Source organism: Pezoporus occidentalis, unplaced genomic scaffold (genome assembly GCF_034315485.1).
Source record: "Pezoporus occidentalis ecotype Australia unplaced genomic scaffold, CSIRO_AGI_Poc_V1 ctg196, whole genome shotgun sequence".
Lineage (NCBI taxonomy): Eukaryota > Metazoa > Chordata > Aves > Psittaciformes > Psittacidae > Pezoporus > Pezoporus occidentalis.
The window spans coordinates 2,238,405-2,355,937 of NW_026913811.1; the positions used below are offsets into that span (position 1 = coordinate 2,238,405).

Sequence of the window (117,533 nt, forward strand, 5' to 3'; positions counted from 1 at the left end):
TAATTTTTGTAGGTTTATTCAAATGTAGAACGTTGTGTTTTGTTCTACAGAAAATGACCATATGATAGGCTTCCAGGTAGACTGAAACACCCAAGTAAAATGAATCAGGCAGAAAATATACTTCTGAAACTTTGAATAGAGAAACTGGTAAACCCTCGTTCAAAAGTTAGGATAATGAACTGGTTTTGTCTTACAAAAAAATGAGTTCTTTTCCCTTTATGAAGTTTACATCTTAAGTATGAGCTTCCATCTCTTTCACCTTACCCATCCTAGCACTTAATGGATGTGCTTCTTAACTGCTGAAAACAAACAAAAACAAACAAACAAATGCTTTCCAGAGGCTACAGATAGATGACCTTGTTCAGTTCTGCTGCAGGAAAGGAAGGTCCCATGTGGGAGGCAGAGCCTTGTCTCTGAGCAGAATGCCAATGGACTGGCTAATAGGAATACTTGATAGAAATTTTAGAACTGTGCTAAGGAAATGTGGCCTTCACTTAAAATCTCTGATACTTCAGTAGTTTCCAGTAAATTTCTTTATAGTGTGTTATTGTATGTACCACCAGAAAGGCATATTTGCTGTGATTATATCCACTTTTTTATGATTTTGGCATATGCTGAGCTTTTAAGTGTGAGATTGGCAGCACCTAAAAAAACCCAAGCCAAACCATGACTGGAGATCAGTAACACTGACATTCTAGAAGATGTATTTTTCTTGATTGTGCTCAAGAACCAATCACACATTGCTTGCAATGTGAAGTGCCAAAGAGATGTGTTACAAATTCTCTAACACACACCTATTGTTCAAACTGGGTAAAAGGACATCTTTGTTTTAGGCCAATATAATGTGGATTGTTGGACGTTCTCCCTGTGCAGCTCATCAAACCCTTCTCTTTAAGTGAAGCAAAAAATGCTATGTTGGATTTTCTATGTGTGCTAGAGCCTCGTATTTGTGATGGTGCCAGACCTCTGCAACTTAATTAGAAGCTGCCACAGGATCTGTATGATTAGAAGGCACATGAAAAGTCAGTGAATTTAACTCGCACCCAGCTGGTGATGCTTGGAAAGAGTCCCTTCCTGAGTATGTGTCTCAGGGATGATTCTTCAAAAATTTAAGATTACCAGAGTCTGGGGTAGAAAAAATCATAGTCTGAGATCTACTTCCATGAGAGGTGTCTTTCTCTATGGGACAGCAGCATCCAAGCACAGGAAGCCACTCAAAATGACCTAAATGCTTTCAGAGTTAAAACTCAACTACATATGAAAAGACTGATTGTGGAGTGAAAAAAAGAAGAATGATTGTGGAGTGGCTGGGTGAAGAGAGAGAATTCAAAATGCAGAAAGATCCAAGGTGGTGTACTACGATACAAGTGGAGTTAAGATGCAGATAAAAGCCAAGGTTAGGTGTCACTTGGCAAGGACAAATGGGTTGCATAGAAAGCAGCTATCGGGCTTTACCTTCCTATGTGCGCTTTACCTTCCTATGCGCACGCACAGAGATCTGGTGTTTGACCTCCCCTGCCCTGCCTGCAAGACCTTGGACAGGGAGAGAGGGAGGAGCAGCCCCCACTCTGTATGTCTGTGTCCCTCTCCCTTCCTGTTCCTTGATCGGAGCCAGACAGGGTCAATGGTCACCTGCAGTAGAAGAGCCCCTGCTCATCCAGATTTTGGATGAATCCCCATAGCTCAAATGTTATCAAATGTTTGGTTACTCTGTTACCAAAATTTTCAGTTATTTAAATAAGCTTGAATCTGGTCAATTTACCAAAATATCAGTTATGTATTCTGCATACTAACTGAGTAATTTGTATTCAAATATATTCATGGTAGACAGCAACTGTAGAAAGGTAAGAATTTGCTACAGTGTATCTTGTTAACTGTATTAGTTAAAAAATCTTGCTATAATGCCATAATGGAAAAAGGAAGCTCATTTAAGATACCATTAATCAGCAAAACCCTACCCATGCTACATTTTAAAAATACATTGAATTTTGGAACTGCACTCAATTAAAAGAAAGTACAAATTAAGAACTGGAAGCCAATTTAAGTCACAGAAACTAAACAGACTTCACTGAGTATTCAATTTGTCACCTTTTCTCTCAGAAATCTGGAACTGATTCAAGTCAGCTAATGAGTAAGCCATAAAATTGTTCACCCCATATGCCTCTATTGTAACAGCATTAATGACTGGCTGTATTCATAAATTAAATCAGCAGTAAGCATGGACAAAGAATTAAAGGAAGCCCTGAACCCTGTCTTCTTGATATATTTTACCTGGCAGGTGGAACAGAATTGTATACATTTCACCGAATGCTCCCATATATGTGTTTCTAGAGGTGAAAATTGCTGTTTTCCCAGCTAAATATTGTCACACGAGACAGGCTCAAGTGTTTAAGCAGACCGCAGATGGACAGAACTTGCTGCGTATTTACTCTTTTAAAAGCACTTCTTAATCATAGAGATGTGTTCATTTAGGATGAATACAATCAGATGTCACTACCTCCTCTGGAATGAAGGCGCAAATTCTCTGTGAATCCACCGGCAGTAATAGAAGGCAGAATCAATGTGTATTTCAGACTTGCGATGGAATCTTTTTAAAACCTTACTGTGTAATTTCTACCTAGACACAGTGAAACTTGAATGTTTTCCCTGTAATGGGCAGAAGCTACTGCACATTTGCTTCTTTGGTAGTGTAAAAACCAAACGTTTCAGGATGCTTCAGTGCCTAGTAGGTAATGAGTGTGTAAATACGGAATTGTGAAAAGCTCCTTGTACTTGCAATTTTTAAACCAGTTTGCACCAACAATGAATTATTTGGGGGGGGATCTAATGGAAACGTCATTGCGATTTAATGTGACAGCTCTGTATTTCTCACATCAGTAAGGCACGAGAACAACTTTGAGAATACTGAGCCAGGCAGACATCCACAAACCTTGGTGGTGGTGCAGCTGATTGGATAGCGCATAAAAACATCCAAAACACTGGAGTTAAGAGGATTTTCTTTCTACAAGTGTAACACAATAGTAGGATCCTTTCTGCCAAGCACAATGCAGCACAAGAGGAAAAAAAAAAAAAAGGAAAAAAATGAACAAAAGCAGGTTAATGAATCTGGAAATACCGCAGAGTACACGAAGCTGGGAAGAATGTAATGTGTGGATACACGGCATCCTGCTCACTGCTGATGATCTATGGGTGCAGTTGCAGGTTCGGAACCTCTGCGTGCATCAGTTCACAAACTGACATTCCCGAGAAAAGCCTCGTGTTACACTCAACAACCGGTTTCGGTACCGGTAGAGCGAGCAGCTGTTCCCTATCTAGCTCTAAGATCGGACTAGCTCACACTTGAAAGAACCCGGGCACCTCTCAACCCGCATCAACAGGTTCCTCCCCAGCTCCCGCGGTGTGCGGCCGCACCACTCCCCACCGCCCGCCCTGCCTGCAGCCCGTCAGCCCGCCGCCGCGGCACAGCGGCTCCCAGCCCCCTACCCCAGTCGCTCAGCCCTGCGGCGTTTGGGCGCGCCCCGGGAAAGACGAGCTGCCTGCCGGCCGCGCCGACCCCACGACGGGGACGTCCCCGGCGGGAGAAGCCAGACCCCACCGCCGCCTGCGCTCCCCTGCGGGACCCGGGCTGGCCCCGCCGGGTGACAGGGCTCTGCCCCTCCCGCCGCCCGCCTGACAGGCGGCACCCGCCCTCCGCGGAAGAGAGGCGGCGGCGGCGGTAAGAGAGAGTGCCCGCCCGAGTGGGGCGCCCCGGAGGCGAGCCCAGCCCCGCGAGGTGGCGGGGCCGCTCCAGGCCCCATGGCGAGGAGAAGGAGGAGCAGGAGCAGCTGCAGCCGGGATTGGGGGCCGCCGGCACCGCCCGCGCGGCCGGGAGGAGGAGGCGGTGGGAGGAGGAGTGGCGGAGCGGGCCGCAGCGAGTTGGCAGAGCTGAGCGCGGCTGCCCCTGAAGATGGCGGCGGCGGAGCCAGTCGGTGCTTCGGCTGGTGGGGGCTGCTCGCCGGCGGGCGGCGGTTCAGTGCCCGTCCTCTTCTGCTTCTCCGTCTTCGCGCGGCCCTCCAGTGTGCCTCATGGCGCCGGCTACGAGCTGCTAATCCAGAAGTTCCTCAGCCTCTACGGGGACCAAATAGATATGCACCGCAAGTTCGTGGTGCAGCTCTTCGCCGAGGAGTGGAGCCAGTACATAGACCTGCCCAAGGGCTTCCTGGTCAACGAGCGCTGCAAGGTGCGCCTGGTGCCGCTGCAGATACAGGTGAGACCGGCCGCCACAGGTGTGCGGGGTGGCCCCGTCCTGCCGCGGGCTGCGGCTGCCCGGTCCCTACCCCGTCCTCCGGGGAGCGAGCGCGGCGGCGGCGGCCGGAGAAGCCCACCCGAAGCGAGCTGGAGTCGCGGGCACAGCCCCGCAAGCCGCGCTCGCTTATTTGTGCGCGGAAACTTTAGTTTTACTACGGAGGTGAGGCAGGTGCACTCCGCGCAGCACGCATGTGGTAGCCGGGCTTTGCCTTCAGCGAGTGAGAACTTACCCGGCCCGCATGAATGGGAAAGTAGCCTAGTGGCAGAAGTAACCAATACTCCTTTAAAACCTGCGCCTGGTGCTGCTGGTTTCAACCGGAGGTAATGCTGCCTAGGTGGAAGCTGGGAGGATGCCGGTGAAGAGGGCTCTGGTAGGGCTCGGTCTTATGGCTCGTAGTGGCCAGGATTTCTCTATCGTTTCTTGCCCCCAAAAGCTCTTTATGTTTTACAGGTCCATAACTTGATTGTTTTGTGGCCATAAGCCAGGAAACCAGACTGCCAGGCAGATACAGTATGCGTGTTTCATGCTAAGATATCTTCATGCACACTGAAGATTTGTGCCAGTTGTGCTGTAGTAGTTGCACTGGAAGAAAAAAAAAAATAAATCCTTTTTTCCTTCCTCCAGCATCAAGGAAGTCAACTTAAAAAATAATTAAAAAATCTACGTACTTACTGTTTTAATTTAGAACATTCTTCTCAATTTATAATTAAGAAGTTTTAGTTTGTTGAGCCAGTATTACTAAGTTGAAAAAGTGATGTCATAAAAACTGAAACATTGCTGGCATTCTCTTTATGTTTTCAAAAACGGTTTAATTCATGCTGTTTGTAGATCATGATCAGTTGTAGTGTCTTGAACCTGTAAACTTGCAAGGTGACCTGTTTGCTTAAGCTGTACATCAAGGATGCCTTTGGAGTTTTTTGTCCTTTCCTTAGTCCTGTGTATGGAAAGAGTGGCTAAGAACACCAAGCTCATTTAGTAACTTGTCATTTGCTATTAATGTCATCATTCTTCATTCATAATACTCAGTTTGAAACCTTTCTGCTTTGTGTCTTGGAAGCAGAATGGATGGGGGCCCGGCCAGAGACACTGGAAAGGGCAGTCCCTCCAGCCTGCAGTGAGAATTGGTGTGGGTTCATACCTTGCTTAATTCCAGCAAGGATTTTAAAAACAGAGTGTGTATAACAATCGTGCAGGTCAGAATTTTGTTTGTGTGTGCAGATCAGTGCTCTGTAAAGACTCTTGCAGATGGTTTCTGCACTAAAATTGTAAATGCAGCCTGAGCATTCGTAGCAGGACGTGGATCTGTGTGTAAAAGGTCAGTGTTGAGACATAGGAGGATTTGTCATTCCCAGAGTGCAGATGCACTATGCAGCTTAGACTGACTACAGGGATTCAGAATGAGCCGGTACTGAATTGCCTAATAGATTATCTCCTTTTGCCAATATGGTTAACATTCTAAACAATAGCAACTGTTGATACGCAAAGGTTGGTACTTGTATATTATTTTAGTTGCTTCCTTGATGTGCTTCAGCAGCTGAGAATGAGCTGGAGACATCACAATGCTGTCAGTGAGCTTGCCTTAAGCCACCGGCAGGTGCTCAGAGATCACTTGTTTGGGGAACATTTGGTCTGATACAGTCATAGCTGCGCTTTTTAAGACCTTCAGGATTTACTGATGGGAAGGTTGTACTCTGTACGTTGATTCGTGCACTTGCCACTCTCATGTGCTTTCTCTCTCCCCCCTCTCCCCCTCTCTGATGTTTTATCTACAGTTAACACAGGTTTGTCATCTGCGTGTATCATAGTGGGTTGAAACACGCTTTTTAACATGTCTTTCTAAAGGGACAACCTTTGCTTGCTGATAAATTAGACACTCATATTTAGAAAGATGTATTTAGTTTAAAACTAAGATTCACAGATAGTAGAATCCATATCCCTAGACAGTAATTTCAGTATTTTTATGTGCGTGCTTTATAAAATACAAGTATGCGTTTAGCTAGAGATGGCATTTTAACTCCTAGGGCAGTAGTGCCCTGAGCTCTGGAATGATATCCTCCTGTTTTGATTCCTGTGCAGACCTGTTACAGAAGGATGCTTTTATTGCAGTAGCTAAAGAAATGTCAGCATTAAATGGTATTTGATGGGGCTGTTTCAATTTCCTGTCCCTGCCGTTGAGGGGGGCAGTAATCTCACAGGAAATCCCCGTATACTGCCCTTGGAAAGCTAAACCACTCCATGCAGCTCAATTCAAGGCTCGATCTGTGCAGGGTATTTTCTCTCCAGTCATATTTGTGCCTTTGTAATGCGCTTGTACATGTACATTTGTTTGGTTTAACTGTCATGGTGCAAAACAGCTGAAGTTTCAATGGCCATCCAGTGTTAGGCAGGGTGGTGCGATGCAGTAAACACTGACGTTCAGCTTGGCTGCTGCCCTTGAAGCTCTTCAGCCACAGACTTGCAGTGCGGAGGACTTCTCCTTTGGCCTCTCCCAGCTGGTGAGGAGGGCATCTGCTTGCAACCTGAGTACTAGCAAAAAGGGGCCATCTGCTTTTCCGGGATGGAAATTTTAACACTGTAATACAGTCAGGGCAGGGGAATGCAGGACCACTGTAACCTCTTCTGACTATAAATGCAAGTAAATCGTGCTACTAAAACTAATTGTGTTTTGCCATTAACTGTTGTAGCTTTCTTTGGAGGAGAGAAACAGTAAGGAAAAACACTTCAGAGGTGTCAAAAGGACAGCTATGCTCTTTTCAGGCATGTAATAGGGGAGGTCAGGCAGCATTTAAATATATGTCCAAGAGAGCCTTTTTCACAGTTGCTTTCATAACTTCAAGGTGACTTAGGCAGTATTTGTGCTCTGCATTTGCAAACTTGTAACCTTAAGACACTAGAGCTAAAAGGGTGAAGATAATATAATTGGAAAAAGCACTTGTAGTTCAGGGTGTTTTTTTAAAAGACATGTTGATGTTTCAGGCATATGTTTCTTGCAGAAAGCTGCTTGCAGAGTGACACTAAACTGTTGCTGAAAGAAAAGGCAAATAAAATAGAAGTACTTGTATACAGATTTACACTCTTTTTACACATATCTAATATCGCTATATTCAGGTGTTTTGGAAATAGAAATAACATTAAAGCAGGACCCTAAGTCCATTTTCTGAAGACCAGGAAAAGCAGAAGCATGAATTGCAGGGTATGAGTTAGGTCAGGGGAGGTGTTTGCTTTTTTTTTTTCCTTTTCCTCAAAGGTAGAATGTTCAGAGAGGTTTCTTCACATCCAGACTCCTGGTTTGTGTATCTTTCCTCTATAGGTAGCATTCTGATAATTTTGGATTTTGATGAAGAATTTTGCACTCTCTTAATTATGTTAACATGTGCTTATCTAACTAAATCTGTCCTTTTAAAATGATGAATTGCATACAAAAGACTGTACTTCGGCTTAGCACAAAATAAATGTTTGTGCTCCTAAGTTGAAACGCTTGTAACCTGTTTTTCCTTTCTGATACATTAAACTGAATTTCTTCAGATCTTTTTCGCTTTGAAAGATAAGAAGCAAAGTCGAACTGAATTTTACAGATTTCCTTTTAGAAATAAAGAAGCAGCAGCAATGGTAATCAGTTGCTTTTTGTTGTTGCCATCCTTAAAGTACCAAGGCTGCAAGGTCCTCCTCTGCCTTTTTTTGGGCTTAACCTTGGCAAGAAATTTATGATGTGACTAGTGATGTCACCTAGGATTCTTTCTCTCCTTCCATTTACTTGCTCATTACAAATACTGGGGAAAAAAAAAAAGCATTTTGTATGTCAAATGCTTCCTGAAGTTTGCACAGGGAAATTGCTGATAAAGAGCCAGTATATGTGAATATTTTTGTAAAGCTGATTCTATAATTACAGTACTTCATCACAGTCACATTTGTATGATTAAGAATAATCAGCAGAGATGCAATAAATGTGAAGAAACACCTGTTCTTTCCCACCTAGGACTTTTGTAGAGTAGGGTTTAAAGCTGTATGTAACTTTTGACAGCGTATCTTTAAAATCCTGGTGCAGACAAGGTCCTAGAGATTACTTCTCTAGCTGGGTGGAAGAGCTGCATCAGGTTACATGTCTGTCTGACATACCTGTTCTGGTTGTGCTGTGGCTAACTTCTGGCTGGAGGAGAGAAACTCCTGGTGACTGAGAGGGGTGAAGCTAAACAAATGGAAAAACTTGCTGTGTGTGTGAACTTCCAGTGATTTGGTGTTGGTGTTTTTTGGTGGTTTTTTTTTGTGTTTTTTTTTTTTGTTTGTTTGGTTGGTTGTTTTTTTTTTTCTATTAGATTTTGTGTGTTTGTCTTTTAAATTGTTTAGTGGTATCATGGCTGAATAGATGTTATATGTAGGGTGGATTTGCTTTTATTTAGCAAATATGTAGTTGACCCGCAGGTAGCTGCAGTGGCTCACCAGCATTGCCCACCCTGCCTCTTGGGGTGAAGGTAAGTGGGTGCTGGTGTGCCAGTCTGGGCTTTGCTGTCTGGGTGTAGTTTTGCCCCTGCCCCAGCTCACTGGTACAGTGTAGTGCTGGAGCCGTGCAGGCATCTGTGGTTTTCACTGTCAGGGGATATATGAGGTGGAGGTCCCCTATATTCCTGGCACAGTGAGGCTGTGAAAGAGGTGGATGGCTTTGAGAGCAAGTGAGCGGTAGGATTTATGTGGTACATTGAAGAACCAGTGAACAGAAACTTTCCTTTATACACAGCAGATACTTCTGTGAATTTATTTATGGCCTGCATTACCTACTGTTTATGAAACTTCATTTCAAACTGCTTTTTGCTACAGTCTCATCCTTTACACATCTGCTTTTCTAAGTAACACCAGCAAGTGTTGATTTATTTATTATTTTTTTTTTAGTTTTGATGTCTGTTTCTTCTGATTTCTTTGTATTCTGCCACAAGTTGCATGGCATGGTTTGATTCAGACTGCAAGTTAATCAGAAATAAATATGAAATTCAACATAGATATTACTGGTGTTAGATTTTGTAAGAACTTTTTTTTTTTATAGTTGAATCAACTTCATTTTAGAGTGCTGGCTGTATTAAACTTGAAGGCATAAATTAAATCATATGAAACCAACTTGACAATAGAGGAAAGCAGATATAAGCCTTTTGTTCCAGCTCCCTGTGATGTTTGACATAAACACATGGGATTATAGATTCAGTGGAAGTCTGTATTGAGGACGCTCCCTGGTTAGAAAGGCAGTTGTTTTATCTCTGTGCTTCACTGTCAAATGTGAATAATACTGAATTTGGCTCTAAGATCTGTTCCAAATCCACTGTCTGTTAATATTCCACCACCTATTTCATTGCCCAAACTTAGGGCAAATACTGTTTTTGCAGAAGGTGCTGAACTGGAAGGAGCTTCAAGCATCTGGGAGACCAGAATTCAGGATTTTCGTGACATTTTGGAGAAAAACCTGAAGTAAGATGCTGTTCAAAGTGGAAGCAACAAAGGTAGAAGCACTTCTTGTGCGAAGGTAGACGTAATCAACTCTACAAACAAAAGATGAGGGAGAGTTCACGGGATGGTTTTGAGGATCAAAGTATCATCAATTATGAAAAGAGCAAATAGCATACTGGAAAGTACAAATTGAACAGGGCCCGCAGGGGCTGGGAGCTGACCTGATGTTGAGAAATGTTACGGGCAGAGAAATACTGCAGAAAAATGCACCCAATACCCAAGTATTGCGTGCCTTGCTCTAGCCTGCTATTTGAAAAGCACAACTGGGAGGACAATGAAAATGACTTGTAGGAGGGAAGATTGAAAATATTGATTTGTTTTAAAATAAGGAAGGGGAAGGACTAAAGGGAGACTGGATCTTGAGTCTTGAGATATGGTAATAAGTGTTTGTGCATGGTTATGCACATGGAAGAGGATGGTGATGCTTTGCATTTCAAATCCAGCATGGACAGAACTGGAAATAATGCTCCTAAGTGGCAACAAAATGGTGTGTGTGTATATATGTGTGTGTGTGTATATATATATACATCTGTACTGTGTGGGTGAGAAAACACCGCAGGGTAAAGGTAGCAGAGCTCTAGGGTGGATTATGTAAGAGCTCTGTGTGTTGTGTATTGTGTATAGGTGAGATCAGGTAGGTATCTGTGAAGAATAGTAGTGTTTGGGTGATCCTTCTGTAGAGGCAGACTGTGCAGCTTCTTGAAGGCTTCCTGGTCTATATTCCTACTTGTTCCTTTGCTAAGGATGGTAGCACCATCCGGTGCCTTGACACAAGTAGATGTGCACTAAGGCAGTAAACTAATTCTACATAGATTACTTTTTAGTGGTGGTCTACAGTAGTTCAAAATGATCTTTAAGAAAAAAAAGTGATGAGATGATTTCTAAAAGGAAGTAATGGTCTTTGCTTGTCATATAAAGGCTGAGACAAGATGACACGTTTTCTGAGTAGGAGGCATGCTTACAAATATCATCTATTCCAATTACTCTGTTTTTGCTTCTGAGCCATAGAAAAGTTAAATGTCATGATTGACTGATGGTACTAAATGCTGGAGTTAGAATGGGTCACTGTGAATGCTCACTGTGATGTTGAATTGTATGTCAATACTTCCCACCAACTGGCTTTCGCATTGTTCAAACACATAGATGGATGATGTTCAAGAAAAGGCAGTTATTCAGTATTTTGCTTTCAAGCATTCTTGATCCCAGACCTTATTTACTACATGGCATAGAATCACAGAAATGTTGTTTGGGAGAGCTATCTCGAGACTGCCTTCACTGACTCCTATGCAAAGCCAGTTCTTCATCAAATCAGTTGTCATTTTGCTGAATGCTGAAAACATCTGAGGATGGAGATCCTGCCACTTGTGGTAGCCTGTTTCAGTGCAGCTGTAGCTTTGTATTGACAAAGATTTCCCCTGATGGCCGTTGTCATGCTCTTCTGTTTTCCTGTGGCACCAGTGGGTCCAGTGTTAGACAACCTGCTTTACAGTCCTTAACTGCATTTGCCTTCGTAATTGCTTGTACTAACAGCATTGCGTTTTTGCCCACTGCGGTTATGAGCGTTTTTTGTTTGAGCAGTAGTAGTGTATTAAATGCGAGAGGTGTGGGAATTTACAATTTATAGTGTGCAAGTAACTTTCACAACAGTTTGAACAGACCATTAATACAGTTTTTTAGCCTTGGAAACTGAGATCAAAATTGTTTTACTTGGCACACATGTGGTGAAGCAATGAAAGACTTGGGATTCCACATTCCCTTGTGGTGAGTTGACCTTGGCTAACCACCAGGTGTCCACTAAGCTGCTTTATCACTCTCCCCTTCCCCAACAGGAGAGGGGTAGAAAATATGACAATAAGCTTGTGAGTCAAGACAGGGACAGGGAGATCACTTACCAGTTACTGTTATAGGCAAAACAGACTCAACTGGGGTTAATTAATTAATTAACCAAACAATAATAGAGTAGGAAACTAGGAAATAAGAACAAATATAAAAACACCTTCCATCTACCCCTCCCTTCTTCCCAGTCTCAGCTCCACTTCTGGCTTTTCTACCTTGTTCCTGCAAGCAGCACACAGGGATGGGGAATGGGGTTGCAGTCAGTTCTTAACACTGTCTCTGCCATTCCTGCTCACACTTCTCTCCCGCTGCAGTGTGGCATCTGCCATGAGATAGTCCTTCACAAACTTCTGTGTAGATCCCTTCGACAGGGTGCAGTACTTCAGACTTCTTCAGCATGGGTCCTATCCATGGATGCAGTCCTTCAGGAGCAGGCTGCTCCAGTGTGGGTCCTTTCCATGAATGCAGTCCTTCAGGAACAGACTTCTCCAGCCAGGGTCCCTTCCATGGATGCAGTCCTTCAAGAACAGACTGCTCCAGCGTGGATCCCCACAGGATCACAAGTCGTGCCAGAAGATTTGCCTGAGCTACTCTCCATTGGGGCCACAGGTCTGCAGCCTCCTGCAGGCACATCCCCATGCCCTGTGGTGGATGTGGAGGATCTGTGTGGAGTCCTCCAAGAGGCAAGGGCAATCTCTGCTCTGGTGCCTGGAGCACTTCCTTCTGCTCCTTCCTCATTGACAATGGTGTCTGTAGAGTTGTTTCATATATTCTCACTCCTGTTTCCTTGCTGCTGCTGCGCAGTGTTGAGTACTCTTCCCCTTTCTTAAGTATATTACCATGGCGGTGCCACCAGCATTGCTTATGGGCTTGGCCTTGGCCAGTGGCAAGTCCTTCTTGAACCTGGCTGGTATTGGCTTTGTCCAGCATGTGGCAGTTTCTAGCATCTTCTCACAATATCCACCCCTGCACTCCTTCCTTACTACCAAAACCTTGCCATGTAAACCAAATACATCCTTGCTCTTCCAAAATACACTATTGTACAGTTTTTGTAATTTTTAGTTGAAAACATAATAGCGTTGGTCTGAAGAAAATGGAGTGTTTATAGTTAATGGCTACTTCCCAGAAGCAGTTTATTCAATTTATCAATTTGCTAAGAAGCTTCTGAATGGATATAAGTTCTCTTGAGTTCCATTACAACTAAATGATAGTATGTGGTTGCTTTCTTTCCTTGTAGCCTCCAGCTGAAGCCTTATCCTTTGCTTCCATTCAGAGTTCACAAGTTTCCATGTACGTTTACATTAACTTGTGTCTCCCACCTAATTAAATCTTGATTCCCTATGGATGTCTGTACCATACTGCTCAGTATCAGCTGTTCATTTGAATTTGGAAACATACAAAAACTATGATATGCTTGAAAAACCTTTCTCCTATTTTGACTTAAAGTAACATAAATCTGTTACCTGGCAGAGGTCTTGCAGACTTTTCTTATTCTGTTGCTTTTCTGAAAGGGTCTTCACTGTCATGGAAAGCGTTATCTTTATTTTTGTTTTTCAGATGACAACTTTGGGCAACTTGACACCCTCAAGCACTGTGTTTTTCTGCTGTGATATGCAAGAGCGATTCCGGCCTGCCATCAAGTACTTTGGTGATATCATCAGCGTGGGCCAGCGACTGGTATGGTGTTTGCTTTATTTCTTGTAGTGACTTTTGATCACACATACAAATTCATTACATTATACATAGCCAGTTTACTAGTTATTCAGCTTTAGATAATAACAGTGCTTTTGCTATGATCGTTCTTTAATAATTTATTTTCTTACATACTTTCCTTCCTGTCCCCTTGCAGCTCCAGGGTGCACGGCTCTTAGGAATTCCAGTTATTGTAACTGAACAGTATCCCAAAGGTCTTGGCAGCACTGTGCAAGAAATTGATTTAACAGGAGCTAAACTTGTACTTCCTAAAACAAAATTTTCAATGGTATTACCGGAAGTTGAAGCAGCTTTAGCAGAGATCCCTGGAGTCCGCAGCGTTGTCCTGTTTGGAGTAGAAGTATGTGCCTTGTCATTCTTGTACTGTTTCATGGTAATGTGTGTTGGCCCACAGTAGCATTTAGCATTGCTTTCTGTTATTAAAAAAAAAAAAAAGAAGTCAATTTATACTGCTTTGAACTCAGATGTCCTATACAGATTATTACTGTTATACAGGTTTGATATTATCTCATAATAAACTTTGAAATGTGATACTTCACAGGCTCTTGTCTCAAGCTTCTTTGGCATTTAAACCCCAGATTGAGTTCTTCAATAATGTCAGGGGTAGAAAGATAAATGTTTGAACTCTAATTTTGGCATTGTGCTGCATATGTTTTATAATGATTTTTTTTGTGTGTGTGTGTTTTTTTTGCATTTGATTTCTCCTCTGTAGACTCATGTCTGCATCCAGCAAACAGCACTGGAATTAGTCGGCAGAGGTCTGGAAGTTCATATTGTAGCTGATGCCACCTCATCAAGAAGTATGATGGACAGAATGTTTGCTCTTGAGGTAAGTTTCTCAATAAAGGCTTCACCTTGTGTCTGTATGTTAATTTACCTCTTTATTGGAAGCTAACCTAACAAGGAATTTTTAAGGCCAGTAAGCAGTGGCCAAATGTATACTGGGAAAGAAGTGCATGCTCTGATTCTCAGAGTAGATTCCAGGAAGTAGAAGTATTACTGCCTTATTTTTCATCCCAAAATTACGGTTAAATATGTGGAACCCAGTTTGGAACACTTGGATTTCCAATATGATTGTTTTGTGCAATCTAGGTTACTCTGTATAGCCATTATCATTTTAGGATATTTTCTCATAGAGTGTTAACTGTACAGCAGAGTAGGAGTGTTGCAGAGCTTTTGGTTTTGTTATTGCAAATGATATTCTGCTCTTGAAATTCCTTGAAACGCTATGGAACATAGTAAGTGATTCTGTTCAGAGCTCCTTGTTGTATGTCTGTCCCTTCCTTTGCTCTTCCTCATCAGTGCAAATTAAAGCTTAATCTCAAGACTCTGATTATGGTACAGACTTTCCCCCCTCCTTCTAAGAGCTCATCTAAATGTTGAGAAAGTGGAGATAAATGTAACAAGAAGATTTAAAAGTACATACAACTATGTGGTAGCAAATTCATGCAAATGATTTTTTGATTGTGTACTTTAACTTGCCTACAGGCATCACTGTTGGAAATCAGAACCTGATATATACATTAAGTATTGCAGTTTTTGCCTTGGGCCACAACAATTATTTGGAAATTGAAACTAATGGGTACAGCATTAGATGTTTTTTTTTTTTTTTCCATAGATAGTGGAGGAGACTTTTCATTCCTTGTGTTTCTCATGAGTAAGAGAATTAAAGGCTAAAGGGAAATCACCAGCATATAGCACTTGATGAAACCCATGACTGGTTAAACAGAAGCTTAATGTTGTCCATCACATAAAGCATAGTGACACACACAGAGTGCAGGAATGACTGAAATCATGGACGTCTCAAGTCAGTGTCTTGCAGGAGCAGCAGTAGACAAAAAATATAAAAAAATGAAATCTGTTTGCCTTATTTTACATTTATTTGTACATTTGATTATCATACTGTGTCTGTAAGTGTAGAAGTTGGTTCAGTGTAATAGAGGTTAAAGCAATGACTAGCCAGCTTGGTTTTTCTTTCTAGTCAGAAAGGTATGAATCATATTAAAAGTGTGGCTGATTGCAAAAGCTGTAATCCAGGCAAATTGGTCAATTTTAAGCAACATTTTAGTATGTCTTTCCAATTATTTTTTTTTTTTTCACCAAACACAAAGAAAATGTTTTACTGTGGTTCCTTAATAGTCAGTATTAAAATACAAGTTGTGGAACACTTGCTGGTTTGTTGTTGATGACCCAGCCAGTTTTATGGCAGTATCTTCTCCTTCTACTCCGTGGCTGTGTGTGCCAACATTGTCTCCCTTTTGTGCAGTAGACCCTTTCTTAAAAATGCTACGGGGGGGCTCTGGGCTAGAGTGGGCAAGAGGTGAGCATGCTTGTGAGCAGGAGACCAGGAGAAAGGGACACATCTACTAGGCATGTCAGTAATCCTGATGGGCCATGGCAGTAGGCTTCTTGAGGAAGTTGGTAAAATACCAGAGCATTGGATAATCCTGCTTAGTCTCACCATACAGCTGACAGGTCTAATCATGTTCTTCTAATTGGTCTGACATTGTCTCTTGTTCAGCCTTGCTCCGTACCTGGTAAGCTGAGGTGAGGTTTGGATCCAAGGTCCCTGGATCTTTCTCCCTACCTCTCTGGGGAAAGGGTGTGATACTTAACCCAGTGAAAGTGCCCTTCTCTATTCACAGTGACCTTTCAAGAGTGATAAAGAGCGACCTTGCAGTGATAACGAACATCTTCCTCAGCAGCCTCAAATAAATCGTACCTAGTTCCACCTGCCCCTTCAGTTCTCCGCATTTCTCCTCACATAGAATGTGTTTAGATGATGCTGATGCTGAACATAGAACAGATGTACTAGGAAGTGCAGTTTCAATTGATAGCCAAACTTTCATGTCTGCCTGGGTGACCCTGAAGAATTACTGTCTCCGCTTCTGTTGTGCGCTTAAAAATGACAGCTGGCAAAAATTTGCAATTAAAAAAAAAAAGAAAAAAACAACTCCATAAACCAGAAACCCCCCAAAATTTCCATTGAAATAATTCAACCCAACTGGCCAGGATTATGGCTGTTCTTAATCTCTGCCTGTCCTGGGTTCAGCAGTAGCAGTCATGTTTCTCTTTCGTGGTAGCTGGTGCAGTGCTGTGTTTTGACTTCCAGCCTGGGAACAGTGTTGGTGATACCAGTGTTTTCGGTTGCTGCTAAGTGATGTTTACCCTGACCAAGGACTTTGTGAGGCTCATGCTCTGGCAGGGAGGAGGGGAGTATGTTAGGAAGCAGAGACGGGGCGCCTGACCCAGGCTAGCCAAGGGGTGGGGGGTGACTGGGAGTTAGCTGCAAGGACACGGGCTTCCGGGTGGGACTCGTTTCTTGGCCGGTGGTATCGTATTCTCTTCCCTTGTTATTTTCCCTTATCGTTGTTGTCATTGGTAGTAGTGGTGGTGATTTGTGTTGTACATTGGTTGCTGGGCTGTTCTTGTCTCAACCCGTGGGAGTTGCACTCTGGTAGCGGGGAAGGGGAGAGCCCCAGTTGGTGGGGGGGCCTCGATTGTTGTCATTCCGGCACCACTCACTGGGAGTGAGTGAACAAGTTGCCTGCCTGGGTTTAAACCATGACACTGCCCTATGTGATAAAGACGCCTTGTGTCACTGTCTTGGATAGCGCCAGTTTAGTCTGTTCCTGCTGAGTCTTTTCTGTTTTGCATCTGTCCTATTTGTTCCTGCAGCGTGGATGCAGTACACACACTGCTTTTATTCACGTTAAAGACTGAAGAAGAAAACCTTTCTTTGGAGGTCTTCCACTATATTTAGAATGTGCATCTCTTCATTCCTACTAATCTCAAAACTATATAACTATATAGATTATACCTAGTCCTAGAAGTAGAGTATAAGCTAATGCCAGCCTATTTGACATGTTATGGTACGTTTTGTTTCTAAGGAGAAAATATTCTCTTTTTTTCAGTCAGCATTTCTCAGAAGGCAAGGTTCTTTAAAAGTCTTTGTTTTTTTTCTCTCATCCATACTAGTTAAAATCAAAAACTTGTGTTCCTGGAAGAGTACATCTCAAACATTGACATAATACTTCATAGTGATTTTCCCGTTTTTCTTTTCGGCTGTGTATGTGTTTTAAACAAATGCGTCATTGTACATAGTAGGAGACCTGGGAAAGCTGTCTGCTTTGTCTCAACAAAATATTGCAAGGCTTACTGCCGTTATTGCAAACAAGAAGCCATTGATGGGTAAATCTAGCCTAGTTACTTTACATTATATAGACTGTAGTTACACACACATTACTGGTTCCCTAAAATTAAGAACTTCCCCCATCAATTGTTTTGTAATTGGTCGGCTAAACAGTGATCTGTGTCTGCCCTAGAAAGAGCTTTTGTTTTCCTCAGTAATTAAAATTGAAACCTGTCTGAAGGCATATGTATCTGTATTTTCTGCCTCTTGCCTTCCTTTGGCTATTAAGGACCCCATTAGATTCAGTGAAGCATGCAGCTGAATAGAGGATGATGGAGGGAAAGCTGGCTTCATGAAGAGTTTTACTGCCAGTGAATCTGTACAATTGTTGGGAAGCTGATAGGGCCCAGGGGGTGGTCAGCCTTTACTTAAAGATAACTTTGCTACGTAGGCAACAACCACAGTCTTAAAAGTCCAAAACCTTTGCCGTTAGTCTTGTGGCTTAGGCTACACGAAGGGTTGTTCTGTTTAGTTGCACACTTAAAAGACCCAGCAGACCTCTTTCAGTTTTGCTTTCTACACAGTGATGCTTTTTATTGTGTAGCCCAAGAACTAACTCAGGATTTACTGAGGCTGTAATGAGATGTTCAATAAAAGGAGCTGCTGTTGTGCTAATATGATTTATAAGGTCTGTAGAAGAGCTTTTTGTTCTGTCCCGTGAGGTGATTAGTACTACCAACGCTGTGTAGTTCAAGGATGGAGGTACTAGTACATAACAAGCCCTGAAAGAAAAACTGTTACTCTTGCTTAATGCCTTTAGGTTGGACCTTGCTATTTTCTTTTTTCTGAAGCCTTTCAGATATGTATGAGGGTGAAGAAGGCTATCCTCTTTACTATGCAAAGGGAAAGGCTTGTTCATGTAACAGAGGTGGGCTTTCTGCATATTGAGTCAGACATGGGGAAAGAATCCAATCCAAGTAGGAAGCCTTATTTGTAATCCAGAGCAGGCTTTTTCCTCATTGAAGTCTAAAACCACTCACTTTCCATCCTAGCTTTATAAATGACACTGCTTAGTTATGCAGGAATGGAATTGGCAATGTTTTGTTAATAAGAAATGTTTTTAAAAAATACCATCTGTTGTCTTTACAAAATGTATGCTTACTCACATTGCAAGTATCTGCTGCTACTCTTTTTCTCCTCTTTTCTCTTTCAGCGTCTTGCTCGCACTGGAATTATAGTTACTACTAGTGAAGCTATATTGCTGCAGCTGGTAGCTGATAAAGAACATCCAAAATTCAAAGAAATCCAAAATCTCATTAAAGCGAGTGCCCCTGAGTCAGGGCTCCTTTCCAAAGTTTAAAGAGGTTGTGGAGGAAGCAGATCTCGTTGTCATCTGTCAGAAGGAAGGAAAGCTGTGAGCCCACATGTACACCGTCTTCACCCAAAGTTTGGTAAAAGTGTAAAATTAAACATTTATGTACTCGTGTTTGCAGTAGCAAAATTGTCTGGTTATATGTCTGGCTACCGGTATGTTCTGTTTAGTTACTGCTGTCAGAGGCTTTGGTTACCATAGGACCCTTTCATTGTCAAATTTCTTTCTTTATTTGAAAAAACAAAAGTTAATAGAGGTGCCTGCTAGTCTAAACTATACACTGATTGTAACAGTTCCAAAAAGTGCATATTTCTGTGACACCTCTTGATTGTGCATTCTGTAAAAGCATTCTGTGATACTCTGTTTCACTTTTGTATTAATAGAAGATAATTGCATAGTGGATAAATGTGATGTGATACATTTTACTGTTCTCTGTAAGTGAAGTATTTTAGTAGGGCAAAACTTAAAACCAAGTAAGAAAAATGGGCTACATGTAAGCTTTTGTTCTCTAGGATAAAGTTTAAGTGCTTTGCTTTATAGACAAGACACATAGATCAAGCAGCAGCCGATGTTTGATTGCTATATGGGAACTGAAGCCTACATCATGACTTTCAACTATTCTGAAATGTCTGCTCAGCCCTGTACTTCAGGTAACTGTATACAAACAGAAAACTGTCGTTTAATGAGTTCTTCATAAACAACTGGTGTAAAGTCCTTCAGAGGTAGCAGAAGATTACCAAAGTGTAAAATAAATAGCAGTGCTGGGGATGTTAAAGAAGAAAAAACTTTTCAGCTTTGAGCTGAATCTACTACTGTAGGGGTTACCCCATTTTACTTAGATTGATTTATTCAATTTGGCCAAACAAGCTCTGAGAAAGGCCTTAGCTTCTCTAGGTTGTTGAACTTTTTTTGTGGTCTGCAGTTGTGTGGAGTTTGAACGGAATCTGGCCTAAAAGCATTCTTCAGAAAAATAACATCTTTAACTTAGTGGCATGTATTTTTTACTATCTAGAGCCAATAATTTTAACGTGATAGATCAGAAAAGCACTTTCTTCATGTTGCAGTGATTTAAGCAATGTTGTATAAAGTTTACTTTGTGACCAAGACTACTTTTTTTTTTTTTTTTTTTAAGAGTACTGGAAGATGTCATACTGAACAGTGGTGTCTTTGGTAGAAAACCAATTACAGTACACGTATTGTTTTAAATTACTTATTTTCCCCACAAGATGGCTCTAAAAGAATTGTTTCCGAGAGATAATCTTTATATGTTCAAAACTAATAAAGTGTTAACATTTGCTGTCTCTCCTATGCTTTTGATATTTATTGAAGAGCAAATCCTGAAAGCTGTGCTTGCCATGGACCTTATTTTGTTTTGTACAGCTGTGGAATGTCTATAGATGTCATGGGAATTTTGTGTAAAGATCAAGGGTGGATAATGACTAATAATTCTTCTGCATCTAGTTACAGTGTTATTTAGTGCTCCAAAATATGAGGAGTGAATGTTATTCTTCAAATCGGAGGCAGAGGTATGAGTTGAAGAACCATTGTTCTGTATCACTGCTCTACTTTTTACCTTCTTTTCTGGTATATTAATCACATTTCCTAGCAGTATAAAGTCCACTTATATAAATCAACAGCTGTGCACAAAAATACTATAAATTTCTTATGGAATAATGATTTTCTTGCTTTCTTTATGTGTTGGTGATACCTAGAGCTAGTAATTGATAATAGGAAAAAAAATTATGACAGGTTTTATTGGTTTTGGGGTTTTTTTACATGTTTATTTTGGAAAAATACCAATTTCTTCATTTTTTGGTTACAAAAAATTACCATTTTTTGTGCAAACATAAGTTGGAGGGCAGATGTCATGAGTTGCTTTGCACACAGTCCTTTCCTAACAGGTTTTTACCACAAGGGGACTCATTTGGTAGCAAGAGGGAATCGGAGAAGAATCTGTAAAATACATTGAAGGTACTTTCTCTTTTTTTTTTTTTTTTTTTTTATTTTCAGTCATCTTTTGTGTCAAACTAGATTTTTGTTCAGGTCCATGTGTTTCTCCATAAGCTTAAAAAATAAGAATGCAGAAATACCTAGTGTTACAGTATAAAACTGAACTTAGATGTGAATTTAGGGGCAGAATGATCTTTTCTGGTTCATTAAGTGGGTGCATTAACCAGCATCACGTCTCATTCAGATGCGATCCTAAGAATGTTTACTGAAAAAAGAAAATGAAAAGTGTGATACTTCTCTTGTGTAATGTAAGTTTATTCACAAGAGAGCATTTCCTTTGCTTCCTCATGCTCTGTCCCATCTTTATTTTCTGTTCTCTGACAAGTGGGTGTTCCCATGCAGCAAAACAGCAGAAGTGAGCTGTGTGAGAATAGTTCTGCAGGGTGTTCTGTTATCTAGTATAAGTAGTTTTGCCCTGCAAGCATAAACTAAAAAAATAATACAGGAGAATTGCTTACAGGTATGCTCAGGTGATTGTGAAGAAGTCTAATTCATCACTAAATTCCAAGCTGTCCTTTATTTGAAGTCTTCACCACAGGCTATGGCTAAGCATCACATTTGCCACCTGCTGTGGGTGGCTTCAGTGTAATTTCTTTTTCCTCGGGGAAGCAGAAGGACTGGTTTATTTTCTGCTTCTGTGCAAAATGGCTGATGCATGTTAGCCTTGCTGGAGTAGCTGGTGCGTGCAGTCTATACATAATAATAGGCATGTGTATGATCGTTTTTTCTCTACTAAACCTTTAAAAAGATGAGGGTTTTTTTTTTTTAAATTATTGGGACAGTTTAGGTTTTGAATTTAAAATATGATCCTGTCTATTCACAGAACCATGGTCCTTTTGTTATTTTTCCACCTGTATGATTTTTTTAATTTTTTTTTTAATCAACCGGAACAAGTAAGGTTTCCAGTACCCTTTGCAAAACCTGAAAATGGAGAATGAATGAAAAATCAGCTGTTGCTAGTCTATGTTTTCTATTATGGTCATCACAAATGGCTGGAGAAATAATGCCATGGGACTGCTCCACCATCATTTCTGTGCTTGCCTGACAGCAGCTCTCAGGTAAATGTGCACTTACTCAATAAACAGCATGATTTATTCATGTTTCCTATTAGACATGAGAATGGTGCCCTCTCTCTCCCATGCCTACACCCCCCCATTTATTACATTACCTAAACAATTACATTAATCTTTCAAGAGAGAAGAATTAAGATAAATCTATTTTTGATGTGAGCACTCTTACTTTTTCTTTTAGAAGCCTCATAGATTATTTTTTTCCCCCATGATTTTTGTTGAGCTAAAACTGTGCTACTGCTCGACATTTGTTCTTTTATGGTAAGAGATGAATGTTCAATGTGATGTTGTATTGAAAACTTTGTTTCAATTAAACATGAAGTAATAGCTGGAGTATGTAGCTCTGAAGAAAGGCCAATGAAGGAGGTTTTTACTTTAAGTGTTGATGACAACTAGTACTGTTACATAGTTCACTTGTTACTCTTCTGTGTATTTTCTACCATAGTATAAGTGCTATGGCAGTGACATAAGATGTCAGTGATTTGTAGGATCTGGTTGTTCTGCGCTTTTTTTGTTTGTTTTTTGGTTTTTGGTGGTGTTTTTTTTTGGGGGGGTGGTGATATTTTGGGGGGGGTTTGGTTGGTTGTTTTTTTAACTCGGGCTAAATTAGAGCTAAACTATACTATGTGGGTGGCCTTCATATAGGTTTAGAGCATCTGCTCTGCATATGGACTGTGGCAGGAAATCTTTGGGGAAAAAAATGTTCTGTTTTGATGGTCCAGTGCTGGTTTCTTCTCAGTAGTCTCTGAAAGGAATACTTTCATGAAGCTGTTGACAGACCTTTCTGTAATCTTAGGAAGTGCTTCTGATACAGCAGGGGTTACAATTGATAGTATACTGCTGCTTCCCTTAGGACAGAACTGTGTGCATACATAGAGATAAGGTGAAGTCTCGGGTCTGGTCTTTTGTTACTCATTTGAATTGCATAACTTAGTTTCTCACATGTGATAAAGGAATATTTGCAGAGGACTGCTGTGAATAGAATGAATTTCTGAAGTATTAGCATGCTTAGGTCAGCTTAGTAGACTTACTATAACCACCAGGGCTGGCAGCTCTCCTGCCACTGACAGCATTAGCTTTCCTTTAATGAAACCCTTTTATCTGCTCGAGAGGAGATTTAGCAAACAAATGAAGAGAGCAGTTAATAGAGGATAGATGATGAAGTGCCAAGGCAAAATGGGAAAGGAAACTTGTTTTCTAATTATTACTGTGTTGGGTGTTTTTTATGCAGATGTTAAGAAGCTAGAACACTTACTAACATAGAGTCACATACCTTAAGTTTGTGAAAACTGAGTAGGTCACAGCAGCCTTTTTCCTTGTCTTTCAGTGCATTTTATTCCCTTCCTGGACTCTTACTACCTTGTTTTCATTACCTTATAACTGCCCTAAAAGCAGCCTCTGCAAAGGTTTTTAGATCTGAGTATCACAAAAATTGCCAACTGGAAGGGTAAATATTCAGATACCAAAATAAAAAAGAAGGGGAAGGTGTTGGAGCAAAGACTGAATTATCACTATATACTTGATACTGGCATCCCTGAGGCACAGGTATGAACTGCACTATCATGTCAATATGGAAATGGCAGGAATATGTGCAATTGAGACTTGGGCAAAGTAAAAGCTTTCTGAAAACAAAGATAGCGCATCATAACTGGAATGATTTTACCTGTCTAGAATATGGATCTTTTGGGCATCTTTTTTGTGTGTGTATCTGTGTATAGTGTCTTTGTTTAGTTTTGATATATTTGCACAGAATCACTGAAAATCTTGTAGTATTTGTCATGTTGAGTAACCTTGCTGGGTCTTCCTAGTCAGAATCCTTTTCTCAAAGGAGTCAAATAATTACCATGTTGTCTGCTAGCAACTTTAAGTCTATTTCAAGACCTTACAGAAAAATGACAACCTAAAACTGGAAACAATGACATACAGCAGAGTGTTGTCACTGAAGCATGGTAAATACAGATTTATGCTCCTGGTGCCTACTGACTCAAGGTGCATCATTTATGAATCCCATGCTCTAAATACTATAACATACCCATACAGTTCTAATATTTAGTAGACACATTTGGGCTGGTATTACTAGAATGAATTTAGTTTCACTAGAATTACTAGAATCATGAGCAACAACACATCAGAGGAGATGTTTTACTAATTATCTAGCAAGACCATGATAACCAGGTACATGAGACTATTACATTGCTTTATAAAGCTTCCTTATGCAAAAGAACCCATGGTAAAGATTATCACATTTCTGCAACTCTAGTGGAAGGATTAGTATATTAAAAATTCTAAGGTAGGAAAACAGTTAAATGGGTAAAATCTCACCCCCATACTATATAGAAGTTTTACTGTTTAGTTCAGGCTGTCAGTCTCTCATTTGAAGTGAGCAGTTTACTGAGCTCTGGTGTAACAGCATATGGAGCTGGAGACTAGAACAGGTTTCTGTGGTCTGCTGGGACTAATGCAGCCAACTCTGATGGTACTGCTAATTCCTCCCTGATACGGCTTCTCTGGCAAGTTCTGTCCAACACACTCATTAACTGTGAATAACAATGAGGTGGGTTCTGAATAGCCTTACACAAATCAGTATTACATGGAATAAGTTTCAAGATTTCATACAATTAATAGAAAACCTCTGTCCTGCCATGTTGAGGAGCTGGCTGATGGCAGACAATGTCTGCTATTACTAAACTAAGTAATATATTCTTCAGATACACTTTTCATTCTCAGCTTGTACCTTTAAAGTTAAGGATTTCCTTCCCCTGTTCTCTCCTTCCCCTCCCCTTTGACAATTCCCTTTCCTGTCCCAAAGTAAGAAGAGTTTTGTGTCAAGCACACGAGGAGAGAAAGGAGAATCTGATTTAATCTGCATCATGATCATTTTCAAGCCATGAATCCATTACATTGTTGTTAATATTGCAAAGGAGCAGGTTTACAATATATGCTATTCAATGAGCTACTCGATGGCTCCCATGGCTGGCTGTGATAGGAAGAGATAAGAGTTACTAGTGCCAGGACTATTCAAAGGTTCAGAGCAGGCTTCGGCAGCTCCAGGAGGCAGACATTTGCAATGCACAGCATCAGTCACTAGGGAAACATTGCAAGAAGCCTGCGAGAGCAAAATAGCAGATTTCTACCTAGGAAGCAGAAGTTGTTGAAAGCTTAGATGCGTATCTCTCTACTAGGGTGACACTAAAGGGAACAGAGGCTAAACTCAACTAAGGAACTGCTTCTTCCCTCCTCAGTGATAAAAGTCTCCTCCCACAATTATGTGGAGGTCAAGCAAAAGACTGAAAAGCTAAAGCTGAGCAGTTCTATTGTTTCAGACAGTTTTTTTTGTTTTTTTTTTTTAATGAGTACCCAGGAGGATACTCAAACAATCTGCAGGAGAGGTTGAGACCAGCAATGCATGCATTTGAAGTCCCATGCTAGAGAAATACTGAGCATTTACCAAGCTCCAGTCTGTAAAATGAGGTAGGGTTAGACAATTATCCTGAAAAGCCATGATTTGCAAGTATTTTCTATTAAATGCTGTCTTTAATCATGTATCTGTGAAATACGGTTTCACCTATATTGTCATCATTTCTTTCAGAATGGCACATATTAGTATAATTTTTATTTTCTGAATATTAAAAAATATGTTCCTATTATCATTGGTATAAAATAATTGTGTAACATATTGCAGGTTTACATTGTGGATTTTTATGGTGAGAACAGCCAGTGTCACCTTATAAAAAATATTTTCATATTAGAAAACCTCTATTTCATACTTTGCCTGTGGTAACAAGAGTTGCAGTAGCTGTGTTCCCTGTTATTCATTAACTAAAATCCACGTGTTTTCAGTGGAAAGCTAACAGAAGCTGAAGTGCTGTACTGAAGAATTTTTCTGTGTTCTAAGCCACAAAAAGCGATGACAGAAAAATATTTCTTGTAATGCATTGCAGTAGAAGCAGCTTATGGTGTGTAACAAAACACAGCACTCTGCACAAATATGCATTATAGCAATAAAGGTATGGTAACTTAAAGGTGGTATAAATTAGCCTTCTAAGGTGACTGTTTTTTTTTCTCCAAGCTAGATTAGCTCAAGTAGATAATCTATATTTCCATTGCTCATCATAAGTAATTTTCATTATTCAGGAAGTAATTTCTATGTCATTTATATCGTATGCTCCAACTAGAATTATGTTGTATATTTCAACATTGCCAGTCTTGAATAGGAACTTTAAATTTTCTCAATGTGTGCCATCAGTATGCTTTCATACTGGCATCCTGACAAGAGTCACAAAGATCAGCTGTGATTTGAGACAGGCAGATTGCCACCCCCTGGATGCTCGGGTCTGGTGCAATCACAGCTCTCCTGATGGCATGGCAAGAGGCAGGGAGTCCTGCGCCAGAGCTACACAGCTGAACCAGGAAGCTATGAGGCCTCGGTAATCCAGTTGCTGGTCTGTGTCTATGTCAGATGCCATGTAAGGTGGACAAAGCTGTGACATCTGAGCAGCATCTGAAGTGACACTGCTTGTGTCTTGCTGACTGAGATGACAGGCCTCTCTGAATTACATAGCTGTAGAAAAAGATTGTTAGGGGCTGAATTTCTGCCTCTTGTATAAAAGTTCTTTTGTCAGTTCTCCCAAGTTAATGCACAGGAGCCACATTACATCTTGACATTACACATTTGAAAAAAATGTGTTTGGTTTCTAAATGGGATCTGCTGGAAAAGTGGAATTGAGGGGCAGCAGATTTTCTTAATATTGTACTACTTTAAGATGCTCCTTCAAAACTTCAGTGATATACAGAAGAGGAAATTGTCATTTCTGGTCACATGGAACAAGTACATGCAGTGTACGTTGTTGTAGACATAACGTAAAAGGATATACTGGCATAGAAATGGTAACAATTTCAGGTATTATATATTCATTTATTTCACATTTTAAATCTTTCACAGAATTTTGCCATTGGGTTTCAGAAGTCCAGTATACATCAAATCAGAGACAGTGCAGGATACAAAGCTAAATACTAGTGGTGTCTTACAGACATAGCAGGATAATGTGCTGCTTATATGCTTGACTAATTTATGCACAGAAAGAAACTGATGGGAAGTAAAGGTGACTTTCCAGTGCCATTCACACAAAATAAAGCTTCTTAATGAAACCCCACTGTAATATTGTTGGGTTTGCCCCCATACCTGCTTTCAATGAGTGTATCCTCTTTTCTTTATATGTGTAGGGAACAACCAGAGATTACTCTTTCCTGGAATACAAACAAATAAGTTTCTGAGTGCAGGAAGACTAACTCTTCTCAGCTGGGTTTTTGCAGACATTCAAGTAAAGTATGGGACAGCATCCTATTGCTTTACCACACACCACAACCTATTTCTGAATACCAGTAGAATAACTGCAGGGAAAGATAATTAGGATAGTATTTTCAAGTGTAACTTGAGTCTCCAAATACATACTGGAATTTATTGAAAGTCTCCACTTTACAGATGAGGAATAGATTCATTTAGATGCTCTAAAAATACAAGTAGTTGTTAAAAAAAATGGGAATATTTCAAACTAGCCACTTTTGGACTGATCCTGTTTGGGTCACTGATATTTTAAGTCTGTTACCACCATGTGGACACAAATAAATGCTTTTGATAATCTTTGCCCTTTCAAAAGTATACATCTGTATTATTAAAGTAGAATTATTTTCATGTCATATTGTTCTGCCACTAAGAGGCAATTAAGGTGTCTCCCTGATGGCTATCTACTGAATTTTTTCACTGACATTTCATTGAAACTGCTGGACATAGAGAAGCTGATACTTAGTTTTTTTGAAGATTATATTCTGAAATCAGGATTATGATTCCAGTTTATTTGGGTTAATAATCTGATAAACTCATGAGTAATCCCATTGATTACAAAGAGATTAGCAGTTTCACTGGAAGCAACAGTTTTGCCATATGTTCCATAGGCCTAGCTAAAATACTCTTCATTACTGCTCGTCACAAATCCTCAAGATATTTCACTGTTTCCACAGTCTATAGTAAATTGCATATGGCTTTTTCTTTGTTTTTCTAGGGGGAGTAAATAATCCTTATGTACCTGAATAGTATCTGGTATAAATAGAAGCAAGCACATTCCCACCACCAGAATAATAATGCTTGATAATTATTATTAATTATAAAAGCATTTTTTCTGAAAGTGATAGTTGCATTCTTTTCATTGTTACATGCAGCTTTGCAAAGAATTGATTATAATTTTAGTCTTTTTATGTCTTCTGTACAGAATGCTATCTATTGCTGCTGTGAAGACAGAAAGATCCCATCTGCCTTGCCACACTGCATTTTATCCCATCCTTGATGAAAGAGGGTCAGTAGTATTTGAGGATCACTGAAAAGAGAGCCCAGGAAGTTGGTGGATTTACTGGCTTCCTATATGTAACAGTATAGAAGGGGTCCAGTCTGGCTAGATTTAACTGTATTTAAATGGAGAACTTAATCGGTCACAACTGAGAGACAGCTTAGAAAGCTGTTCCTTACTGCTTCCCAGTTGGCAGCTGTTATTTTCTAACTGAGAAGCTGATGCCTGACTGTATGTTGTTTTGGATGCAGTAAAAAATTAGGAGTTTAAGGCACAGGCCAAATATGCAGGATGAACATAATTTTAAAATGGTTGGCTTATTTAAACTAGTGGGATGAAAGAAGGCATTTGCTCTCTATATGAGCACCGGGAGATAAATTCTAGGGAGGAAAAAAGAAAATAACATCAGACCTTGAAGAGTTACAAAAGAAAAATGCATCAGCCAGGGGTGGCTTCAGACTGGAAATTAAAGAGAATTGCAAATCACTACAGGAATGTGTTTCTGAAATATTTTTGCAGTGAAAATAGTGGCACAAACCCTGACTAGTTTCAGATGGAATCTCTGTGTGTAACCTTCAAGTCAAAAATTGTTAATAAACAGTAGCATAGAATATAGTTGGTTCGAATACTAGAGAGCTGGTTAAAATTTAAATGGTGAGCCAAACTCTGAATATTTACCACTTCACAGAGATGAGCACTTTGCATCTGCACAGACCAACTGAGCCTGGCAGGCCTCCCCACAGTTGCACTGAGATCACTGGTGGGCCAAGACCATAGTCCTCAGCCAGTGCTGTTTCAGACAAAACTGCCAACAAGCTGTATTTTTATGAGAAAAAAAAATCAGTCTGGGAGCTGAATCCATCACCTAATAGGCTCAAGATTTATTCTTGAATAACTATTAAAGTTTCTTGTTTTTTTTCCTTTTTTTTTTTTCCTTTATAGAGAGGTAAGTAATTAATCTATTTACCCAGAAAGAATTCTATTTATACTTAAATATATATCTATTTAGGTGCAGGACAGTATATCCTGCTGCATCCAAGAGCCTGGGAGAAGCAAGGCTGCTCAGCTGCACATTGCCAGATCCAGCCAGCAGTGAGGCTGAAGATGTATTCCCATTAGGTAAACACACACAGAGCACACGTATGCACCACATCAGTACCAGTATGCATGTGTGGGCGCACAGATCAGACAGACACCCAGAGCACTCACACAGGCACAGGCAGCATGGAGGGCCTGAGCCCCCTCCCTTCTCTGGCGGGGCAGGATGGCAATCCACAAGTGACTCCATGCACACATGAGTGAATGCTGTGGGTCCTTCTGGCAGCTGGCTCAGACCCTCTACCAGACCAACAGCTGCCCCTTAATCTGAGACTTCCCACTTTCTGGCACCGGGACATACAGCCACTGAGCCTGCTGATGGGGCAGACCATGGTGCACATGCACACACAGATGCACATGCACACAGAGCAGGCTGGGACTCCCTTGTCCCCATAGGTAAACCGCTTGTGTTCATCTTTAGAGACCCCCGCTGGCTCAGGCTTCACCAGCCCAGCGCCACATCCAGCACGATCTTTGATGGCTCTTGCACACTCAGTTGCACACCTGCACTCGCTGTGGTCACTGCACCAGGGACATGGACCTCCCACCCACCCTCTGACCCCAACCACTGCACTCAGATCCCAGGTGTGTGTGGACAGACACATGCACACAGACACACACAGAGCCATCTGTGATGGCGTGAGGAAGGGTTGTGGCGAGCAGCTGGGACAGGCTGTGCTGGCCAGGCATAGGCCATGGCTGACGAGCGTTCCCACCATCCAGCTACTGCCAGTCACTGGCCCTTGCTGCCATCTTACCCCTCATTTGGCTGCTTCCGTTCATCCCCAGCTCACCTAAACACCTTTTCCCACCTTTGGTTCCTACCCCTAACATCCCATGATAAATCCTATGGGATCTTGAGCTGCTATTCCCTTGCTTCCCCAACATGTCCCCCAGCCCTTTGCAGCAACCACCTTCAGTTGGAAGCGTGACCTGGGGGTGCTCCCGATGGCTGCTGGTGGTGGGTTTCATGCTGGGCACGGGCTGGGGCTTTCCTGGGACAGCCCTGGCAGGCCCATGGTGAAGTAGCTCATTCCTCGGGAGCCCTTGATTTCGGTTCCCGACTGCCATCCTGCCCCTGAGCTCCTTGGGGCTTGTGCAATGGGCCTTTGATGGGCTGGTGAGCCTGGAGACAGCCAGGGCAAGATATTATTTGGAGTACCCTTCCTGCTCCTTGGTATGTGTGCAGATGAGCTTTATCACATAACCTTACAAACCCAATTTAGTAATCAGACATTTGCAACACGCTGTATGTAAGAAAGCAAGGGCAGGACATAAAGAATTTGCTTGCAAATCATCTTCTACCTTCCATCTCACAAGCCCTTGAACACCCATGTTGTGCTGCAGGCAAATGCCTTCTTGCATCCCATTACTGATGATTGAGTCTCTTGGCATCATTTATTACTGTCTGAGAAGAAGAGAATGGAAATTACTAAATATTCAACTTGGGGAAAAAATATGTGTATGACAGAAAATTGTAGAGTGGAAAACCTGGGTTAAACTGGAAAGCTTGATAAAAGGCTGAAGCATAGAGTCAAAGTACATTTGACAAATTCAGTCACATCGGTACATCTATGTGTATGGAGGAAAAAACCAGAAACCAGTTCTGCTCCAGTCAATTATTCTTCTATTTTACAAGCTTCTGAGGATGAAAGGAGGAGAGAGTTTGCTTCCTAGGTGCTTGCTCTGTAACAAAGACTTTTAAATGACATTCAAATTATGGCCTTTAAAGTATGTTAAACATACTTGAAGTAAACATACTTTGAAAGTAAAGCTGTATTTCAGCAATAACAACAATGAATTATACTCAGCATGTTCTTTCCCATGACACTGCAATGATGTTGCCTCTGGGATATTTTTGTAGGGTTATATATCTTGAATTTTTCTCATGTAAACAGAAACAGATGTCATCACAAAATCAAGGTATCACATTGAGGTCTTAGGAAAAAGTTCATTTTCAGCAGAATGGGGCTTCAGTCATATTAAAGCAAGCCAAAAATATTTCAGGTATTCTGCTTTTCAGTCTTTTTTTTTTTTTTTTCCGTATTCCAAAGTATTGCAGAATTACATGTACTCCTGAATACTTCCAGTAAGTACTAGAGTTTCTTTGGGAACTCTCATGACAAGTGTCATGAGTTTATCACATAAGAAAGTGTAAACTTCATATATTCTTTCCATTCATTCTTAACTTGCTTGCGTATTTGGCATATGTAAAGCCTGCCTTCACGCTAGAACTTCACAGTATCACAGTATGCTAGAGATTGGAAGGGACCTCGAAAGATCATCTAGTCCAATCCCCCTGCCGGAGCAGGAACACCTAGATAATGTTACACAGGAATGTGTCCAGGTGGGCTTTGAATGTCTCCAGGGAAGGAGACTCCACAACCTCCCTGGGCAGCCTGTTCCAGTGTTCCGTCACCCTCACTGAGAAGAAGTTTCTTCTCAAGTTTAAGTGGAACCTCTTGTGTTCCAGTTTGTACCCATTACCCCTTGTCCTATCATTGTTTGCCACTGAGTAGAGCCTGGCTCCATCCTCGTGACACTCCCCCTTTATATATTTATATACACTAATAAGGTCACCCCTCAGTCTCCTTCTCCAAACTATAGAGACCCAGCTCCCTCAGTCTTTCCTCATAAGGGAGATGCTCCACTCCCTTAATCATCTCAGTTGCCCTGCGCTGGACTCTCTCCAGCAGCTCCCTGTCCTTCTTGAACTGAGGGGCCCAGAACTGGACACAATATTCCAGATGCGGTCTCACCAGGGCAGAGTAGAGGGGAAGGAGGACCTCTCTCGACCTACTAACCACCGCCCTTCTAATACACCCCAGGATGCCATTGGCCTTCTTGGCCACAAGGGCACAGTGTTGGCTCATGGTCATCCTGTCGTCCACTAGGACCCCCAGGTCCCTCTCCCCTACACTACTCTCTAACAGGTCGTTCCCCAACCTATACTGGAACCTGGGGTTGTTCCTGCCCAGATGCAGGACTCTACACTTTCCCTTGTTATATTTCATCAAGTTATTCCCTGCCCAACTCTCCAGCCTGTCCAGGTCTCGCTGGATGGCAGCACAGCCTTCTGGCGTGTCAGCCACTCCTCCCAGCTTAGCGTCATCAGCAAACTTGCTGATAGTACACTCAATTCCCTCATCTAAATCATTGATGAATATATTAAATAATACTGGTCCCAGTACTGACCCTTGAGGCACTCCACTAGTTACAGGCCTCCAACTAGACTCCACCCCATAGACTACAACTCTCTGGCTTCTCTCCTCCAGCCAGTTCGCATTCCACCTCACTACCTGATCATCCAACTTGTGAAGCTGTTGTCCCAGTCCTGAACTGTAATCTCTTGAGTATTCAAGATTAAATACTAAACTCGTATGTTATCTATTTTTAAATCCCCCAGCCCTACACATCAGGACACTCACATCCACTCACATGCCTCAGCAGTTGGGTTTTGCTGACTTCTTCATGTTGTTACTTCTAGAACATCTCAGCAACTGAAGCCTGTGTACCCCCACAAGTGTGCCAACAACTGATAAGATTATTCATTTAACTTCATGGCTTTTTGCACAAAAACCTTGATGCTGCTAATCCCTGGTGTAGCTTGCTCTTAACTTGCGTGGCTGATGGTCCCTTTAGCACTTTTTAGCTTTCAGTTACGGTATATTGAGAGTGAAAACAATTATTTCTTAAAAACTTAATGACATGGCCTACAGTACTTTTTAAAAATCTCATTGTCTATTATAAGTCTTTGTGTTTAAATGCACACACATCCTGTTCAAGCTCACGACATCTTTGTTCTGTTCTAACATGGCATTGCACCACATGTAACACTAGAACAGCAGACAGTCTGAGGACCATTTACAGCTTGGTGCTTCACAGTGGTTCACCCTTTGTGCACACTTGTAGCCTGCAGCCTCCAAGCTAATGCATCTTTTGTGGTCTTGCTGAGGATGACAGTATTTTCCACTGACTTTACAGAAGCACTACTGATCGGAAAATGTGACAGCAAGAAAAATGTGAGTCCACGTAGTCTGGTTTTAACAATAGCTCATTCTGACTCTCTTTACTGGGGAGCCACACAGGGGAGATGCTTGTGAGTCAGACATGTAGCAGCTGGAAGACATAGATATGCACCAGACTGCATGAGGTTTGCTTTGTGGTTGATCCTGAAGAAAACATGATCTTTTAAGGGCATTGAATAGCAGAAGCAAACCAAGGAATGCACAGTTGCCCCTATTGCCAGCTTTCACAGCACGCTGCACTGAGAATTCAGCAGCTAGCCAGAGGGATCTTGTGAGGAACTAAAATGGGAGAGAAGGCTGTTGTTTTCAAGTGACAGTTTAGCAGACCAGTAGCCATGGGGTTAACACTTTACAATATATGGATAAATACAATAATGGAGAAGGCACTCATGATCACAATTTTATGACTGTGCTCATTACTTTGTAAACAGTTTCTTGAACTCATTACCACACAACTGTGTTAACTCTCCAGTTACTCTTTGCAACTCACTTAACTGTAACCTCTTGAATTTAAGGGTGATATTTCTTTTTATCAATATATTTGACAGTGCTCTCAGGAATTTCAAAACCACTGATTGATAGAGTCTCAAGAAGTTGTTCTGTCTCCAAATTCAGATGGAGTGGTCGTAAACAACAATATAAGGAACATTCTTTAATTGTAAGGATCATATATGCCTCATCTGCAATGCACAGGGCTTGACATCCAGATTTAATGAACATTTGATGTTCTCTTCATCAAGGAAATTTAGGCTGCCCACGCATCTAAAAAGCAGGTGTTCCATGTTTAAAAATGAGATAACAGAAGCTATTGCTTCAACAAAGAGCTGCTGTGGTACAGTAAAATCTATATATATGGTGGACAATAAAAAGCTATTCCTCACACAGTGAAGTAAAAAGAAAAGAAATGCTCAGAGCTGCATAATTAACTACAATTGGATTGTACCCAAAAGAAGGCTGCAGTCAGTTAGTAAGACCACAAATGCCTTGGAAGTCTCAGGATAATCCTTTAACTCCACTCATGTTAATCAGTAACCATGTGAATGCTAGAGCATTCACATGGTTACTGCAAGTGATACATGCAGTACTTTTGAAAACATTAAATGCTGAAAAGGTGAGGAGATGAAGCAAAGTACAAAACAGTTAAATCGTTATATGGTCCAGAGTTAAATTTTGATTCAGAGGGCAATGCTTTTACAGAATATATTTAACCTTCAGCGGTAGAATCAGCCCAGGCTTACAAAGCATAAGTATTTATATATGAACCAGTGTGATTTCTGGATGTTCTCATTAGGAGCTCAGTTTGGGCATCTTTATAGCTGACCCTGCCAAACCCTCTGGATTCTGAGCTCTGATGTGAGTGAGGTACAGTAATCAAAAGCCAAATGCTCTTGTATTAGTATGACTTCTGATCCTCTATGATTAAGGACTACTGGATCCACAATTAAACAGTGACTACATGTAGAGAGGCCAGTTCTTAAATTCTGCCTTATAATGTTTGAGTTTCCCCTCCTCCTTCAACCCTCCATGAGGTACACATCTTAATTTGAAGAAACAGGATTTGATTGTTTTTTGTAACAAATCTTACCTCTAGAGGTTCCAAGAGCCCTATCTATAATCCTGTGCTGATTCAGTTTTCTGCATTTTTTTTTTCAATAAAACCCCCCAAGTCTCAATGCAGTTCCCAAACCCAAACCCCAAACTGTTTTATAAAAAAAGTCAGAAAAAATTACTTTTTTTGTTATCACCATGCTTGTCCTTCATTAGATAATCGCTGAGGTTGTCTCTGGGAAACTTTTTACAGGGAAACCTAGCCAAGAAGCATTTAACTTTTAATGTAACAAAGAAATACTGGTAGAAAACAACATATTCATTGCTAAGGTGAAATCAGTCTACAGTGTGTTGGTAAACACAGGCTGGAGAAATGTGGAACACCTTGATTTTTCTCTATATTTCAGAGACCATAAAAACTTGATAACAATTTAAAATAAGTATTCTATTTGCGTACCGTAGCTTACCAACCCTGTAGAGACATTGCCTATAGAAAGAGCAAGCATATACAAAAAAGCTACTCTTATAAAACTTTCTTAATAACTTCCTCCATGTTTTCAGAACGAGTGCCAAAGTCTTTAAAGTTTTTCCGTTTGAATAGTGCCTGGACTGGTGCACTGATGCTAAATATGCTTGAGTTCTTGTGACAATAATAAAGGTATGCAGGAAAAAATCAGATACCACGCATCACTTAAGGCATGACAATTTTAATGTGTGTTGTGTAGTGTGTTTATGTGTATCTGGTCTCTGTTGAGCAAGAGACTTGTCTATCATCTGCCTACCTGCCACAGCTTTGACTTTTGGTCATCAGGTCCCAGAGTACCTGTTTTCTTTGCAATTACTGCGAAGAGTCAGGCCACCCACCCTGCAACAGCAATGCCCCTTTATTGTTGTCCAGCAAAAGAGAAATAAAAGCTTTATCCATACTTTCATGGTGACACAGATGAGCCAGACCACAATCCTAAGAAGTATTTCCTAGCAGATAAAGAGGGAAATGGTTCAAGAAGGACCTGGGGGATATTTACTGTTAAGTTTACTCAAATGGAAGTGTTATAACCCTTCCCCTACCAGTTTTCATGAAAAAAGTGATTTGAGGAAAACTCTGTGGCAAAATAAAATAGCTTTTACATGTAAAGAGGCTTAAATTATCCCCCAAATTTAGCTAGAGATACTGAGTACACTTAAATTTTACATTTGCATAGGTCCTGTTGGGTGAGAAGCTATTTCTACAGCAACAGTATGTAAGAGCTTTTTCTTGCCCCTTCTCTGATATGGCTTCTTGACACACATTAAGTCAAATAACTAAATGTTTTCTACAAGAGATCTGGGAATCTGTTTGAACTGTAGGCACATGTGACTTAGGCAGTGTTAAGAGGGACTGGTGTTAATCACATGGTCTTCAATGGCTAAAGAATGGAATTTAAATAAATTAGAAGTACATTTTTGCTAATGTGAGATTACAAAACATAGATTTATTTAAGTATCAATCATTGTTGCTTTGTAATATTAATAGTTTTCTAATGGTAACTGCTACTTGGACCAATTGACACAGTTAACCAAGCTTCCCATGGCTTTGGGTTTTGAATCATTTCTAGTGAATTTGATGCATACTATTCCAGTAATAATAATAACTTTTTTTTTTTTTCAGAATTAATATATCCAGAATTTTTAGTATTCAGTAACTGGCTACAAGTTACACTGAAATAAGAATGGCACTTTTAGGCAGGAGATTCAAGGGTTTGATAAGAAATGCAACTAAAAGAGTGGGAGCTCTTAGGGGTGTTTCAGGAGTTTATCTTATATTCTGCTACTTTTCAGGTTCTTTCTGTCTCCTCTAGAGAGTGATTTGTTCTTCATTTGTAAGATCCAATTTAATACCCACATAATTATTATAACCTGTCAGAAGAGGTGCTATAGTAGGATCTGATAACACATTTAATTTAAATTGGGAAGTGGAAGATGGTCACTGGTCTTCAGAAAAATTAGGTCACCTGCCAGGGAAGGCTTCTAGAAAGAGAGTGCTGCTGCTTGCAAGAACATAAGAATAAATACATTCCATGAATAGAGCACAAAACTAGAAGGAGAAATAGTTACCTGCTTTTTAAAGAAGGTTTGATATTAAGCTAGATTGTACTATATGCTGAACAATCTGTTTTAAGAATGTAATTGTAACCTTTACCAATGTGCTGAGAGGAAAAAAATCCCTGTCACTCTTCTACTCTTCTACCTCACTAAAGAAATAGAGAACCTACAAAATAACTGCTTTCATTATACTGTTTGGCTGCAAAAGAGCAGTATACAGATTTATATTTTCAGTCTCTGCCAAAATCTTACACTTTTGCTGATTTATCAGGAAGAGTCAATCACCAGAAAAGAATAGAAAGGCTGCTTAATCCGTAGCTTCATACATGGCATCAAATGTCTGGGGTTTTAGTACTCTGAGAATGATATGCACCTTTCTTTCCCTCATGAGAAGACTCTCCCTACGTCCTTTCATTATATTAAATTGAGACCTCAAAAAATGTAAGCAAACCCACCTACTTGATGAGACTATAAGCTGCTTTCCCATCTTAATACATGTCTCAGTATGATCTGCTTCTGCTAAGTTTAAGAAATGTTATTTCCAACATACGCCAATATCCTTGATCTGGGTGATGAAACTCGTATTCCAGCTTTGAAAAATCTCTTTTAATCTTGAACTCAAATCCTTTTCAGGTTCTTTCTGTCACTTTTTAGAAACCTGTAGTTTTTAAGTTTTTCATTTTGCATCTTACAGAAGCTTACAAACTTTCAGTTTGTAATCCAAAATGCAATGTATCAGAAAAAAATATGTAAGACAGTAGTACGTTTGCCACTGCACTAAATGATATCCTTGCTTGAATGTGAAAATGGGTAGGTGTTCATTTCTTAGCAAAAAAAAAAACACACCACCCACAAATGGGGTGAAAAAGTGTTCAGATAGGAAAGTATCTCTTGTTTATGAGAGGAGAAAAACCTTCACTTTGAACTCTCTCTTCTGCCTCTATATCGTAAGGGCATGATAGAGCAGTAGGACTTCAGCAGTAGCATCTGCTGCTCCACAGGCAGAATATAGAAATATTCAGTATAATGCCAGACCATGGGCCTATCTAGGTAGGTAGCCAATCACCAAAAATGGCCATAAACAGGTGCTTAGGAGGCCAAGAAAAGAGTAACAACAAGGCATGTATTTGTTGTAGCTTCCCAGTCTTCAACTTTTCTCAGCTTAATGGGTTCCCTGAGGTGGATGTGATTTTCTGCCTTTACTAAAGCTTCAGTAGATTTGCCTCTAAGTGCTTTCCCAGACTTCCTTTCACCCAGTATAAATGGGAGCATCCAGAAAGTCCTTTGTTTGTTTCTGTACCAGAAAAAAACACCTCCTTGTATGGTTTTGAGCTCTCCTGTTACTGTTTTATTTGCTGCCAGTCACTTTTTGTTTCAGGAAGGATGGTAAACAGCATGTCCCTAGACATGCTCTCTAGATTACCTTGATTTTTGTAGGCAACTGTAACATTCTCTCATCCCCAAATGTCCCTTTTCCCATCTGAAGTGTCCTAAACTGCTCCACAGTTCCTCTCACAGAAGCTGCTCCATGCCTTTGATCACCCTTACTGACTCTTGAACATTTTCAGAATTAATTCTGCTTGGAATAAGGGGACCAGAACTGCATGCAGTGTTCAAAGAGGCAGTGAACTAGGGCTTTAGATGGTGACACTGTAATATTTATTGCTTTATTTGCTTGTTTTGAGCCCTAAGCAGAAGATAATGCTTTTACTGAATTTGTAACCCCAAGGTCTGCTCCTGCTCCTGCTCCAGAGGTGGTAATGGTCACTTTTGAGGGTCTCTCTTTCTAAGTGGAGTTGCGATTGATATTACCAGTATACATCACCTTGTGTTTACTGACATTGGCTTTCATTCACCTTATGTTTTGTTGCTCAGTCAATGGATCTAGTAAGGTCTTTCTGCCATTCTTCATTTGGCCCTTGTCCTTACAGATTCATTAAGTTAGTTCTCCAAGCTGTGACTTTATATAGTGTTTTCCAGCACATTTTACTTATACAGGACAAGTAACTTGCTTTTTTTCTTATGACTTTATTGTAGTATTATACCCTTTTCCCCTAAAAGCAACCTTCTTTTGCTATAACAAGGGTCTGTGAACAGATGCATTTTTGTGCCCACTTTTACTGATTTGCTCTTCATACTACTGAAAGCAAAGGGCTGAACAAGTTTTAAAACTGAGAAAGATAGTGAACAATGAATATATGTCAAAAATATGTTCTAAAAAACTCCAAACTCCAAACATGACAGTTTCCGAGAATCTAATATTATCTGGAAGGAGCCTTTTTGAAGTTAAGTGCCTCATGAAACAACATATTCAACATGTCTTCCTTCAGTAACAAGCTCTATGGTATTGATTGAAAAGGCATCTGTACGGTACTTCAGCAGCGGGAGGATACTCCCAGAACTAAAGAATTAAAACAAACAAAACTGCAGGATGGAAAGTGTTGATGAAGTAATTCTAGGAGTAAGACAGACACATGTTCAAACACAGATTTTTGGAAAGAAGTCCAGGAGTTGGGGCAGAAAGCTTTTAGATGTTAATAAAAGATTCAAAAATGAGGGAAAAAATATTTTAAAGGTGTCTTGTAAAATTAGAGTTTGGCAGAACAAGATTCAATATGATTTCCTATTAAAGATGAGAAGTGATGAACAGCTTAACATACTTCATCAAAATAGTCCTGTTTTGGCCAGGAAAGCATTTGAAAACATCTTTGTAAGGGTAGCATGCATTCTTATGAACTGCATGGTTTTGGGTTTTGTTGATTGGTTTTGTTTTGATTTTTACTTTTCTATTGTAGTTGTTGTTTTTTTGGTTTTGGGGGGGGTGTTGTTTGTTTGTTTTAGGTTTTTTTTTTTTGTTGGTTGGTTGATTGAGTTTGTTGTTGGGTTTTTTTTCCTTTATAGACTGCAATACCTTAAAAACCCAAAAAAAACTGTGTTACCCTGAAAATCTGTAGTTATTGACTTGGATTAATATAAGCTGCTTTCCCATTCCCTGCCCTGACAAGGAACCACTGACTAATTATCAGAGGCAACCAGCTTACCCAGATGCATTTAAGAAGCTCATCTTTTAATTTTATACTGACTTACTGAAAAAGCTAAGATTTTTATTTTTATTTTCCATAAAAAACTGTGCACTCAGTGGAGTAGAAATCTCTCCTTGTCAGAAAGCCCATGGAATATCAAACATGTTCTCAAGAAGAAGCAGAAGGGGCAGGAATGGGCATCTGTGTTGCTGTTGTGGTTTAAACCCAGCCACACAGCTCATTCACTCACTCCCCCCCCTTCTTGCCCTCCCCCTCCTCCCAGAGGGACGGAGAGGAGAATTGAAAAGAATGCATCTCCCACAGGTTGAGATAAGAACAGTTTAGTAACTAAGGTATAACACAAATCACTACTGCTACCACCAATGATAACAATGATAAAGGAAATAACAAGGGAAGGGAATACAGCACCTCACCACCAGCTGACCTATAACTCGCCCCCCCCAGCCCGACTGAGCACTGACCGATACCTCCTCCAACCCCGCAGTCTACCAGCCCTTCCAGGTAACTCTCAGTTACATCCTGGGCATGACGTGCTGTGGTATGGAATACCTCTTTGGTCAGTTTGGGTCAGGTGTCCTGTCTGCTTTCTCCTGGCTTCCCCTCTTCCCTGGCAGAGCATGAGGCTCACAAAGTCCTTGGTCAGACTAAACATTTGAGCAGTAACTAAAAACATTGGTGTTATCAGCTCTGTTCCCAGGCCGAAAATCAAAACCACAGTGCTGCACCAGCTACTAAGAAGGAGAAAAATGACTGCTACTGCTGAATCTAGGACAGTTGCCTTTTCTTCTTCCTCACTATGTGTCAGACACTTCTCAGAGGTCTATAATTGGCAAGATTTATTTTCTGGATGAAAAGCAGAAATATGCTTCTGTGCCCAACATTTTCCAAGAGGAATAGAATTTCTGTCAACTAGAAAGAGCTCCTCACCTCATCTCAACTTTTTTGGCCTTTTTTTTTTTCCTGTTACTAGTGAGAAAGCTGGTACAGCTGTTCACATTGAATCCCACTGTCTTTGGCACAATTCCCTTTCCTGCATTTCTCTGTTGCTTCTTGAATCTGTATTTCCAAAGATTCAAGAGAGATGCTATGCCTAATTTTACGTGGCTTAGGGTAGGCAAATCATAGTTTCTCCACTGAAGTGCTAGTTGAGAATACTAGTAGATAGTATATAATGCAAAGAATACTTTTCTTTTCATGTAATCCAAAATAATTTTGTTTTCTCTCTTCTTGCTTTTAAGTACAAATTTAGTCAAAGTATAAATACTTCAACTTTTGCAGGTGAATACTACAATTTCAGAATAATGCTCATCTTTGAAGGATCTGTTACATTCCTTTCCAAAACGCAACTGGAAACATGAAAGTTATGGTCAGAATCAGATCACCTGCCATAACATTTGAAAGGGATGCTCGAGCCCTATGATCAGCAACATAGCTGTCCTGGGACTGGACTGGCACCAGCATGCCCTGCAGTGTGGCAGGTCTGACAACATTTTGGGGTGTCTCCAGCCAGAGGGTCCCAAGATGCTGCCTCACCTCCTGTGTCACACTTCGTTGGCAGCAGCCGGGGCCTCCACTGAACTCTACTGAATAGAAAGGGTTTGTTTCTTTGTCCTTCATTTACCTGTCTTCAAACCCCTTTCTCTTTTAAAAGGACTTAAAAATCTTGGTAATGCCAGCATCAGCCACAGGATCAGTGTGGATAATCAGTCAGGATTCACCTTAAAAGATAACAAATAAAAATGTACCTATAACAAGTTTATCTCCCACTGTTTTGAACATTAGCGAATTTTTTTTAATAAGTATCAATCAACTGATATGAAATGAATTAAGTAACACCTTGAATATTATCTTTTTTTTGTCTCTGATTATTGTAAAACAGCAATTTTACTTGGAGAAGCAGACTATAGCAAACAGTATGCCATTTGGGGTGCAATTTGTAGAATAAAAATACTAAGATCACAGTGCTACTTTATGCACAAGTCAAAACTGAGCAGTCAAGTCTGTGCAGCTGTGCATTGACAAGAGGTGGTGCTGCGGCACTGATGTTGGAATTATTTCACTTCCACCCACATTCTTCTTTTGCTCTTTCCTTGGAAATAAGCAGTTTAGAGCCCACCAACCGGAGCATAGCAATACTCTTTTCCCAAATTGGAAAATGCAGTTATTCAGCAGAACTTTTAACTGTTTAGAGAATTTAAATGGTTGTGGGTTTTGTTGTTTTTTCCTTTTTTTTTTTTTTTCCTCTCTGCATAGCAAGGTAATAAAAACACACAAAGAGATGTTCTTTTGTGGTTAGTTTTTGGTTTTGTTTTACACTTTGCAAACTTTTGCTGGACATAACTTCAGCAGTGTCTGTGAGCTAGAACTTGATTCAGATAGGCTGTGATGAGCACCCAAGCAAAATGTCAAATACTTGAATCTGGTAGTATGAACTACTTGGAAACAGAAATACTTTTACAGTTCTATATTCTGGAGGTTACAATTCTGAAAATTTCTTCCAGGAAATGGAAAATTCTAATTCGTAAGTGAGCTTAAGGCAGGAAGGGGCAAAAGACCTCTGAGTGGAGTAAGAAAGGCTTAGATGCACCCACATTTATTTTTTCAGCATGACTTCAATGCTCCTGAAACCAAGAAGCAATGGCTTGGATCAGGCAAGCCATATCCAAGCAGTAGCAATGGCTTGGATCAGACATGGTGCGGGCAACCACTGTGAAATGCTCCCTGCGTAACTCTTTCAACGCACTCTGTGCTGGCTTATGGTATCCCTCTTAGTTCCAGTCCTGGACCTCCCTCGAGTGGAGGCTGCCAACTGTATCACTCTGCCAAATTATGTGGCAGTTTTCCTACAGGTACAAATTGTGCCAAAGACAGATTTATTTAAAGAAATGAAGCAGGTATTGAGATGTTGTTATAAATAAAATAGCACTATTTATACACTAAGCTAGTTTCAGATCTCTTTTGATATGTACATATAATCAATCCAACTCTTGTTAAGGTGTTTGGTTTGGTTGTTGGTTGCTTTTTTTTTTTCAGTTATAAAATAAGAAAGCCACACTGAGCAGGCTCAACTACAAACTGGTTTGTTAGTATGCATAGTAGCAGCCCCAGCAATAAAGTTGAAAAGAGCGAAATGTGGAACAACAGATTCAGTGGAACAACCTGTTCTGCAGTTTTAAAGGTTCCCTTCTCAGAGTTTAGTCTATTGGCACACAAAGCGACAAAGTGATTCGTGTTCTCATATAGTCCACATGTTGCTGGATCCCTCAGTAATACAGATGTGTAGATATAAGACAGGAAATTACCACTTTTAGATTCAACCACTGCCAGATGAAATAAAGCCACAGAGCTTAAAATCTTAACAAAAACATTCTTAACATGGTAAGTGCAAACCCCGGCTTGTTGCTTGATTCCATCATTTTGAAACTAGCATTGATGAAAGAGAAAACAAAAGGCCTGGTTATATGTTATATATGAATATATGTTATATATGAGTATGTGAACCCTTTCAGTAGGATTTTTAGAAGTGCTTTGTGCTGGATTTTCTTTGCTCCCCCTGACATCAACAGGAGCAGAAATAAGCCAATGCTGACAATGCTATTCTTAGCATGTTCTATTGTAGAACCGGTACCTCACATGACCCCACATTATTCCTCTTTTCTCTCATCTACTTAATGTTCTGTTTTAATTCATTCACTCTTCAAATTGGTTAGCCAGGAATGTTCAGTGGCTAAAGTTACGTTCTGTATTTCATTCTTAAAAAGACTTGCTGCTTTTAGGGAATGTAATGCTTTTAGGACAAATGTAGGACAGTGAGAAGAGCGTGCAGCAAGCTCACTGCCCTGGACTTCAAAAGAGCAGACTTTGGCCTCTTCAGGAACCTGCTTAGGAAGGATCCATGGGATATAGCCCTAAAGGGCAGGGGGGCCCAAAACTCTTGGTTGATATTCAAGGATCACCTGCTACAAGCTCAGGAGTGTTGCATCCCAACTAGAAAGAAGTGCAGCAGGAGGGCCAGGAGACCTGCTTGGAAGGATAAGGAGCTCCTGGGGAAAATTTAAATGAAAAAAGAGCCTTATAATAAGTGGAAGCAAGGACAGGTGGCCTGGGAAGAGTACAGGGTTGTTGTCCGGGAAGCTAGGGACCAGGTTAGGAAAGCTAAGGCCCAGTTAGAATTAAACTTGGCTAGGGATGTTAAGGATAACAGGAAGGGATTCTATAGATACATAGCAAATAAAAAACAGACTAGGGAGAACTTAGGCCCTCTCAGGAAGCTCTTGGGAGATCTGGCTACACAGGATTTGGAAAAGGCTGAGGTTCTGAATGACTTCTTTGCCTCGGTCTTCACTGGCAAAGGCTCTGACCAAACCACCCAAGTCTTGGAAGGCAGACACAGGGACTGTGAGAATGAAGACCTTGCACCCACTGTAGGAGAGGAACTGGTTCGAGACCATCTTAAAAATCTGAACGTGCACAAGTCCATGGGTCCTGATGAGATCCATCTGCAGGTCCTGAAGGAGCTGGCAAATGAAGTTGCTAAGCCACTGGCCATCATATTTGAAAAATCATGGCAGTCAGGTGAAGTTCCTGATGACAGAAAAAGGGAAATATAACCCCCATTTTCAAGATGGGGGAAATGGATGACCCAGGCAACTACAGACCATCAGTCTCACCTCTGTGCCTGGCAAAATCTTGGAGCAGATTCTCCTGGAAGGCATGCTAGGGCACATGACAAACAACAAGGTGCTTGGTGACAGCCAGCATGGCTTCACTGAGGGGAAATCCTGCCTGACCAATTTGGTGGCCTTCTATGATGGGGCTACAGAACTGATGGACAGGGGTAGAGCAGTTGATGTCATCTACTTGGACTTGTGTAAAGCATTTGACACTGTCCCACATGACATCCTTGTCTCTAAATTGGAGAGACATCAATTTGGTGGATAGACCACTCGGTGGGTAAAGAACTGTCTGAATGGCCGCACACAAAGAGTTGTGATCAATGGCTCAATGTCCAGCTGGAGACCAGTAACGAGTTGAGTCCCACAGGGATCGGTGTTGGGACCGGTCTTGTTCAACATCTTTGTTGGTGGCATGGACAGTGGGATTGAGTGCGCCCTCAGCAAGTTTGCCGATGACACCAAGCTGTGTGGTTTGGTTGATACGTTGGAGGGAAGGAATGCCATCCAGAGGGACCTTGACACACTTGTGAGGTGGGCTGATGCCAACCTCATGAAGTTTAACCATGCCAAGTGCAAGGTCCTACACCTGGGTTGGAGCAATCCCAGGCACAGCTACAGGTTGGGCAGAGAAGAGATTGAGAGCAGCCCTGCGGAGAAGGACTTGGGGGTGTTGGCCAATAAGAAAATGAACATGGGCCGGCTTCAGTGTGTGCTCGCAGCCCAGAAAGCCAACCGTATCCCGGGCTGCATCAAAAGGAGCTTGACCAGCAGGCTGAAGGAGGTGATCCTGCCATTCTACTCTGCTCTCCTGAGACCTCACTTGGAGTATTGTGTGCAGTTCTGGTGTCCTCAACATAAAAAGGACATGGAACTGTTGGAACAAGTCCACAGGAGGGCCACGAGGATGATCAGGGGACTGGAGCACCTCCTGTATGAAGATAGGCTGAGAAAGCTGGGGCTGTTCAGCCTGGAGAAGAGAAGGCTGCGTGGAGACCTCATAGCAGCTTTCCAGTATCTGAAGGGGGCCTATAGGGATGCTGGGGAGGGACTCTTCATTAGGGACTGTAGCGATAGGACAAGGGGTGATGGGTTCAGACTGAAACAGGGGAAGTTTAGATTGAATATAAGGAGGAAATTCTTTCCTGTTAGGGCGGTGAGGCACTGGAATAGGTTGCCCAGGGAGGTTGTGAATGCTTCATCCCTGGCAGTGTTCAAGGCCAGGCTGGATGAGGCCTTGGGTGACATGGTTTAGTGTGAGGTGTCCCTGCCCATGGCAGGGTGGGGCTGAAACTGAATGATCTTAAGGTCCTTTCCAACCCTGACTATTCTATGATTCTATGAGTCTATGAAATATGTGCCATATTAGAAGCTGAGTGTAACAGCAATATACTGACTAATGCAACAAAACCATGGAAGTTCTGTTAAGATAAGCTTAACAAAAATGGATGGTTGTTCAGAGCTCTCTAGTCTACAAAACGGTCTAGAAATCTTGCAAATGCAGGGTGGCATTTCCAGTGAAGTTGCTAACTTATTTTGGTTGTAGCCAACTAGAAGGATCTCAGCAACAAACTTTCTAATTTTATTTTTGGTTAGCTGATAGTTTCTATTTTCACCAAAACTAAAAGATAAAGAGGTAATTAAAACATGTACTTGTATGGTTTGAACATGTAAAGTTCAAATGCACCTTAGTCTGTAACCTCAGGTCTGGGCTTTTTAAATGAGATCATATATTTAGAAAGGATATAATGGTACAAATTTTCCCTTTAAATCTGATCTAAACTGGAGGATAAATTCCTGTTCTAGGTTACACCACAACAAGACTGGGCTAGTAATAATCAGTGAATTTTCACTGGTATTTTACAGAAGCACTAAGGAAATTAGGATTTAGCACACAGTTTGGATTATTTTTTTTTATTTTTTTTTTTTGGCTCAAACACCAGCATTACAACACATAGAGAATAAGAAATCAAAACCTGTCCTTTCCAGGTAAATCAACTCTAGAACTGGCCTAACAACTCTATAAGCATATCATTTCTTCATTTCTACCTGGTGAAAATGACAGAATCAAGAAGTTTTTGCAGAATTCTGGAAAAAGTTAATAAAAAATTAATGTTACCAATGAATCAATATGTGCAGCAATATAATTCCATGATGAACGAGACAAACATGTCTTGTCACCATTCTTGGTCATCATTTTCCTAGGTTTTGACCAACTACCCCATCTAGAACTGGTTAGGATCAGCAAAAGAGCACTTGAACATCAGAGACATCCTGATCTGAACCTGAAATCTAGGTTGGATCATAATCCTAGATTTGAAAATGGGGGAAATGTGAAGGACAGTAGACCCTCATCCAAACAACCTGGATTATTGTTCTTTTTGCCTTTCGATTTCACTCCCAGACACCACTGGCTAATTTATTTTTATTTTAATCCAAGGAGACAGTTTAATATGGACTTCTGTTAGTTTTTTGTGGTTATTTAATGGAAATGCTCAATACTACAACTTTGTTAGGAATCCTTTTAGGAATAGCATCCTCTCACTTTCCCCAGTTTTCTAGTCCAACAGTATACTTTTCAGTGATGGTGGTGTTTTCCTTTACATATGAAAAGTTAATTGCAAAGGTAGATGCCATCAGTTTTTAAATGATTAAGATTAGTTTCAATTAACATTAAGTGGTAAGAGCTTTTCCTGCCATAACCCTGAAACACTCTTACAACTGTATGTGTAACTTTTTGATACAGGGCGAATACTGCTGCTGCTTACCTACAACTTTCCGAAAGTATTTTTCTTTTTTTGTCTTGTCTTTCCTGAACCACAAAAACCATAAAAGCAAATTCAACACCAAATCGGCTGCTAAAACAGGTATATGGAGCGCTGGCATATTTCCCTCTTTCAACATGGAAGATTCTACACAGCAGACAACGGTGACCTAGTTACAAGAAGTATTACAGGAAATAAAAATGAAAACAGAGGAAAGTAATATCACAGGCCACTCTTTCATAATGTTGGCAGCTCCTCCTGTGAATAATTCAGAAATAGAAGTATTCTTCATCTTGCAACGCTAAGATTGTTAATCTACAGCAATAAAAAGAGATTCATTAGAATACATTGAGGGAATACCAAAGCTAAATTAATTTTTACAAGCATTTTAGAATATGCTTCTCTTCATTTTTCTACTTTGCTGAAGCGCTGGTCGATTCAAGCGTAAATTAACCAGCAGATGGCAGGAGTGTTTAAGATTTCTAGAATTGGTCTGTAAACCATACACTTACTAATACAAGGACGCAAAGTACTTCAGTGAGTGCAAACTGCATAGTCGTTGCCTCTGCAACTCTACCTTCGTAGCCTGGTTCTTCCATTTTATTGGTGATGTATGGACATTTACTTGACAACTTTAAGACTTGTCAAAGATTATTTAATGTTCCGGGTAATGGTAAAATAAGACTAATAGGACACTTCTTTGTAGCTGTCATTTCACCACAGCTTTCTCTGAATTTGCAAAACACAGAAACAGTTTGAAAGAGTTCACAACAGTGAGTTTGGTTGGTTGGTTGGTTTCTTGTTGGTATTTTTTTTCTTTTTTCATATCCACTTCAATTAGAGTACATTTCGGCTCTATCTTTTTAATCTAGTTGGCTTCCTTTATTGTAGTTATTAAAGTGAATGGAAAAAAAATGCACTCCATGCTGTCATTGCTTTGTAGTTACTTTTGTACCTAAGATAAATAATTGCAAAGAATATGAGAGCTCTGGACATTGTAGCACAAACAAAATTAGATTTTTAACAGAACTTTTGTGTTACTAAGGTAGTTCAGGGGCATGACACATGCAGTCTTTGTTAATGGTTAGTTTATTTCTGAAAAATGCCTGAGGCAAATGCCTGTTAATGTAAACTTGCAAGTGTGACATCAACACTGTACCAAAGTAGCTATACTTGAATAGGTGACCCTGTTTAAATAAGAAATTTTGATCCATATTAGATAATCAGTAAGAAAGGGGTAATTACATTGAAATTACCAATCCATATAGCCACAGATTTTCCCAGTTGATAACTAAAGGAAAAAAAGTGTATCTCCCCAGACATCAATTAAAAATAATGCATTCCAATTTTATTTAAACAACTGCCCACATGCATATAAATATTAGCAAGAAGACTTTGGCAACAAAATGTACTGGGTCTTGCACAACATTCAACTTTGTGGTCATATCAGGGCTTGTCTTTAGCATTTAAGGCATATTCATTGCTCTTCTCCATATTAGGCAACCCAAAATCCCACAAAATGGCAATGACTGTTAAAATATAATCATGGCAGAAATAGAAAGCAACTTACAGTATACTGCAAAATAGTGCCAATAACTCTTATGTAGCCTGTACCATCTCTAATTTTCAATGGAGAACAAAAATGAAAAGACAGGTAAGCAGTGAGATGCAGTAACGAAGCTGTAGACCTGAGTCACAAGTTATAGAATGATTTAGTCACAACAATACCATCTAAATACAGCTACAATAAATTGATGTAAATGATCAGCAGGCAAATAAAAGGTCTTGAAATAATTCATTTGACTGATATAATTTTATCTGCTGTGATGTTCCTTGTGACTTCTTTTGCCAGTTAATAAGGTCCACCTGTATGGCAAGATGTCTTCACTTATTTATACAAATAGACTACCTGCCTCAGCTAAATTGATACAGCTGCTGTGCACACTGTACACAAAATACTTCATTATGAACTATCTGCAGTTATTCTGGTTTTAAAATGAATTCATAAAATTATTTTAGGGTGATTCATTAAATATTCCAGAACAGAATCCACATATATTGTGCATTTAGCATCACAACTGACAGAAATCTATGCAGATATATCAGCATATTGCAATTCCCAGCCTGGGAAATATAGCTTCTCTCTGTGACTTAACATGCTACATCTTTTAAAAAGAGAGATCTTGTGTCCTTCTTGGTACTTCAGAGGTAGTTGCAATGTGTAACCTGATACAGAATGTGTAAACCTGATACAGCTGCCGAGAGCTGTTCCTCTTGGCAGGGTCAAGAACATTTTTGGGAACCTAACTTCCTCTCTTCCATTTACTGCTAATAATTTACGGAATTTTTTTATTTCTTCAGGTTGTTTTCTTATAAACTTCTCTTTGATGAATGTTTTGTAATCAACTGACCTTTGATTCAAGGAACTCCCTCAATGCTGTCAATAACATTTGCTCTTTCTTGCATGAATTTTATGGTGAGTAGTGGTAGTAAAATGTCATTTACTGTCTTGTATCTGTTACCAGTGTAAAGAATAGATAACTGCAGTTGTTTGAAAAAAAGAAAAAAATATCGTCTCTTAATTAACTAGCATAACATTTAGTTAATTATTAGTCTGCACATACAACTTCATAGGGTGTCCTTAAGATGGTAAATCCTGGCAGTTGTTGAAATAAGTAATTATGAATTACCACGTGTTTCCCGTCCTAGCTTGTGAAGAATTCAACAGCAAGTAGACTAGAAAAGCTTTGCTGATCCTCTTCAGTAACTGGCTGCAATTCAGTAGTTGCCTATAAGTTATAGAGATGTGTCAGCACATCATGTCTGAAGTTAAATGAGTTTGACACCACAGTTGTACAGCTTCCAGACCAGATCTGGCTTCTTTGGGTCAGCTTGGGCTAGAGGAACTGAGCTCACATCTTGCTGCAGCTGGCTATGTATATTTTGCCTTGAGAACATTACAAGTTCTCAAGTTCTCAGACGAGAGTCTGCTATTCACTTCCTTTGCCCTGGGTTTGGTACAAATTTTTGATGCTAATATTCTCTACACCAAAGGTTGACAAGCTAGCATGAGCTGGATACCTCAGGTTGTGACCCCATTGTTTCAGATATTCTGGTGCTCATTCCTACTATATCTTAGTTTCAGAAAATAAATAATATTTTAGTAACACGTATAAACTCCACCTATGGTCCTGGATTAGGGATGGGATTAGACTTGGGAGAGAGACAGAGCCTAGAGATCCTACTGATGTGGGGCTGCAAAGAGGCTACAAAATGAAGGGGTGGGCTCTAAAAAGCTTTCTGCACTAAGACCATTTTACCCTGGCTATGGGGTATGTTAATACTAGACAGGGTGTGCTAAAGCTGGCCTTGTCCTTCTCGCCATGGAGAAGTATCTGAGTCGTGCTGTATTTTTTAGATGTGCTATATGCCTCTTAGTCACATGAGCAAATCTCTAGCCTGCAGCGTGAAGCAGCTTGGACATGACTATAGTGGGTAGGTAAGGCATACAAGTGATTCTTAAAGGGTAACTTTAGCTCAAACTATCAATGTTAATTATCACATAATTAAACACCATTTATGTTGTTGCTTTGGTTTTTTTGTGTTTTTTTTTTGTTTGGGTCCCCCCCCCCCCCCCCCAGTTCTCTCCATCTTTATTCATTCACTGAAGGTCAAATCTGAATTTCATTCAACTCAACTGGGAAGACTTCGTATGTCTTTAAATAGCATTGCATGTGGACTTGAAATATTGCTTATGTACACTAGCTTTGTGAATATCAAAAATTGGCTCTTTTATGTGGAAATCATTTCTCGATAAGGGCATAGACTCATTCTCTGAACTGCTATTAAAAAAAGTAACAGTAATTTTATCCCATTGCATGATGAATCACACTTTTCACCTGCTAATTTCTGAATGTCTTTCATCAGCTTTCCCATACTAGTGCATAAAGAAACAGCTTGTTTATAGACTGTATTCTTAAAATGGTCTTTATCCAGTCCTTGGGTGGGCTTTTTATTCTTTATTACTGCAAAGGTTTGGTCATTTGCTTCTTTTTGGTTTTCAGGCTGTAAATTTCTGGAATGACAAGTAGGCTTTGATATGTGGTCTTTCATAGAATCATAGAATGGTTTGAGCTGGAGGAGACCTTAAAGATCATCCAGTTGCAGCCCCCTGCCACAGGTGGGGACACCTTTCACTAGACCAAGTTCTGAAAGCCCCATCCAACCTGGCCTTAAACACTGCCACAGCTTCTCTGGGCAACCTGTTTCAGTGTCTTACCACCCTCATAGTGAAGAATTTCTTCCTTACAGCTGATCTAAATCTACCCTTTCAATTTAAAACCATTTCCCTTTGAACCATCACTACATGCCCTTGTGCAAAGCCCCCCTCCAGATTTCTTGTAGGCCCCCTTTAGGTATTGGAAGACTGCTATAAGGTCTCCCTGGAGCTTTCTCTTCCCCAGGCTGAACAAGCTCTCATCCTGTCTTCATAGAAGAGGTGCTCCAGCCCTCTGATGGTGTTTGTGGCCCTCCTTTGGACTCATTCCTTCTTGTGTTGAGAGCCTCAGAGCTGGACACAGTACTTCAGGAGGAGTCTCAAGAGAGTGGAGTAGAGGGGGATAATCACCTCCCTCAACCTGTTGATTACACATCTTTTGATGCATTAAACCTGGGCTGCATGTGCACATTGCTGGCTCATGTTGAGCTTTTCATCCACCAACTGAAGTCATTCTCCTCAGAGCTGCTCTCAAACCATTCTTGCCCAGCCTGTACTTGTGTTACCCAGGTGCAGAACCTTGCACCGGGCCTTGTTGAACTTCATGAGTTTCTCATTGGCCCATCTCTCAAACATATCAAGGTCTCTCTGGATGGCATCCCTTCCCTCCAGTGTTCAACAGCACTGCATAGCTTGGTGGTGTTGGCAAATTTTCTGAGGACTCATTTGCTTTTATTTCAGCTACCCTTCTTTTGTAATTTATAGATTTCTTTTATATCAATAGTTGCTTTATGAAACTCTCTACCTTGCTTATGTTGCACATTTAATGAGTAATGTGTTACAAATGTAATAAGTAATCTTCATATTCACTTTGCAAAAAGAATCACAGTAATGATTAGAAGTCTGCATTACTTGAGTATGACAGTTTATTATCTGGTTTGGTTGTACCTTATTTATACTTACACATTCACTTAAGCATGTTACACCTCCAGCCAATAAGGAACTCTGAACACTCTTTCTTCAGTCAAGCAGAGCTCTTTTGTGTTAAGGTAGTGTTGAGAAAACATCTTCCAGAATGACAGACGTGTGCAACAGCTGAGCTCTGAAGTGTCTGGCTAATTCACAATATTTCTATACTTTTGTCATGAAAATATTTAATCCCTACCTACCTTTTTTTTACCTGTCAATAACCCCACTATGAGCAATTCTCTCGGCAGAGTGTTTTACTGTGACTAAATAAAAGTTAGTAATGCCATACTGACATTTCCTATCAAGCATGATAAGACCACCTTATCTGAGTTTTTCTTTTGATTTCCTGCCATAGCTTCCTCCTCTAGAAAAGCTGAATGAACTTTTATGCAGTAGGCATGTCAGGTATTGCTAAACTATCTAGTCCATATGATAAACTGTCTTACTAAGGTAAAAGTTAGGACTCACTTGTAGTTTTCAACCTTGGAAAACACTCTTCTTGTTTTTCTTTTCTTTTTTTTTCTTTTTTTAATATATATAGTTTTCATCTAAGTAAGTATTACCCTCCTGGGTAAAAGGGATATTGAGATGCTAAGAAGCAGGAAGATAATGTGACCTGCTTATTGTACTGATTCATAGGAAAGGAATCCAAGGACATACAATAACATGAAGTGATCAACAGGCACTGATTATTAGCATAGTTACAAAAAACATTCTGTGAATAATCCAGTGTCTTGTTTCTGTGATGTAGCACTTCAACATGTGTAAGGAAGGGATGTCATGCTCACATACAGCCTAAGGAAGCTTAACAGATGCTGCAGGTGGTGCAGTACCTCTGTGCATGTAATTTTGCTTTTATAGGATTGACTCGTGGATGAATCAGCCATTAAAAATTATTTCATATATTTCATAATTTAGGGCACTAGAAATTACTGGGGAAAACTGAAGCAGTTCAAACACATTTAAAATTAATCTCACAAGTTGTTTATTTAGTCAGTATAAACTGAGAACTCTGGAAAAAGATCAGTCTCCTCTCCAGTAACCACCCACACTGTCCCTTAAGCTCTGTGCTATCACAACTACTTCACTTCCCCTTGCTAGTGTCACCATCTAAATATCATCTAAATGTGTAAATTGGCAAAACTTATTCAATAATTTAACTCTACCATTCTGGTTAAAGTCTCCAGTTGCCTGCTTAGATTACAGTGACTGTAACATGAAGAGCTAATCAGCTATAATCAGCTAGTTAGCTTGTCCTGTGATTGCACTTGTCTGCTGCTGCTTATTGTAGCCCTTCAAAAATGCATGCACTCTTCTCTGTAGTGAAGAATTAAACTGATAATTACAAAACAACGGGTAACAATGATGAACAAAGTTCTGCAAAATAGAAACAAATACTGAGGAACACAGACTACATTTTGGTTTAGTAATATTTTGGTTTAACTTCAAATTTTTGGGTTTGGGGTTTTTGGTTTTGTTTTGGTTCATTTTGCTGTTTTGGTGTTTGCTTGGTGGTTTTTTTTTTCTGATAAGAGCTTAATTCTAGGGAATGGCTATGTACTATGTTGCAAGAGGATGGCCTGGGAGGATAACTGGTCTGGTGTTTGTGGTTAGACTGAAAATCAGGGAAAGTATTTGGAAATATCAGTATCAAGATATATAACTAGTAAACTCTTTAAATATATTATTTTATAAATGCTTTTTATTTAGCTAGTTTATGGCTAGGAAAATGATGTACACATGTTCACAAGGGCTTCCTTCTATTCTTTTCTTTTGGTGGGAGAAAAGTCAGGTTTGTTCTGTGTTACTGTTTCCAGTGTAATTTTGTTTCCAACAGTAAATCAATTCCTGCCGCATATGATCTTGGATATCTTCCCTGGTGTGCTTAAGCTTCAACTTAAGCTACAACAAGAAACCGTTCTTAACCTTACTTGATAGCAATGGTCTGTACAGCAGAAAGGTCAAATGCCTTCGTTCCCTCTTCAGTGAGATAATTGGTAATAACTCAGTTAAGGAAGCTTGCAGATTTTTAACCAAAACTTCCTAATGTGTTGATTCAACTTCAGTTTAGAAGATCACATGGCACATGCCAATGGGGGGACCCAGTCCATGACATCTCTCTTTCAAATTGATAACCTGTCTCAGCTAATATATAAGTATACATACACAGATAGGCACACACAATGCATATTAATATGCATTTACACACACATAAATATATGCATATATACAGATATGGGTATTTGTACATATATATATGCTCACGAATATATACAAATGAATATAAATACATATAAATATATATAAATATATATTTGGACACATATGAAACAGTTCTAGCTATAAAGAATTGTGAGTTACAAAGGTGATAGACTCCTATAATCAAGTAGGACATTTCAGCCCATGATTCCACATGTTGAAAATTTGTAAATTTGTTTTCAGGTATTGTCCTCTGGTATGCTTACTGTTTCTTCTGTTTTGGCGTACACCTGATAAACATTATTCAGCTGTTACCCAGATCCTGAGGGCAAAAACTGGGGGAAAAAAAAGCCAAAACCAACAAAAGCCAACAAAGGGAAAATGTATGTGAGACTGTGCTCAAGACGGTTACGTTGGTAGTGTGTTAGTAATGACTACTGGCATTTTGGCATTACCCTGTACTGTTTCTGTCTGTCTCATGCTTCTGTACTTGTATATAATGTTGTGTCCAACATTGCAAAAAGCTTTTCTAGGCAAATCAAATATTTGCAATTAGTGTTTTCCTTAGCTCAGGAGGCTGTTAACCTGTTAGAGGAAGGAAAAAGACTGTTTTGACATGATTTGGTTTTTGATGATATTTGTAATTTGTCTTCTCCTCTTCTTTTATTCAAAGAGCTGACATTAGTCTGTTTACTTACTCTTTCCCCTTGGCTCTATGGACATTAAACTCAGGGATGTGCGTGCACCTTACAGAATAACAGAATGGTTGATGTTGGAAGGCGCCTTGGGTAGTCATCTGGTCCAAACATCCTGCTCCAGCAAGGCTACCTACAGCAGTTGTGAAAGGCCATATCTAGAGTTTTTGAATTGTCTGAGGAGGAAGACTCCCACATCATCTCTGGGAAACCTATCCCAGTGCTCAGCATTCTAGGTCCTTCCTCTATACCTGTTATTTTACAGACGGCGATCACTCCTGCTTTCTTCCAGTTCTTATTTGTCATTACCACTAACCAGGTGTTCCTGATCTTTTCAACTTGAAAAATGAGGAGCTAAACTTGAATTACATTGAAGGTGCACATTCCTGGTTGCACAGGAATGGACTTAATGGTGCTCTGTAGTGCCTGTTACTGTAGCATAAGTTAATAACAAATACCTGCTGGGAAGGCATTGAATTACTCCTTAGCCCAGAAAAATCATGTGGTTATCCTCAGTTTCAAACCTTATATTTACTTACTTCAGATTGTTGATGTTTACCTTCTCTTTTGCAATTATTAAGTCTGTTGTTGGAAATATTGACTTGGCAATAATAAATTGAATGAGAATTAGCTACTCCTTTCCTTGCAACAAGAACTGTAGGACAATGAGGAATGGCTATAAATTGAAAGAGGGTAGATTTAGATTAGCTATCAGGAAGAACTTTTTACTGTGAGAGTAGTGAGACACTGGAACAGTTTGCTCAGAGTTGTGGAAGTGCTCAAAGCCAGGTGACAGAGCAGCATGGTCTAGTGTGAGGCATACCTGCCCATGGCAGTGGGTTGGAAGAAGATGATCTTAAGGTTGTTTCCAACCCAAATCATTCTGTGATTCTATGATTCAGTAACACTCTACCTGAAAGAGTGTCATAATACTCAACAACCGACAGATGAATTTTCCTGAGAAGAAAGGCATCTCAAGCTATTCACTTTTCCACTCCGTTTCCTCTGGAAAGCACAGTTTTGTTCTCCAGGCTCCCTTACTCCAGTGAGGGAGTCCCTGGCAGTAGTGCATCATCATTTCAGGCAATAAAGATGGTGTTTCATCTAACCAGGCGTTCTAACCACGTGTTTCATGCAATGAGAAGGAGGAACTGGACTTAGCAATCACAAGCTACTGGAATAAAATAAAAGTAAGTTGCCTCTCAAGTTTTGTGGTGTGGCATTTAAGGCTTATTTCTTTAAGCATAATATTATTAAAAGTAATTTTAGAACCAAGAGAGTGTATGAGAACAGGTTTCTTTGGAAAAAAAATGCATGAATCGTCCTAGCATTTTTTCTCACTGAACTCTACTTAGGCAGTTTAAGGATATGAAATGTGCAACATATATACTAGCAGTGCATAAATCAGGATTCTGTTGTCTGTGTCTAATGTCTAGATCAGGTATCCTGTTCAGTTTAGCAAGAGGCCAGCTTGTAACAGTTTACCAACTACTATTGGTAAATCTGTACATACACTTTTGAGTTTGGATAGATTTCAAAAATACTAATGCCATTTGCTTTTCTAGTCTGCAAAATGACTCATTAGCTCTTCACGTACTGTATGTAAATTACAAACTAGAGTATTGTAGCTATAAACTTGAAGACATTTAGTTACTTCAGTAATTTGATTTATTTCAGTATAAAACCGTAACTATTTGACTCATTATAAAGAGTAATGGTCTTTCTTCCATTAGAAAACAGCATTATCTTGGTAGAGTACAGGATTGTTAACTTCTATGATTTTATGATTCCATTATTCCACGTAAACCACTTTCTCATCTTTCAAAATGAATTCCACATCTTTAACTACTTTTCAGGTTATAATACTGATATTTGTAAAATCTCTTGATTGACTTTGAGCAAGTCATATAAAAAGTAACAAAAGTTCATTCTAGATAAGAGAAAGTTCAGATGCAAATCTGTATATAGTTGTATCTGATCCACCTGTCTTATATTAGTAATGTTGTATTCTATTTTTTTTAGAACTGGCACAATAATAAAAAAATAAATAAAATAAATAAAAAATCATTAATTACTTTACTTTGAGTAGACAATCTTCATGATTTCTTCCTTTTGTCTTCAGCTTTTAATTTTTATTGCTGTCAGTGGGAATTCCATATGTCGATCCAAGGTTAAGGAGGAATTTGTGCCTTTTAAAATACATTGCTTGACAAAGATGCATATTATTTAGAGTTCTGGGTACTCCTCTTTACGCCTTTCAGTAGTTCTGGATTTGATGATATTTGCATTCCATTTTGTAGGAGTTCAAAATCATGCTAGTTGTAAAAATTAAGGAACGCTTAACATTAGGTCTTATATAGAGAGTTACAGACGGACACATTCTACTCAGCTTGTATTAAAGACAGCATGTGTAAATATCAAGAAAAGAGCATAATAAATAAAATGGAAATAGTATTAGCAAGTAACATCATAGTGGATAAAATAGACATAATTTTAATAATCAATTTAAATATCTATTTACAGACAAATATAGCCCAATTTGCTTGAACTCTGAGATTAATTGCTCCTATAAAGTCCCTTTATGTGCTTGCAGAAGTAAGTTTTTTCAAAGATAGTAAGATTAACAGCCCTTGTCTTTGAATTACTTTGAAGGAAATTTAGTGTTAAAGCCTTGAAAGCACTGTGACACAAACATTCATTATCCAGTGCAGCCCTGAAAGCCACACAGCTCTACACTGCCTTTAAAAATAATTTTTCTGTAATATAGCAGTTTAAATGATGGAAAGACTCATCAGCATGATCACCGTGCTGAAGTAATAGGTTAGAAGTGTTGCAAAGCTGCAAGGCTTAAACATGTGGTCTTTTGAGCTACAAGGTTGGACCAACATTCCTGATGAAGGTAACACAATTTATACAAGCAGTAATTTGGTCTCTTTTATGTGATCCAGAGTAGAAATGAGGTCATCATCTCACTATTAAAGAGCTGGATTTCTAATCTGAAACTTTCTGTAGAGTCCCAGCATCCTTGAGCCTTCCTCTTAACAGATAAGATCAGCACCTCACATGTTCCTGTGGTTCCTCAGAGGCATATGGAAAGTGCAGCTGGTCAAATTTGACACAGTGATGAAAAACAGAGACTAGAATTCTAAGTTATTTTCTTTTCTCTTTTTTTTTTTTAACCCCAAATTTCTCTTTTAGCTAGGAAGAAGGGTTGGCAGAACTAGAAAAGAGAAGTCGATGATTAATCTGAGTCATCCCACCAGAAAATCTTGGCAAAACCCAATGAGGTTGCAAGGAATGACCAACTTCTTACTTTGTTAATTTTAAAATTTAAGAACTGGCCTAAACAGAAGATACTATCACAGCTTTTTGGAGCTGGTAGGACCTGAAGTTGTTTATGTAGGGAAAGCTAATTAAATATTAGAAAAATTGGAAAAAATTATTAAAAAAACCCCAACTTTTTAATATTTTCATTATCAGAGATAGTAAGAATGACACTAAAGCTGTCATAAGGAGTTCTATGAAATGACACTGTGTGTTTAGCAAGATTTATCCTCCAAACTAAGCAGCAGGACTCTTTTTTTGCTTTACCTGCATATTTCAGGAGAGAATTGAAAGATGGAGCTATTACTAACAGAATCATTACCATATAATTAGCTCAACATTAACTGAAATGCAGGACAAATTAATTTGCTTTAAAATAATTAATTACAGGTATTTGAGGGATGTAAATATTATCTTTTTTTGTATTAAAAAATTATGCAACTTCTTAATTAAAAGGTCAAAAATGTTTATTTTGCAGTGATTACTTCCATGTGATGGCTAGATGTATTTTAATGATAAAAATACCATTTATTAAAATTGTTAATTAATAATAGTTAAACTATTTAATTTTTCTGTAATTAAGTATGGTTATGTAAGAGCTATTCTGTTCTAGTAATGACATCCTATACCAAAGCAAAAATCATTTTAGCTATAGTGTCATTTCAGGCTGACCATAATAATGCTTGCTTGTTACAATATCACAGTAATGAGGCACCCTGGATTAAATTAAATCTCAGAGCAAAAGGAACAAACTCCAATGATTTTAAGGGAATTATTTCTTCATGTGTTGGGTCAGCTTCTACTACCCTTTATTTATTATGCAATACCCTGTAGCACCCCTCTAGCTTCCTTGTTTTTGCTGAAAGCACTTTGGCCTAGTATATTGAAGTATGAGACTAAAAGTGTTTTAGTATTTAAAATGCTGAATTGAATTGGTTTGACAGATGTGAAAGCCCATTTCATCAGTCTATAAAATATTATTGCCCTCTATTCTTCATTGGTATCTAATCTCTGTGAAGTTTCCACCTTCTATCAGAATATCTGAATGCTGTGTATTGAAACTGAGTCATGCAATGCCTTGACAATAGATACCCAAATAACTGCATATTAAATATAGAAGAATTTAGATAAATGGATAGTGATACTGTAGTCTTTCTGACACTGTAGTACTTCCACTTTATTTTGTGCATTTGATTGTTTATTTTTTATCTATAGGTACAGTAAAAGAGATATGGCACAAGATGGTCTTATGGGTTTCAAGAGTTAAGGTTCCTTGGCTATAAAAATATGTGGAAACTACCTTTATTGATTTCTTTGTGCCATAAAAACTTCAAAATATACTATAAAACTACATAAAAGATTTTATTGTGGAAAATACAGGTTTTCCAAACATTTGTCTCAGAGAAGGAAGGTATGTGTAAGGCAAAAAAGAAAAAAAAAGGTTTTTGTCCTGAGTTACACCTGCCAGACAGCTTTCCAAGCATGTGAACCACTCGCAGTATCACATAAAGTCTTATGTTAGAGAAAGGCTGCAGGAGGCTTGATCCTGTACATGCAATTGCTCTGTTGGACTTATGCAGTATCCCACTTGGACTGTCAGGACTCAGTGAGGCATAAAGCCAACCAGCTCTGCAAAGATTTATTTGCCAGGATCAGAGTTTTAGATGGTGAACATGTGAATTTTGTTGAATGGTTCGTTAATTTTTAACAGCTTTGAGGGAAACACAAGTAACAAAACTATTAGTTTCACAGCTCATGGATCATAACTCTTAGAGAAGGAGAGAGTGAGCGCTGTAATTCCCAACTGAGGGCTCCTATCATCAGAGCATAAACTTCCTGTTACATGGTAGGGAGGCATCTGGCTGCATTTGGCAACCAGCAACAATTACTTTAGAAGCTGGATTTGCGACTGTGCAAGGTTGTGGGGTTTTAAAGAGTTATTCATAAGAATACTAATGGTTTCTTTTGCCAGTAGTTTATCAATGTTGGAATATATCCTTAGACTCTTGAAAATATATCCATACCTCTAAGTGGATTTGAGCTTTTAACAGGGATTAACCCTGAAAACAGGTCATCTTTTTCTCTATGTCATTTTTGAATTTGAAAGGTAGTATTGATACCTGCACTTTTCAGTTATTGGACTAATTTAAAATGTTTCAGGTTTTGTTTCTCTTAACAGTGACAAAAAACAGGTAAAGGTAACCAAGTCTATGAAAGTAGAATACTGTTTTCTTCAATGCTGACAGGCCTGTTGAGAGGATCCCTCAATAGCTGGAGGAAAGAACAGCAAATCTCACTTTTTCCCTAGGAGTGATTTCCAGAAGTAGCATACCTGGAAAGCTCTGACCTACAGTGCAACCCCTGCTAGGCAAGGCAAGACTTCCAGGACTGTGGCAGAGAGGTCAACGGATAGAATGATCAGAAAGGAGAATCAACAAATGAGATTAATAGGATCATTCACTAGGAGACCAAACTGTAAATGAATACTCTTATGGGAAGCAAAAAAAAGACTCCAAATTAAAACCAGGTTGATGTGACAGGGCTAAGAAAAGTGGAAATTAAGTTCATAATTAGCCTGAGATATTTTCTTTCTGGAGTTAAAAGTTTAACGGAGGCAGTTGACCAAATTTTGTCTTTAAGTCTTTAAATACTATACAAATTTGAAATAGGTTTCCTCAAGATTAAAAAATAAGCTTTAATTAATATGCAGATTTAGTAAAATACATATGCTTACTGGCTTGCTCAAACCTAGGACTGGCATCAAACTTGAGATTTTTGTTTCACTTGGAACTTCTGAAGTATCATAGTTTTGTTCTGATGCGGAGCAGAGTTGAAAAACCGAACATTTAGAATGCTGCTCCCAGAAAAAGTGCCAAAAACTTTCAGTTCATTAAAGAATTGTGCATTTCCTGATGGACTTCCTATTAAAAAACAAAAAAAAAAATTGTAACATCTCAAAATGTTTTTGTTTGGCTTGCCAAACTGCCTTTCTTCCTCCTTAGAGATAAAATGAAAGAATGCTTTTCAATTCTGCAAGTATCAATCAGATGACATCTCCTAGATGAGGACCATGATAAGGCTTGGTAGGAGGGAAGGAAGCACTGCACTGCAGGAGAGCAAATCTTCAATGGATCTGGGCTCAGAAGAAGGAATCTACCTTGAATTACATGACTCCTGGCAGGGGGCTGCTAAGAAAATGTTGAACTGATTAAATTTAATGAAAAAAAATCTGATATATTAAATACATTCTATCAGTTCCATTGATATTGATGAATCCATGAAGAATTTTTAAGCCTAAACAATACATCTTTTCAAATAAGTCTTCGATTAGGTAGAAAATGTTGACCAGTTACATTTGAATTTTTTAATAAACCTTCATATTAAACTATCTGTTGCTGGATACGGATGTTATATTTGATGCCATTTCTTTTGACAAACAGTAGAAAATTTTGAGTGTGAATTAGGTTAATTGACAGAATGTGTTCAGAAAGTGCTGTCCCTAAACCACTAATTTTAACATACCCAGCATCTGCATTTCGTTAAATTTAATTCATGCAGAATAATTCCTGTAATTTACAGTAAGTATTGAAAGCAATTTAAAACATATGTCTCATAAACTGTCTGCCATAATCTATGTAGATTTCTTTCTACAGCGCAGATGCTTGTGCCCAGGATGCTAAAGAATAGGTTTAAGCACATTTTTGCATTTACTGAAAATCTCCAAATTTTTACGTCAATCCTTGACGTCTGTGTACCATATACAACTATCAGCTAGCCTTTCTTTTTATGGTCCCTAAATAGCTATTGTGTGATTCTGAGATCTGGAATTAACTGATTTTTCCTGGGAGCATCTACCATGATGACACACCACTAGTTGAGCTGGACAAATGTACTCAGCTAAATTTATAAGAATGGAAATGGAAACATTTGTTTATGGGTGAATCCATCCCTTTTTGGATGTGCCATGCATTCCCATAGCCATGTCAGATACTTGATAGCTCTGTATATGTATATATGGCTCTTGCTATGACACTTTTTAGGGAAAACGTATCTGAGAAAAAACCCTGGGTATAAACTAATTTAAAAAGTAGAAGTAGAGAGATGATGAATGGTACAGGATAATCTTTATTTGCGTTCTGGATGTTAAGTTTGCTTAATCCTCTGCTTAGTATGTAGTGGAAAACCCAGTATCGGTACTCAGGTCTGTAGAAGAGCACAACACAGCTATGTCTTTTGTCCTGGAAATGCAAGAAAAAGAGTCAAACTGTTGAAAAGAGTGATTTAATTTCTTAGGTCTTCAGGAAACACATACACATGCATATATATGTGTACATATATATATACGTACACACACACGTATGCTCATAGATATCTATGTAGATAAATATAAAGATAACTACAGACTTGAACAGTGGGCCAGCTCCCCCTGAGGTGTTTTGACTTCTTGTTCCAGTATCAGATAGTTCTCCAACTACATCTGTGTCACCATCATGGGACTCAATTTTACTCCACCTAAGTGATAATGTTCATCTGCAGCAGTTTTAGAGGTACAAGGGAACTTCTAATGTGACAATCTTTACATTGTTTTATATCTTATATTCACATTCAACATTGGTGAGTGTCCCGATGTACTAGCAAACTTTAAGTAAAATAAAGGTAAACTTTGTTCAATAGCATTTTGTTATGAAAAGTTAAAGGGAGCTTATACATCCAGCAATCCTTGCTCCCATGATCGAACTTCTTCGGTAAAATTCCGGCACCACTGCAATCAGCTGAGGTTTTTCCATTCTATCCACTGGGACAGGATACCCCCTCCTGTTTCTCACCATGTAGTAAAATTAGAAAAGAGAAAACATTATCTTTATGACTTTTGCAATGTCAGTGTCAGAAAAGTGTTTTGTCTTCTATCTCTTTTAGTTGCAGATAAGATGCTATCTCTTAGATAGCAGGCCATTAATAACAAGGTAACTGATAATTAATATGCTAATTATTTGTAGCGTTGAAAAAAAAAGTTTCCTTTCCTTACAGTGAAAAGAAGATATAAGTCACAGACTTTTCCTGCCCACATCTCTGAAAAAGCCACATGCGAATTAATAACCATAGAATCATAGAATCGTTAGGGTTGGAAAGGACCTTAAGATCATCTAGTTCCACCCCCCCCTACCATGGGCAGGGACACCTTACGCTAAATCATATCACCCAAGGCCTCGTCCAACCTGGTCTTGAACACTGCCAGGGATGGAGCATTCACAACCTCCCTGGGCAACCCATTCCAGTGCCTCACCACCCTAACAGGAAAGAATTTCCTCCTTATATCCAATCTAAACTTCCCCTGTTTCAGTTTTAACCCATTACCCCTTGTCCTGTCACTAATGAAGAGTCCCTCTCCAGCATTCCTATAGGCCCCCTTCAGATACTGGAAGGCTGCTATGAGGTCTCCACACAGCCTTCTCTTCTCCAGGATGAACAGCCCCAACTTCCTCAGGCTGTCTTCATACAGGAGGTGCTCCAGTCCCCTGATCACCCTCATGGTCCTCCTCTGAACTTTTTCCAACAGTTCCATGTCCTTTTTATGCTGAGGACACCAGAACTGCACACAATACTCCAAGTGAGGTCTCAGGAGAGCAGAGTAGAGGAGCAGGATCACCTCCTTCAGCCTGCTGGTCACGCTCCTTTTGATGCAGCCCGGGATACAGCTGGCTTTCTGGGCTGCAAGCGCACACTGAAGCTGGCTCATGTTCATTTTCTCATTGACCAACACCCCAAGTCCTTCTCTGCAGGGCTGCTCTCAATCTCTTCATTGCCCAACCTGTAGCTGTGCCTGGGATTGCCCCAACCCAGGTGTAGGACCTTGCCCTTGGCATGGTTAAACTTCATGAGGTTGGCATCAGCCCACCTCACAAGTATGTCAAGGTCCCTCTGGATGCCATTCCTTCCCTCCAACGTATCAACCAAACCACACAGCTTGGTGTCATCGGCAAACTTGCTGAGGGCGCACTCAATCCCACTGTCCATGTCAGCGACAAAGATGTTAAACAAGACTGGTCCCAACACCGATCCCTGAGCGACGCCACTCATTACTGGTCTCCAGCCGAACATTGAGCCATTGACCACAACTGTTTGTGTGCAGCCATCCAGCCCGTTCTTTATCCACCGAAGCCAGTTCTTTATCCATCCTCCTGACCTTTCTGAAACATCCATCCAAAACCTACAAAAAACCTACCAGGAAACAGGAATTTCAGTCAGTAGTCCCTATGGTAGTTAAGCACTGATTGCTAAAGTAAAGAGCTCTTTGTCACCTGAACACTTCCTTTGATTTAACTTGGAACGGCTGCTGGAAAATTATTTGAGTTGGCGTTTCCCCATCCAGTGATTTCTGTGTAGATCACCTCTAAGTAAATATGTAATCACAACAGCATAGAATTATGTTAAAATCTGACTCTGAAATAGTGAAAGATTTAGTGGCTTTGTCAAAGTGACCAGAAATATTTTTTGTCATAATGATAATTGGCACTTTAGTTTTGAAATGTGTGGTATTATGTAGCTTAGTTTGCTAACACTGGATGAAGATAAGACTGAAAACAAAATAAAATGGATTTTCTTCTTCCTTTTCTTCTCAGAAAAATATAAAGAATTCCATTTGATTAATCACTGACTTCATGGCTCATGTGTGGCCTTCACATGCATTTGGAGGTTAATATTATAAACCAGTCTATTTTTCTTCTATGAAGGGTTCTTATCGTTCAGCATCGTTTGATTTGGAAAAATTCATTTCATTTTTTTCCCTGCCTTACTATCAGAATATTCTAAACTAGAACTACCGATATCAGTATGAAGAATAAGTTTTTGTAGGAAATAACTTTTCTGTGATCTTGAAGATTAGAACGGACAATCTGAGATAGAAATATCACTGTCAAGAACTGCTTTCAGTAAGGGTCAACACAAGAATTTCTGAGGATTCCTACTTGATGCTCTTGCCTTTTCACAATTGAGAGATACTTGAAGTAGGCAAAGAATAGAAGACAAGCCTTTTATGGCCCAGTAGAAGGAGTTCTGTTTTACTCAGGTTAGATATTCCTAAAGATACTTATATGGCAGCTAATTGTGTCCCCTCCCTTCCCCCTCTCCTCCCCTTCCCTTTTTTTTGCCTCTTTCTTTTCTTTCTCTTGTTTTCTATCAAATCTTGCAATGAATTTCTGAAGTACTAGAAAGCTGATAATGAATGCACAGAGATTTGGATCATCAGTCAGTTCCAGGAAAAATACTGGAACAAGTAATCATTGTATTGCAACACAGCATTATCTATAGTCTAGTTTCCAATTTCCAAGAACAGATTTTATTTTTTAAAATAAACATGTTTAAATACTCTTATGGACTACAGAGACCATGTAGGTCAATATGCGTTTTAATTTTGCATGTATATTTTCATAAATATACAGTGTTACATCAGAAATAAGTAGATGCAATTTTTCAGGGGTAGTACAGCAGGGAATACATGAAGTTCAATATATCTCATATTTGTTTTTAATCCTTTTTTTCTGAAAATTATTTCCAGTCTTCAGTTTCCATCTTTATTTTACTGTGTCAAAGATTTTATGGCTTCAAGAAATCACCATGGTGACCTAATATGGAAAAATAATATGCAAATATAAAAAGTCAGAATAACAGGTAACGTGAACAGAACTTGATGCAGAATACTTGAATTCTGAGACTTCACATAACAACGTATCTCAGGAATTATGGTGAAATTTCTCATCTATATATTTTACTTCACAAAGGCAAAAATATTTCTGAATCCACTCCCATTTACTGCTGCAAGAAGTTTCTTTTGTCATTGATTTCCATGAGCTTGGATCAAGAGTAATAGCACTCTGAAGTGTTCGTTAACTGGAAAAAAAAAAAAAAGTATCTGTTGATTGCTTGCTTATCTCCTTAAAAGGCTAATAAGGGCCTTTCTGTAGACTATAGGTAGGGGTTTGAGTGTTTCTGTTTTTTTGCAGTTTTCACCTTGCAACATTCAGCTAAGCTTTTCTGCACTCTCTTTGTCAAGAAATATGTGACTGACCCTGATACAGCAGTTTACTTAAGTCTGCAGCTAACTGAGAAGGTGATCAGCCTGTTGAGACAGAAGATTTCTTATAAAGAAGCTATGTAAAAGTCTTAATCCTGCTTCCTATAGGGGTCGTTGACAGTTTTGCATTTGACTTTGTGGGAGCCAAATTGGTCCCTGGTTGAACAGAAAACAATCACTCACTGTATAGTGAGAATTTATATACTGCAAAAAAGAGTGTCGATTATTAAAAGGGACTGACATAACTAAAGGTCACTAAGCAATTTTAGTAGCCTTCAGATTTAGTACTCAGGGTTTTTTCCTTTTATGCAAGAAAAACTCACAGTGACTTTAGTAAGAGTTTTTCTTACTTAAGGAGTACAGAATTAGGTACTTAGTTGAGAACTAAAGCAGCATTAATGACTTCCATATGTCATTGCATAAACCTCACTCATATGTTTTTGATTTAATGGATTATAAAACAGCAAACAAAAATATTCTGTGTAACTTTTTGTGAGAAGCGAAAAGGCTGTAAATATCATGGATGAGAACAACTGGATTTTAGTTAGATGTGCAGTAATTGTTTGAACTCTGGAAATGATTTCTACAAAACAGTCTCTTGTTCTTTTTGTTCAGTCTATCTGTCTTACATACTGTTTCCATTCTCTTGTCTTCACCTTTTTTATTTCCATAAGCCCTGTGGAGATATTATGTCAGCACTTCTTGACCTCATGTGGTGAAGTTGTCAATGTTGAATTAAGTGGTTTTTATTTTTTAAGATAACCATACCAATCCCATGCACAGATCTTTCATGCAATGCCCTCGGTTATATAGTGAAGTGAAAATGCATAGGGTAATGCTGTAACTGAACTAAAATGAGAATGTGGAAGCTAGCAAAAGAATATGAACTTGTTACATAACAATTGACTCAGCGTATGAATAGTGTTCACCTCTCAGTTTTATGCAGAAATCCTTAAGCACAGACACAATTCCCTGCTGTAGAATATGGGATTGCAAAGAGAGCAAGACTGAAAAAGAAAATGGACATAAATCCCTTTGTCACTGAATCTGTAAATAATATTAGCAGCATCTTTAAGTACTAAAAATAACCCTTTTCCTTTGCCCATAAGGATTATATCAATGTATCATATAACTCAGTCCTGTAAGGGGAGGTGTCTAAAGTGGACTTCTGCTCTGAGCTCAGAATCTAGGATTTGCAACTATTTGTATTCTCTAACTCAGGTTTCCCTTCATAGCTGTTACTGGGGTTCCTCTTTCAGATAGCTGTAGGCAGACAGCATGAAAAGAGCTCCTATTTTTGCATTTACTCTATTAAAAAATTAGTTTGTAATTTACCTGGATATTAAACCATTAAAATAGTATAAGCCTTAGATCATGATGCAAGGAGTTGATATTTTTCATCATATTTATTTAATGAACTGCGCTGTGTTACGCTCTTACTGACGAAATGGGTAAGAAAACGTAAATATGGTAGTCTTTTAATGAGCTGTGGTCATACCAGACTAGCAGTTTTCGAGCAACCTTGCCATGGCTGGTGATTTATATCAGAAGGTCAGGAATCACTCATTTAGAGGAAAAAGGTTGACATTGACCAGCAAGGCTGTAAAATTTAGCGGCTTGTGTTAAAAACAGCAAATAATGCAAGATCAATTGGAATAAAAGGATCAAGGCACTGGAAATATCTGCAGGCCTCTTCCTGTGGATTACTACATTTTAAAGGGCTTTACTGAGGGCATTGTCAACTCTTAAGGAAGGAAGACAAGTCAGTAGAAAGAAATGAAGAAGCAATCATAATTTCATACAACTGTAATGTAATATTCCCATTGTCTACAACCTAAATATTTTCTCCAGTAGTTTATATATCTCTTTCCCCACTAAGTTAGAGCTTCCTCCATTGTACGCTTCCAGGCCTTTGACTTCCTCCACAGTTTGACATGATTTCTCTCTCAGATCTCCTCATTCTTTGGGTAGTGTCCCACTCAGTGTGGTTGTTCTTTGTAATATTGCCTGCATGGGGCACTCTGGAGCACTGTCTTTTGAGTTTATCAGAGGGAAATGAGACAATTCATGGGAAACAGGTTGTAGGAAAAGAATGAGTAGCTGGTTACTATTTCAGAGCATCTCCCATCTCTCACAATTCCTCTGAAATCCCAATGGAGTGTTCCAACTGAATGATTTGGTAACTGAAGTATTACTCATCTAATCATAAACTGTTTATATGTCATTGATGAGGAATGCTGCTTCTCCATTTTGATTTTAAAGAAATTATTTAATTGATGTAAGCAAACAACTGAACAATCCCCCACTCAGAGATTGCTAAAACATTCTGTCTCCTCTCTTTTGGATTTCTGATTGCTAATACCAGTAAGAAATAATCTATCAGGACATAGGTGATGCCTTCTGGGTGGTAGCCATATTAATGTGTTACTTGTGTGAACAGAAATTAAAATTGTATTTAACTTGATTTTGGGCAGATAGGACATCACAAATTAAATTATAAGCAATAACCTGCTATGTAAACTTGATAAAAGAAAGAAACAACGGTGACAGCAATCAGTCACTGAAACAGCCTCTCAAGGGACATGGTGGAGTTACCATCATCATTGGAGATTTTCAAGACATGGTAGGTCAGGATGCTGGATAATTTCATCTCAGCTCCTTTTCCCATGACAGGTTGGACTAAATGATCTTTTCATATCCCTTCTAACCTCAACTGTTCTAAAATTCTATCATTAAATTAAAAATAACAAAAAAGCCACACAAAAGATGTAACTCCATAAAAAGAACCTGTGTCTTTAAAAAGTTTTTGTCTTAATGTTGGAAGGAAGCTTTCAAGGCATTCAGAAGTGGAGGCAGGGGTCATCTTGGACATCTCTGTTCATTGCCCTGCACACTTAATCGTCTACAATTCCCAGGAAAACAGACCAGGAGCTTGTGTCTCATCCAGAAAAAGGAAGTCCTTACAGTCTCTAGAGGTATGCTAGTCTTGCTGGCTTTCTAGACAAGGTTTTGATACCTAGGTGAGCATCGAAATTCAGTGCAAATCCTGAGTCTTCTTATTGGAATTTACTACTATTTCATCTACCTGAAAGTAGTAGTAGTTGCTCAATATACAAATAGTTGTAAAAATGTGTATATTTGTCCTCTCTACAATGATGTCATTAGAAAAATAAAGGGGAATATTGTATACGATGTATTTCCTGGGGTACACTGCAGGGCAGTTTTAGATATATAGCATGTTACAGTATTATTAATGAAAAATTACTGTGAGGCTTTTTGAGTATGTAGATAAAATGATAACACCAGATCAACTAAAAAGTGGATAAGTTGGATCAACATTATAAAAAAAATTACTCTCCAGACACTATCCCACAAACCCTCTGCATTTATTTTTCATTTATAAACTTTGGTGGCAGAACATTGATCACATTGTGTCAAAGACTTAAAGAAATATCACTTTGAGAAGGATTTTGTTAAAGAATGTCCTTTGTTAGCAACAATGGTAGGAATAATGTATAGGGTGTAACATATACATAGGGCATGGCTTCCAGCTGTTTGGCTCACAGCTATTATGTGCACTGTGAAAGAATAAGTGAGTATTTCAATAATGCAGCAAAACATATTGGAGTCCTTTGATTACTCTTTCTGAAGATGTAAGGAAAGTTTCCTTTCACTATTCATTCTGAGGTACATAATAACTTCTTCTAGGCAGATACAAAAAAAAAAAAAAGAATAACCAGTGAATTTCTGAGGGTAAAGATAGTTCAAGAAAATCCATTACCTGTTCCTAGATATAAACATGTTTTCTGTCTTAGAATTGCTAACGTTCCAGATGGAAATGTGATTTCAAGTCAGTAGTACAGTTAATATATTTCAAAGTCTTTTATTCTGGTATTGATTTAAATCTAGGTAAGTATAAGTGAAATTTTGGTAAATCCACCTTTTAGGAGAAATTATATTTGTGAGAATTGTCTCAGGTCAGTGTGTGTTAAAAAAGTGGCTGTATTTTTCCAATTTCTGTCCTTCTGATTTTTTTCCTGTTTTATGCCAGATATTCTTCAAACTGCATTTGAGGGAACTTCTTTAAGGCAGCCTTATTGTTTTTACAATACTTTCGAGCAATCACATTTTCAATGGGAAATAATTTCTATTTCTTCAGCCATTTCTTGTTCATGTGTGTAAACTCTTGAAAATACCCAATGAATCCATATTTCCACTTAGGAAGAAGTGTATGTGTCCAGGAAAAAAACAGAAACTGAAAATGAAGGTAAATGGTACATAACATTTGACTTTTAATGAACGGGTTGAAAGATTGGGTTGCTTGTTCTGATGTCACCACATCCCACTGGCTACAGTACTCTTCCTAATGAGAAACTTGAGTTTTAACCCAAATATAAGGACTTTCTAAACTATGTAATTCCTTATGACACAACGTTTTAGTAAACAACACTGAAGTATAAAATGTACAAATTGGACAGTGTGTAAAGGGGACCTGATATACTTAGGCAGATATGAATCCTATTTGTGAACCTGCATTTAAAGGCTGTTATTTTGGCCATAAACACAAGTACAATTTACAAACAAGAACTTCTCTTGTTAACCTCCTAATACTTCTGCCAAGAAATTTTAGAATTGGAAGATAACAGAAAATGAGACATGATTTAAGAGGTTAAGTATCTCTTCAGTCTGCTCTGTGGGATCCAGCCTGGGATATGCAAGTGGCTGCCAACCCACCAAAATATAACAAAAGTTAAGCAATGAAATGAATTACAGTCTTTCTCCTAGGTGTTTCATTTCAGCAAATGGCCCGTATGTTGGAACAAGATACAAACAGAGTAATTATGCTTGTATATAATGCAGGTCTCTGTGTGTTTGTGTGTGTATATGCTTTATTACACAGTAAAATGAACTTGTTAAACCATTTTTTTTGCCATCTTTGCATCCAGATTTCATTTAGAGGAAAAATGACAGGATTTATCTCTCTTACTGTCATTTCAGGAAAACATTTATGTTGGGAGAATGGCCACTTGGAAATTGGGGTTTACCCAGTGAGCCTGAGCATAGACAAATAACTGTTTTCATTTCTTTGTGTTATTCTGTCCAGCTCACTGGTATTCTGCATTCATCTTACAGCACTACACATGACCCATCCTTATACCTGAGGTGAAGCTATTCACCACTACTATCTTCTTTTCCTCACCAGCATAATTTTCTTTTTTGTCCTGTCTTGCATTAATAGTGTGCTTGGCTGGCCTTCTGCATTAGTCTTCACTGTTATACTATCAGAAGTTATTTTCTTATTTCAGCTAATTTAGTCCATGATTTAGCTGTTTATTTGCATTGCAATTGTAAGGAAAAAAAAAAATGCATTGATGGCCCTGATTCTGAGTTTGGAACAGCATGAGCAGAGCCCCAGGCTTCTAGGTAGTTGCTTTAAAAATAAATAACAAAGAGAACAATAAGACTCCATAAAAGCTCACAGGTTTGTTCACATGGGTCTAGTTATGGGATCGGGGTCCAAAAGTCTGTAAATAACTTCTGTTTGTCTAGGTGCTCTTTTTTTTTAAATTTTGGTACTTGTGTAATTCATGTCGCTATCACAACACGAGTGGGGGCTCCAAACACATATCTCCAAACCATTGTACAAAGTGATAAAATAACTTCTCAAGGGTCACAGAAGAACGTTACGGCAGAAAAAGAATGGAATTTGCATTTCCCACAACCTTTTGCAGTCCTTGAAACACTGGTACATCCTTCTGTTTCACTGTGACTGTCAACATTGTGACTCATAAATTGTCCAATCTGCAGTCAAGCTTGAAAGCTTTAGTTATTAAAGATGGGTAATTTGTAAAAGAACTTGAAGGAACTTGAAGGAGTTAAATAAACTTGCAAAAAACGGGGCTTTAGTCAACAGTGACCAGCATTTGTATTGACTGTGCATTGCTAATTATGCAACTAAATCTCCTCAGAATTAATTTCTTCTGAGAAAGAAAGGTAAGTGGTGGATACTTTTCGTACATAACTTTTCCAAAACATGCACTGTCCTGTATGTATGCTGAGTTACAGACAACTGGGCTTGGAAAAAAAGAAAAAAATTCCACATCTGGGATAAAACATAAAATCAATGGGAAAAACATTGCTGATATTAGGAACGGTACAATTTCACTTTCAAATTTTTAACTCTGAGTGAACCATTTAATCCATATTTTGTAGTTAAAACCAGATAAACAGGTTTAGATATTAAGAAATATGAAAAGATTGTGTTCCTCTGTAAGGAATTCTGAGAAAACAACAAAGTGAAAATGCTTCATAAATAATTATATAAAGACTGATTTGCCCTGCCCCAAAAATTGTTTCTTTAGCTAGATTAATTCAAGTTAAACTGTTAGATTTAGCTTATGCTGAAGAAATCTCCCCTCTTCTTTGTGTTTTAAGGGCTTCTGCTAGGAACAAAGGATATTTGTCATATATTTCAAAGTATTTAACAGTGATATTGTAGAAAAATAATCTTCTTTAGAAATATTCTATGTATCTTAAAGTCACTGGTTTGTTGGTTTGTTGAGAGGGGGTTTTTGTTCTTTTTTTTATTATTATTTTCTCATCACTAAAGCTTACCTCATTCATTGGCACTTCTCTTCTTTCTGGAAAACTCTGACATGCAATTTATTTATTGTAGTTTCACAGTTGTTTCTGCTTCATCTGTCACAAAGTTCTCCTTACACAAGTGCAGAAGTATGCAACAATGAAAAATAACGGCAGGAAAACACTTAAACAAACATTTGCAAGGCTGCAAGAGAGTTTGGTCTGGCATGAGAGAAAAGAATGAAGGTTCAGGTCATGGGGGTAAAATGGGTTCTTTATTTTTTTTTAACCTATTTTCCCCTCCTTTCAGTGATATCATAAACCAAAACCTTCTACTAACATAAAACAATAAGTCACTGCTTCAGTGAATTTATGTAGACCTGTATTTCCAGGAGCTGGTGAAACTAAGGGAGAAGCCACTCTTACTTTATGAGGCTGAACTCCATCAAATTTTTAACGAACGATTAAAAAAATGTAACTAGTTATAATAATAATTTTTAAATTTTTAGTTCACTAAAATGCACCTTGGACCTCTGCCCAAGACAGATATGTTAGATTTTGCTTTTGAAGTATCTGCAAGTGATGGTCATTTATCATATCCTCACTGAAGGGTCTCAAGTCTAAAACGAAAAACATTGCCACTGCCTTCAAAGCATGTGAATGCAAACAGCACTTGGGCATTGATTTTAGCTGCAGATTCCCTCCTTGCAGCTAGTGCAGAGGTCATCAGGCATAGAGGTGAAATGAGTTTCTGTCTGCACTTATCTCCTCTTCCACTACTTTCTAGTACAAAATTAAACAGTGTCTTAAAACTGCTTAACCTAATCTGCTTGACTAGTAAGAAACAGAAGTATTAAAAGTCACAAAGATTTGAAAAACTGGTTTAGAAGCAACCATCTCATGCTTATTGTTTGCTGTCTTTTATTTCTCCCCAGAAACCAACTGTACTTCCGTGAATGAGCTTAGGTAGGTGTCTTACTAAGTCAAAAAATGGATGAACAGGCAGTTTATGAATAAATCTGGGCTGAAAATCTACACATACGCCTCTTTAAATATTTCCTCAGAAAGCACTTCAAGAGTGCATGGACCCCCTTAGTTCTAAGAGATGGTGTTACACAGAGCTCTGCTGCCTTCATGCTCTCCTGATTCACCAGAAAGCTTCTAGTTATCGTCTTCCTCTTTTTCCTCTTCAAGAAGAAGATAATGAGCTTTCCATTGTAAGATATGGAACTGTGGAAAACCAAGCAAAATGATACATAGATGAATGAGGAGCTGAAAACCAAAGTGAATATTTAAATTTTTTAAAAGTATATATTTAAATATTCACGTAGTATTAGCCAAAAGCAAACTACATGTTTCATGATTTTTATCACTGTCATATATATATGGTTCCTCTTCTGTGCAGAAGACTATTCTAAAAAGAAGTTTGGGTCCAAAAATTGACACAAATACCTATGTAGCTAGACACCCAGAGATGAACAGCACTGACTCCAGTGGGACTTACATGCATAAATACTGTTGTAGAGCTGAGCCGTAGTACTTAGCGCGGGAATGGTTAATGACATATTTGGGATGTCTTGCAGTTGAAGCTGCCTAAGTATGTTTGAATTATTAGTGGGTTAGCACAGAAAGCAGAAGAGGCTACTTAAGCATTTCTTACCCTGTTCAAGTTGTTTATCAAGTTCAGCCAAAGTTAAATGTTATGTTCAATGCACTTCAAGTTTTATAGCTGGTATGGGGATAGATACATGAAGGGCTGTGCTACTTCTGCTTGTATGCAGCAATTGCTAACTTTCTTTTGCTCATTATTTAAAGCTGGTCTCCATAGGTCTCAACTATTTGGGACACATACATATAGCAACACCCCTATGTTAATACGGCTCTCCTGAGATCACAGCTGGGACACAGTTTCTGTAGTTGCTTATGATTACACAAAGAGTTTTCACTTCCCAGAGTTTGCTTCTTATGTCACTGTAGACTCACAAAGCTTGGTTTTGCAGCTTGTGCCCACTTAAATTCTGGAGACATCTCAGGGAGATAACAGTTTATTGATTTTATTTATTTATTTTAAATTAGCCCTGCTGTGATTGAAAGGGTTTTTATTGTAAAGACTTTTAAACCACTGCTATTTCTGAAGGAATAACAAATCAATATGTTCATATTCACCTTCTCTTATTGTCTTCCTGTGAAAAAAGGATGTCCATTACTGCATTCATACCAGAGGGTACCATTTGCTTAAAGCTGCCATCTAAGTTGCTTGTACAACAGCTATTTAACCTGCTTCAGTTGAAGTCTGATGTGCTACTGTAAACAGACTAAGTACTGGATGTACCCTGGATCCACTTACTTGAGCTGAAGTAATTAATAAGGCAAACCAGATTAATATCTCTACTACCAGATCTAAAGGGATTTGCTGCGTGAAGGAGTCTGCAGTGGAGGACTGTAATTTCCTGCATTGACATGGCTAGATTTAAAAAAGAATGGCCAATGCCTGAAAGTGGGCTCCCAGGCTAGTACAGATGCAACTGAGAGTCCTGGAAACCTCCAATTCCTTTCACAGGAGAGTCTTCTGCAAGTTCTGATTCTTGATTTGCTGTGCCTAAGTTTGACCTTCCTGTGTCCAACATGCATAGTTGTACGCGTATGTACAGTCTTTCAAACCAAAAGTATTTCTCTGCTGCTGTAAGTGGCTCACTATTTTATCTTTTTTCATATGACAGGAGGTTCTTTTACTGTCCTTTGATTCCTTTTGAAGTATTTGTCATGGCTGCCCTAAAAATGCAAAGCCCTTATCCTGTGAAGGCTTTAGTGCAGGCATTTTTCTGTTTCCCCAATAGACAGGGTATACCTATACATCTGCAAAGGTGTACATATGTTGCCTACTGAGTGAAGAGATATACTGAGGGAGTCATCTCTATATGCTGGTAGAGAACAAACCAGGAGAGGTCTAAAGCTATCAGGAAGTTCTCTGGTACTAAGTGAATAAATTATGTTTCCTATTTAGTAAATAAATAAATCCTCAATTCATATTTTTAAATTTATTTATTGCTTGCAAGGATTTTTCTTAGGTGAAGCTTTTAGTTTCATTCTTTTTAGTGCTGTCCTTGCTAAGATCCTCCAAAAATTAGTTGATTCACACTCTTCTTGGTTTGCTTTTCTGGAAAAATCTGCAGAAACATGGTGAACTTTTGGTGTTTGTCATATCATGAAAGACAATCAGAATATCACGTGTGAAATACAAAGAAAATTAGTTGTACATCCATACCATCTGTTTCATTACCTTTTCAAATTTACCTGTGTGTTGGAAGAAGAAGCAATTCAGATACTGCTTATTACTATAATGTCCCTAGCTTCCAAGGCTATGATTGGTGGGAATGCAGTGCTGCTATCAATCTCCAACAATAATATGAAATAATATTTACCAAAATACATAAATAATGAGGCAATGTTTTGTTTTGTTGTTTGGTTTTTTTCCTTTTTGTCTCCATTCTCCTTTCACCATAAAATTTAGAACTAGTTAGACCATCTGTATTTTGACAGCCAGACATTCATTTATTAACTATCTCACAAAAGTGCTGTGGTCATACCTTCTGTCCCTGAAATTCAGCTCAGTGGGATGGAGAAAGATACCAAAATGGTGTTAATAAAGCACACAAACAGGAGAGTAAAACCAGCTGTTTGGTGTGCAGCGGTCTTTGCACAGAAAGCAGTCTGACATACTACACCAGTACGGTACATATTGGATCAATCCCTCCAATTGTTGTATTAGATATATAAACAACTGAAGAAAGGCTGAGCTGCTCTCCAGCTCCTCTCCTCCTTCTTTTTATTACCCAGCTGTGAGAATTTATGCAGACAGTTTTATTGATGTAGAGTTAGTCCTGTTTTGTAGGATAAAGCTCTTAGCATGTCACAGCCTCCTAATAGGTGATACTTTGCAGTTAGGAATCTGGTCAAAATTCCTTTCTATCTTCCTCCTTCTTCCCCCACCCCCTTGTCTGTCTTTAGCTTCATAATTTACTTTTTAAAAAAAGAACTATGAAATAATTGCTGAACACTTGCTTACTCTTAAGATTTGTTATGGTCATTGCAAGAAAGTGTGTATAACCTATATATGGATTGGATTTTTAATATATTGCATATATTTTATACCTTTTGCATAATTTGATATTTCCTATGTAATGCATGGCCACACGTGGTGCATATGACCTACTGTGGCACGATGCTGAGGACTTATTGATGCTCAGATATACAGCTAGTAGCTAATACTTCAAGAAATAGAGAAAGATACTCTTAATCCTATCCATTCTTCTATTTACTGGCTCTGCAAATGTGCAAATAGTCACAAGTATTAAATCACTAAACTGGTATAGCACATATTTTTCTGCAGAAGTACATGATTATTTTCAAAACTGACTGCAAAAAATGATTGTTAAAAAGGAATGGCAATTTAATCTAATGGGGCTAGTCTCACAGCTGAGCTTTGTAGGTGATGAATTTACTAATGTCTTTCACTGATCTTGCATTGGTCTGCTTTTTTTTTTTTTTTTAATTTTAATTTTAATTATTATTTCCCTCTCTCATTAGAACTGGCAAGAACTTTCTCCACTGGCTCATTGCTGAGAAGGGGTATAAAGAGGTACCTTGACACAATAGCAGTGGCCAGATTTGATAGCTGCTCCAGCCTCTTCACATGGCAGTCACAGCCTCTGATGAAGATGTAGTTCAAGGAGATGTAGCGAAAGCTCTGCATCTGTAACAGATTAAAAGACAAATCTTGAACTCAAAGCAGTGCTACCAGTTCACATGATTCCTGTTGTTAAGGTTGCAGCATTTGTTTCTCTTTGTTTTTCCAAAAATCCTAACAAGCAAATACTTGTGATTGAATAAAAATTTTAACTCAGAATATAAATTTCTAGCTCCCATTTTACCACCACTCCTCCATATCTTCTCCCCAGTCTCCTAAAATTCACTCTTAGATTTGAAACTCTATAGACTGTAAGAAAAAAGAAATTAAAAGCTATTCTTCTAACCCATGTAGTAGCCGATAGTAAAATATTAACTACTTCAAAGGTTGTATAGAATCATATAATCATAGAATACTTAAGGTCAGAAAGGACCTTAAGATCATCTAGTTCTAACCCCCCTGTCAGGGGCAGGGACACCTCACACTAAACCATGTCACCCAAGGCTTCGTCCAACCTGGCCTTGAACACTGCCAGGGATGGAGCATTCACAACCTCCCTCAGCAACCCATTTCCAGTGCCTCACCACCCTAACAGTAAAGAACTTCTTCCTTATATCTTAATCTAATCTTCCCCTGTTTAAGTTTTAACCCATTACCCCTTGTCCTGTCACTACAGTCCCTAATGAAGAGTCCCTCCCCAGCATCCCTGTAGTCCCCCTTCAGATACTGGAAGGCTGCTATGAGGTCTCCACGCAGCCTTCTCTTCTCCAGGCTGAACAGCCCCAACTTTCTCAGCTGTCTTCATACAGGAGGTGCTCCAGTCCCCTGATCATCCTCGTGGCCCTCCTCTGGACTTGTTCCAACAGTTCCATGTCCTTTTTATGTTGAGGACCCCAGAACTGCACACAATACTCCAGGTGAGGTCTCACAAGAGCAGATTAAAGGGGCACGATCACCTCCTTCGACCTGCTGGTCACGCTCCTTTTGATGCAGCCCAGGATACGGTTGGCTTTCTGGCCTGCGAGCACACACTGAAGCAGGCTCATGTTCATTTTCTCATTGACCAACACCCCCAGGTCTTTCTGCGCTGGGCTGCTCTCAATCTCTTCTCTGCCCAACCTGTAGCTGTGCCTGGGATTGCTGTAGGACCTTGTACTTGGCATGGTTAAACTTCATGAGGTTGGCATCAGCCCACCTTACAAGTGTGTCGAGGTCCCTCTGGAAATCTTTATCTTTAGACTTTCTCAATAATTTTTTCTGTCACATTGGCATTAGATTTGAAATATATTATAGCACTGAAACATTACGTTTGTATTGCACATGTGTGGTTAATCTAGTTGATAGTTAGACCATAAAAGAATTAAGGACACAAATCATTGAAGGGTGTAAATGTTGTTGTGTGTATCAGTAGTAATAGTTCAGTTTTTACAAACTGGTAGAAAATTAGGTGCATGACAATTCATAATAATGACATTTTCTGTCATTTACTGAAGAAGCTTAGAATTTTAACAAGTGCAAGTTTATTTAATTAAGTTTAACAAATTCCTTTAAAATTATTATAAGCATTGATTTTATACAGATTGAGAAAACAACTAGAGTTTCGCTAGCCTCAGAGTTTGCATAATTGGTGTACTCCATACAGAGTTTCAATCCATAGCTAGTTTCACTAAAATCACTGGCTTTACAGGATTTTTTTGCTATCTCTTAAGTTCTCCACTATTGAAGCTGCAGGTGTGGGACTTCTGAACTCCTAAGGGTACAGCAACAGTGAATTGTCAAAAAATACATGGGCTTCAGTACAACCTGGAGTGTCAAGTCAATCTTTAATAAGTTAGAAATACATTGTATGGAGTTTGGTTCAGACTGAGAAAATTTTGAAGGAATATATCTCCATTAGACATGACTTCTCTTTGCTTACTTCTTATTCAATCTCTCTTTTAATTTGGGCATAGTTCCTTTGTGCTTCTCTATCAGACCAGAGAAGCTCTCAGACCTCCAGGATTTACAGACTACATACCTGGTCTTTGCAGAGCAAGTCTTGAAAGCGGTAAAACCTGTAAAATGTAGGTGTTTGTTTTGCTTATGTATCCTTTCGGGGGTGGAGGTTGGGGAAGGGATGAGAGTCTTTTGTAAAGTTTGGAAGAAGTTTGAATTTGATTGTTAATTTGACTGAATGCTAAATTACTATAGGACTTGAGTTAATTGCCACATCCTGGAAATACTCTTGGGTATACATTAGAATAAAGATTTTCAATCTTATGTTTTGTTAGTTGAGGGATTGTATTTTTGTTTGTTTATTTGCTGGGGTCTTTTTTTCTTTTTTTTTTTTTTTCTTTTTAGCAGAATTCACCTTGATAGATTCTTTTCCCTCTTTATAACTGCAAACAAAAATATTTCAGGAGTGAATACTGAACATCTTCATCTAGCCCTAGTCTTCCAAAGGAGCTAACAAAGACATACACGATTTCCTTCCATTTCTCCAGCAGCTGTCTTACAAGTCTTTAATCAAGTAATCACCTAAAAATCACAGTGAAATGAGAGGTCAGTACCTAGAAAAGTATAGAACTCAGCTACTACTTCTTAAATGAACCTGTTGTCTCCAGAACATGTGGAAAATGCCAGAATAAAGGGTTTGGCCATCCCCCCAGATACTTGTGAAGTGTGGGGCTGGGGAAGATTAAAATATTAAAAAGTCATGGGACACAGCAGAACATAGCTGAGTCCTTTTCTTTTTCTTCTTTTCTTTCGTCACATGTCTTCCTTTCTCTCTGTCCTTTTTTCTAAAGTAGAGAAATGTAGGAATGTGATCAGAAAACTTAAGTAAATAATACTTCAAAAAGATTTTAGTTTTAGAGTTGAGTGAATACTTCGTAAAGTAGCTATGATATTTTGTGTTACAGTTCATCCCATTAGCATCATGTAAAGATGTGGAATCTGCTATAAATCAGCATTTTAATCCATAAGATAAATATCCTTTTATTTCTGTAAGCACTGTTGTGAATGAGAACGTAGCTGAAGCAAACGGTGATGAAACTCTTTTTTCACCAGGTCATATCAGCATGAAATATGTGTTCTGTTATTTATAACAATAAAGGAATTCATTATTAAAGAGTTGTTTATTCACACTTATTACAATTTTATATGAAAATCATAAAAAATTGGCTTAAAAGAACAAATAACATTTGCAAACACTATGCAGCTGTTAATGTCAGTTTATCATTGTCCTTTTGTTTTGTTCATTATGTGGCAGCTGGAGATTTGCTCTCCATGGGCTTTGCAGAGGTCAACAAAAATCTTTCTTGTGATTTCAAAGACTCTATTCCTGTCTTGAAAAAATAAAGCTTGACATCTTTCAGGACATAGTCCGATTTGTTAATACCAAACTATATATGTGAATGTTTATATATAATGCTAAAGACAGAGATTCTTACCCATTTTTGGATCTGAGTTTCATGTGGACTCTTAAAAACCTGTCTCCATTATCAAACACCATTATAGAGTTTGGGCTTACTTTAATGATTTATTAGAATGGTATAGTGCAGCAGTAGGATGAATTGATTATATGGCTAAACAACCTCATTTGTATTTCACACTTGTTTTTTCCCTAGAGATTTGAACTGTAACGGACTGAAACTCACAAAAAATTTAAATATTTCTATTTCTTTTGGAAAAGATCTATTATGGTGGAATGACTACATGTGATCTCAGTTCCTTTCAGAACTGGGGAAATAATAATGTGGTGAAGGATTTATCTAGCTGTAATAGGAAATTACAATGACACCTCTGATTTTATTTTCCAGATTTCTTTGACAAGAATATGTGGATGTGCTTGTGTATGCATGCAAAGTCAACACTATTATTTTTAGAGGTTGTTTGCAAATGAGAGAGACTTCGGTGTTTTATTTAAGAAGTCGATGGAACTACTATGACCATTTTTTTTTATTTTTTTTTTTTTTAGAATTAGGATGAGACATTTTATAGTTGTGTTTTTTTCCTGGCAGACGACAACATGTAATATTTCCTCAAAGGGACTCAGAAGCTGGTTGGGTCAGTTGTTTGCATGAAAATAAAGGCTACACTTCTTTTAAAAACCTCACACTGAATAAGTGTAAGTCTGTATGAATTATTTGAGAAGAATTCTGGTATGAACTGGCTGGCATTTTCACAGAATTAAAGCGACCCAAAGCAGAGAAGAGGCTTTTCTCCAGCGTGATCCTAAATGGTCCCTTCCAATGCAAACCATTCTGTGATTCTGTGGTCATCTCTGTCTTCTTGACCTTTGTTCATTCTGCCTCTCAAGGCCCAAACACTTACATACTACCATAAGGTGCAGCATTTTCCCCTCTCTTCTATTTTTGAATTGTTTAATTTTACCAAGTTCAGTCATAAGTCCTGGAGAGTTTTAAAGATGACCTCCCCAAGGAACTACACACATATATTGCAGTCAAACAGTGTTGTTTGAGACAGTCTTCATCAACTTCTATAATTTCCATCTGTGCCACCATTTTAACATTTGAAATAACTTGGCTTGTATGTTTGACTAGTAGTGAGTAAATTAACATAGTAATGACCTAATTCTGTAATACCTATTTGGATACTATGACACAGAAGAACTGTCTTCAAGAGTACAGGGCAAAATCTTCATTGGTCAGATTTAATTCCTTAAGAAAGACCCCAAACCATTGAGCAGGTCAACCTTATCTTCCAGTTTTAAGTGTGAGAAAACTAGCTTATCCTTTTCTGATTGTCACTTTTCTAAGAAATAATCTACTTTTCTACTTGAGACACAAAGTTTGTATGAAGACAAATGTATTTCTTGTTCCAGATTGACTTTTATTCCAAGTATGTAACTACACTGATGTAAAGCACACAGGAATACTTGGGAATATATATACAGTTCCTTTTTAACAATACATATATCTTATATTTCCATACTCTACATTTTTCAGATTTTTACATGCATTATTCAGTATTCCTTCAATAAGTCCATGGAGGGAACAAACAGTTTCTTCATTAAACACCATTTCATCTGGAAACCTTGTATATATATTTTTTTACATTGTGTGTTAAGAGTGTGTTGTGACAGTTCTAAAAATACTTGAAGAACATATATTTAGAGTAAAACAGCTCTGCAAAGAATACACGAATACTATATTTTGCTGGGCAAAGCAAATTAATTTACTATTTTAAAAATACATACATACTAACATTCAGAACTAAAACTAAACAGACAAAAGAGCCAATAGGCCATTTTCACTGTTTCTGTCATTATGTATCTAATCAATCTCAAACTATTCATCAATGTAAACAGTAAATTTTAAGTCAGTCTTTTAACAGATCTGTAAAAAACTTCATCATATGTATACAGCCTTCCTTGAATGTAATAGGATGGTGCTAAAAAAAAACCATGTTGCTATCAAAGACCCATACATAATACCAGGGGAATTAAAAGGAACACTGCTGCCTTGATCTCTGATTCAGTGGAGTACATAATACAGTATTGCAGATTTATACATAGCAGTCCCTACTTTTTTTTAACTAGGTTTAATGTAACTTGAGTAATTTCAGGTAGCACTGAAATACAGCAACGAATATTCTGTAAGTACTCAGTTCTAATCTGGGAAAATGCCTTCAAAAAGTGACTTAATAATACTTTTGAAGTTACAATTTTGAGCTATCAGTCTGTGGTATCAAATAATCCCTTATGAATTAAAATATTTAGATGCAAATGCACTTGTTTGTCATCTGGCTCCTCCTACTAGTACCTTGTAACTTACATTATAAAAATTCCCTTTTTATTGTGAAAGGAACTGTAAATAGTATCATTATACTTGTTATATTTGTATAAGTATCATTATATTTGTATAGGTATCATTAATACCTATACAAATTATGTGAAATTTACTGTCTTCAGAAATATTTCCTTATCACAGAAAAATGGCTTTTTAAATAACTAGGTAATCCCTATACCGGTAGTTACAACAAACAGAGAAATAAAAATATTTTTTGAAAATCCACATCTTCACAGTGGAATCAAAGCAAGACACAAAACATTGTAAGCAACTTTTTTATCTGCCAAAAGATGAGTTCAGTGATGCTTTTGTTTTATAACGGATGACCACATAAACATCCAAAGCAGCAATACAAATATTTGCTCCTCATATTTGCTTTGCATAGGGATCCCCTCAACTACAACTGCAAAGTAAAAAAACCCCAACAACCAACAAAACAGAGAACAAAAAAAACCCTAATCACCACAGAGTTTTTTTTTAAACGAAGAAAGAATTAACTTTAAACAGTTTGGTTTTAAAATGTATTTTAAAAGAATTTTTTAGTGATTCTAAATTTGGCTAAAACTTAAAGAACTTTTGCATTTTAGAACAAAAATATTTAGTTTACCTTAAATCTAATAGAATTATCTTCCTGAAGACACAAAACCACTTTAAAAGCATAGGAATATGAAACATCACGCACCTTTGCAGATAGGTAAGGCAGCAGTTTTCCCTAGCAATACTAGTGCAAAGTGGGGAACTCAGACAAACATACCCTGCCTTCAATCAACGCATCTCCCTGTTGTACATCCCTTCCACTAGGAGCTCAGTATGGAAACAACATCAGGCACCTGGACCAGAGGCATGTGAGCCCAGTTCAATTTATTATTCTCTGCATCAGCTGTACTGTATCATTGAATGATGATGAGAAAGAGATGATGGCCACAGCAAGAAGAAGGAAAGAAAACAAACAAGTGGCAGATACCCACAAGCAGTTGTAAGAACATTGCTTATTTTCTCAGGCTACTAAAATAGCTGGAAAACATTGCTGTTAGGCTTCTTACATATATCCTTGTTTTCAATATAAGGGAGGTTTGAATACTGTCACTTGGGTAGTACTGAGTGTGGAAACTATTTGATTTGATAGACAGGCAGACTGCTATTTCAAAAGATCAGTAATGAAGGTGTAATTACTGAGTACATTAAGAAATCTGCAATTTTCTTTTTAATTTCAGTTATAAAAAGTGTAATAACAAATAAAGAGTATAAATGGACCTTGGACATTAAACTGATATATTCTTTATATAGTTTAAACATATTTAAAAATTATAAACTTAAACATTGTTTGTGGTTTGTTTATGCTGCCAAATGCAATAAAAAAACCTCCAGCAGTGCTTTATACAAGACAAAAATCACAGTAGGAAGTCAGTAGATACTTCTGTCTGAAAATTGTTTATTATTTCTTATTCTTTATTTTTACTCTTGATTTTCAAAATCTACAGTTACAAATATAAGCCAGTTGCTAATGGTAGAGAAGTTTTGCTTGCCAATGTTTTCTGAATTCCTTTTAATAGGGTATTTCTGCACGTATGTATTTTCAAATGATTAGGATTTCAGCTGTGTGAAAAAAAGCACATTTGTAGAAAAATAAATAAAAGAAAAAAATTTGAAGTGTTTTGTTTTGGCATATAAAATGTATGTAAAAGAACTGCTGAAATGATGCACTGTGGGCCTAGTCTCCCAGTAATCTAGAGACAGTGCGTCTCTAGACATCCCATTACATGGAAATTACACTATGGAGATCTAACATAAAGTAACAGAAAAATACACAAAAGAGAGCTTAAATGTACCTCATTTAAATGTACCACAAAAAGCACAGTGGAGTCTCAGAGAAATCTGTGACTTTATATCTTAACAGACCAGCTAACTAAATAATTTAAGGTATTTTCACTGCTTTGCTCATGCAGTCCTCTGCACGTGCATGAGAATTCTCATCAAAGAATGTATACCAAAGTAAATGTATTTCAAAATAAAATGAAAAGATGCACGGAAGTGAGTCTTCTCACCAAATGTAAATAGTGTAATAATAATAATAAGAAAGGAAAGAAAAATTTCCATTAATTTTTTTTACAGGCTACTTTACAGGATGGGACAGAATTTGTAAATTTGCAATACAATGTAATGCATATTTCACTGCAAATTTGAGTGAATTCCTATCTGCTTTGCTCAAGCAGAGTTGAGAAATAGATAAAGGCACAGCTACTGGCTCCAAAATAAGGCAGCCAGTTTTTACCCCACAGGCTGAATCTACAGACCTAGTGCCTGCAGCACGCTTGCTGCTGTAGTCTATCCATGTAATCTGTGGGCAAGAGCAGGGCATTTATGGGGGCCAGGGGAATTTCTGAGTTGTTCTGCAATCTCTTATCTGCTCTTGCAGTTCTTCTGAGCTATGTGTTTATAATTTACATGTCCATATTGCCTTTATATTTGAAATGTCTCTCTTTGCAGAAAAACTGCTTCTAGCTATGTCAGCTTGTCCACAGCAGGCTTGAGTACCATCATGCACTACTAAGTGCCCAAGTGAAGACACTGGGTCTGTATTGCTAAATAAAATAAACCAAGACCCAAATTCTGGCTCCAAAGCCAAGCAGCAAAGCCTGGTTTGAGTCCGCACACCTAAACTTTTCATGTCCATAGCTAGATCTCCTAAAACAGGACAGTCACAGTGGAGTCTTACTATATAGTTCCTAGAGTTTGTTACCACCCAAATTATGCTTGGGAGAGCACATGATAGCCTCAGCCAAAGCAGTGCCAGGGAACATCCCAATGACAAAGCAGAACAGGCAGGCACATGGGAGAATTCACACTGTATATTGGCACACAGACCCATCTTTTTGCCTTTGGGGTACTTAAAATCTTGCAATATCCAGGTAAAGGACTCACTCAAGGCTGGCCTCTCCAGAAATGGAGACCTTGTGGAAAAGGCAGGACCTGCTAATTTACTCCTCTCTTGCAGTTGTAGTGTTCTTTGGAACTTATTCTGAATGATCATCTTGGTAGAAGGAAAGGTCATTTGTGCCTGCTGAAATGCAAATATGTAATGGGAGGGAATAAATTATTTTCCAGTGGTAAAGCTGGAAATTGATGTATTTCTACACCTTGTACTTCAGTTCCAGATGGAGTGATCTAGTGACTAGTTCATGGTAGAAATCTGATCAAATAGGCCTCAATTCTATTCCTTGAGTGGTTCTGTAACTTTATGTTTATAGATTATTTCATTAACATCACTGTTCACATTTTTGAAGTTATGAAGAGGTAAGGCAGAATCTTCTGTATATGCTTAAACTTTACTCGCTCCACATCTATTGAAAGTTTTCAGTCGTACTTTGATAACAGGTGCATATTCGCATTAATGCTTCCTGAGACAGTCAGTCAGTCTCATATGAAAACGAATATTCTTTCTTCCAAACTTCCTAATTTTCATTTCATATTCAAGACACATCAGCCGTTTCTTCAGTTGAAACATAGCATGTGATCTGGAGGTCATAAAATACCAGACAAGCTATAGGGAGAGTACTGTACGGACACTGGTAGAAATGGGAGGCATCTGTAAACATATTGGTAAGAGAACAAAAACACATCATGTGACAAGTGAATTTATATGGGACAAGGTGCTGAGTGAATCTAATAAGTATAACCTGTCCTCCAGAAGAAACATATTACTGGTTTATGAGCATTTACAATTAATAGCCACTTATAATTGTTGTAGATATTGGTGTTGATTTCACTGAAGTGTAAGCTGCATAAAGCACTCACACCCTACAAATCCATAGCATTGAATGGATTTTTACTTTTCTTCTCATTTTGCACATTGAAATCTTCCCAGGTATTTCTTCTCCTCATCTTGAAGACTGCTTAATATTTTGGGATGTTAAAAATATCCCTGGGCACATTTTTAGCCTGGTTTCCTGAGGAAACAAGGCTTAGGCAGTCATGCTGTCTGTGCGTCTGTGTCTCTCTCACTAGTACCCTGGAGTCCCTTGGGCAGTTTCAACAAAATTTGACAGACATTGAATTTTCAAGGATGTTAAGCTCTTTCAACCAGCCTGCACAAAATATTACCCAGGGGCCTCATTCAGGCTCCAGAGCTATTTCGTTTGATCCACCAAATTTGGGTTGCTCTGTTTAGGCTCACCCAGCAGCCAAGAAACAGCAACCACCCGGGCAGCCAGCTCATGGAGAGCTGCCGGTCAGTCAGCACGGCTGTGATTTTCACCAAGCCACAGTGCGTGCTGTTTCTTGCTGGGCTGTCAGGCCAAGAAAAGGCAGAGAAACCTGACAGGTTGTGGGCAGGCTCATGTAGGATTAAAGATATGGCTATGTAGGACTGGAGGGCACTGGGACTCAAACATTCCATAAAATAAATATATATAAAAAAAAAATTCAAAACCAAAATCTCTGTACCTTTATTTGCCTTTTGTCAGAGAGATACTTAAATGGTGAAACAAAGCACAGGGTTCAACATTACTTGCTGGCATCCAAATAACAGTTCTCAAAGCTATGTGCACAATACATCTGTTAGGAAGCAGAGAATATCTAAAAGCTACAGGAACAGGCACTCACATACAAACCACATGTAAGCATGTGTTTGTAGATATATATATGCACACTTGCATCTGAATGCACTAAGCCTGGAACTTTCATAACATGCAGGACTTTGGACATAACCTGTATAAAGAACCTCTTGTCATTTCCAGCACATTTTGCCAACAGGGCAGTCATTTCCTAATTCACTCCTAGATAATGGAGCAGAGTATGCGTTCACCAATTTTACTGTAAAGCTTACTGATTTTATTATTTTTTTTAATAAATAAGATTTTTTGATAAACTATGCTATTTGTCACCAGCAGCAGGGCTCACACTACCTAATGTGTGAGCTGCAAATAAGCTTCATAACAGCAGTGGTGTCAGAACTAGTAGCTCTAGTAAGCAGCTTTGGTTCAGAAAAAAAGTCAGAAACTATTTCACAAATTTCTTTCATTGCCAAAAATCTATCTTAAAATGTGTTAAACATTTGCCTTTACTCTTTACCATGAACTGCTGTCTGTCTTTGGTTAAGAACTGAATGATTGGAGCCAAATGTTTAAAGCAACAATTTAATATTTTTGTTTCATTTCATGAAAAGTTGGTGTTAAAAATGAAGAAAAATTTGAAGAGAAGAAAAAGAAAATATTCAGAGGGCACAACAGAGTGAACAGCAAATGTCCTATAAGTAACGCCAGCAAGCAGGAAATAACATACATTAAATTCAAAGCAACCATTCGTGTCTTCAGTCTCTCCAAGAATGCTAGTACAAATCCAGCTGGCACCTCAGGTAGGTTCTCCAGCCACATCTGCCTGACACATTTGGCTCTGAGACTTTTTTTTTCTTTTTTTCTTTTCTTAAGGAAAACTCTAAATGCTAAGAAAAGTATGAATCATTTTCTTCAGGATTTCAAGGAACAGATAATTCACCACGTGGCAACATTTCTCCTCATCAGCTTTTTCCTACTGTTGTAATGCTGCGCAGGAACAACTGAACTGCTATGACTGCCTTGCTTAACATTATTTCCATCATGTGTTTGCACTGTGGTTTTCCTTATCCAGCAAGATGCCCAGTTACTAGCTTGAAGAAATGTCAACTTTTTTGTTGTTGCAACTAGAAACCCCTGAAGGAAAGATAACAGTACATCAGCGAGGAAATCGGTGTTGATTTTGTCCAGATAAAGCACTAGTTGGTTAGAATTGAGTTGGTCCAAAATGTTTTTGTAAGATACTAGAAAACATTTTACATCACAAATTATTTGGTCAGATCCCTCCTTCATTTAATACTGTTGACTTTGGTTTAAAATCAGGAAGGATTTAGATAACTGACTATAAACAGGCTGCAGCCTCAAAAGGTGAACCTAAATTTTCAAGTGTCTCTAACTTAGAAGTGGGGTTTTGTTGCAAGCTGTCTTTTGTATATCTGCCTACATGCAGTCACTTGGAAAATTTCATATAAAGTCCAAATTCAATCTGAGTTTCAGCTGTCTATGTGAAACATCAAAATGACAATACTGCACAAAAAAAAGAAAAAAAAAGAACATTAGAAATAAAGAAGTGCATTATTCAATCTATTTCTTTATGTCTGCACAGCATCAGGCAAAAAAACAGCTTTCAATATACCCTAAGAAATAATAAATAAGCACAAGAGAGTACAACTGAAATAATCCCAAAGAATTAAGGCCAAGCAATTACATCTTTTTAGATATACTGACTATAAAGCAGTGTTTTGCTTGAGGGAACATGAGGTTAACCATATGGCACACTGACCTAATCCTCAGACGTACAAGAATGAGAGGCTTTTGATGAAGCATGGCATTGCTATTTACATCTGTGACACAGGAGAACAAATTATGTAGCTCTGTAGATAATTTGGTAGTCTTTATTAATAATTGTAATTATGCAAGATAATATTAGGGCAAATATTAAAGTATAATATTTTAGGACATAAACTAATCAGTGATAGAGCCAGGAAATCAAGTCCCCTGTGTAGAACAGTGACTCATTGCAGTATGAATCATTTATGTCTAAAAGCAGAACTGGTCCTATTGTGTTTTGCATTGTATCATTATTTCCATGGTAAATCGTTTTCAGGGCATCTATCCATTGAAAATGGATTTTTTTAATTAAAACTGGTACACAAAACACCAGGCCAACAGCACAAAAGTTAATGATTGTAAGTAATAGGTGTTTTCCCATACAAAAGCAATTTGGGTCATTTGTACAGATGCTCAAGACAAATTTGATTTTCAAATTAATATTTGAAACATGTTTAGATTTTGTGAACTTGAGAGGAAAAAATTCTGTATATTTGAATGTATCTCATTATTTAGCATTTATATTTTTGTTCAGTCATTCCACTGTCTTTTCTCCTAATACTTTCTACTTTGTTCCACAGACACGTTTGCTTCTGGATTTGTTTAGCTACAACAGGAAACCCAGTGAACTTCTATAGGGCCTAATTCTTTAGTAAAAACCATCAGACTTTTATCTCCCTGTGTATTCCTTGTAATTGGATTTCTACTTATGACTGATTTCCTAAACGTTTCATAGCAGGTATAAAGGAAATCTGGGCTACAAGCATATATGGTTTTAGTCCACAAGTTTTAATCAAACTTTCATGATTGGATGAAAATCTTTCTCAGTAATGACAGTACATGAATAGTTCTAGATTTGCCAGACAAACAGTTTTAACGCAGGTGTCATTGGTTTCAGGTAGGCATGTGACTGGGATAACTAAAACTTTCAGGTCTGACAACCTCTTTCTCCTTAGCAAAATTATAGAAAAGGAGGTGGATAAATGGGACATTTCTATGTAAGCATTTTACCCAGGTATTAAACATTACTGATAATCAGAAGATTGTCTGCCATGTAAATTATTTTAATTCCCAGATTTCAGTACTTTGGGCTCTTGTATGCATGCATTTCCCTACCAGGTGCCTGTCCTGAAACATTTACAGGTTGCGTGGCACAACTTGTTGAAAAATATTAATAGTAGTAGGGCATCATTATGTGTTCTGTGAACCTTCTTTATTATAATACAGACTATCCTGTGAATATTTGAAATTTGCTGGTCTAATTCAATGAAGTTTTGTCTCTAGGGCTCTATTTTGATTCTTTTCCTATTTGGCCTGATACAAAACGACTAGGTCAAATTTATGGAAAAAAAAAAAAACCTATACAAATTTTTTCTAAGATAAATTTCTACCTCAGAAGATATTATGGGGTTTAGACACTTTTCACTTTCTTAGAAATACTATTTTATATTATTACACAGGCCGCTTGTTGAAGCCTTCATTTATTCCAAAACTTTAGAGGTAGTATTGTTTTGCTAAAATGAAAAATTATCTTTTCATCCATGACTACATCTATTGCTAACATAAAAAAAAAATACAAGTGCACAATTATGACAGTAACTGTTGAAATTAATAGCACCACTCAAATTATCATTAAAAAGTGTTTGTGACAGCAAATCTGAGAGTCACCTCCAAAGTTAAAATGAAAGTATAGAAATCTCACACCAATTAGCAAAGTTTAATTTTGCAGCCCTCAGATAAAACCCACACAGAAGAGAAAATGAACTTCCTTGGGACAAGATGTTTCAGTGTTTCCAAGTAATTAAAATCAGACTGAAAAGAATCCAAGAACTATGATGTGTAATCTGACATTTTTACTCTGACTCTAATACCATCTTGGAGTTCTGAGAATGAGGACAATTATTCTTTTCTAATTATCATCTGATTTCTTGGCATGAAATGATGACACATTTTTTACTTTTAACATGGACATTTATAGTTGAGGTTTATGTAGATCCTGTTCTTTTTGCCATCTAGTATACCTTGGGTTTCTCTTAAAGTCTTACACATTTTTTCCATTGAGGTCAATAAAATACATTGCTCATTGTCTTCAATATTAAGAGCTTTTTTAAAACAAGACAAAACAAACCCAAAACCAAAAACATTAGAAGTTTTGGTAGCTTAGAAAAACAACTGAGACTGACTACATAACTGTGGCAACTTGGCCTGTATGATCACCTGCTACCCATGTAGTCATCTTCTGTGACTTGTCTTATGATAATTCTTTCTCTGCAAAGAGATGTGCAAAATCCCATGAAAAAAATGAGGTTTAAATATCTGTGATACAGCTTCTGTACATAAGGAGCAAAGACTTTGTTCCTGGTTTGTAATCTCCAGTTCAGATTATAAAATGATGACAGATACAGCTTCTTTCAGCTAAGAATCAGATCCAGTGTCGGTGACCAGATATTTCCCTTGTACAGCCATACTTGCGTAAAGAACTCCATAGCAGCAAAATAGTAATTATATATTTACTGTGCTTTATATTTAAAAATGATCTGATAATTTACTTGCTAAAAGAAAACATTACTGAGTGGCTTTGTGAATGAGGGGTGGGAAAGATTATTAACCTCAGTTTACTCTGACCTTTCCATAGTATGCATGTAATTACAGTTATTTTCAGGGAGGTTAGATTGCTCTCTATTTAGAACAATTAGTAGCAAAACCTTGTTCTGGAAATTGCTGGTGCAATTTTAATCACCAAGATAATTAAGATCAAGAATTGCAAAGGACTTCAACTGAGATATTCAGAATCGCCCCCATCCCCCACAAATTGACAGACAATTTATGGAAACTTTCAAGCATTCAGCTACAATTGGGTGCAATTAGCAGCTAAGGTGCAAGTTTGTGGTGCAAATATATACTCATTTATTCTTCCACATAAAACTGAATGTACACTTCAAAACCTATTTCTGTTCCTTAAAAGAGAATTACATTATGCTTGTAATCAGTATGTACAATAGAATACACTAAAATTTACCATATTTATTAATGTGAAGTTGTGGGTTTTTCAAAACTTTTATTTTCCCTTGTGCTTTCCCAGAACTTACTATGAAATAAACAAGAGTCAGTAAAAAAGAAAAAAAAAAGGAAAACATAGAAAGAAAACAAATATCAGCCAGTGATCTCCGAATAATTGTTTTTAAAGTGACAAGAAAAATATTGCTTTTACTGCTAAAAGGTATTCAGGTTTTCAGGTTTAAAATTAAGAAGGAAAATTAAGAGGGTTTTTTTCTATAATTGCCTTTTTCTGCAAAAATTCAACATGTTGAACTTCTACTCCTACCATCTTTGCTTGTCTTTTTTTGTGTTTTTTGGTTTGTTTGTTTTTTTTTTTTTTCTTTTTGTGGGAGAAATTTTGTCTTTCTTGATTTTTTTTTTTTTTCCTATTCTGGCCTACATGTGACAGCATGAGTTCAGGTTTTAACCTGAAAGTAGTGAAGGGAGGAAGATGGGAGAAATCATCATCCTTCACTTCTTGGAGTGAAAGATTACTGACAACACTGCACCAGCCTACACAAAACATGCAGGAGAAACAGATGGGAGTAAATATCATAAGCCTGTTTTCTTCTCATTATGAGTCAGAAGAGCAATTCCCTGTGTGGGTGGTATGTACTGCATATGAAAGGATGTGGCATTTCCATTTTCCCCTTGCAGCCCAGGAGACAAGAGATGTCTATATGACACAAATCTTCCTTCTCCAAGCACGAAGGAGGTGGTCAGTTGAAGGGGAACAGTTAAAGGTCTTGGGTTTTCTGTGATATACTCACTGTGGACACCATGAGAAAATATTTCACACTACTACAGTCTTTACTTTTCCAAAAGGAGAGTACCAGTCATATTCCGTCGACACATTATCTCTGGCATGGATTATCTGAGTGCATCTGAATGGGGAAGTTGCTCTGTAGCCTTTTGGCAAAGGTCTCACAAGAGACACTGGGAACTTTCTCCAGCACTTTATTGTCTCACTCAGTTATTTCATCCTTGAAACTGACAAGTGGAACTTTAGCTAATGCCTATAGATAGTTTAGCTATAATGCTGCACTCACATACTGGCAGTATGCTTGCAATGTAGGAGGACTTTTTTTAGTAACTGTTTGTTCTGGAAGCTTGCTGCCATTATTAGGAAACACTTTCCTACCTCAAAGATAGGAAAACGTATGCATGATTCTTGCCATCCCTCAAAGGTATGCATGATTCTTGCCATCCCTCAAATGTATGCATGATTCTTGCCATCCCTAGATATTGCATTCAGAACTCTGTCTGGAGTTTGCAAGTGAGTCCTTAGTAAAAATTACAAGTGTTTTATACTATATTCACAAATACCTGTGTTTTCTTAAGAGAAGGTTAACAAAGCTGGTTTGTATGCTGAAGAGTGACAGCTGTCTGTTTGCTCAGGTGGAAACCAGGTATTCAATAACAGAAGCCTCTGTGATGGAGCCTACTTTGCATAAAAGGATGTAGGTGAAAAAGGATTTATAATGTCAGCCTACAGGCTCTTGAAACAGGTGAGAGAAATAAAAGAGTAAATACCTTCTGCTTATATGCCTCAAGGGCGGGTCTTTTATATAAATGTGCATCTATTAAATATTTAATAACTTCACCCTTGGAGATACCCAAAATCTCATTGGACACAGCCCTGAGTATCTCCCTTCCAGCCTCAACCACACTGTGATTCTGTGTAATGGCATCTATGTGATAATCTGCAAAGTCTGGTGGACTATTTACTTGGATGCCTCTCCTTCCTCACCCATATTCCACATGCTAACTATTCTTATTTATAATGGTTGTAAAAGAAAACAAATCAAATTTTGTTTATTTCTAGCTTTCTTCTATTTTTTAAAATTCCAACTCTAGATGAAAACAACTTAGAAGTTGTTCTCTCACAGGACTTAAAATGCTTTATGGTTTCTTTCTTTTTCCATTTTTATGTAATTTTATTTCCTTTCCATAAAATGTTAATTTTATTAGGTGTAATTTGTATATCTCCTCTATATGCTACGCCTTCACACACAGAATTTGATAACAGAATTAGCTGGTTTATGGCTCATAGTAAGCAATATTTGCACTTGAGTTATACTTATATCCTTGTCAATCTAGAAAGAAGGGATGAAAAATTCTAACTCCTTTTCATCCTCAAAGCACTGGTACTAAAAGCCCAACACTAGAAGTTTCTGAAACATGATATTTTTTGGTTGTGTTTTTTCTGGATGAAAAATATCTGATTTTGAGCACAATGGAACTTGTTTCATTGTAAGTAAAGTACTGGGGGTAAAATATTCGATACTGAAACTGTACAACAAATTAAACTGAACTTCACATTCAATTGCAGTAGGTAGTTTGGATATTTTTATTCCTGATCTTTTTTTGTTTGTTTGCTTGTCCTGATCCAAATGGCATTCAGCCTCATCTTTTAAAGATTATTTTTCTGAATTGTGGATTGGAGGTTTCATGTTTGTACTTAGCTTATTGAGAGCATTGTGGAAAGGTACTGGTAGAAATATTGTAGGCAATGGGGCTGGATAATTTATCCCCAAGAAGGAGCCACATGGCCAATTTCATATGTGTATCTGTCTGGGTTTTTTTTAGGTTTTAGTTACTGTTGTTTTGGTGGTTTTTTTTTTGGGAGGGGGGTTTGGTCTTCTTGGTTTTGGTTTGGGTTTTTTGTTTTTTCTTGGGGGGGGAGGTGTTTGTTTTTTAATGCAGATATTTTGCCTTTAAAAGGTTAAATCAGATACCACACAGACTTTTATTGACTAAGGAGTCTCCCTCACCCTGCTTCCATTAGAAGTCTTTGAAGTCAATTCATACCTGCAATCCTCTTTCCATTACAAAGTAATGTCAAGATCTTAGGAAAGATTGTGGCCTGTTTAACGTCTTACTTTTCACCTAGTTGAATCCTACTGTTTGACATTTAAAATTATCTCTAATAGCTTTACCTCTTTTCTAGAATCTTTGTCCCCATTCAGCATAGACTTTGTATAATCTTTCATAAAATATTATGCCTAAAACCAAGTAACATGTGTGTTACATAGAATTAAAAATTGTAAAGGACTGTATAAACATCAAGTACATGGAGACTCAGTTACATAATTTCAATTGTAAGGAAAAGAAAACAGATGTTATACACTAAATTTAAACTACCTTAATCATAAACTGAAAAGATTAAAAAAGGGAGAAACTACTTGCTGCCATTACTACAATTAACTTTAAGATCACTTCCCCCGGTTATCCTCTTTTTAAAATGGAATTTAAAAAAGATTGTCAGATTGTTTCCAATGAAGAATTTATGCGGTTACTTTTCTTAATTTATACACTCTTTATTAAAAATACTTTTCCCTAATATTTCATTATCAGTATAAATTAAGGAAATACTTCCTCTCCCATTAGACTGCAGACTTGATTGTAGCATAGTTGCATTAATCTGATATTCGGACTAAACTTTCATCTTTGAAATTAGTCATTTAAATTACATGCTGTTTTACTCTGCAATCTCAGTAATTTTATTTCTTAGGCTCAAAATTCACTATTTAGATTGAAAGTCAACTTTTGTCAGAATTTATTTTCCACAGCTTTTAGCATTTGGCACAGATACATGACTACTTTCTTCAGGGAACAGAGCTGAAAAAATATGTACACTTTCCCTCCCTTAACCCCCAAATGGTGCTCCTGTTTCTGTGCCCCAGCATCCAGGTCTTTAGTTGTTTCCCTGCAATTCTTGGTGGGATAGTGTTGAAAATAAAGTTAATGAAATTGCCTATGTTTAATTCAATGGCAAGCATAACTATAATGGTGGTGGGGAACACAGCATCAGGCACATTCTGGCTTCTTGGGTTTTTTACTGGGAAAAGCTCTCTACATAGGTGTTGTATCTAGTAACAATCCAACCTAGAAGGATGGTGGTAAAGCATTCCTTATGATACAGCGACTCAGGTTAAAATACAGCGGAGAAGTACTTTTACTTGTGTTTACAAAAATAGGAGTAAGCAGAGAACAAAAGCATGTATCATATACATAAAATTCATTGTTCTGCCATGGACAGGGAAACCCATGTTAATAAAGCTTGTTGTGACCTTCTGTGGGTGCACCATCTGCAGTTAGCATGGTGAAAATGCCTTCAGATCAGCACAATATTGCCCCCTGAATCATAGTGAGATGCGAACTGAAAAAAGGGGGCACAAAATCACAAAATGGAATATAGAAACCTTTAGAATTAAAGTAATGTTAAGTTTGATGGCTTTGTAACAGTAGCAATGGAAAATTACTGAGGTGCACGATACATAGAGAAAAAAATAGAGTACAGCTGGAGAACATACTGAGAATTCTCACAAGATAAATCGTTAGAGTTGTGACATAGTTTAAGAAAAACAGTCTAGAAGAACAGGACACAGGGATAAGGAGTATCTGGGAACCGCAGGTGTCCAGGATGGGCTACAGTTAAACTAACTGATAAGTAGGAGGATAGGAGGATTATTATGTCTCTGGTGCTAACGAACCAATTAAACCGGTATGAGCATCTACTGCGCATGCTTCAAAGGCTGCCAGAAGTGATGAAGATTGTTGGAGGAAGTAAACGACCCTCAGAGACCACCACCACAATGCTGTACGCATGCGGGGAACTTTCTGGAAAATGATGTAATCCATACGTAGCCTCATGAATATGTATGTATGCCCAGTGGCTATAAGAGGACGGCTTGTGTGGCAATGGGGAGACACACGTTAGGAGGAGCTATCCCCTGTGTCTCCTGGTGCTGCAATAAAGAATACCTGATTGTCAGCTTGAAAACTTTGTTGGCAAGTTTGTTCCTGGAGTTTTCTCCGAATCAGAACTTACACCAAAATAACTAGAAACAGCACATCACACATTTGTGAGTGGCTGTTTTCAAATAACCCCACATTTCTTTGCCTAAAAGAAATCTCCTGTTGGCTAACTTCCTTGCCAAAGTAAACACTGATGTCCATGGAAACAAATTTCTTCAACCTGACATTTCCCCCAAACTCGGAGACTTGTGGCACAGTCCTCTGACACCTATCCTGCTATAGAGATCTGTCATTTTATTCAAGCTTTAACTGACAGCAGTGTTTGACCTTAAAAAGAAAGTCAATTACTAGGACAGCAATTGGGATCTAAGACAAATCATCAAGTCATGAGGGTAACCATACTGATGGTGATAGACTCAGCATCACAGATGTATATTGCATAAGACCCCACCACCACTATGCAAAAGAGGAAAAACAAAAGCTATCCGGGTCATAGATGACATTTCTGTAGCTTATATTACATAAATATCCAGTTATACAATCCAGCTAATTAATTCAAAATACATCTATCCCAGATCAGTTTCAATTACCCAGTGATTAAGTAGTGCAAATAACTGATATCAGAGATCATCAGACCTATTTGGGAGGGAGGGAGGAGATTATAAAGAGCAACTTTGTTTGTACGGGGGGGGGGGAAGAATTCTGTTTCAGTTATGCATTTACCATTCCTTAGCCCCAAACAAAACTGGTTTGAACCAATTTTCAGCAAACTTTTGAAAATCTATGAAGAAAACAAATAAAGAAAATTACCTTAAATGGCTAGCTAAACTGTGGCTGGCTTCTGCAGAAGTCTGGGTATGACTGCAGATAGTCTGGAGAAGCTATTTTTGGCAGTTCTGTGGTGTGGAAACTGGACATGTTTCTTTGCTTTAAATCAGACACTGTATGTGGAGCTTCAGAGATGAAAAATAATAGAAATGGAAATCTTCAAAGTGCCTGAGAACTGATCAAAAAGCTAAAGGAGAAAAGAGCAGTATCAACAAAACAAATGAAAACAAAAATGAATTAACAAAAATGAATTAACACATTCTCTCCATTAGAGTTAAGAATGCTGCATTTGTTTTGGGGTTCAATCCAGGGCATGTGGTGTTCGTTACAGAGAAATATCTATAGTATGTAGTAAAGAAGCAAATGTAGCAGCTGCTGCTCAGCATTTTTCAAAGTGTGATTTGTATTCCAGGTGAGTGTGCAACACAGTAGGAAAAGTACCATGAAACATTTAAAGATGTTCCTAGGGAAATGCCTTTGGGCTGGACAGGACACAACTGACTGTACAAGCACATATGTTTACTACTGGAAAGGTATTAAAAGAGTACATTTACAATTCAGAACTCATGTTAACTCTGACAAACACATACCCAGTGCAATCATATTAACATTATATTCTGTATAGACTACCAGAAACGATATGGAAATATAATTTCTGACATAGGCACCTACAAAACACAACTTGTAAAATATCAAAGCCACACAGTACAACCTACTCAATTGCCTTCACTGCCTCTGTCTTAAAAGTTGAGTCTGCGAGACTTAGCAAATTCTGCATTGCATCGTGTTAGGCTCAGAAAAGGGAAATGCATTGCACAGTTGAGATTTCATTTTGATTTAGTTTGGTTTTTTTTTTTGTTAAGAAAAACTCCCTGCTTAAATTCTCTTCTGGAAGAAAAGAAATTCCAGCCTGAGACCTGAGACTACATGACTGCAGCTGTGGCAGCACCAGCTGGATCGCAAGGCAGGCTGGGGCAGACTTCGGCTCTGTGTGCGCCGCATACCTTCAGCTCTGTCCAGGGGCAAGTCCTGGGAAATGCAGTCCCTGCAGCTTCTAGTGGGAAATGCAACCTACCAATGAGACGTGAAAGCCTTTGCATTCTGGTCTGTAATGGAGTAAAACAGCAGTAACTTCCTAGTGACTCATGTGTGGCTACCTCACTGTCACAGAACCAGGAAATCAGCCTAAAATTACCCAGTGTTAGAATTTTTTTCATGAGGTACACATACCCTATATCAGATGCGGACTAATCAAACCCAAGCAAAGATTTATGTAGCCTTTGTCTTGAACAGATGATAAACTGCCACCTCTGAAGTGATGGTGACCACTTCCCTCTAGCAAGAGACCAGTTTACCATTGCAGTTAGCTTAAGTCCAAACCGGAGTGAGCAAAAAGGGTCTAAGAGCAAGCCTCCTCTACCTGGCAGGGACATGTGATACTATCAGATTCATCGACTCAAGTTAATCCAAGCCCTGCTCTGTTACCATGCGTGTTTAGACACCTTCCTTGATTGCATCTCCTTCCCATCAGCTCAGTAACCACAGTAATAACTTTTGTTTACAGTGTACAGGCAGGTATTAGGACTCCCCTGTGAGGCATTCCATTAATTCCTGTTGTCTTGCTGGAAGCAACTTGGTTTGTAATGGTCTGCGGTGACACAGCCTGCCAGGAGACAGCAGCAGACATGCTCCTAATTATGCTTCCAGCCCTTGGGAGAGCTGGCATTTTATTTGTAAGAGTAATTTTTTGAAAAAAGAAAGGAATCTGCCCTCAGTAATACCAGCTAAGCACAACATGGCAAGCATTCTGCTTTGTTCAGTAGGGGGTAGTGTTAAGTATAAGGAAAGAGCAAGCGATTTTGTTTAACTAGAAATTGAGACCTTATTGCAGAGCTCTGGCCCAACCTATCAGATATCCTCATTTAGAAAGCATATATCAGATCAGCACAAGTATTTTCCTTTCCCCTGTTCAGATCATCTACATGCTGTGTATATATATCACAGTTCAGTCTTTGCCTACTTTGAAGTCCTTCTTCTCCTCCTTCCTTCTCCCCCTTACTTCAAAGAAATGTGAATTCTCAGATCTTCTTGCCTTTCGTTGTCACCCTCTGTAATGGGATACTCTTGCTAAACGTCAAATCTCAGCCTGCTTTCAAAATCATAGAATCATAAAATGGTTATGGTTGGAAATTACCTTAAAATCATTTAGTTCCAACCTCCCTGTCATGGGCAGGGACACTTCACACTAAACCATGTCACCCAAGGCTCTCTCTAACCTGGCCTTGAATACTGCCAGGGATGGAGCATTCACAACCTCCCCGGGCAACCCATTCCAGTGCCTCACCACCCTCACACGAAAGAACTTCTTCCTTATACCTGATCTGAACTTCACCTGTTTAAATCTAAACCCTTTACCCCTTGTTCTATCACTGCAGTCCCTGCCAGAGAGTCCCTCTCTGCCATCCCTGTAGGCCCCCTTCAGATACTGGAAGGATGCTATGAGGTCTCCATGCAGCCTTCTCTTCTCCAGACTGAATAGCCCCAACTTTCTCAGCCTGTCTTCATACGGGAGGTGCTCCAGTCCCCTGATCATCCTCGTGGCCCTCCTCTGGACTTGTTCCAACAGTTCCATGTCCTTTTTATGTTGAGGACACCAGAACTGTACACAATACTCCAAGTGGGGTCTCAGGAGAGCAGAGTAGAGGGGCTGGATCACCTCCTTCAGCCTGCTGATCACACTCCTTTTGATGCAGCCCAGAACACAGAATTTAGCAACAAGTGATAAAATATATAGAAATGACAATTGAAAACCTTTGTAAAACTTGCCCCTTTGAATTTTTTAGACTATAAGGATTGATTAGAATGATCTACTCAGTGATTCAGCAGGGAAGTTTCAACTACTTTTTTTTTTTTTTGCCTGCATTTGCACACTGTTTAGGAAAGGTTCATGAATCTGAACCTAAAGTACTGCTCAGTACTACCTGCACTAGCTGGCCTGTCTTTCTGATGCATAATATAATTCTGAAAATGTTTCTAAAGCATCTTTCACACATCCAATGTGATTTTAGAAAAACAGCTATTGACCTCTATCAATTTATCAGGAAGACTGATTAGGAAAAAGGGTACATACAGGAAAACCAAATGAATGCAAACTGTTATGAGTAAACACAGAATGGAAATCAGATGTAGAAGAATTCAAGGAACAAGATTTTGGAAGAGCTTTCCTAGAGGAATAAAAAAGGACAAGTTAATTTTAAGTGGAAGTTTACATGTTCATGGAAGAGAGTACATAAAATTGTTTGCAGTAAACTGAGACTAGAATAATATTCCAACAGGATTTCCCAGTTTTGTGTTCTTACATCACATCAGAGAAAACCACAGGTAGATGGGGTGCATGAATTTTATTATGCAGTTGCTGAAGCTCTTATTTTTATTTTTACTTTTTTTTATGAAGAAGTGTTACGTGTTTAACCCAAGAGTGTGTGGGTTTGTTTTCAAAAGGGATACTACTCAGCACATTACACAGCTGGAACTACTGCCTAAAATGTTAAAAAGTATCAAAATGAAGTGCCTATTTTCAAGAAATTACTACTTAGGAACTTATATTCTACTCATTTAGATAAGTAAGTCTCTACTAGAAGATGGATTTATTTTTGTAAATCATCTGCTTGATTTTGAATTCTGTACTCATTTGTTCTTGTAAGTGCATATTCAGAATTTTTTAAAAAATTCTTTTTCTAAAAAGCTCAACAGAAAATGACAGACCTGTTCTTGAAGGATTTCTAGGATTTATTTTCTGGGACTTATGATTCAGCATAGGACTTAATGTGAAGTTTCAGCTTCTTTTTATATATCTAAGAAAGTCGGTAATTCTGAAATCTCATTTTCTTGCCACAGTATAAAGGTGGTATCTTCAAATGAAAACCCCTATAAGTCTATGAAATATTGCACAATTTTACTATTTCTGTGTTTAATTAATCAAACATATTAAACCCATTATTGTTTTAATGTTGCTATTTACACTTTGTTATTTTTAAGGTTATTTTTGTGTTGACAGTTTAAGCAAGTCCTTGGTTTTGCTGACCACAATAATCCATAAATTGCAGCTCAGCAGATGTTTAGCACATTTATATGCTTAAATATCACAGTTTATGATTCTTAGTTGAATTTATGGTTAGGGAAGGTATGATTTCTAAGAGGAAGCTGTAGAAAAACACGAGCAATCAAGTCAGGTTGCAACTTTGCATAAACCCTAAATTGAGAATAGCCATGACAAGGTAATAAATAAATTGAGTGTCGATATTTGGTCATTTTTTTTCCCTGTGAAAAGATCTGTTTCTGCTTGTGAGTTTCACTGTGCTTCTTCCTGCCCCAGTACATCTGAAGGCGAGCAGTGGAGGCCCCAAGGAACACTTTCTTCTGGTTTTCTATCTCCTACGGACAAATGCTGGTAATTAATCAGAAAAATCCCAGTCCTATCCAGACACATTTATTTTCCAGGTGTCCTTCTGCAAATTTAGGCTGTGAATGAGATTATGTCTGCCTTTTTATGTTGCTCGCTCTGTTGGCTTTACAGCACAGTACCCCCAAGTGGCCTGTTTAAGACAGAATTCAAACACAATAGTTCACTGATGGTTTTTTAATGAACAAAACTGAAGCTGGACTAAGATTGAAAAAAGAGAGAGTGCAGGAAGCACTTCAAAGAATCCTATGTAAACAAAACTGCAGCTCAGCGACTATGTCAGAGGAAATGAATGTTTTACATAAAATCACGCAGAAGACAATCACCTAAATTTTCATGTTGAAATGCCTGTGGATCCTGGTTCGTGGTTTTGCTCACTATCCATAAAGTGATAACACTAATCTTCAAAGTAATTTTTCTCCCCTTCACAAAGGTTTTCTATGATCATGAGCCAAGAAGGATCTGGTGTAGCTCAAACTTGTTATCATGGCTATAACATAGCATATTAAACAGCAGGGCAAATGGTAGACTGATGACAGTGACACTGCGAAGATTGAAGAAAGGAGAGGAAAGGGGAGAGGGAGCTTCACCAGAATATTTTCTTTTTTTTTTTTTAATTGGCAGTTCCATCTAACATTAGTTCATGAACTAAAATGTAGGACATTTTGAACTGGCATTTTCTGCTTCAGGTAGTCAGTCAGGCTTTTAAGTTGATATAAAGTGTTTTGATTGAAATCATGTTGTTTTAAACAGATGCAGGGCCATATACGGCAGAATTCTCAATAGCTTCAATGAATTTACTAGGAAGTAAAGTCATACTGATACTGGTCAGGGAGTGTTCAGTGCTTTCATCAATACGTAGCCACAGACAGAGGTACTGGCTCCAGGATTGGCTTGGGACTGCTGAGGATGCTGAAAACACCTCTTGCTGTAGCCTTTACTCATAGCCCAGTGAGAGTCATTCTGGTGACGAATTCTGAGGCAGAGGGCAAAGGAAGATTTTCAATGAAACTTGCCTGGCTTACATAGAATGATAAGGATGTTTGTATCTGATTTCTTCCTACCATCAGCATAATCATTACATAAAAGCTACTAAATACTGCAGTAACTGCAGTATGTTAGGATATCACACCTTGAACTGAGGATTCTGGGATATAACCCTCTTTGAACTGTGCCAGCCAATCCATCTGACAGAAGGGCAAGTTGATAACATGACAGCAAACAAAGGGCTTCATGTAATATGATACCTCTAGGATTTTTTTCTCTTGTTTTAAAATATGAAATATATAGTACTGTGTGAGATTAGGTTTTAGTGTCAAAGGCAAATTGTATCTCATTGATACACATCAACAAAATAGTTGAATAATACTACCAGCTAAAATAACAAAGTTTAAATAAACTATATATTGTCAGAGTCTACATGGTGGTTTATACAAGAAGTGATACGCTGGGTTAATATTGCTGTTTCAAAGGTGTGGCTGGATGGAATTAAAGTAGCAGCAGTTACAAGTTATCAGAAACTTCCATTTTACATTTAGTTTCTTTTTTACCATATAATTATTTCATTAAAGAAAAAGAAAAGAAATATTGAGCTGAAAATACAAGGGAAGATTTAGGGTTTGATACGTTATGATACACAACTCTGAGTGCTCAAGAGTCTTCTGTTAAGGGACACATTCAAGAAATTCTGTCCAGATAGAATGCCAAGGCAGCATGGCTTTCACAGGCTCCCACCGGCAAAGTGATGAATCTGCATCTTCATTTTTAGGAATGCAAAACTTAACACTCTCTCCAAATGATCATGATAATGTTATGAACTGTCACATAGTAGATTAAAGATTAACATACTGAAAACTGCATGGAAAAGCTATAATTCACCTTCTAAATTTGTTTTATTGTTAATGGTGTTACCAGTTAGATGCTACCAACATCAGCAGGAAAAGAAGTTCTCTGCCCCAAGGGACATACAGTACAAGGATCTGGTCCTGTATACTGCTGTGCTTACATATGCTAGCATATATTTTCTGTTTGCTTGTTGACTATGATGCTTAAAAATTCAGTTTATTCAAGGAAAGCTGTCCCCTATATCAAAGGTAATTTTGAGAGTCACTGAAGTATGGATTTTTTTTTTTTTTTTTTTAATACTATCTAGTACTAGATTCTATTTAAAAAATCCATGTGAGCTGACTGGCAAGTATATTGATGCACATCAGATTATAGGTTTGTACATACACCTAATAAAACAAGAATTCCAAGTAGTCCTATGGCTACTTATTTAACTTTTCTAAATCACTTGAGTTTGCTGGTTTGTTAACTTCCTGAATTTAATTTTTTTTTAACGTCACCTCCCTGTCACTGGATACTTTTCCCCCTAGAGTCCTATCACTTTATCAGGAAAAGGTTGCTGGGTATTCATCTTACCTTGTTATCTAGAACAGTGAAGATTACACAATTCTGATTAGGTCATTTGTTTGGGGTTTTTGGTTTTGGGGTTTTCTTGTTATCACTTATGGACTTGCTAGGTCTGCATAAAATACATCTATTTATCAGAACTGAAAAAGTATAGCATTTCAGCATTTTTAAATAATTCCTGTATTTTTTCTATAATTTCAGATAAGTCCATTGTAGGTCTGCAAGTGGAATTTGGCCTAAATAATTTCATTTCTACTTGAGTAATCTGTTACACAGGTAGGTACGAGGCTGGCAGAATATTTTATTGCATTGTGTAAATAAAATCTAAAACCAAATGTTATTCAGCTGGTACAACAGTCAAACCTTATGTTTCTGAAGAACAGTTTTGAGACTGAAGATTCAGAATTTCTGCAAACCATATGAAGTTGCCTGCCACAATTTTAGAGTGAATGCTGAACATCCTGTAGTTTAAACAAAAAATCATCAAGAGAACTGTAATTATGTAGAAGTAATTATTTTTTTTACTTCATAGTCTTTGCTTGTGGACAGACATAGACATGTTTTTCAAGGAAAATTTAATAAACATTTTGTATGAGGTAGGAGTGTAAAAGCAGAAAAAAGTAGCTCTGCCATACAAGAAATCTGAGTGTTCCATAATGATTTTCTTTCAAGCTGTCCTACTTAACCAACATAGTCCTAAAATAAATAATTGTCTTCAGTCTTCTTGATTTTTATATTTAGATCAAAGAAAGTCCTGTGAATAATCTCAGTCTTTCAAGAAACTTTTTTTTTTTCTCTATAAATTTTCCATCTATGGAACATTGCCTACATTTGATCTTATAATGACCTTTTATTTGCTGAAATCCTCAGTTGCTCATTAATCACTGCTTATCTGGACTACTGCAATTCCCTCTTTATAGTCTTTATAAATCCTTATTATCTCAGCTTCGGGGGGGACTGAAGTATCATAGCCAGATAGTACTGCCTATTCAGTAAATATCACTGTTACCAGCTTCATGTTCCAGACTAATCCCTAGCTTTCTACTTAGACTGACCTTCTAATCAACTTCAAAATGGTGTTTTTTAATCCCCAAAATTGAAAAGGGAGTGTGGATTAAAAACACACATATAAAATATAAAATATACAGTTGCATGGTGAATTTGGAGGTTTTCAATCTTAGAAACTGATGTATTTCAAATGTATTTACTACTCTCACTTTCTGAGCCTCAAGTGCAAAGATAAAAGAAGATTTGAACAAGCAATATTTTTCTATTTTATTTTTGCTGGAATTTTTAAAAATTTTTAGCACAAGACAAGATATAAAACAATTCTGATGAAAATTCTTTGGTATGATGCACAATGTAAGTTGGGAGGAATGCTTTATAGAAGGAGATATAAATTCAAGGAAAAAAATTATATATTATTTCTTAATCGAAATGCTAAAATTCACATTAGCTTTTTCCAATACAGAGGTGCTTGTGAACAATTCCCCTCCAAGCTAAATAAATTACCACTTGTGTTTTCATAAAAGCAACAAAACTTTGTAAGGCTACGAGAACGTGTACCACTTGAAAGAACAGACTTACAACTGTCAAAACCATCTGTCATTGATGGCAAGTATTAAATTTATACCAGAACTCACTTTCAGGCAAACTTAGGCTGGCAAGCTCCTTGTCTAATAAATGGAAAGGGATATTCCTGCTTTGAATCATCCTTTGAGGACTTTAGTTCATTCTTTCTACTGGCCACATTTTGAATACTATTTTAAAAAATATAAAAAAGCAATCCCAGGCACAGCTACAGGTTGGGCAAGGAAGAGATTCAGAGCAGCCCTGCAGAGAAAGACTTGGGGGTGTTGGTCAATAAGAAAATGAACATGAGCCGGCTTCAGTGTGCACTCACAGCCCAGAAAGCCAACCGTATCTTGGGCTGCATCAAAAGGAGCGTGACCAGCAGGTTGAAGGAGGTGATCCTGCCCCTCTACTCTGCTCTTGTGAGACCCCACTTGGAGTATTGTGTGCAGTTCTGGTGTCCTCAACATAAGAAGGACATGGAAGTGTTGGAACAAGTCCAGAGAAGAGCCACGAGGGTGACTGGGGACTGGAGCACCTCCTGTATGAACATAGGCTGAGAAAGTTGGGGCTGTTCAGCCTGGAGAAGAGAAGGCTGCGTGGAGACCTCATAGCAGCCTTCCAGTATCTGAAGGGGGCCTATAGGGATGCTGGGGAGGGACTCTTCATTAGGGACTGTAGTGACAGGACAAGGGGTAATGGGTTAAAACTTAAACAGGGGAAGTTTAGATTGGATAAAAGGAGGAAATTCTTTCCTCTGAGGGTGGTGAGGCACTGGAATGGGTTGCCCAGGGAAGTTGTGAATGCTCCATCCCTGGCAGTGTTCAAGGCCAGGTTGGACAGAGCCTTGGGTGTCATGGTTTAGTGTGAGGTGTCCCTGCCCCTGGCAGTGGGGTTGGAACTAGATGATTTTAAGGTCCTTTCCAACACTAACTATTCTATGATTCTATGATTCTAAAAATTCAAGTATAGGTATTTTATTTGATGAATTCTCATCCATGTCACAATGAGGCTAATTTATAATGTGTGAGGTCTGTTTTCTTTCTTTTTTTAAAATTTTGACTTGCAAAATGAAGTAGGAAGTAATTGAACTACTGCAGGCAATTTCCACATTTTTACTGCCCTGAATATACATAGTTTTACATGAGAATCCCTCCTTTTACTAAACTAGTTGAAGGGATTTTTTTTTTCCTTAAACTCGTGTTATGAATTGCTGTATGATTTAACTTGAAGAGCTGCTATGTAATGTCTAATTTAAGGTAATAATGATGCTACAATCCATGAAACTATACTTATGAAAAACCCTGACTTTTCAGTGAGTTACAAAACATCACAAAGTACACAAATGCTGCCAGTAGAAAAGTAATAGAAACAGAAACAGAAAACTGACAAGGTCAACTCTGGAATATTTCAGAGACTTAGCAAATGACAGATCAGTGTGACGGACGCATGAAGGAATAGATTCCTTCAAAATTCTTTTATAAGCAGTATATGAGTCCTGAGCATCTAGCGGACACTATTCAACTACAGCTACATTGACAGCTTAAACAACATTGTGCACTCTTTTCATATTATGGCAAGGTCACCACAAGTTCTCAGGTTCAAATCATAGTATGGCACACTGAGAGTAGTTGACCTTTCACCATTTCTTTTGTAATTCAAACTCCCCCAACTAAAAGGCAGAAGATTGGAAAAAAAATAAAAGAAAAATATTATTGGAAATCACAATTGTTTAATTTCTCCAGAGGCTGCACTGTGCGCATATTTAAATTAAATGCCAGTGCAGAGGCATGGACGCTCACATTTTGAAAGATTTAAGCACATCTGTCAGACTTAGAATGGATTTAGAAAGGTTCTGTAAATGCAGGTGAATTTAATCTGTAATTATCACCTCATAATTTTAGAACTACGAACATGGAAACGTTCCAGACTTCTCCATAAAACAACCTGATTTTCAAACTTATTACTCTTTCCCTTTCTTTTGGTATAAAACTACCATGATTTCTACATAAAGCCATGTGATGTGAAGAAGCATACCTAAATATGGAAACAAAGAGTATTTTTTTAATAATGAAGACAGAGAAAAAAGATAGATTAGAAATTTAATGAACAGAAGGGATAGGATTTTCTGATATACCTAAAAGGCAGCTTGAAATAGACTTGCGAATTTATAACTCAGGGAAAGGCTCAAGAACCATTAGTGTAGTTTATCATTAGTTTATCGACTATTGCTGAAGCAGTTGCTAAGCTCTGTCCTTAGGCTTTCTACCTACCACGAAACAATAGATTTTATGAAGGCTCCTTCAGTGAAGAGTAAAACAGATAGATTGATGTCCTTGGACCTTTTCATCGTCTATCCTGGAGGAAGCCAATCTGAGAGACAGCAACAGTGAGGAGCTCCAGGGACAATTGCAACTGCTAAGATACACACAGCAGTTAGAGTGAGAAAAGAATTATTGTGAAGACACAAGTAAAAGGCATAGATATCAGTTTAATCATGAACAAAAGTCAGGAACTGCAGTTATCTTGCAAAATAATTAAAATTCCAGGTTGCTCAAAATTCAGCCTAAAGAACAGGCAAAATACTCCGCTGCCTGCCCTTCCACTCTGCTTGTCAACTCAAAAACAAATTAAAAAAAAGACCACCCATGCAGTCAGTTATGTTAATTAATATGCTTGCTACATTACTAGCATTACTAGGTATTACTAAATGGCATGCTACTATACAGACATGAGCAAGGTCTTCCCAGATCCTGAGCCCATAGATCCATTTAACTGCCATTACAGTATCACATAGCCCACGCTAGTAAGCCCTGCTGCGAAGCACTGTGTGTTATTTTAGGAATGAAGCCATGTGGCATGACTTGTATTGGTTGAGAATGGAAGAGAACAAAATTATTTGCTAGCTAAACCCCATATAAACATAGTTAAAGTATAATTACATAATTATGTCTTAAAACATAATTGCAACAAACAGTTAAGTTTGCTCAGGCAGTTTACTTGTGTATCTCTAAAATGAGTATTTTCTACAAGTTTAGCCAGAGCCCCACCTAAGAACAAGATGAATTACTTGCTTTTTTCCATACAGAAGTCACAATATCTGCTACCTAAATGATTTAGAATTAACCAAATTAATTTCTTTTCTTTTTTTTTTTTTAATGTCATGTTATAAGATTCCATTGCATTTTAACTATTGTTAGACATGATGTTGGAAATTAAGGGGAAGTAAGATTGCAAAAAACCTTATCTTATGTTTCTCTCTCTTCTTAAATAATTGATATCCCCCCAAAATTACCATAAATGATACTTTGATAAAATCACATTTTATATTAAAATTGATTTGCAAATAACATATATATTCTTAGAAAATATACTCTTTTCCCTAGGACACTGTTACAATTTTTAAAAACTCTACTTTGGAGGATAATACTACTTCTTGTGGAGACTTATGGTATGTAGATGCAAGCCCACTGGAGCTGAGATACTGGAGGATGCAGTTCTGCAAAATCAAATTGCTTAGGAATACCTCATTCTGTAGTTACAATTAGATGGTTACCAGAAAAAAATACGATTCTCAGACAGTGTCTTTACTTTTTAAACTATTGTGTGGTTAAACAGTTTTTTACATTTAGTAGCTCTCCGGTGCAAGAGGAAGATGTAGGTAGGTATTTAGATTATGTGCTAGCACTATATCTATAGGAAAAAAAAGACAAGTGTAAAAATACAAAAGCCAAATAAAATCATTGAAGAATCTGATTCTTCATCTGCGTTTCAGTTACAAACTGTAATTTTGGCCTGGCCTGGCCCTCTGTAAGGCCAGCACAGACTGGTGAGAAACAGCAACAGAGATTTCTAGAGCATTCATAAATAATGTTTGGCAAAATATTTAGAAGAAACTCTTATAGTTTCCTGCACATGCCATAAATAAAGAGAAAACCAAACAAAATCTGATTTTGCAGTCTGAGCAAAAACTGACAAGCCCCAAAGCTAAGCAGAGAAAAACTGATGCATTTACTGGGGCTGGGTGAGAGCCAAACCCAAAGCAAATCTACAGTCCATACCCACAGTAAACCTGCACTCCCTAGAGCTTCCCCAGAAGACCATAAATCCTTATTTTCCAAAGATAAGTTTGCTAGAAAACAGAAAATTTTGCACTCTATTTTTCAAGACACGGTGTATCTAACATAGCAGCAATGGATAATGCACAGACCAATGAGAGTGGCTGCAGTACTGTATTTTGCGGTTAAGTATAAAATCACACATCCCAATCCAAAGGGAAAACCAGAGTAGCAAAGTACCCTTAGAAAAATCATGTGGAGTTGTTCATACCTTGCATTATCAAATTATGTGTAGGCATCAGCCAAGTACAAATGTCATATTTTAATAGAAAACTGGATGTAGTGGGCCTGTAATATTTAAAACTGATGCCAGAGGAAATGAGGAATTGCAGAAGAACAAAGAAACTAAAATGGCCAAGCAGAATAATCAGCACGGTGGAGTAACTAAAGATACAGGAAAAGATACTATATATCTAACAAGAGAAAACAGGAACAGCTTGTAGTGGGGTCCTCAAAATCTAGTAGACAGAAATTGAGGAGAGGTAGGTACTATCATCTCAGCAAAAACAAAGAGAAGGGACAATGGGAACCTGATAATTTGTATCAGAATGTCTTAAATAACAGTTATGGCAGGTTAGGACTAATGCCTCTAACAAAGCAAAGAGATCCCTAAAGATCTGTAGCAAACCTACTGTCTGTGCCTGAGGGGGAATCCACAGATCCAAGCCACCAAGACACATCACAGATGATACATCAAAAATATCTGATACGCTTTATGCAGTGCTCTACATTCAAACACCTTGTCTTAATTACACACCATATGCCATACTATTTTTTTAGCAGTCTGAAAGCCTACTGCATTAGCACACTATCACCAACAGAGCTGCATCCATAATAATCCTCATAAAGTGTTGGTAAATGCTGCTCATAAAAGTTCAGGTTTGGTTTTTCTGGGTTTTGGTATCACTCTGTCTTGGACTGTCTGGACTGAATTGGTTTGTTCTGCTTCTGCACCCTGACAGCTACAGAACTACAGTATGTGCTTATGTCCTCATGACATGTGGCTGTTCCCAGACTTAGAGCTCCTTGTTTTGCTTCCCAGTTACAAGTTGTCTTCTCAGTTGTTTCCACTCTGTGTGGCTGTTTTATGAAATGCAGCCAATTTATAAACACTGCAGTAACAATATCTCACCTGTTGCACTTATGACAAGCACCTATGCTGTATGTTCTACTTGACAATACCATGCAAATTTTTACTAAAAAAAAACCCAAATTCACAAAATTCTCAGGGGACAGATAGATCACTATTAAAAACCAAATAAACTTTTTTTTCAAGAATAACACTGCAAATTAATCTATTTTTTTTTGTAAGGTGTTTAACATATCTATAAATACAAAGATTTTTGGAATATACTGACCACATTGTCACTTTTCCAGATTATGCTTAAGTTTGTGAAACAGGTTTACTTAATTTCCTCAGGCGTAACTGAATTGTTGAGAACATGAGCTATAACTTTTGAGTGTTCTTGTTTTTCTTATGCAACTTGACCTGGCTGCTGCTCTGCAGCTGGGTGAACATCAATCCTGCAACTTGGGAAAACCAACTTGAAGGCCTTCAAAGGGGTTGAATTTCTTAGGAAAATTAAATTCAGGATTTTTTAAAAGAGGGAACAGATTACAGTGCAGGCTTTACCTAACGCACTATATGTAAAAATAAAATACATGTACTGTCACATGTAATTCGAGAATAATTTTTCTTGTGGCTGATTTGCACAAAAGGGAAAGATATGTATAACATGCATATACTGTTCAGCTAAAAAACAATATGGCCACCTCTTTGTCTGGTTTATATAATTGCTTTCCTACCAGTGACTGTGGGAAGTCTCTCCCTTTCCTGAATGAGTATCCCACACCATTTAAAAAACACCAAGTGTTTTGAGTTTACTGATCTGTGAATTTCTGCCCAGCCCACAGCTATTGACGCTAAAGAACTGTCTTCTCCTTGGCAGGCTAGTGCTGCTGTCTGTTTAAAGTTTGTGTTCCAGGAGGATCTGCTGAGGGCTGTTTGTAATAGCCTCCTCATGCACATTCATGCTGCTAGACACCAGGGTATTCTTCACATTGAGCTGAAGTAAAGAACCCTAAGCGTGGTTGGTGCTAATTTGTTTTTAAATCTATATATCTCACAGAAAGTCCCGTATCTTGTTTTGTACCTAATGCATGAAGAGAGTAAGAATTCTTAACAGCTGAGACTGGGTATAATATGGGTCAGAATTTAAAGAAGTCTCTGAAAAACTGACAAAGATCAGATTATTGAAGCATGATACAGCATTGTGAAGCAGGCTGGTGCACAGAAAGACAACAGAAGATGATGAGAGAGGCACAAAGACTGACAAGGGTGTATGAAGGACGATGTGCCAGGTTCCCCACCTACCCAGAACATTGATGGGGCTCAGAATTCTCCATTTCCTGTCATAGCATTCTACAGCACACAGCTAGTAGATAAGTAAGGCTTGATGTTCTTCTGAGAAGATCACCTTTCATGAAGATTTTTTATAGCTTGAACGTGGCTTGGGTTTATCCTACTTGTAAGGGAAATGGGACTGCAAGGTGGCTGGGGTGGGAGCTTTGAGATCCTTGGGGGTACTCTGGGACCTGAAGACCCAAATGCAATGTAAGTGTAAAAACCTTCAGCCTGATGCTTCTGAAAGAGAGGTCCATGGAGGAATGCACCTCCCGCAGATAGGGGGAAGCTTAATCAGTCAATATTTGTAAAAAAAAAAAAAAAAAAAAAATATATATATATATATATATATATATAATATGAAGATAGAGCACAAGTAAACTGAAAGATTCCTGATTCCTGTTACCTTCACTGGACTTGGTACTGGTCCCATTAATAAACTCATTTGCTGTTGTTGCAAGCTAGCCTTTTTTGAATTTTAATTTGACAGACACCTACTTGCTTGCATGGGCTTAAAAATCTAAAGGCTTATTACAAGCTGCTTGCTCTTTACAATTTCCCATCATGCTCTGTGCTGTGTTGCAGTTCTAAACAATTAAAGTTTACAGTTTCTTTACCTCAAGCATATACCAAATCCTGTTTTTACTTATGACATGGTGAGATTCAGCACAGTGAAATCAGCCAATACACCAGGATTTAGCCTATGAATTTTCTAAGAGAAGTATAGGCAAAAAAGTGAGGTTTTATTAAGAGGGGAAATTGTTTGAGGTTTAGCATGGCACCTACCACTGTAAGTGATAATTCTATTTCACTTTGAGTGAAGCAGAAATAAAATGTTCACGTTTGGTTAATGCTCAAATTGATGTGCTATGCTATGCTGGTGTTTATTTTGTTCATGTCACAAAAATTAGATTAGCTTGTCTGGTAAATCTTACTTAACAATACAGCTACACAATCACGGTCATTAATCATTTCCATGTTATACACACATCTTGTAAAAAGTTTATATGTGCTTGAAATGAACCTTGAATGCATTGTTTTGGTTTCACAGCAGCATGTTTTACGTGGTTTTTTTTTTCATTTCCAAATGAGAAAAAAAACCCACACCTAAACAAAAAAAAAGAAACTCCCCCACCTCCCAAAAAAAACAACAAACAAACCCATACAAAAAAAAAGAACAAAACTAAACAAAAAGACTCCAAGAAACCCCAAGAAGACCCAAAAAGCTGTTTTGCAGCATGGCTTTTTTTTCTTTTTTCTTTTAACATCTCGTTATACCCTTACGGTCGGCTTTGCTGCTAAGAGTGACAAACCCCTGGGTTTTGGCAAGTATGAAAGCACAGAAGGCTGTTGAGAAACTTTATACAAGTATCTGTACACGTAGGGATCTTTTCAATATACATTTTAAGTGGTTTTACTATTCACGCTACCCTTCACCACAGCCTCACTTTTCCAGTGCCACACATACATGAGATTTCCTTCCTATTCCAACCCTCTTACAGCTGAGTATGAATAATAAGGACAAGGGAGCTGAGGAAGACATAGGTATGAGGACAGGATCAGGAACAGGACTTGCACTCTGTGGGGAAAATGACAGCGAGGAAGTGATTTCTTGGTTAAAAGAAGCTCTGGGAGATAAACCAGTCCTGTAGGTCAATGATGTGAAGGGGAAAGGCTGATGTGATGGTAAGACTGAGAAGGATGTTGGAATAACTCAGGAGTCAAAAACAGTGTACTGACATCTGTTTAGGCAATGTTTAAAAGGTTAATATTTTAGTAGTTGTCTGCTTCTTGACCATTCTGGGAGATGCTTGTGTATTGCTAAGACTGTGGTCAGAAAAACCCAAAGATGAAGAAAAACAAAGATTAAGATAGGACATTATTTGTGGTAGCACCTTCAAAGATCAGTGAATAGTTCACCAAAGTAACCGTGTGACAAATCCTGTAGAATCACAATCATAGAATGATTTGAGTTGGAAGGGGCCTTGTAGATCACGTAGTTCCAGCCCTCCTGCCATGGGCAGTGACACCTTCTACTAGACTAGGTTGCTCAAAGCCCCATCCAACCTGGACTTGAACACTTACAGGGATGGGGAAGCCACAGCTTCTCTTGACAACCTGTACCAGTGTCTCACTGCCCTCACAGTAAATAATTTCTTCCTTACAGCTGATCTAAATAAACCCTTTCAGTTTAAAGGCATTCCCTCCTGTCCCATCACTACATCCCCTTATAAAAAGCCCCTCTCCAGATTTCTTACTGGCCCCCTTTAGGTACTGGAAGGCTGCTGTAAGGTCTTCCTGGAGCTTCCTCTTCTCCAGGCTGGACAAGCCCAATTCTCTCAGCCTGTCTTCATAGAAGACTGTTCTCCAGCCCTCTCAGCATCTCTGTGGCCCTCCTCTGGACTTGCTCAAGTAGGTCCACATCTTTCTTGTATTGGGGGCCTCAGAGCTGGATGCAGTACTCCAGGTGGGTCTAATGAGAGTGGAGTAGAAGGGGTAATCACCTCCCTCAGCCTGCTGGCCATGCTCCTTTTGATGCATATGGTTGGCTTTTCTGGGCTGCAAGGGCACATTGCTGGCTCATGTTGAGCTTTTCATCAACCAGCACCACAAGTCCTTCAGGGCTGCTCTCAATCCAGCCTCTGCCCAGCCTGTAGTTGTGCTTGGGATTGTCCCAACTCAGGTGCAGGACTTTGCACTTCGCCTTTTGTACTTTATGAGGTTCGCACTGGCCCACCTCTCAGGTATGTCAAGGTTCCTCTGGATGGTATTTGCTGGAGAAGAGATGATCTCACAGTGACTGACTTTGCTACAACTGGAGAATGAATTCAGGAGGTAAAGTCTGCAACAGAGAGACAGCCCTACTTTCAGAGTTTACATCCCAGTGCATTCTGAAAGGCAGAATGACTAAGAAAGTAAGCTTTCTTAGTTTTAGGGCAGAAAAATGCACTTTTATCTATATGTTAGTACAACAAAAATGGAAGGTAAATCAGTGGGAGAATGATAACTAACTGCTACTATCAGAGCTGCAAGCTTTGAACAACTAAAATCCATAGCGAATGTTCAAAACATTAAGGCTTTAGGATGGGCTTAACTGTACCGAGCGTGTTTCTATCAGTAGGGAACAGGATATTACCCAGTGTGCCAATATGTACTGAAGAGGAAGACAGCATACGCAGTAAAGCCTTGTTTATGCGGGTGTTGAACCTGGCTTAGCAAACATTGAAAGTAAAGGCTGTGTCCCACACAGCAATGCTTGACCTGAGCTCAGCCTCCCCTTTAGTGTGCTCCCTGGCATGATGATGTTGAAAAAAAGGGCTGCCATCAGTGTGGTTCTGGCTAGGGTAAAAGAGGCAGATGGGCTGTTCAGCCATGTAGACAGCAGCTGTGTTTTGGGTTACAACTGTTTGCTGAGCAGTGCAGAGGAAGTCTTCAGTCTTGCAATGTGTGAAGGAACAGTTTGTCTAGCATGTAGCTTGTTTTTCATGGATGTGAGGTAGTGGGAGCATTTTCCTTATTCCCTACGGAAATG

The 117,533-nt window shown here is 38.4% G+C and overlaps 1 protein-coding gene across 3 annotated transcripts; it reads left to right on the forward strand.

Annotated features, from left to right (window-relative positions):
• Window positions 1-3,857: 3,857 nt before the first annotated feature.
• Window positions 3,858-74,043, forward strand: ISOC1 (isochorismatase domain containing 1). Of its 3 annotated transcripts, none has more exons than XM_062617462.1 (5): window positions 3,858-4,246; window positions 13,172-13,291; window positions 13,464-13,667; window positions 14,040-14,156; window positions 18,280-18,587. In XM_062617462.1, exons 1-5 carry the CDS (start codon window positions 3,947-3,949, stop codon window positions 18,454-18,456), a joined length of 918 nt encoding a protein of 305 aa, XP_062473446.1. In that variant the 5' UTR covers window positions 3,858-3,946; the 3' UTR covers window positions 18,457-18,587. The 3 variants fall into 3 exon arrangements, with proteins under 3 accessions (XP_062473446.1, XP_062473448.1, XP_062473447.1); XM_062617464.1 differs by lacking the exon at window positions 18,280-18,587 and adding an exon at window positions 73,939-74,043 and having other exon boundaries at window positions 3,860-4,246; XM_062617463.1 differs by lacking the exon at window positions 18,280-18,587 and adding an exon at window positions 18,673-20,132 and having other exon boundaries at window positions 3,863-4,246.
• Window positions 74,044-117,533: the final 43,490 nt, after the last annotated feature.

Bases quoted from the DNA above. Each gene is read 5' to 3' on its own strand.
- ISOC1 (XM_062617462.1), top strand. From the start codon at position 3,947: ATGGCGGCGGCGGAGCCAGTCGGTGCTTCGGCTGGTGGGGGCTGCTCG. The intron at 13,292-13,463 runs GTATGGTGTTTG...GTCCCCTTGCAG, and splicing joins TCAGCGTGGGCCAGCGACTG to CTCCAGGGTGCACGGCTCTT. The intron at 13,668-14,039 runs GTATGTGCCTTG...TCTCCTCTGTAG, and splicing joins TTGTCCTGTTTGGAGTAGAA to ACTCATGTCTGCATCCAGCA.